Source organism: Bufo bufo, chromosome 1 (assembly GCF_905171765.1).
Source record: "Bufo bufo chromosome 1, aBufBuf1.1, whole genome shotgun sequence".
Classification (NCBI taxonomy): domain Eukaryota; kingdom Metazoa; phylum Chordata; class Amphibia; order Anura; family Bufonidae; genus Bufo; species Bufo bufo.
Genome location: NC_053389.1, coordinates 395,034,181 through 395,178,359, shown reverse-complemented (window position 1 = coordinate 395,178,359; position 144,179 = coordinate 395,034,181). Strand labels below are relative to the sequence as shown.

The window sequence follows — 144,179 nt, the reverse complement described above, 5'->3', positions numbered from 1 at the left end:
AATCAGCTTACAATCCTGGCAATCAATCTCTAACAGCATACAGCGGATCCCCCCAATAACGAGACAAGGCTCTGTGTTGAGGGTCAAGCAGCGGTCTGACTGTACTTCACGTACAGCCTCTTTTATTCATAAACCACAAACATAGTACTGCCCACAGGGGTTTGAAATGCAACCAATCAGTAATTTACAACACATACAATGTAAGTACAGCCCATCTGGTGTACACGCCCCTAGGGGACCAGAATGAAGACTGTGACATAGGACAGATAAACAGCACTTAGGACACACAGACACAACACATCCCCACAATGCATCATGGTTTCCTCCTCTCTGCCCTCGAGACACCCGAGGCGTAATCCAATTATCTCTCAAGACAAAGAGAAGTCACCAATACACATGCGCAGACAACAGGACAGACATCACCCTTTTAAACACACAATGGGACAATGGCACAATAGAAACACACCCAGCATTTTCTCCCAAGCTGACAAGTTACACTTATTATAAATTGTTACAACTTTGTGAGTTTACATTGGCCATACATATAACTAACATCAATTTAAACAGTATAACTTGGGGACAAACCTATCCAAAATTCACTTGAATAGGTTCAGGGGTTTATAAGTTAGTATATGGCCCATAATCCAGGGGCAAGAGGCCAGCAGCCAGTCCTCTCCTAAACCCAGTGGCGAGGTCGGTTTCGCCACATATGGGACACGTCCACCACGTGTGGAACATCGTGCCCTCCTCCTCACAACCCCGGAAGCAAGTAGAGGGGACTTCTGGATAGAAGTGGTGCAATTTGGCAGGAACCAAATATGTCCGGTGGAGAATCTTAATAGAGGTCTCTGCCAGGGTAGTTTGCCACGATCCTTTAGAGAGTGTCTGGGAACGTTGGTGCCACCTAGATACACTGAATTCCTCTAACAAATCAGCCTCCCATTCCAACATATAACGAAGCTTAGAATCCTCTGGAGGTGCAGTGAGAATCGAGTAAATCCGGGACAATAAACCCTGCTTATGTAGAGAGAAGGACATTAGCCTTTCAAAAGGTGTATAGTCAATATTATGTGAGCCATTCTTTAGAGAATGAAGGAAGGAGAATACTCTCCGGACATTGAATTGCTCACGAACTGGAGGGGTGAATTTCTCAAGGAAATCAGACATAGTTAGGATTTTACCCCGTACTCGGAGCACAATTTTTTTTCGACCCACCATGAGAAAGCCCCAGATTGGAGTCCAGGGGAGAAAGCCGGATTACCCAAAAGATATTCTAAGGGTGACAGTTTAGATTGGAGGGAGCGCTTGAACCTAATGGATCTCCATAGGAGCAAAGCGTAATATGAGAGTTGGGATTTGGTACGGAGTGAGGCGGGTAATGAGGAGGTGGTCCAAATAAGGGCTCTCCAGGAGAACGGCCCCAGCAGCGATTGTTCAAGGGAAACCCAGATAGGCTGAGCCTGTGCAGGGAGATGAGTCAGAAATAGTTGAGCTAATCTGGCAGCCCTGTAATACTGAGCTGAGTCTGGCACTGAAAGGCCACCACAAGCCTTATGACGACACATAACAAGCTTAGAAATACGAGCTTGTTTATGAGCCCAAATAAATTTAAGGATGTCCGCCTGGAGAGCCCCTAGATCTGACGCTGGGACTGGGATCGGTAGGGTGCGGAATAGGTATAGTAGCCGTGGAAGGACCACCATTCTTACTATGTGGATCCTACCCACCCAGGGAACTGGAAGAGATTCCCATGACTGCAGGTCCCTCCGTATTTGAGTGAACATGGGAAGATAATTATATTTATACATGGTGTTAAGTGTTTTGGTCAGCGATATGCCCAAATATGGAAGGAAATGCGTGTTGTGTTGAAATGGAAACTCGCTCTGAAGAATCTCAGAAACCTGAGAGGTGACATTACCCAACAAAAGCTCCGACTTAGATTGATTGACTAGTAGGCCTGATGCATCTGAGAAAAATTTTAGTAGGGACAAAAGGGAGGGAAATGAAATGATAGGATTGGTGACTGTTAACAAAAGGTCGTCAGCAAAAAGGCTCAATTTATATTCCACACCCCCAACCGAGATTCCTGTTATGTCTGGGTGAGATCTAATTTTTAACGCTAATGGTTCCATGGCTAGTGCAAAAAGGGCTGGGGAGAGGGGGCAACCTTGGCGCGTTCCTCTAAAAATTGGTATAGATGACGGATGTGAGGAAGGTAATTTGAGACTAGCCTGAGGCGAAGAGTACAAAGCTTGAATAGCGGAGAGAAAAGGGCCTCTAATGTTAAAATGGGAGAGAGTCCGCCAAAAATAGGTCCAGGAGACTGTATCAAAGGCCTTCTCTATATCCAGCGCTAGTAAAGCAACTGGAGTTGAAGTCCTGTTCGCCTCATGAACTAACCCCAAGACCTTCCGTATATTATCTGGTGCTTCCCTGCTGGGGATGAAACCCACCTGATCTTTGTGTATCAGGCTAGGGAGAATTCTATTAAGTCTACGCGCTAAGATGGAGGTGAACAACTTGTTATCTATATTCAAAAGTGAAATGGGTCTATAGTTGGAGGGTAAAAGAGGGTCTTTATGAGGTTTGGGGATCACAGTAATTTTGGCTGCTAAGAACTCGGGTGGGGGTGTGGAGCCTTGCAATAAATGGTTACAGTATTTAGTAATGAAGGGGATTAACTGGTCTGCAAATTTTTTAAAGTAAAGTGCTGTATAGCCATCTGGGCCGGGGGCTTTTCCCAGTTTCAGGGCCTTAATTGTGTAAGTCACCTCCTCAGGTGTGATGGGGCTATTGAGTTCTTCTAGTGCTGCAGATGAAACCTTTGGGAGGGAAGCAGAGGAAAGGAAGTCATCTGCCTTAATGTTGGGGTCACCTTTTTGTTCCGAGTATAGTTGTTTATAGAAGGAATGGAAGGTGTCATATATGATGTCTGGGTGGGTGGTAGTTCTACCAGACCGTGTACGGATCTGGTAGACTTGGTTAAGTCTCTGTGTGGCTTTAAGTTGGCGTGCCAACATCTTATCCGGTTTATTGGCATACTTGTAATAGTAGGAGGACGTCCAGCGGAGTGCTTTTTCATTATTATTTGAAAGTAGGGCATTCAGCTGAGTTTTAGTGTCTTTTATTTCCTTCAATAGATAAAGGGTTGGTGTTTGTTGATGGGCTCTCACCAGTTTGGCCAATTTAGACTCTAGTGCAACCTGAGCTGAGGATCTAACAACGACATACTTTAAATGCAGAGGTCACAGCGACAGAATTGCAGGGCGTGATAAAAGGGTTAGGTAACTCTAAAGCTCCTGGACCAGACGGTTACACTGGAGAGTACTACAAGGCCTTATGTACTCAATTCCTACCGGTGTTGGTGAACATTTACAATGGCATGTTTAGGGGTGAACCGACCCTGGATGGAACTAACCTCTCCTATATCAAATTGTTACCTAAACCTGAGAAAGATCCTTTATTGCCGGGTTCATATAGACCCATCTCCCTGATAAACGTAGACGCGAAGATTCTGTCCAAAATTATTGCAGACCGTTTGGCTAAAATGATGCCATCATTGATAGGACAGGAGCAGGTGGGTTTCATCCAGGGTCGTGGAGCGGTGTCGAATATTAGAACAGTACTTACTGTTATGGATAGGGTGCAACATGATCCAGAGAAGGGAGAGTCACCAGCCATGCTCACATTAGATGCTGAGAAAGCGTTTGACAATGTTAGGTGGGCATGGCTGGAGGCGGTCCTGGATAAAATGGAGATTACAGGGGCCTCTAGGGGAGTCTTGTCACAGATGTATCATAGGCCGCAGGCGAGGGTCTATACGCAGGGCCACTTATCCAAACCATTCGACCTACAAAAGGGGACTCGACAGGGGTGCCCTCTATCCCCACTATTATTTAATCTGGCACTAGAACCACTGGCTAGAGAACTATGCAGGTCTAACCTATTTGAAGGGATTAAAGTAGGAAAGACACAAGTGAAAGCGGCATTATTTGCCGACGATATAATTTTATTTATGTCAAAGCCGCAGGGACAAATTGATAGCATCTTTAAGGCATTGGAGAAATTCGGGAAATATTCCGGATACAAAGTAAACATGTCAAAGTGTGAACTTCTACCGATAGGCCAAAAAAATAGGTTTGAGGCAGACGGGAATAAGGGCATGTTGGGTTCCTTAATAAAATCCCAAATCAAATACCTAGGCATAAAGATTGGACGGACACCGCATTCCATTTATCAGCTAAATTATCCACCTTTGCTCAACAAAATTAAGGATGACCTAGTCAGATGGCAGAAATTACCACTATCGTTAATGGGGAGGTGTTATTTAATTAAAATGCTAGCAGTATCTAAATTGATGTATCCACTCCAGACCATACCAGTGCTTCTAAGACATGTAGATGTGAAGAATTTGGAGGGATGTTTTATAAAATTCACTTGGAATGGTAAAAAACCAAGGGTCTCATTGAGGAAGCTGAAATTGCGAAGGGAAATTGGAGGACTAAGTGTTCCTGACGTCAGGGGCTACAATTTAGCTTGTTTGAGTAGATACCTGATAGACTGGTTTAATGAGACTTCCCACTATTCTAATCTGAGGTTGGAGAAGCAACTGGTGGCACCCTGGGATTTGAAAGCTCTAGTTCATACCAAAATATCTCAACTACCACGCTTAACTAGATGCTCGCTAATATTACGAGATTCCATTATAGCGTGGAAGAACCTTAGAAAGCTATACAGATTGCCATATCAGATCTCGAAACACCTTCCTTTGCACAATAACCCAGCTTTTAGGCCAGGGCAGTCGGAGCGGTCGTTCCGGGAGTGGAAGATCAAGGGCTTGAAGACGGTGGGTGATTTGTTTCATATTCAGGAGAATAGATGGGCGACTCTACAAGAACTAATAGATAGGTGGGGGCTGACAGGATCTGATTTGTTCCCATATCTGCAGGTCAAGCACTATTGTAAAAGTCTAGCTACCAACATGGCTGGTGAATGGATTAGGAATAAATTCGATGCGCTCATTATCTCTGGCAACAGACAATCCATATCGCTTTTATATGGTAGTCTGCGGTACCATTGGGAGGACTCTTTCTCCCAGGGATTGTTCGGAAGATGGGGGAACAAGTTAGATCTGGAGGAGGTTTACCTAATCGTGAGAAATGGTATAGCAGCTCTTCACAGGACAGTGGTAAATGAGACAATGAGGGAGACCCACTTTAAAATTATACATCAAGCCTTATATGGATTTGATATGCCAGCCACTAGTGCAAAACCAGATAGGATAGTGGCCTGTCCTAGATGTTCCACCCCTAAAACTGACCTTTTGCATGGGCTGTGGAGCTGCACAAAATTAGAGGATTATTGGAAGATGGTGGGATTGATTTTACGAAATGGCAGTAATTTTAAAGAGGAACTTGACATCCAAGTGGCAATGCTACATGCAAGAAAACAGGTGGAGTCGAATGAAGGTGGAAGTGGGCAGAATAGGGGCCTCACAGCAATGGGACATAGGATAGTTCTTGAGGCTAAGAGATGTTTGTTGTCTGCATGGCTTGAGTCAGAGGTACTATCAAAGACCGAATTTTTAAGACGTTTGAGTCATATGCTCCACTTGGAGTGGCTAGAAGCAATAGGTAAAAAGGAAACATCTGGGAAGAAGTTGTACAAGACTTGGAAAAAATGAATGTTAAACTTCATGGAGGAGGCAGAATCAGTTAGGATCATGAGACTGTTCACCCTAACAACCTGGTACTTGCAGGAAGATATCAAAGGACGGCTGGGTAGGCTTAAAGTTTGTGATCGTTAGGGATTTAGGATTGGATAAGTAAGAGGAGACAAAGGTGAGCCAGGAGATGGGGTTAGCGTTGGCGGCAAACAAGATAGTGCTCAGAGAGATGTGTTTATCCTTGTCAGATGTGCTCGATTTGTTGTTATTATTTGTTTGATTACATGGGGGGGAGGGGGTGGGAGGGGAAGGAATGGGGGGAAAAAAATTTAAAAAATGTATAGTATTGTGTTGATAGATCTGGATTAAGATGTGTCACCTATTTTACATGATATAGAAGATTATGGAAGTGTGAACTTTATTGCATGCTGGATGATACTGTAATGTTATCTTTTGAAGACCATGACACAATACTAATAAACATCTTTGTTAAAAAAAAAAAAACTTTGTTGTTCAGTGTAGATATAAACGAACGTAGAACATCTTCCTTTCCTTTCCAAATTACAATTACGTCATCTATATATCGCTGCCAGAGCACCAGGTCGCCCCCCCGATGTGGGTCAATCGCAGCCTGCTCCCATTGGGCTAGGAACAGGTTTGCGTAACTGGGGGCGAACCTGGTGCCCATGGCAGTCCCTCTAGTCTGTAAATAAAAATCCTTCTCAAAATAAAAATAGTTCTGCTGTAAAATATGTCTGATTCCTTCTAATATATATTCTATTTGTTCCAACTTTATTACACTGTTTTCCTGTAATTGTCTACTAATGGCCTCTATCCCTTGTTCATGGTTTATAACCGTATGCAATGACTGGATATCAAGTGTAGCTATAATCCAATTTGGTTCAACGGTGAGTCCTTCTAATATATCAATAATTAGTGTTGTATCTCTTAGATAGGACATTGTAGTTCTCACCAAGGGTTGTAGCCAGGTGTCTATATATCTCGAAAGATTAGATGTCAGGGAGCCTATACCTGATACTAAAGGCTCCCTGACATCTAATCTTTCAAGATGTATAGACACCTGGCTACAACCCTTGGTCAGAACTACAATGTCCTATCTAAGAGATACAACACAAATTATTGATATATTAGAAGGACTCACTGTTGAACCAGATTGGATTATAGCTACACTTGATATCCAGTCGTTCTATACAGTTATAAACCATGAACAAGGGATAGAGGCCATTAGTAGACAATTACAGGAAAACAGTGTAATGAAGTTGGAACAAATAGAATATATATTAGAAGGAATCAGACATATTTTACAGCACAACTATTTTTATTTTGAGAAGGATTTTTATTTACAGACTAGAGGGACTGCCATGGGCACCAGGTTCGCCCCCAGTTACGCAAACCTGTTACTAGCCCAATGGGAGCAGGCTGCGATTGATCCACATCGGGGGGGCGACCTGGTGCTCTGGCAGCGATATATAGACAACATAATTGTAATTTGGAAAGGAAAGGAAGATGTTCTACGTTCGTTTATATCTACACTGAACAACAATGTTTTTAATTTAGTATTCACTACCAAAATCGGATTGGAGGGCACGGAGTTCCTGGATTTATTAATAACTAAGAGGGACAACAAATATATATGTCAGACATATCAAAAACCTTCAGCGAGAAATGCTTTTATCCTACATTCCAGCTGTCATCTACCAAATTGGCTATTAAACGTCCCATTTGGACAGTTCCGGCGATTGAAACGGAACTGTACCGAAGACTCCCAATTTGAAACGGAAGCACTGGAAATGAGGAATAGATTCATTTCTAAACAATATCCGAGTGCACTATTAGAGGACGCACTGGAGAATGTGAGGAAAATACCTAGAAGCAGTCTACTGATAGACAAACCCCCTCAAGAACCACAACAAGAATCCCAATTTTGCATAATACTCCCGTACACTGTACAAGATAGGAGAATTAACCGCTTTACGTCCGCCCATAGGATATAAACGTCCTATGGGTGGACGTCTATTTCTGAAAGCACTTTTTAGAACGTCCTTTCAGAAATAGCAGCTGCACGCTAATCGTGCAGCTGCTGATCGGGTTGCCCGCTGTCAGTGACAGCAGGGCAACCCTAAGACAAGGCAGGGACAGTGCCCAGGTGTCCCTGCCTTCCGGATCGCTGCAGACACAGCGCTCACCGAGCGCTGTGTCTGCAGAGAAGGAAGCGCTGTGCGCTTCCTGTTCCGGCCCGGCGGTCATGTGACGGCCGTGACCGGAGTGTGCAGGAGCTGTGTGAGGTCTCTCAGAGACCTCGATCAGCCCTGCTGTGAGGCTGTACAGCGCTGGATTGCTGCTGTACAGCCTCTCTAGGGGTGTATTTGTCCTGTAACTGGGGCTACTATGTCAGCCCCAGTTACAGGAGAAATCAACTGTGAAAAAATAAAAAAAAAGTGAAGCAAATGTCCCCCAGAGGTCTTGTATGACCTTATGGGGGACGAAAAGTGTAAAATAAAAAAATAAAAATAAAAGGTTGAAAATAAAAAAAATAAAAAAAGTTTCACATGTAAAAAAAAAAAATCCCCAAGTAAGGAATGAAAAAAAAAAGTTAAAAATAGAAAAAATATAAAAAAGAATACATATTAGGTATTGCCGCGTCCGTAAAAACCAGCTCTATAAAAATATCACATGACCTAACCCCTCGGGTGAACACCGTAAAAAAAAACAAGCAATTTTTGTCACCTTGCATCACAAAAGGTGCAACACCAAGTGATCAAAAACGCGTATGTCCCACAAAATAGTACCAATAAAACAGTCACCTCATCCCGCAAAAAATGAGCCCCATCATAAGAAAATCTCTAAAAAAATAAAAAAAACTATAGCTCTTAGAACATAGAGACACTAAAACATCATTTTTTTGGTTTCAAAAATGCTATTATTGTGTTAAAGTGAAACAAATAAAAAAAAGTATACATATTAGGTATTGCCGCGTCCGTAAAAACCAGCTCTATAAAAATATCACATGACCTAACCCCTCGGGTGAACACCGTAAAAAAAAAAAAAAAAAAACTGTCAAAACAAGCAATTTTTGTCACCTTGCATCACAAAAGGTGCAACACCAAGTGATCAAAAACGCGTATGTCCCACAAAATAGTACTAATAAAACCGTCACCTCATCCCGCAAAAAATGAGCCCCTACATAAGAAAATCTCTCAAAAAATAAAAAAACTATAGCTCTCAGAACATGGACACATTAAAACATAATTTTTTTTGTTTCAAAAATGCTATTATTGTGTAAAACTTTAATAAATGACAAAAAGTATACATATTAGGTATCGCCACGTCCGTAACGATCTGCTCTATAAAAATGTCACTTGACTGAACCCCTCAGGTGAACGCTGTAAAAATAAATAAATAGAAACTGTGCTAAAACAACCAATTTTTTGGTCACCTTGCCCCATAAAGTGTTATAATGAATGATCAAAAAATCATATGTACCCAAAAATAGTACTAATAAAACTGGCCCCTAGTTTCCAAAATGGGGTCACTTCTTGGGAGTTTCTACTGTAAGGGTGCATCAGGGGGCTTCAAATGGGACATGGCATCTAAAAACCATGTGGAGTTCCTTTTCTTCTGTGCCCTGCCGTGTGCCCATACAGCAGTTTATGACCACATGTGGGGTGTTTCTGTAAACCGCAGAATCTGGGTAATAAATATTGAGTTTTGTTTGGCTGTTAATCATCGATGTGTTAAAGAAAAAAATTGATTAAAATGGAAAATCTGCCAAAAAAGTGAAATTTAAAAATTTAATCTCCATTTTCCTTTAATTCTTGTGGAACGCCTAAAGGGTTAACAAAGTTTGTAAAATCGGTTTTTAATACCTTGAGGGGTGTAGTTTCTACAATGGGGTCATTTATGGGGGTATCCACTATGTAGGCCCCACAAAGTGACTTCAGACCTGAACTGGTCCTTATAAAGTGGGTTTTGGCAATTTTCTTATAAATTTGAAGAATTGCTTCTAAACTTCTAAGCCTTCTAACGTCCTAAAAAAATAAAATGACATTTCCAAAATGATGCCAACATAAAGTAGACATATGGGGAATGTTAAATAATAAATATTTATGAGGTATTACTTTCTGTTTTAAAAGCAGAGAAATTGAAATTTAAAAAATTGCGAATTTTTTAAATTTTTGGGTAAATTTGGGATTTTTTCATAAAGGTGAAATATTTTGACTCAAATTTATGATTATCATGAAGTACAATGTGTCACGAGAAAACTATCTCTGAATGACTTGGATAAATAAAGGCGTTCCAAAGTTATTACCACATAAAGTGAGATATGTCAGTTTTGCAAAATTTGGCCTGGTCAGGAAAGGGGCAAATGGCCCAGATGGCAAGTGGTTAAGGAGATAGTCAGAAAACATTGGCCTCACTTATTGCAAGACAAAATTCTGAAACACTCACTTTTAAAGCACTTCAAAGAAGCCCATAATCAAGACCCTACTGGACTGATATTCATGGCCCTGGAGAAAATAGATATACACTGGAGAGGCGGGAAACATGTGGAACGAATGTCTCGGGCAGAATCCCGACGTATATATGACTTTGGTAGTTTGATCCCAGCAGGCCTAAACGCCGAACTTGAGATTTTCGGTTTCCTATAGACCCTGGGTTGTGTGCCTCTCGTCCAATGGGGGATCACATGTCTGGCCGTCTATCGGCGCTGTGACCCCCCCCTTGGAGAGAGGCACACATACCCATTACCACATTAAGAACAAAAGACATAAATGGGAATACCCCTATTGGACTTTGGGCAACTAATTATTACACTTGTTGACAATGCAGGAACTGTGTCCCCTCCTTTAGATGATGCTATTCCTGATTTTTCTTTTAGGCATTGTCTTACTATCCTTCTGATATATTTTTCACATGTTTTTTATTTTTATATTCAATCATTTTAACATATTTATCTTGCGGGTATGTGCACGCATAAGACCGCGGGACTATTGTTTTTGTAATCAAATGATGACGGCAATGTATATGTTTTTTAGTGCTATTTATGTTTTTATGACATTTGTTGCTTATAAGAATGTTGCGGAATTATCTCCTTTATTACACAATATCACTATAACAAAAAGAGAATACAAGAAAAAACGCATATGTTTTAGAAATACCGCATGAAAAACGCACTGAAGCCGCAAGCGGTAAAAACCGGATTTTGATCCGGACTTTTGATGATACCGAGTGGACTATAAAAGGAAGTGACACTACAATGGGGGTAGAGCCACTGAGGAAGGGGAGAGACGTCCCCGAAACGCGTCTGGCGTAGCTCACCCCCACAAAGAAGTACCCGGAGCTACTAAGTAAGTTTGCAAACTTTTCAGATGCTGGAGCGCTCCACAGAACTTCGACTTGAATTACTCCGGAGATAAAACAACACTGAACAGACTGACAGACAAATCCCGCAAGACTACCATCACGTGGTACGGAAGTCTCGAGCGAGGACGCCAAACAGCGTGAGAAGCAGTCGGCGCGGTGTGGTGAGTAGCGGCAGGCAGTTACCGGCCCCGAACTAGAAGGGTAAGACAAACGGTCCCGCTTTATCACTCACCTGCAGCCTTATACTTACCCTACGGTGTATTAACACCAGTTGGAACTCTACATCTTCTCCTTGAACTGGTATCACCATCCGGCCATAGTGCCGATTCCGGAACATTTCTGCATCCCCATTAGAGGATCATCTCAAGGAGGCCATAACCTCATAATATAGAGTCACTGCTCTAAAGGATTTTATTGCAGATCCAACTAGGGGGCATAATTCTGAGCTCTCTAAGGGATATCTGCTAATACCCATTGATTGTGACAGTGGCAAATTATAGTGTGTATTCATCCTGCGGTTTTTATATTCCATTTATAGTTTCACATATTTTAATTGATTGTATTTTTATTGTGCCTATTTTATCGATTTAATGTTTAAATAAATTGCCATTTCAATAGTACCACATATTTGAGTGCCAGCCTTATACTTTTTTTCCCTACATTATTCTGTGACTGATTGGGTGATCAGTTTTCAGGCTAGAGCACCAGTTCCGTTTGGGAGAGGTGGTGAGCTATCCACTATTGTCCTACGCATTTTCCCCTGTGAGTCGCATACCCTCTGGAAGGGGGTTTCTGGGTTCCCCGGAGGTGAGCAGCATCGGTGAGCAGCATTGCCTGGGGCCACCATGCTTCCTGTCTGCATGGGGTTTCAGTGGTTGTTGTGGCCGTAGCAGGTAAGTGTATGTTGTTTCTAGGCTCTTACCTGCCGACTCAGTGGCTGTTCACTGGCTGTCCCTTTCCTTGTAGTTTGGTCAGTGGAGACTCCTGTTCATCCACGTCTGGGATGAACAGGTCGTTTCCTGCTCCTAACCTCATTGCAGGGATCTTCAGGGCGACTCATGGTCTGAGGTTCCTGTGTATGAGCCCACCTACCATCTGGGTCTGCTCATACGGTTAGGAGTCAGGGCCAGGATTAGGGTGGCATTAGGAGCTGACCTGCTCCCTTTTCCTGGTGTCCCGGCCTAGCTGCTTCCCCGTTTTCCTTCTCTATACGGTGGGGAGTTTTCCCCATCCCCACCGTGATAAAGAGGTTTATAACTTTCCAGGGCACTACACTGCCCACACTGGGAGGTCTGTAGAAGGTTTCCAGGGGTGAACAAGCTCTTTAAACTACCAAACAGGGATGTTGGGGACCTGGGCACTGTTCCTTTTAAATTGGCTTATTCGAAACAGCATAATGTAATGCATTCAGAAAGTCATCAGACCCGTTCACTTATTTCACACTTTGGTATGTTGTGGCCTTGTGCTAAAATTTAAAAATAAATACATTTTTCCCCATAGTTCTGCACTCAATACCCCATAATGACATTGTGAAAACAGAATGTTCAAAATCTAAAATATTAATAAATATTCAGACTCTTTAATCAGTAGTCCAAATAAGTAAAAAAAAAACAGCTCGAGGCTAGGGATGAGCGAACCCGAACTGTATAGTTTGGGTTCGTACCGAATTTTGGGGTGTCCGTGACACGAACCCGAACCCGAACCCGAACATTTTCGGAAAAGTCCGGGTTCGGTGTTCGGAGCTTTCTTGGCGCTTTTTGAAAGGCTGCAAAGCAGCCAATCAACAAGCATCATACTACTTGCCCCAAGAGGCCATCACAGCCATGCCTACTATTGGCATGGCTGTGATTGGCCAGTGCAGCATGTGACCCAGCTTCTATATAAGCTTGGGTCACGTAGCGCTGCACGTCACTCTGCTGATACAAGCGTAGGGAGAGGTTGCAGCTGCGACGTTAGGGCGAGATTAGGCAGATTAACTCCTCCAAAAGACTTCATTCAGTGATCGATCTACAGCTGTGGATCATTGAAGTGCTGATATTCAATTGCTCACTGTTTTTAGGCTGCCCAGAGCGTTTTTATATCACTTTTTTCTGGGGTGATCGGCGGCCATTTTGTGGCTTGTGGTGCGCCAGCACAAGCTACCACCAAGTACATTTAACCATCAATAGTGTGGTTATTTTTTGCTATATCCTACATCAGGGTCAAGCTTTCATCAAGTGCATTTAAAGGGTTTCTGTCACCCCACAAAACTCTTTTTTTTTTTTTTGGATAGTTATATTCCTTATAGAGCGATATAGGAGAATATAATTGTGTGGCGAAACCAACCTCGCCACTGGGTTTTGGAGAGGCCTGTTTATCAGCCTCTTGCCTTTGGACTATGGCCCTGGAAGATTGGGTCCCTTAAAGACCACTGCTTGGCCCTCAAAACGGAGCCTTGTCTCGTTATTGGGGGGATTCACTGTATGCTGTTAGAGAACCGATTGCCAGGATTGTATGCTTTTCCTGTTCGTCTGCTAGCAGCTATTCGTGAGGTTCCAGTTTGGAGTGCTACTTTGTATCCAGTTCGGGAGTTGGTGTTCTGCAGTAGCTGTGCCTGTCTCTCAGAAAGGGGCACATCGCCTAAACGGATTTTAACCCCTTGTCTGCTGAAACGGTCCGTTACATTGGTGGCAAGCAGCGGGATCGTTCCTACAGCCATAAGGACAGCTACAGGAGACACCATTTCTGTGGATTCTACAATTTAAGAACAACGCATGTCCCAGTACAGCGTCCCTGACAGCAGCAGGATGGAACCAGCAGTGTTATACGAGGAGGAGGACCTGGATGGCCGGGATGCATTAAGGAAAGGCATCTGGTACCAGGCCCTGGATAATCTAAAATACCAGCGGGGTGAGAGTCTCCCCAGTGAAGAGCAGCGGTTGCAGAAGCAAGTGGCCCTGCGGATGCCCTTCCTGGGAGAGCAGCCCCTGGAGGAATGGGTGAAGGAACTGGAGCACCGGGTATGGCAGGAGCTATGGCTGGAGGATGCCTACCAGGCGCTTTGGTGGTATATGGCACAGTATATACCCTGGACAGCCGAACATGACAAGCCAGAGGGAGAGGAGTTTTATGGTCCTGGCTTGTTATGGGAGTCCTTTGCAGAGCCTGACTTCGGGAGCCCTGCACAGTCCAGACTTCAGGACATTTTCTATGAGAGGGAGGCTAGGCATGAGTGGGATGACCCCCATGAGGTAGAGCAAGACCTGGCTCACCTAGCAACCCTGGAGTGGGAACTGGAGCAGGACTACCGAGATCTCTTCTACTCCATTGAGAAGGCTCAGCAGGACGGTAAGGTGACAGACCCAGATCCAGACCCATTCAGCTGGGCAGATATTGTAGAATGTTACTGGGAAGGACCCCAGGTGGTCGGTAGAGATGGGACCGAGGTCTCTCCGCCGGTCCTGCAGGGAATTGGGAGCCCAGTCTCCATTCCCCAGCGGCAGTGTGAAGTGCAGGGAGAGGAGAGCAGTGTACTCCCTCCCAAGCGGCAGGCGGAGTTACAGGGGGCAGAGGTAGTTGTTCCTGCCCCCCAGCAGCAGCATGATTTTTTGGGAATTGGGAGCCCAGTCTCCTTTCCCCAGCAGCAGGCGGAGTTACAGGGGGCAGAGACAGTCGGTCCTGTCCCCCAGCGGCAGAGGGTCCAGCAGGGAATAGAGAGCCCAGTCTCCTTTCCCCAGCAGCAGGACACTGTATTGGGAGCGGAGACGGTCGGTCGCCCTCCCCAGCGGCTAGAAGTATGTATGGGAGAGGAGCTCGTTACCCCCTCTCCCCAGCGGCAGCTTAGCGCACCAGGGGGAGACAGTAAGCCCCACAACAGTACAGATGGGACCGTTGTCTCTGCACTTACAGCACAGGGGGTAGAGACAGTCGGTCTCCCCCTCCAACAACCAGGCTCCAACCAGGCTTCTTCCGTGGTAGCGCTGGCACCAGGGCAGAGTACCGCTGATACCTGCCCACAAAGCAACCCCCACTCTAAGCCAGGGAGCAACACAGAGACCAGGAGTACCAGCTTCCAACATAACCTTGGTGGACTCACTGGACAGAGACAGGCTACCAAATGCAACAGGTCCAGTATTGGGTTGTGGGTGGGCTGCCAGACTAACTCAGGTACCGACCGGCGTGAGGTCAGGTATCTGGTTAGTCTTCCCTGGGGGGGGGAGATGTGTGGCGAAACCAACCTCGCCACTGGGTTTTGGAGAGGCCTGTTTATCAGCCTCTTGCCTTTGGACTATGGCCCTGGAAGATTGGGTCCCTTAAAGACCACTGCTTGGCCCTCAAAACGGAGCCTTGTCTCGTTATTGGGGGGATTCACTGTATGCTGTTAGAGAACCGATTGCCAGGATTGTATGCTTTTCCTGTTCGTCTGCTAGCAGCTATTCGTGAGGTTCCAGTTTGGAGTGCTACTTTGTATCCAGTTCGGGAGTTGGTGTTCTGCAGTAGCTGTGCCTGTCTCTCAGAAAGGGGCACATCGCCTAAACGGATTTTAACCCCTTGTCTGCTGAAACGGTCCGTTACAATAATAAACTTACTTTCATGCGGCCGATTCTTTAGAAAACAAAGTTTTATAATATGCAAATCAGGGCTCTACCAGCAAGTAGGGCGTCTACTTGCTGGTAGCCGCAGCAGAAATCCGCCCCCTCCTCTTGTTGATTGACAGGGCCAGCCGTGATCTCCTCCTCCGGCCGGCCCTGTCAGTATTTCAAAAATCGCGCGCCTCTGGTCATTCGGCGCAGGCGCTCTGAGATGAGGAGGCTCGTCTCCTCAGCACTCCCTCAGTGCGCCTGCGCCGATGACGTCTTCTCTTTCGGACAGCTTCAAACAGCTCATGTCGCTTGCTGTCCCACAGTATGTTGTTCCCAGCCGGCACTACTTCTCCAAGAGAGCCGTGCCTTCCCTGCATAACCAAGTATCCGATAAAATCAAGTGTGCACTGCGCAACGCCATCTGTGGCAAGGTCCACCTAACCACAGATACGTGGACCAGTAAGCACGGCCAGGGACGCTATATCTCCCTAACTGCACACTGGGTAAATGTAGTGGCGGCTGGGCCCCAGGCGGAGAGCTGTTTGGCGCACGTCCTTCCGCCGCCAAGGATCGCAGGGCAACATTCTTTGCCTCCTGTCTCCTCCTACTCAGCTTCCTCCTCCTCTTCTTCCACCTGCTCATCCAGTCAGCCACACACCTTCACCACCAACTTCAGCACAGCCCGGGGTAAACGTCAGCAGGCCGTTCTGAAACTCATATGTTTGGGGGACAGGCCCCACACCGCACAGGAGTTGTGGCGGGGTATAGAACAACAGACCGACGAGTGGTTGCTGCCGGTGAGCCTCAAGCCTGGCCTGGTGGTGTGCGATAATGGGTGAAATCTCGTTGCAGCTCTGGGACTAGCCGGTTTGACGCACATCCCTTGCCTGGCGCATGTGCTGAATTTGGTGGTGCAGAAGTTCATTCACAACTACCACGACATGTCAGAGATGCTGCATAAAATGCGGACCGTCTGTTCGCGCTTCTGCCGTTCACACCCTGCCGCTGCTCGCCTGTCTGCGCTACAGCGTAACTTCGGCCTTCCCGCTCACCGCCTCATATACGACGTGCCCACCAGGTGGAACTCCACCTTGCACATGCTGGACAGACTGTGCGAGCAGCAGCAGGCCATAGTGGAGTTTCAGCTGCAGCACGCACGGGTCAGTCGCACTGCGGATCAGCCCCACTTCACCACCAATGACTGGGCATCCATGCGAGACCTGTGTGCCCTATTGCGCTGTTTCGAGTACTCCACCAACATGGCCAGTGGCGATGACGCCGTTATCAGCGTTACAATACCACTTCTATGTCTCCTTGAGAAAACACTTAGGGCGATGATGGAAGAGGAGGTGGCCCAGGAGGAAGAGGAGGAAGAGGGGTCATTTTTAGCACTTTCAGGCCAGTCTCTTCGAAGTGACTCAGAGGGAGGTTTTTTGCAACAGCAGAGGCCAGGTATAAATGTGGCCAGACAGGGCCCACTACTGGAGGACGAGGAGGACGAGGAGGAGGTGGAGGAGGATGAGGATGAAGCAGGTTCACAGCGGGCTGGCACCCAACGCAGCTCGGGCCCATCACTGGTGCGTGGCTGGGGGGAAACACAGGACGATGACGATACGCCTCCCACAGAGGACAGCTTGTCCTTACCTCTGGGCAGCCTGGCACACATGAGCGACTACATGCTGCAGTGCCTGCGCAACGACAGCAGAGTTGCCCACATTTTAACGTGTGCGGACTACTGGGTTGCCACCCTGCTGGATCCCCGGTACAAAGACAATGTGCCCACCTTACTTCCTACACTGGAGCGTGATAGGAAGATGCGCGAGTACAAGCGCACGTTGGTAGACGCGCTACTGAGAGCATTCCCAAATGTCACAGGGGAACAAGTGGAAGCCCAAGGCGAAGGCAGAGGAGGAGCAAGAGGTCGCCAACGCAGCTGTGTCACGGCCAGCTCCTCTGAGGGCAGGGTTAGCATGGCAGAGATGTGGCAAAGTTTTGTCACCACGCCACAGCTAACTGCACCACCACCTGATACGGAACGTGTTAGCAGGAGGCAACATTTCAATAACATGGTGGAACAGTACCTGTGCACACCCCTCCACGTACTGACTGATGGTTCGGCCCCATTCAACTTCTGGGTCTCCAAATTGTCCACGTGGCCAGAGCTAGCCTTTTATGCCTTGGAGGTGCTGGCCTGCCCGGCGGCCCGCGTTTTGTCTGAACGTGTATTCAGCACGGCACGGGGCGTCATTACAGACAAACGCAGCCGCCTGTCTACAGCCAATGTGGACAAGCTGACGTTCATAAAAATGAACCAGGCATGGATCCCACAGGACCTGTCCATCCCTTGTGCAGATTAGACATTAACTACCTCCCCTTAACAATATATTATTGTACTCCAGGGCACTTCCTCATTCAATCCTATTTTTATTTTCATTTTACCATTATATTGCGGGGCAACCCAAAGTTAAATGAACCTCTCCTCTGTCTGGGTGACGGGGCCTAAATATGTGACAGTGGCCTGTTCCAGTGGTGGGTGACGTGAAGCCTGATTCTCTGCTATAACATGAAGACTGATTCTGTGCTGACATGAAGCCAGATTCTCTGTTACGGGACCTCTCTCCTCTGCCTGGGTGATTGGGCCTAAATATGTGACAGTGGCCTGTTCCAGTGGTGGGTGACGTGAAGCCTGATTCTCTGCTATAACATGAAGACTGATTCTGTGCTGACATGAAGCCAGATTCTCTGTTACGGGACCTCTCTCCTCTGCCTGGGTGCCTGGGTCTAAATATGTGACAGTGGCCTGTTCCAGTGGTGGGTGACGTGGAGCCTGATTCTCTGCTATGACATGAAGACTGATTCTGTGCTGACATGAAGCCAGATTCTCTGTTACGGGACCTCTCTCCTCTGCCTGGGTGCCTGGGTCTAAATATGTGACAGTGGCCTGTTCCAGTGGTGGGTGACGTGAAGCCTGATTCTCTGCTATGACATGAAGACTGATTCTGTGCTGACATGAAGCCAGATTCTCTGTTACGGGACCTCTCTCCTCTGCCTGGGTGATTGGGCCTAAATATCTGACAGTGGCCTGTTCCAGTGGTGGGTGACGTGGAGCCTGATTCTCTGCTATGACATGAAGACTGATTCTGTGCTGACATGAAGCCAGATTCTCTGTTACGGGACCTCTCTCCTCTGCCTGGGTGCCTGGGCCTAAATATGTGACAGTGGCCTGTTCCAGTGGTGGGTGACGTGAAGCCTGATTCTCTGCTATGACATGAAGACTGATTCTCTGCTGACATGAAGCCAGATTCTCTGTTACGGGACCTCTCTCCTCTGCCTGGGTGCCTGGGCCTAAATATGTGACAGTGGCCTGTTCCAGTGGTGGGTGACGTGAAGCCTGATTCTCTGCTATGACATGAAGACTGATTCTGTGCTGACATGAAGCCAGATTCTCTGTTACGTGACCTCTCTCCTCTGCCTGGGTCTAAATATGTGACAGTGGCCTGTTCCAGTGGTGGGTGACGTGAAGCCTGATTCTCTGCTATGACATGAAGACTAATTCTCTGCTGACATGAAGCCAGATTCTCTGTTACGGGACCTCTCTCCTCTGCCTGGGTGCCTGGGCCTAAATATGTGACAGTGGCCTGTTCCAGTGGTGGGTGACATGAAGCCTGATTCTCTGCTATGACATATGACATGAAGACTGATTCTGTGCTGACATGAAGCCAGATTCTCTGTTACGGGACCTCTCTCCTCTGCCTGGGTGATTGGGCCTAAATATGTGACAGTGGCCTGTTCCAGTGGTGGGTGACATGAAGCCTGATTCTCTGCTATGACATGAAGACTGATTCTCTGCTGACATGAAGCCAGATTCTCTGTTACGGGACCTCTCTCCTCTGTCTGGGTGCCAGGGCCTAAATATGTGACAGTTGCCTGTTCCAGTGGTGGGTGACGTGAAGCCTGATTCTCTGCTATGACATGAAGACTGATTCTCTGCTGACATGAAGCCAGATTCTCTGTTACGGGACCTCTCTCCTCTGCCTGGGTGCCTGGGCCTAAATATGTGACAGTGGCCTGTTCCAGTGGTGGGTGACGTGAAGCCTGATTCTCTTCTATGACATGAAGACTGATTCTCTGCTGACATGAAGCCAGATTCTCTGTTACGGGACCTCTCTCCTCTGCCTGGGTGCCTGGGCCTAAATATGTGACAGTGGCCTGTTCCAGTGGTGGGTGACGTGAAGCCTGATTCTCTGCTATGACATGAAGACTGATTCTCTGCTGACATGAAGCCAGATTCTCTGCTATGGCATGAAGAGACTGATTCTCTGCTGATGTGAAGCCAGATTCTCTGCTATGGGACCTCTGTCCAATTGATATTGGTTAATTTTTTTATTTTATTATTTTTTTTAATTAATTTCCCTATCCACATTTGTTTGCAGGGGATTTTCCTACATGTTGCTGCCTTTTGCAGCCCTCTAGCTCTTTCCTGGGCTGTTTTACAGCCTTTTTAGTGCCGAAAAGTTCGGGTCCCCATTGACTTCAATGGGGTTCGGGTTCGGGACGAAGTTCGGGTCGGGTTCGGATCCCAAACCCGAACATTTCCGGGAAGTTCGGCCGAACTTCTTGAACCCGAACATCCAGGTGTTCGCTCAACTCTACTCGAGGCAAGTTCTCCACGTATAGATACACAAGAACGAGTTCCAGCACTGGATCGATTCTTAGTTGCGTCATCTTTTATTTTCCAAATTGCATATTTACATGTTATAGACATCACCTTCCACCACCACCGGTTAACATGTTTCGAACTGAGGCGTTCTTAGTTGTAACCTTGCCGTGTGTCCGACCTCTGGGGTTCAAATAAACCCGCCCCTACAATAGGAAAAGTAAGGCCCCTTTCACACGAGCAAGTTTTCCGGGTGGGTGCAATGCATGACGTGAACGCATTGCACCCGCACTGAATCCTGACCCATTCATTTCAATGGGTTTGCGTACATGAGTGTTGTTTTTCATGCATCACTTCTGCGTTGCGTTAAAATAGCAGCATGTTCTATATTCCACGCTTTTCACGCAGCCCTGGCCCCATAGAAGTGAATAGGGCTGTGCGAAAAACGCATTGCATCCGCAAGCAAGTGCGGGTGCGATGCGTTTTTCACTGATGGTTGCTAAGAGATGTTGTTTGTAAACCTGAAAAACGCATCAAAACAACTGAACGCAATCGCAGACAAAACTCACAAAATTTGCTTGCAAAATTGTGCGAGTTTCACTGAACGCACTCTGAACGCATCCAGACCTAATCTGTCACGCTCGTATGAAAGAGGTCTAAGTGAGAAAAAGGGGGGGAGGGAAACACAAAAGTGAAATAGGGAGGCAGAAAGGAAATAAAACAGGTGTAGACAAATTTTCAGGGGGTAAATTAACATCCCTAAGTCAGACACACTGCATTCGAGCTTCCATCACATTCAGAACAAAAATACCATATTTTTCGCTTTATAAGACGCATTTGATGATAAGACGCACCTAGGTTTTTGAGGAGGAAAATAGGAAAAGTCGGTTTTGAACTAATGGTGGTCTGTGGATGCCGCACTGTTATGAGGGATCTGTGGATGACGCACTGTTATGGGGGATCTGTGGATGACGCACTGTTATGGGGGGATCTGTGGATGACGCACTGTTATGGGGAATCTGTGGATGACGCACTGTTATGGGGGATCTGTGGATGACACTGATGGGGGATCTGTGGATGACACTGATGGGGGATCTGTGGATGACACTGATGGGGGATCTGTAGATGACACTGATGGGGGATCTGTGGATTACACTGATGGGGGATCTGTGGATGACACTTATGGGGCTCTGTGGATGACACTTATGGGGCTCTGTGGATGACACTTATGTCATCCACAGATCCCCATAAGTGTCATCTACAGATCCCCCATCAGATGCATCAGTGTGGAGGGAGGAGGCGGAGATTCTCATGGAGGGGCCCGGTGCAGTGAATCTACTCTAATACACCGGGCCCCGCAGCTGTTAAGTACATTCAATCCGATCCATATCTTAATGTATACCCCACTGTTCTGTACTTATTGTAGTACCGTATGTATAGCATTAAGATGGCGCAGACCGGCAGCTCCCTCGGTAATGCGCCGCCTGCCCTGCCTGCCGCAGCTCCCTCCTCATGCGCCGCCTGCCTGCTTATCTCACTTTATGAACAGGCAGGCGGCGCATGAGGAGGGAGCTGCGGCAGGCGGGGCAGGCGGCACATGACCGAGGGAGCTGCCGGTCTGCGCCGTCTTAATGCTATACATACGGTACTACAGTAAGTACAGAACAGTGCGGTATACATTAAGATATGGATCGGATTGAATGTACTTAACAGTTGCAGGGCCCGGTGTATTAGAGTTGAGTCACTGCACCGGGCCCCGCCATGAGTGTCCCCGCCTCCTCCCTCCACACTGATACTTCGCTGGCCGCACTGTGCAGCATAGCGGCCAGCGAAGTATCCACTTTATAAGACGCTCTGTCAAGATTCCCCCATAAGGTTAAATATGACATCAAAATGGTCCTTAAAGGGTTTATGTCACCTGAAAAATGGGTATTAAGCTGGCTTACATTAGCGATGTGCTAATGTCAGCTGAACATAACTATATTAGTGCCATCTCACTGCCTGCCATCGTTATTGAGAAAAATGAACTTTTATAATATGCTAATTAGCCTCTAGGAGCAGGGGGGGTGTTGCCACTGCTCCTAGAGGCTCCGTTCTCCCACCTCTGGCCACGCCCTGCTACACTAGATTGACAGGGCCAGGCAACGTTGATCTCTTACCTCCGGCCCTGTCTGCAGTGTAAATCTCGCGCCGTTAAATATTCGGCGCATACTGAAAGGGACGGTGCAGGCGCGAGATTTACACTGCAGACAGGCCGGAGGCTAATTATCAGGTATGAATTGTAGTTCAGATGACAGTTTTTTTTATGAAAGTAGAGCCATCTGGATGCACCTAAGTTCAAGAGGTTATCCAAATTGGATGCTACATAGAGCCTTAAAGGGGTTGTCCCACTTCACATTTTCATACTTACCTGCTGCCACCGCGCCGTTCACTTACTGGATTCTGGCTGGGGGCGGGCTTCATCTTAATTGAAGTCTTCTCCCGGCCGGGCCGCTCGCTGTCGTGAACGTGCACGCCGCCGCACATGCGCCATGGTGACTTATTTCTGGCCAGTATAGTACATAGCCGGCGTGCGCGTTTGCAGCTCTGTACTATTCTGGCCAGGAAGAAGTCACCATCGCGCATGCGCGGCCGTGTGCACGTTCAGGACAGCGAGCAGCCCGGCCGGGAGAAAAGAAGAAGTCTTCTGTGCAAGTGCGGCCACCGGGATTCCGGAGAAGAGAGGTGGCCGTAACCAGGGGAGACCAAATGACAACAATGAGGTAAGTGGGGATGAATTTTCTCCTAAACGGTGGGAATTGGTTAATCAAATATATTTACAAAAATTATCACTGTCAAATCATTAACAGATTTAACAGTGATCATTATGATAGGATAACCCCTTTAAGTATAGTGAAGAGGAAGACCAGGACAGAATTGTTGTTTAAGACCGTAGGACGTGATGTAATACAACACAGAAAAGAAAATTATAATATAAATAAGAATAAGGGGAATGCTGAAAGACCTACATTGGTTTTTACATACAGTAGACAGTTTTCTACGATACAACATGTCATCCGAAGGTTTCTCCCCATCACATATTGCATAATATCCCCAAAAATGTATGTAGGATTGTATCAAGACGCCCTCACACTTTGGCTAACTTTTTGTCTCCATCACTATTTACACGTTTTTCAAATGAAAGTAAGGATACATGGATTAAAGACAAGGGGTTCAACAAATGTGGTGGACACCCATGTAAAATGTGTAAATATGCTACAAAAAGCTTTGATAATTCCAAACACACTGAAACATTTTTGATAAAAAATTACATTAACTGCAACACGTCAGGTGTGATTTATGCCATTAAATGTATTGCATGTGATGTAATGTATGTGGGAAGTACTAGCAGGCAATTTAAAGCTGGAATGCGAGAACATCTCAATTATATCATCAATCCCTCAGCAACAGTCATCTCAAACGCAGCAAATCATTTCATAATGAAACACATTCGTAATATAAACAGTTTATGTACTTTTGCTTTTGAAAAGGTGAGTGTCCCTCTCAGAGGCGGCAATATAAAGAAAAATGTTTTATTACGTGAGGCATACTGGATATTTAGGCTAAATACCAGATTTCCTTCTGGTCTTAACCTAAAAAAAAGAACTCATGTATTGCTAATGAGAGTCGCAATGTAATTTCATTGTGATATTATAGAAGGATTTAGTGTTAAGGACCATTTTGATGTCATATTTAACCTTATGGGGGAATCTAGACAGAGCTCTTTCTTGCCCTTTTATTTTTCCCTCATGAGGTTTTTTCAGAACTGCTATCTGATCTATTCACACTACGTATTTGTTTTAACCAATTTTTATGAATTTTTCTATTTATATAAGACATTATTACATTATATGTTTCTATATAGGTGCACTTTAGAAGTATTTATTATATATCTATATTTTTGTACTAGGTGAGAGAGTTATCCATTTTAATATATGTATATATATTTTCGTTCTGAATGTGATGGAAGCTCGAATGCAGTGTGTCTTACTTAAGGTACTTTCACACTTGCGTCAAAGTTTTCCGGTATTGAGTTCCGTCCTAGGGGCTCAATACCGGAAAAAAATGGATCAGTTTTTCTGGAATCCAGCAACGCAAGTATGAAAGTACCCTTAGGGATGTTACTTTACCCCCTTCCATTTGTCTACACCTGTTTTCTTTTCTTTCTCTCTCCCTATTTCACTTTTGTTTTCCCTCCCCCCCTTTTTCTCACTTACTTTTCCTATTGGAGGGGCGGGTTTATTTGAACCCCAGAGGTCGGACACACAGCAAGGTTACGACTAAGAACGCCTCAGTTCGAAACATGTTAACCAGTGGTGGTGGGAGATGATGTCTATAACATGTAAATATGCAATTTGAAAAATAAAAGACGACGCAACTAAGGGTACTTTCACACTAGCGTTATTCTATTCTGGTATTGAGTTCCGTCCTAGGGGCGTAGTTTTATCCTAATGCATTCTGAATAGAGAGCATTCTGTTAAGTAAAAATCCTGAACACTTGCCGGAATGCCGGATCTGGCATTCATTTCCATTGAAATGCATTCATGGCGGATCCGGCTTCAAGTGTTCCAGCAAAACGGATCCGTTCTTTACATCCGTGCATGCGCAGACTGAAGGGTTAAATAGAATAAGCTATATGATCTGTATGAAAGACAGGATGTTGGGTGACATCATACTAGAGGGTGAATGTATTTACATTAGCCTTATTTCCATATAAGGAATTGTTTCTACTCAGCACCATTGTTTATGTGAACCATATCTGTTTCCTATATGTATGTACATATAAAAGGCCGTATTGTTAAGATAAAATCTGAGCTTTTTTAGAGACCATACTGTGTGTGTGTCATTGATTGCTCTCCAGGCGCCTGTCATTGGGAAATGGAGGAGGAATCAGGGTGCATACAGAAGCAGAACACTTTCAGCTGGGGGCTCTGTCCGGGATAGAACACACAGGAATTCGGTAAGTACGGAAAATTCCTGCCTTTAGGACTGGGGAGATTCCGATGCTTTCCGAAAACTCTGTTGTTTCTATCTTGAATCCACTTTAGACACACTGAAAGGAACAGTATCTATCTTTAGGCAAGATAGACTATAAATAGACTACTGGCCAAGTCTAAAAGGTAAATTCTTTAGGGAAGGATTTACAAGAGGAATTCTTTTGGGAAGAATTCAAATATTGTCTGCACCCTGGTTTCTCTTTGTCAGCCAATTTCTATCACTTCTTATCTGTCGCTTTGTTATGCCCTCTATTATGTTATGATGTTATGAAGCATTAAGTAATTTTATTTTATGCTGAAGGTAAGCAGCAAATTATACTGTGAAAACTGTTCTAACTTTATTGTGTGTGTCCAGGAGAACAGTAAGATGCCCCACCACTCTGGCGAGGGGAAACCCGCTAACCCAGAAACTGGTGAATGCAAGTGACGGTTTTAAGGGATAATACTAACAGACAGTTGAGAAGGAAGTTGAGCATAGACATAAGTCCTCTAATCCAGTTGACAGGAATTGTCGGAGCCTTTAAGGTTCAGTACAGCCAGTCCTGGGGAGAGTTCTGCTCTGCCTCAGTCTCAATTAGGTTATAAGAAATGTGTGCAAAGCAAGGAAAGGTCTCTCCACCCCCTCTGTATGTAGGAGAAACATGTAAGGATTATGTAGCCCGGGTCTGTGGGACTAATTATTATTTATCTACTCCCTGGGTGGATAATATGGCAGGGTGGACAGAGGGGATGAAGAGTATAAATTCGTTCCCTCGGGAAGGGGCTAATGACACCTTCCATATTGACATGGTAAAAGGGTTATGTTTTGGTGACACTGAAGCTTACCCATATTATGGTCCAAACCCCCAGTGGGACATGCAGTATATGAAGTTGGGAGGGGAAAATTGGCTTACTTATGCACCATAGTGGTATGACAGACCAAATAAAAAGGTTAAGAAACAGAAGGCAGAGAACCAGGAGGGATATAAAAAGAAACATGAGTTAGAAAAAAAATTGACAAGGGGTTCCCCTCAGAAGCCCCCTCCTCCCTTTTTAGGAAATATCCCACAGATAAATCCATCCTTTTCAAAAGATGACTAAGATTTACTGGCTGTATATACTGCTACTAACATCCAACCACCTACAGCTCCCCAGCTCCCGCAGCCACCTCCGCAGTTGCGCCAACCTATGCCTGGTCAGGATCCAGCGGCTGGTGCTGTTTGTGATGGGGATGTCATATCTCCCAGGCGCCTTAGATCACAAAAGTCTTTTCCCAAACCTGAACATATACCTCATCCTGATGTGGACAGTGACCTTGAGGAACAGTTCACTTTTATGACCGTAGGGGACACCTTGTTAAAGAAACCTATTGAAGTAGATGATATTAATAAGATTGTTAAACACTGCCCTAAACCCTCTTCATCTTTATCGTGGACATTTCATTATTTGAAGAGAGCTTGTAAAGGGAGATGTCTGACTCAGGAGGATATGCGCCTTATAATAGATGGGATAGTTGAGCACAGTTCCCTCTGGGATTGGAGTAAGGTCCCTTCTATAAGCACTGTAGAGCCCCCGAATACGCCGGCTGGAAATGATAAATTAAATACTGAGGCAGGCATAGACACAATGTGGTAAGAAATGAAGTGTGAAATGGAGAGGTGTTTTCAGACTAGGTCCTCGTTGCCGACTGCTGTAGCCTGTAAACAAAAATCAGGAGAGTCTGTTGGCGGGTTGTTTTGAAATGGTAAGACCTAAAGAGGCCCATTACCAAACTCAGGATAGGAATTGTCCCTCAAATCAGCCCAATAGGGGAAGTGGCAGAAGAAGGGGTAGAGGGCCATGCTCTGGGAGAGGTGGGAATAATAGAAATCGTCCTGCAGGTTGCTTTAATTGTGGTAAGACTGACCACTGGATTAGTCGATGCCCTTACCCACTCAGGCAACATGCCCCGAATGATACCCACGCTCAAGGCACCCAACCATATCCACAATCTTAGATCCGAGATCTCCCCCCACCACTGCCACAGCCCCAGAATAATACCCCTCATTTTCCCGTAGCCTGAGGGCAGCAGACATCACAATGAGGATGCCCGGGGGACAGTATCCCAGCATTCACTCTCATCACAAACCACTATAAGGAATCACCACTGATTGTGTTAACCATAGAGGGACATCCTCTCCCTTTTCTTGTGGATTCTGGTGCTACTAGTAGTACTATATATGAGGATTATTATAGTGATCCAAGAGAGAATGATGAGCCCTCTATGGGAATTAATGGGATACTGACCAGATCTTATAAAACTCCTCCCCTCTCGATCCAACATCCATACCAGCACCAGTCAATGTTCATACACAGTTTTAGGATCATTCCAAATTGTCCTGTGAATTTATTAGGCAGAGATTTGTTTGTTCTGTTAAGGTTGCAGTTGGGGATTAGCAAGACGGGACACCTACATGTCACATCCTCAATTATGCCCATTCATGTACCAAAGGATAATTGTTTTTTATATTTGGAATGCCAACCTCAGGATCCCCTACTTGATCTGGTTCCTCCTGAGATTTGGGCAAATACTGACCAAGATGTTGGCCTTATCTCTTGTACACCAATTAAGGCAATGCTTAAGCCCGGCGCCCAATACCCCCTTTCCCCAGAAAAAGAAAAGGGGATTGAGTCTATGTTTATGGAATTCATAGAGGCAGGGGTTATTGAGGAAATTATTTCCCCCTATAATACACCTATCAACCTAGTGAGAAAGGCAGATAATACCTTTAGGTTTGTCCAGGATCTTAGAGCAGTTAATGCACAGATCATACCCATACCCCTGTGGTTCCAGACGTACGATCTCTGCTATCGGCTATTCCTGCCCATGCAGAGTTTTTCTCTGTTATTGATCTAAAGAATGCATTTTTTTTCTGTCCCTGTTGACAAGGAGACACGGCCACTCTTTGACTTCACATTTAAATTTCACCAGTTTACTTGGTGTAGAATGCATCAGGGTTATGTAGACTCCCCAGTAGTCTACTCCATTGTCCTCCGAGTTTTACTGCACCCTTGGACTGCCCCTCATGATTCTGTCCTTCTACAATATGTGGACGATCTCCTCATATGCAGTTCTACTCGGGAGGCCTGCCAGGCAAACTGTGTTAGTTTATTACTGTGGTTATGTGAATGTGGTCACAAAGTTTCTAGGAAGAAATTACAATGGTGTATGGAAAGTGTTGATTATTTGGGCTTTGTTCTCAGTAAAGGTGAGAGGAAAATCAGCCATGCCAGAATTACCGCCGTACTGGGTCTGCCCCGCCCACAAACCAAGAAAGACATATTGACCTTTCTTGGCATGATTGGTTACTGCCGCCAATGGATTGCTGATTGTTCCTACTATGATAATATTCTGAGACAAGCCACTAATACTGATATGCCTGACTTCATTAAATGGTCTGATGAAATGTTACAAGCTTTTAGTCATTTGAAATGTACAATGGTTTCAAGTCCTGGTTTGGGCCTACCCGACTATGGCGTGAGGTTTCACTTATTTGCCAGGGAAAATTGTAAAACCATGGCGGGAGTCCTGGCGCAAGATCATGGAGGCTAATTCCGCCCTGTTGCTTTTTTCTCAAAAGTGGTTTGCGTACAGGTTCAGGGCATGCGTGTCTCAGGAGTTTGGCAGCCTGTCCTATGGTCGCTGAGATGGCCACGCCTATCACCCTAGGTCATCCCTCCACTCTGCATACCTCACACAATGTTCAGGCCCTATTGAAGAACATACATACACAACATATGTCAGCACAAAGACTGAGTGGATATGAAGTTTTGTTGCTATCTAATCCTCAACTTCTCATCAAATACTCAGCACCCACATTTGGTCCAATGGCTATACTGAATGCCCTACTTGGCTACAAGGGAGAGCAGGATGATTTGCCTCCTCCCCATGCATGTACTGAACTTATACATGAACATACCTCACCTAGGCCTGACTTACAGTCCACACCCATTGAAGGAGCACCTGATATTTTTGTGGATGGATCCTGTTCCCGCCCTAATGACAACACTTATCATGCAGGATACGCTGTGGTTCAACTCCCTGATGTTATTCTAGAGTCGAATCCTATACCTTTTCAGTCAGCCCAAGCAGCTGAACTGATTGTTCTCACTAGAGCTTGTTGTCTTTTTGAGGGGAGAGATGTAAATGTATACACCGATTCCAAATATGCCTTTGGGGTTGTACATGATCATGGGGTAATCTGGCAGAGGAGAGACTTCATTGCTGCAGATGGGAGGCAAATCTCACATTCCACCCTAGTACATGATCTCCTGGCCGCCATCCAATTATCAAGCAAAGTTGCTATTATCCATTGTAAGGCACATACTGGTCTCCAAACGCACATAGCTAAAGGGAATGCCCTAGCTGATCAGGCAGCAAAAGAGGCTGCTATTAGAACGGCAGCAACAGTTCAAATGCCCTCCCTAGTTCCAGACATTACCCTTACTGACAATCTATTGCTCAGCCTCCAGGATTTGGCTCCCAGTAGTGACAAAATAGAATGGAAGTCGGTAGGTGCAGTACAAGACCCTGATACGGGTCTTATCTGCAAAGAGGGGAAACCATGTATTCCAGTTGCAAGCTCCCCGATTTTAATTGCACAATATCATGGTCTTGGCCATAGGGGAGCACAGGCAACCACTGAGCTCATTCGGAAAGATTTTTTTATATTAAGTCTTAGATCAAAGGTACAATCTTATGTTTCACGGTGTATTATATGTCTCAGAAACAACCCAAATAATTCAAAGAAGGCCCAACACCAGCATCTGAATTACCCGACTTCGCCATTCACTCACTTACAAATTGACTTCAACCATATCCCAAAGACAGGAAGAAAGCAGGAGTATGCCCTTGTAATTGTGGATATGTTCTCTAGATGGCCGGAGGTTTTTCCTACTACCAATGAAACCACACAAATTGTGGTAAAAATGTTGTTACAAGAAATCATCCCCAGATGGGGGTGTCCTGTTCAAATTAACTCAGATAATGGCCCAGCTTTTGCGTCCAGGGTATGTAAGGAGCTTTCCAAAGCCCTTAGGATTTACTGGAAGTTCCACCTCCCTTATCATAGAAACATAGAATGTGTCGGCAGATAAGAACCATTTGGCCCATCTAGTCTGATCAATATACTGAATACTATGAATAGCCCCTGGCCCTATTTTATATGAAGGATGGCCTTATGCCTATGCTTAAACTCCTTCACTGTATTTGCAGCTACCACTTCTGCAGGAAGGCTATTCCATGCATCCACTACTCTCTCAGTAAAGTAATACTTCCTGATATTACTTTAAACCTTTGCCCCTCTAATTTAAAACTATGTCCTCTTGTAGCAGTTTTTCTTATTTTAAATATTCTCTCCTCTTTTACCTTGTTGATTCCCTTTATGTATTTAAAGGTTTCTATCATATCCCCTCTGTCTCGTCTTTCTTCCAAGCTATACATGTTAAGGTCCTTTAATCTTTCCTGGTAAGTTTTATCCTGCAATCCATGTACCAGTTTAGTAGCTCTTCTCTGAACTCTCTCCAAAGTATCAATATCCTTCTGGAGATATGGTCTCCAGTACTGCGCACAATACTCCAAATGAGGTCTCACTAGAGCTCTGTAGCTCACCCACAGAGTTCCGGGCTAGTAGAAAGGATGAACAGAACAATTAAAGAAAAAATAAGGAAAATTACTGGAGGCACGTTCACTAATTAGAAAAAGTTCTTGCCTATAGCCCTAGCAGATATTAGGATGCAGCAATAAGAATACTGGTTACTCACCATTTGAGGTCCTAATGGGAAGACCCTTCCCCACCCCTTGGGGTTCAAAGGCCCCCGTGATAGAAAAAGGGGATCTAGAAGTAGTACAGTCAGAATATGTGAGGAAACTTGTAGAAACTTTAGATCAAATTGAACGAGATGTTGCTCGTGCCTCTCCTTTCTCTCCACAGGAACCTACAGATCCTTTCCAACCAGGAGACGTGGTGATAGTCCAGCGCCTGGCAAAAGGACGAAAACAGACTGAGTTCCTGTCATGCCCCGTCCTGACGGTGTGCGGAGGTCGGCCAGAATAGCAGCAAGAGTTTAGTGTTTTGTTTTGGAGCTGTGCTGGATCCGCCTCCCATTAGGTGCACTGGGTGGGGTTATGAGTTTAAATACCACTCCACCCCAGTGCTCTGAGCGGATTATATTAATCACTTTGGTCTTGGAAGCTAGAAAGGAAGGTTGTCTGTTCCAGCGCAGAGAGATAAGTGTGGTTTCTTGTTTGATTGTTTGGTGTCATCTCTCCCATCCAGGTTCTGTGCGAGCAGGCTGCTCCTATTTCCCCTCTTCACCATCTCAGGTGTTTCAGTCCAGGCACGAGGACACATCATACCTACCACAAAGGTCTGCATGTGGGCTGAGCAGTGCAGGGAGAGAGGTCAGGGATAAGTTAGGAGGTGACCCTTCCCCTGCCTCTCTCCTAGAGCCTGGTTGGTGGTTTAACTGTTAGTCTGAGTGCACGTCCGCCGTGACAGTTCCTGTTTGGACCACCCACCCGAGTGGTAGCAGTCACCAGAACAGCGATTCTCACAGAAGAGGCTCCAATCTAGATTCACGCTAGCAGAGTGAAAAGGATCCCTGAGGCTTCTTCTCCGGTGACGGACAAAGACAAAGAGGGTGAAGCAGGTGTGAAATCTCTGAACAAAGGGGGGAGCTCAGAAGAAGTTTCCCTGAAAAGTGCCTTGCCACAAGCTGAAGATGATGACCCCACAATATTCTGGGAGATTTGTTTGTCTGCTGATAATTATTAATCTTTGTGTTTTCTTGCCAGTCTGGCTTATTACTACATGTATTTATCACCCAGAGGAGATGAGTTTCTTCTGCGGTGCACCAAATATAGTGGGATGCGAAAGTTTGGGCAACCTTGTTAATCGTCATGATTTTCCTGTATAAATCGTTGGTTGTTACGGTAAAAAATGTCAGTTAAATATATCATATAGGAGACACACACAGTGATATTTGAGAAGTGAAATGAAGTTTATTGGATTTACAGAAAGTGTGCTATAATTGTTTAAACAAAATTAGGCAGATGCATAAATTTGGGCACCACAAAAAAGAAATGAAATCAATATTTAGTAGATCCTCCTTTTGCAGAAATTACAGCCTCTAAACGCTTCCTGTCGGTTCCAATGAGAGTCTGGATTCTGGTTGAAGGTATTTTGGACCATTCCTCTTTACAAAACATCTTTAGTTCATTCAGGTTTGATGGCTTCCGAGCATGGACAGCTCTCTTTAAGTCACACCACAGACTTTCAATTATATTCAGGTCTGGGGATTGAGATGGCCATTCCAGAATGTTGTACTTGTTCCTCTGCATAAATGCCTTAGTGGATTTTGAGCAGTGTTTAGGGTCGTTGTCTTGTTGAAAGATCCAGCCCCGGCACAGCTTCAGCTTTGTCACTGATTCCTGGACATTGGTCTCCAGAATCTGCTGATACTGAGTGGAATCCATGCGTCCCTCAACTTTGACAAGATTCCCAGTCCCTGCACTGGCCACACAGCCCCACAGCATGAGGGAACCACCACCATATTTTACTGTAGGTAGCAGGTGTTTTTCTTGGAATGCTGTGTTCTTTTTCCTCCATGCATAACGCCCCTTGTTATGGCCAAATAACTCAATTTTAATTTCATCAGTCCAAAGCACCTTATTCCAAAATGAAGCTGGCTTGTCCAAATGTGCTTTAGCCCACCTGAAGCGGCACTTTTTGTGCTGTGGGCGGAGAAAAGGCTTCCTCTGCATCACTCTCGCATACTGCATCTCCTTGTGTAAAGTGTGCCGAATGGTTGAATGGTGCATAGTGACTCCATCTGCAGCAAGATGATGTTGTAGGTCTTTGGTGCTGGTCTGTGGGTTGACTTTGACTGTTCTCACCATTCGTCGCTTCTGTCTATACGAGATTTTTCTTGGTCTGCCACTTCGAGCCTTAACTTGAACTGAGCCTGTGGTCTTCCATTTCCTCAATATGTTCCTAACTGTGGAAACAGACAGCTGAAATCTCTGAGACAGCTTTCTGTATCCTTCCCCTAAACCATGATGGTGAACAATCTTTGTCTTCAGGTCATTTGAGAGTTGTTTTGAGACCCCCATGTTGCTACTCTTCAGAGAAAATTAAAAGAGGAGGGAAACTTACAATTGACCCCTTAAATACTCTTTCTCATAATTGGATTCACCTGTGTATGTAGGTCAGGGGTCACTGAGCTTACCAAGCCAATTTGAGTTCCAATAATTAGTTCTAAAGGTTTTGGAATCAATAAAATGACAACAGTGCCCAAATTTATGCACCTGCCTAATTTTGTTTAAACAATTATAGCACACTTTCTGTAAATCCAATAAACTTCATTTCACTTCTCAAATATCACTGTGTGTGACTCCTATATGATATATTTAACTGTCATTTTTTATCGTAACAACCAACGATTTATACAGGAAAATCATGACGATTAACAAGGTTGCCTAAACTTTCGCATCCCACTGTAATCAGTCAGTACATAAAAGAGCTCAGGAGCAAGATCTCTTTGCTCCCATCCCTTTTTATTCTGAACAGAATAGTATTGTCAGGATGGCAAATGCCCTAAATGTTAGTTCATTGTGCCTTAAAGACTTACAGAGCCCACAGGATCTTATACAAACGTGTTATTCCTGTGCCTACACCCGATGAATCCCTCCTTGAAGTCTGGTCGAGGGCTAACAATACACAATCTTTTATTCCCTTGTATGACTTCTGTGGGGAGTGTCAGAAATCAGGAAATAGCAGGGATAATATTAGAATAAATACTATTAATCTGACTGCAGCAGAGACTTGTTTTACCTTTTCCCAGGATATGACTTTATATTGTGATAGTAGAGACATAAAAAGTGGATTACCTAAGAATAGTTTATATGATTATATTGACCACACCTGTAAAAAGAATAGTAGGCTTGCTAGCTCTCTGAATAATTCCATGAGTTGTAATAAGACCATTGTGACTCCCAGTTTTATCTATAATATAATGCTCCCTAAGGGATGGTTTTTGTCTTGTGGTAACAGCACTTACAATTACATTCCTGCTAATGTTATTGGAGGTCCCTGTGCGTTATCCAGGCTGACTTTGGCCCTTCCCAGTCAACCCCCTATCAGGAGAGCTTCAGATCAGTTACCAAGACTTTATCAGAAAACTGTAACTCTACTTTACCCCTTCTCAGCCGTGCAGAATATACAAGTTTGGGCGCCTCTATATTAGGAGTGCCTGGACTGGCTATATATAATACTCGTACTATAAATTCAAATGCATGTGACTTGGCTAAATCTCTGAATCATACCTCTATCGCCTTATCAGACATGCTTTTAGATCTACAAGGCGTAAGAGGAGCAGTGCTAGAAACTAGATTTGCTGTGGATTATCGGTTACTTAACCACCTCCGGACCGCCTAACGCAGGATCGCGTTCCGGAGGTGGCAGCGCTGCGCACAGTCACGCATATACGCGTCATCTCGCGAGACGCGAGATTTCCTGTGAACGCGCGCACACAGGCGCGCGCGCTCACAGGAACGGAAGGTAAGAGAGTTGATCTCCAGCCTGCCAGCGGCGATCGTTCGCTGGCAGGCTGGAGATGTGTTTTTTTTAACCCCTAACAGGTATATTAGACGCTGTTTTGATAACAGCGTCTAATATACCTGCTACCTGGTCCTCTGGTGGTCCCCTTTGTTTGGATCGACCACCAGAGGACACAGGTAGCTCAGTAAAGTAGCACCAAGCACCACTACACTACACTACACCCCCCCCCCCCATCACTTATTAACCCCTTATTAGCCCCTGATCACCCCTAATCACCCCTGATCACCCCATATAGACTCCCTGATCACCCCCCTGTCATTGATTACCCCCCTGTCATTGATCAACCCCCTGTAAAGCTCCATTCAGACATCCGCATGATTTTTACGGATCCACTGATAGATGGATCGGATCCGCAAAACGCATCCGGACGTCTGAATGAAGCCTTACAGGGGCATGATCAATGACTGTGGTGATCACCCCATATAGACTCCCTGATCACCCCCCTGTCATTGATTACCCCCCTGTCATTGATTACCCCCCTGTAAAGCTCCATTCAGATGTCCGCATGATTTTTACGGATGCACTGATAGATGGATCGGATCCGCAAAACGCATCCGGACGTCTGAATGAAGCCTTACAGGGGCATGATAAATGACTGTGGTGATCACCCCATATAGACTCCCTGATCACCCCCCTGTAAAGCTCCATTCAGATGTCCGCATGATTTTTACGGATGCACTGATACATGGATCGGATCCGCAAAACGCATCCGGTCGTCTGAATGAAGCCTTACAGGGGCATGATCAATGACTGTGGTGATCACCCCCCTGTCATTGATTACCCCCCTGTAAAGCTCCATTCAGATGTCCGCATGATTTTTACGGATGCACTGATAGATGGATCCGATCCGCAAAACGCATCCGGACGTCTGAATGAAGCCTTACAGGGGCATGATCAATGACTGTGGTGATCACCCCATATAGACTCCCTGATCACCCCCCTGTCATTGATCACCCCCCTGTCATTGATTACCCCCCTGTAAAGCTCCATTCAGATGTCCGCATGATTTTTACGGATGCACTGATAGATGGATCGGATCCGCAAAACGCATCCGGACGTCTGAATGAAGCCTTACAGGGGCATGATCAATGACTGTGGTGATCACCCCATATAGACTCCCTGATCACCCCCCTGTCATTGATCACCCCCCTGTCATTGATTACCCCCCTGTAAAGCTCCATTCAGATGTCCGCATGATTTTTACGGATGCACTGATAGATGGATCGGATCCGCAAAACGCATCCGGACGTCTGAATGAAGCCTTACACGGGCGTGATCAATGACTGTGGTTATCACCCCATATAGACTCCCTGATCACCCCCCTGTCATTGATCACCCCCCTGTCATTTATCACCACCCTGTCATTTATCACCCCCCTGTCATTTATCACCCCCCTGTCATTTAGCACCCCTCTGTAAGGCTCCATTCAGATATTTTTTTGGCCCAAGTTAGCAGAATTTTTATTTTTTTTTCTTACAAAGTCTCATATTCCACTAACTTGTGTCAAAAAATAAAATCTCACATGAACTCACCATACCCCTCACGGAATCCAAATGCGTAAAATTTTTTAGACATTTATATTCCAGACTTCTTCTCACGCTTTAGGGCCCCTAGAATGCCAGGGCAGTATAAATACCCCACATGTGACCCCATTTCGGAAAGAAGACACCCCCAGGTATTCCGTGAGGGGCATATTGAGTCCATGAAAGATTGAAATTTTTGTCCCAAGTTAGCGGAACGGGAGACTTTGTGAGAAAAAAATTAAAAATATCAATTTCCGCTAACTTGTGCCAAAAAAAAAAAATTTCTATGAACTCGCCATGCCCCTCATTGAATACCTTGGGGTGTCTTCTTTCCAAAATGGGGTCACATGTGGGGTATTTATACTGCCCTGGCATTCTAGGGGCCCCAAAGCGTGAGAAGAAGTCTGGTATCCAAATGTCTAAAAATGCCCTCCTAAAAGGAATTTGGGCACCTTTGCGCATCTAGGCTGCAAAAAAGTGTCACACATCTGGTATCGCCGTACTCAGGAGAAGTTGGGGAATGTGTTTTGGGGTGTCATTTTACATATACCCATGCTGGGTGAGAGAAATATCTTGGTCAAATGCCAACTTTGTATAAAAAAATGGGAAAAGTTGTCTTTTGCCAAGATATTTCTCTCACCCAGCATGGGTATATGTAAAATGACACCCCAAAACACATTCCCCAACTTCTCCTGAATACGGCGATACCACATGTGTGACACTTTTTTGCAGCCTAGGTGGGCAAAGGGGCCCATATTCCAAAGAGCACCTTTAGGATTTCACAGGTCATTTACCTACTTACCACACATTAGGGCCCCTGGAAAATGCCAGGGCAGTATAACTACCCCACAAGTGACCCCATTTTGGAAAGAAGACACCCCAAGGTATTCCGTGAGGGGCATGGCGAGTTCCTAGAATTTTTTATTTTTTGTCACAAGTTAGTGGAAAATGCTTATTTTTTTTTTTTTTTTTTTTTTCATACAAAGTCTCATATTCCACTAACTTGTGACAAAAAATAAAAACTTCCATGAACTCACTTTGCCCATCAGCGAATACCTTGGGGTCTCTTCTTTCCAAAATGGGGTCACTTGTGGGGTAGTTATACTGCCCTGGCATTCTAGGGGCCCAAATGTGTGGTAAGGAGTTTGAAATCAAATTCTGTAAAAAATGACCTGTGAAATCCGAAAGGTGCTCTTTTGAATATGGGCCCCTTTGCCCACCTCGGCTGCAAAAAAGTGTCACACATCTGGTATCTCCGTAATCGGGAGAAGTTGGGGAATGTGTTTTGGGGTGTCATTTTACATATACCCATGCTGGGTGAGAGAAATATCTTGGCAAAAGACAACTTTTCCCATTTTTTTATACAAAGTTGGCATTTGACCAAGATATTTATCTCACCCAGCATGGGTATATGTAAAAAGACACCCCAAAACACATTCCTCAACTTCTCCTGAATACAGAGATACCAGATGTGTGACACTTTTTTGCAGCCTAGGTGGGCAAAGGGGCCCACATTCCAAAGAGCACCTTTCGGATTTCACAGGTCATTTACCTACTTACCACACATTTGGGCCCCTAGAATGCCAGGGCAGTATAACTACCCCACAAGTGACCCCATTTTGGAAAGAAGAGACCCCAAGGTATTCGCTGATGGGCATAGTGAGTTCATGGAAGTTTTTACTTTTTGTCACAAGTTTGTGGAATATGAGACTTTGTATGAAAAAAAAAAAAAAAAAAAAATCATCATTTTCCACTAACTTGTGACAAAAAATAAAAAATTCTAGGAACTCGCCATGCCCCTCACGGAATACCTTGGGGTGTCTTCTTTCCAAAATGGGGTCACTTGTGGGGTAGTTATACTGCCCTGGTATTCTAGGGGCCCAAATGTGTGGTAAGGAGTTTGAAATCAAATTCAGGAAAAAATGAGGAGTGAAATCCGAAAGGTGCTCTTTGGAATATGGGCCCCTTTGCCCACCTAGGCTGCAAAAAAGTGTCACACATCTGGTATCCCCGTACTCAGGAGAAGTTGAGGAATGTGTTTTGGGGTGTCTTTTTACATATACCCATGCTGGGTGAGATAAATATCTTGGTCAAATGACAACTTTGTATAAAAAAATGGGAAAAGTTGTCTTTTGCCAAGATATTTCTCTCACCCAGCATGGGTATATATAAAATGACACCCCAAAACACATTCCCCACCTTCTCCTGAGTACGGAGATACCAGATGTGTGACACTTTTTTGCAGCCTAGGTGGGCAAAGGGGCCCATATTCCAAAGAGCACCTTTCGGATTTCACAGGTCATTTTTTACAGAATTTGATTTCAAACTCCTTACCACACATTTGGGCCCCTAGAATGCCAGGGCAGTATAACTACCCCACAAGTGACCCCATTTTGGAAAGAAGAGACCCCAAGGTATTCGCTGATGGGCATAGTGAGTTCATAGAAGTTTTTATTTTTTGTCACAAGTTAGTGGAATATGAGACTTTGTAAGGAAAAAAAAAAAAAAAAAAAAAAATCATCATTTTCCGCTAACTTGTGACAAAAAATAAAAAGTTCTATGAACTCACTATGCCCATCAGCGAATACCTTAGGGTGTGTACTTTCAGAAATGGGGTCATTTGTGGGGTGTTTGTACTGTCTGGGCATTGTAGAACCTCAGGAAACATGACAGGTGCTCAGAAAGTCAGAGCTGCTTCAAAAAGCGGAAATTCACATTTTTGTACCATAGTTTGTAAACGCTATAACTTTTACCCAAACCATTTTTTTTTTACCCAAACATTTTTTTTTTATCAAAGACATGTAGAACTATAAATTTAGAGCAAAATTTCTATATGGATGTCGTTTTTTTTGCAAAATTTTACAACTGAAAGTGAAAAATGTCATTTTTTTGCAAAAAAATCGTTAAATTTCGATTAATAACAAAAAAAGTAAAAATGTCAGCAGCAATGAAATACCACCAAATGAAAGCTCTATTAGTGAGAAGAAAAGGAGGTAAAATTCATTTGGGTGGTAAGTTGCATGACCGAGCAATAAACGGTGAAAGTAGTGTAGGTCAGAAGTGTAAAAAGTGGCCTGGTCTTTCAGGGTGTTTAAGCACTGGGGGCTGAGGTGGTTAAACATAATATGGGATGTCAAGATTTTAAAGGAATGTGTTGCTTTAATTTATCTGACCATTCCAGATCAATCCAGTCCCATATTCAAGCGTTACATGAAATTGCCAATAATATCAAGAAGGATGTTAATTCATCCTCTTGGTGGGACTGGTTATTAAGATGGCTGCCGGATTTGAGTTGGTTAAGAACATTATTTATCAGTATTATAATTACAATTGCTTCCTTGATTATCATATGTTGTTGTATCCAATGTATCGTTTCCCTCATAGAGATTTTTTGTGTAAAGTGTCCGAAACCCACAGATCCTGGACAATCATATGCTACTTACCTCTCTATGAGAGAAAGAAGATAAGTCATATTCATGACTTAAGAGGAGATTGAAGGGTAAAATAGAATAAGCTATATGATCTGTATGAAAGACAGGATGTTGGGTGACATCATACTAGAGGGCGAATGTACAGTCGTGGCCAAAAGTTTTAAGAATTACATAAATATTGGAAATTGGAAAAGTTGCTGCTTAAGTTTTTATAATAGCAATTTGCATATACTCCAGAATGTTATGAAGAGTGATCAGATGAATTGCATAGTCCTTCTTTGCCATGAAAATGAACTTAATCCCCAAAAAAACTTTCCACTGCATTTCATTGCTGTCATTAAAGGACCTGCTGAGATCATTTCAGTAATCGTTTTGTTAACTCAGGTGAGAATGTTGGCAAGCACAAGGCTGGAGATCCTTATGTCAGGCTGATTGGGTTAACCTCTTAAGGACATAGGGCGTACAGGTACGCCCTTGTGCCCTGGTACTTAAGGACACAGGGCGTACATGTACGCCCTGTGTATTTTCGATCACTGCCGTGCGGCTGGCAGTGATCGGAACCCGGTGCCTGCTCAAATCATTGAGCAGGCACCTAGGCTAAATGCGCGGGGGGGTCCCGTGACCCCCCCATGTCGGCGATCGCGGCAAACCGCAGGTCAATTCAGACCTGCGGTTTGCTGCGATTTCTGAAGTTTCTGGTCCCCGCAGTCCCTGACCGCGGGGATCAGAAACTTTATATGCCTAAAAAAAAAGTTTTATTCACCCCCCCCTGCACCCCCGAATGATTTTTATGGTGGCGGGAGGTGCAGGGGGAGGGTTGCGGGCGGTGTGGGCGGTGCGGGAGGCGGGCGGTGCGGCAGGCGGGATCGCGATCCCCCGCCCGCCTCCCCTTGTATAATCGTTGGTGTCTAGTGGGGATACCAGGGTGCCAGCACATTGCTGGCACCCTGGTATAAACGGCTGACATCTGCGATGCGATGTCAGCCGTTTAACCCTTTCCATACAGCGGTCCGTACGGACCGCTGTATGGAAAAGGTTAACAGCGCAGGGAGCTCCCTCCCTCTCCCATCGGGGGGCTGCTGTGCCTTTGCAGCCCCCCGATGGGGAGGGAGAGAGCCCCCCGAGAGATACCCTCCTTACCCTTCCCCGTCTTCTCTCAGGCGTCCTGCTGTCCATGGTGCTGAACAGATCTGTGCTGAAAGGCATAGATCTGTTCAGTGTAAGTAAAATACAGTACAGAACAATATATATTGTACTGTACTGTATTATTCAGACATCAGACCCACTGGATCTTCAAGAACCAAGTGGGTCTGGGTAAAAAAAAAGTGAATAAAAGTGAAAAAAAAGTAAAAATCAAAAAACACATTTATCACTGATAAAAAATGAAAAAAATAAAATTCCCTACACATGTTTGGTATCGCCGCGTCCATAACGACCTGATCTATAAAACGGTCATGTTACTTTACCCGAACGGTGAACACCATAAAAATAAAAAATAAAAAACTATGATGAAATTGAAATTTTGCCCACCTTACTTCCCAAAAAAGGTAATAAAAGTGATCAAAAAAGTCGCATGTACGCCAAAATTGTAACAATCAAACCGTCATCTCATCCCGCAAAAATCATACCCTACCCAAGATAATCGCCCAAAAACTGAAAAAACTATGGCTCTTAGACTATGGAAACACTAAAACATGATTTTTTTTGTTTCAAAAATGAAATCATTGTGTAAAACTTACATAAATAAAAAAAAAAGTATACATATTAGGTATCACCGCATCCGTATCGCCCGGCTCTATAAAAATATCACATGATCTAACCCCTCAGATGACCACCGTAAAAAAATAAAAATAAAAACGGTGTAAAAAAAGCCATTTTTTGTCATCTTACTTCACAAAAAGTGTAATAGCAAGCAATAAAAAAGTCATATGCACCCCAAAATAGATGCCAATCAAACCGTCATCTCATCCCGCAAAAAATGAGACCCTACTTAAGATAATCGCCCAAAAACTGAAAAAACTATGGCTCTTAGACTATGGAGACACTAAAACATTTTTTTGGTTTTAAAAATGAAATCATTGTGTAAAACTTACATAAATAAAAAAAATTGTATACATATTAGGTATCTCCGCGTCCGTGACAACCTGCTCTATAAAATTACCACATGATCTAACCTGTCAGATGAATGTTGTAAATAACAAAAAAAAAACTGTGCCAAAAAAGCTATTTCTTGTTACCTTGCCGCACAAAAAGTGTAATATAGAGCAACCAAAAATCATATGTACCCTAAACTAGTACCAACAAAACTGCCACCCTATCCCGTAGTTTCTAAAATGGGGTCACTTTTTTGGAGTTTCTACTCTAGGGGTGCATCAGGGGGGCTTCAAATGGGACATGGTGTAAAAAAAACCAGTCCAGCAAAATATGCCTTCCAAAAACCATATGGTGTTCCTTTCCTTCTGCGCCCTGCCGTGTGCCCGTACAGCTGTTTACGACCACATATGGGGTGTTTCTGTAAACTACAGAATTAGGGCCATAAATAATGAGTTTTGTTTGGCTGTTAACCCTTGCTTTGTAACTGGAAAAAAAATATTAAAATGGAAAATCTGCCAAAAAAGTGAAATTTTGAAATTGTATCTCTATTTTCCATTAAATCTTGTGCAACACCTAAAGGGTTAACAAAGTTTGTAAAATCAGTTTTGAATACCTTGAGGGGTGTAGTTTCTTAGATGGGGTCACTTTTATGGAGTTTATAATCTAGGGGTGCATCAGGGGGGCTTCAAATGGGACATGGTGCCAAAAAAACAGTCCAGCAAAATCAGCCCTCCAAAAACCAAACGGCGCACTTTTCACTCTACGCCCCGCTGTGTGCCCGTACAGTAGTTTACGGCCACATATGGGGTGTTTCTGTAAACAGCAGAGTCAGGGCAATAAAGATACAGTCTTGTTTGGCTGTTAACCCTTGCTTTGTTAGTGGAAAAAATGGGTTAAAATGGAAAATTAGGCAAAAAAATGAAATTCTCAAATTTCATCGCCATTTGCCAATAACTCTTGTGCAACACCTAAAGGGTTAACGACGTATGTAAAATCAGTTTTGAATACCTTGAGGGGTGTAGTTTCTTAGATGGGGTCACTTTTAGGGAGTTTCTCCTCTAGGGGTGCATCAGGGGGCTTCAAATGGGACATGGTGTAAATAAACTAGTCCATAAAAATCAGCCTTCCAAAAACCAAACGGCGCACCTTTCACTCTACGCCCCGCTGTGTGGCCGTACAGTAGTTTACGGCCACATATTGGGTGTTTCTGTAAATGGCAGAGTCAGGGCAATAAAGATACAGTCTTGTTTGGCTGTTAACCCTTGGTTTGTTAGTGGAAAAAATGGGTTAAAATGAAAAATTAGACAAAAAAATGAAATTCTCAAATTTCCTCCCTATTTGCCAATAACTCTTGTGCAACACCTAAAGGGTTAACAACGTATGCAAAATCAGTTTTGAATACCTTGAGGGGTGTAGTTTCTTAGATGGGGTCATTTTTGGGTGGTTTCTATAATGTAAGCCTCGCAAAGTGACTTGAGACCTGAACTGGTCCCTAGAAATTGAGTTTTTGTAAATTTCTGAAAAATTTCAAGATTTGCTTCTAAACTTCTAAGCCTTATAACATCCCCAAAAAATAAAATATCATTCCCAAAACAATTCAAACATGAAGTAGACATATGGGGAATGTAAAGTCATCACAATTTTTGGGGATATTACTATGTATTACAGAAGTAGAGAAACTGAAACTTTGAAATTTGCAAATTTTTTTCAATTTTTTGTTAAATTAGGTATTTTTTGGTGCAAAATAAAAAAAAATTTTGACTCCATTTTACCAGTGTCATGAAGTACAATATGTGACGAAAAAACAATCTCAGAACGGCCTGGATAAGTCAAACCGTTTTAAAGTTATCAGCACTTAAAGGGACTCTGGTCAGATTTTCAAAAAATGGCCTGGTCCTAAGGTGTAAAAAGGCTGTGTCCTTAAGGGGTTAAAATGGCAGACTTGACATGTTAAAAGGAGGGCGATGCTTGAAATCATTGTTCTTCCATTGTTAACCATGGTGACCTGCAAAGAAACGCGTGCAGCCATCATTGTGTTGCATAAAAATGGCTTCACAGGCAAGGATATTGTGGCTACTAAGATTGCACCTCAATCAACAATTTATAGGATAATCAAGAACTTCAAGGAAAGAGGTTCAATTCTTGTTAAGAAGGCTTCAGGGCGTCCAAGAAAGTCCAGCAAGCGCCAGGATCGTCTCCTAAAGAGGATTCAGCTGCGGGATCGGAGTGCCACCAGTGCAGAGCTTGCTCAGGAATGGCAGCAGGCAGGTGTGAGCGCATCTGCACGCACAGTGAAGACTTTTGGAAGATGGCCTGGTGTCAAGAAGGGCAGCAAAGAAGCTACTTCTCTGGACTGCTGTGGACTGGGGCAAAGTCATATTCTATGATGAAGCCTCTTTCCGATTGTTTGGGGCATCTGGAAAAAGGCTTGTCCGGAGAAGAAAAGGTGAGCACTACCATCAGTCCTGTGTCATGCCAACAGTAAAGCATCCTGAGACCATTCATGTGTGGGGTTGCTTCTCATTCAAGGGAGTGGGCTCACTCACAATTTTGCCCAAAAACACAGCCATGAATAAAGAATGGTACCAGAACACGCTCCAACAGCAACTTCTTCCAACAATCCAACGACAGTTTGGTGAAGAACAATGCATTTTCCAGCATGATGGAGCACCGTGCCATAAGGCAAAAGTGATAACTAAGTGGCTCGGGGACCAAAACGTTGACATTTTGGGTCCATGGCCTGGAAACTCCCCAGATCTTAATCCCATTGAGAACTTGTGGTCAATCCTCAAGAGGCGGGTGGACAAACAAAAACCCACTAATTCTGACAAACTCCAAGAAGTGATTAGGAAAGAATGGGTTGCTATCAGTCAGGAATTGGCCCAGAAGTTGATTGAGAGCATGCCTAGTCGAATTGCAGAGGTCCTGAAAAAGAAGGGCCAACACTGCAAATACTGACTCTTTGCATAAATGTCATGTAATTGTCGATAAAAGCCTTTGAAACGTATGAAGTGCGTGTAATTATATTTCACTACATCACAGAAACAACTGAAACAAAGATCTAAAAGCAGTTTAGCAGCAAACTTTGTGAAAACTAATATTTGTGTCATTCTCAAAACTTTTGGCCACGACTGTACACGTACAACAATACAATTCACTGCTCCACCGGGTACGCACCTTTCTATTTGATGTTCGGCCGTCAGGGGAGGCTGCCTGCCGACCACTCCCTGGACGTGCAAGTACCCGATGTCATCAACCCACTACCAAAGACTTATTGGGTGGTGGAGCATCAAAGACGTCTTCTTAATGCCAAAGAGATTGTTCTGGAGCGCATGGAAAGTGCCCGAGAGTGGCAGCAGAGAGACTATGACCTGGCTGCTCATGCGGAACCTCTTGATATAGGAGACGTGGTGTGGTTGAGGAATAACCACCGAACCAGCAAGCTGGACAGTAAGTGGGAGAGGACTCCCTACGTCATAACTGCTATTCCCAATGCTGAGTACACAGGAATCATTTAAAGCCCTGCTTAGAAGGAGAAACTGCAGCAGGGGACATTGAGCCAGAGTCTCCTGAGCCAGAGTCGTCGGCCCAACCTGTTGATCCTATGCGGACTGTTGAGAACCTGTTACATGACAAGGAGCCACTTCATTGGTTCCTTACACCCTGGTTGAACTTGGTGGTACCGGCTCCAATTCCTGCTAGTCCTCGACCCCAGGATGACCTGTCCCAGGGTGTACCTGAAAGGGCTCCAGAGCCTGTGGATCCCTCTGGAGCCCTTGAGACAAGGCAAGAAGAGTCTCTGCCAGTAAGGAGATCCACGCGGCCTACTAGGGGGCACCCACCTGTGAGATTCGGAGACTACGTTGTTGACCAGAGTAATCCTCCCCGGGAAACTCCTGTTTAACTGTCTACAAGACCCGGGTACGGACTCATGTTTCTCTTTTGAGCCTCCAAGAACTTTTGTTACTATGGCATTCTTATCATTATGGACTATCCTGGTTACTCCTGATACGCTGTACCAGGTCAGAGCCTCCGTTCCATGTACCAACTTATGAAGAGAACGACGCCCCTTTTCACCGCTCTTTCCTTTTGCCAGCGGAGCTGCCTGCTAATTTCAATATAGTGATTGTCGTATATGCCTGCTTTGCATTTTTGTCTTTCAGGTTACAGTTTCCAGCTGGGCGGGCCCCCTGTGTTGTGCCGATGACGGGCAACCTCAAAGTAGCGGGGTATGTAGTGTCCCACCTCCTGTGGGAAATTGCTATTGTGTTTTGTATTGCATTATAATGCATATTTTCATGTTATTTCCTGTGTACCAGGCCTGCTAGGGGTGTAGTTTCTCCTCCCAAGCTGTAGAGGGAGCTAGGGAACCCCCAGAATATATAGTTAGGCCCAGACAGGAAAGAGTTAGTTCAGTCCAGTCCAGGAGGCTAAGTAGCTCAGTCTAGCCTGCCTGAAGTCCTGAGTAAGCAAAGCTCAGAAGTTAGTCCGGGAGAAGAAGTTTCCTCCTGAAGTTTTCCTGCAACTTGCAAAGTACAGAGCAGTGCTAATTGTATCCAGCCAAGTAGAAAGCTGAAGGGCAGAAGTTAATTGACAGCAAGTGGATTTACACCAGAGGAAGGTTTCCCTACCCAAGGATAAAGCCAGCTATTAGGCATTCGGGCCTTGGAGAAAGTCAGACAGGATTCTGAAGAAAGTACAGCCTGATCTGTAAGTTTATCCCCTCTGAGTTATCTTGCTAGGAATTCTACCTGCCATTTATGTAAAGCTTGCCTGTTACCAAATCTACTTTATATGGAACTGTCTGAAACTTGTATTTAGTTGAACTGTACAGTAAAGAGGAATTCTAGTTCACAACAATCTTATGTACCTCCATTATTCCTCCTAACAAATCGGTGTGCCACCGTTACCGACACTGGCGTCACGAACTGTAAGGGATCTTGCCACAGACACGCTAAACTTTCAACATCCAGGTGTAATGACCGGCGTCACGCAAAGGGAGGGAAATGGGAAGGCCCTGTCCAAGGGAGAGGGAAAGGTGGTGACCCCTGACTCACCTTGAGGCTGGCACCTGACTGCCCTGACGTCCCTAGACGGGTTCCTCACCCGTACGCCGATCACGTGCCTAAACCCTGGCTTTCCCTAAGATGAGCCCTATGTAGTGAACGGGGCGGTGGGATCACTAGTCCGCACCACTGACACTAAAAGGAAAACACCAAGGAGAGGACAGACAATACAGACAAACATATAATCCCAGGTGGGCGACAACAGCAGACCACAAAGGCCCAACAGGGATCCGGAGGGTAACGTTCTGGAACAACAACCAGGGAACACAGCTACACAGCTCCAGTGGGTCAGTATAGAAGTCCAGTCAGGAAGCTCTATATCTGGCAACCAGAGAAGTGAGAGAGGGGAATATAAGGAGGTTAGGAGTGCTGGACAAGAAACAGCTGAGGAGAAGAAGCTACGGATCCCTGAGTGAGCCAAAAGGGTTGCAAGGCAAACCCAGAAAGCTACCATTAAGAAACAGCACTATCTTTTTACATAGAACGCGCAGCCACCCGCTGCGACTTCCTGACCCCGGCTTTAACGGAGTCAGACGTGGCTCTTGACACCCTCGTGACACTAGGGCACCCCACCTATCACCTGGCCTGGTCCCTATATCCAGAGAGTGCCCCAGAGGATCTACGTGCCAGCCTCTTCATCACTGCTGTACGCCTGCCCAGGGTATACTACAAACTGTGAGTACAAAGAGCAACCCTCGATCTGTTAACTGACCCCCGTGACCTCACATTCGCTCACCCTGGAATGACGCTGGTGCTGGGAAAAACTTTGACTGATTGGGAGAGAGTCCAGGATAGCTGCCGGGATTTGTGGAAGGTGAAAGAATGGGTTCGGAGCAAGATCTAGCCTCGGCCAGAAGAACAAGCCCTTCTGACCCCAAAGGGTCAGAAGTTGTTAAGGCAGAGGGACAAGCTGACAATTACTCAGGGACTCCTGTGCCGGATCATATACTTACAGTCAGAGCCGTAGTACCGGCAACAGATTGTCTTTCCCATGTCGTTGGGACCAGAGGCCGCCAGAGAAGTTCATGAAAAGGGAGCTCATTTCGGGAGCGACAAAACGTTCAAGTGGCTCCAATGGCTGGTGTACTGTCCAGATCTGGCCGACATGGTGGCCGCGGCATGTCTTAAGTGTCGATCCTGTGGGTTGAGTAAGAGTACTGAACAGCGGGCTCCTGAGCAGACCATCCGCACCTAAGCGCCCCTAGAACTTCTGATGATCGATTATGTACAGATCGGATATTCTACCTCGGGACACTCGTACTGTCTAATTATGACAGATCACTTTACCAAGTATGCGGTGGCTGGGCCCACCAGAGACCAAACCGCAGAGTCGGCCGCCGAAGCTGTCTGTAAACACTTTATACAGGTGTTCGGGTGTCCACGGAGGATACATTCTGACCAGGGAGCATGCTTTCAGGGTACTCTAATGAATGAACTGTACCAACTGTATGGGATTGAACGCTCGCGAACCACTCCATATCACCCACAAGGAAACGGGGCGTGCGAACGCTTCAATCGCACCTTGCTTCAGATGCTGCGGACTCTGGAAGACAGTCAAAAAGCCCAGTGGCCCGCATACAGTCAGGTCCATAAATATTGGGACATTGACACAATACGAACATTTTTGGCTCTATACACCACCACAATGGATTTGAAATGAAACAAACAAGATGTGCTTTAACTGCAGACTGTCAGCTTTAATTTGAGCTTTAATTACATCCAAATCAGGTGAACAGTGTAGGAATTACAACAGTTTGCATATGTGCCTCCCACTTGTGAAGGGACCAAAAGTAATGGGACAGAATAATAATCATAAATCAAACTTTCACTTTTTAATACTTGGTTGTAAATCCTTTGCAGTCAATTACAGCCTGAAGTCTGGAACGCATAGACATCACCAGACGCTGGGTTTCATCCCTGGTGATGCTCGGCCAGGCCTCTACTGCAACTGTCTTCAGTTCCTGCTTGTTCTTGGGGCATTTTCCCTTCAGTTTTGTCTTCAGCAAGTGAAATGCATGCTCAATCGGATTCAGGTCAGGTGATTGACTTGGCCATTGCATAACATTCCACTTATTTCCCTTAAAAAACTCTTTGTTTGCTTTTGCAGTGTGCTTTGGGTCATTGTCCATCTGCACTGTGAAGCGCCGTCCAATGAGTTCTGAAGCATTTGGCTGAATATGAGCAGATAATATTGCCCAAAACACTTCAGAATTCATCCTGCTGCTTTTGTCAGCAGTCACATCATCAATAAATACAAGAAAACCAGTTCAATTGGCAGCCATACATGCCCACGCCATGACACTACCACCACCATGCTTCACTGATGAGGTGGTATGCTTAGGATCATGGGCAGTTCCTTTCCTTCTCCATACTCTTCTCTTACCATCACTCTGGTACAAGTGTATCTTGGTCTTATCTGTCCATAGGATGTTGTTCCAGAACTGTGATTAATTTTTTAGATGTCGTTTGGCAAACTGTAATCTGGCCTTCCTGTTTTTGAGGCTCACCAATGGTTTACATCTTGTGGTGAACCCTCTGTATTCACTCTGGTGAAGTCTTCTCTTGATTGTTCACTTTGACACTCATACACCTAGCTCCTGGACAGTGTTCTTGGTCTGGCCAACTGTTGTGAAGGGTGTTTTCTTCGACAGGGAAAGAATTCTTCGGTCATCCACCACAGTTGTTTTCCGTGGTCTTCCGGGTCTTTTGGTGTTGCTGAGCTCACAGGTGCATTCCTTCTTTTTAATAATGTTCCAAACAGTTTTTTTGGCCACGCCTAATGTTTTTGCTATCTCTCTGATGGGTTTTTTGTGTTTTTTCAGCCTAATGATGGCTTGCTTCACTGATAGTAACAGCTCTTTGGATCTCATCTTGAGAGTTGACAGCAACAGATTCCAAATGCAAATAGCACACTTGAAATGAACTCTGGACCTTTTATCTGCTTATTGTAATTGGGATAATGAGGGAATAACACACACCTGGCCATGGAACAACTGAGAAGCCAATTGTCCCATTACTTTTGGTTCCTTAACAAGTGGGAGGCACATATGCAAACTGTTGCAATTCCTACACCGTTCCCCTGATTTGGATGTAAATACTCTCAAATTAAAGCTGACAGTCTGCAGTTAAAGCACATCTTGTTCGTTTCATTTCAAATCCATTGTGGTGGTGTATAGAGCCAAAAATGTTATAATTGTGTCGATGTCCCAATATTTATGGACCTGAATGTACCTACCTGAGTTGATGTGGGCCTATAATAACAGAGTACACAGTACCACCGGATACTCTCCACATTTTCTCATATTTGGACGAGCCGGACGGGAGATTGAAGATCTCCACATGCCTAACCCGATGGAGCCCCCACCTAGAAGTACCACTGCATGGCTGCAGGAGCACCGCCGCTGGCTGAGAGCGGTACACAGGGTTGTGGGGGAGCGCCCGGGACAGGTAGTACACCCTAACCCAAGACCAGTGCAGAAAGATGGGTATGTCCCTGGTGATCGGGTGATGGTAAAAGCCAAACGGCCGTCAGGAAAGTTGGATGGACGGTGGGAGGCAGTTCCATACACGGTGAAGAGAAGGGTAGACCCCACTATTCCGGTCTATGAGGTAGAGCCAGTAGGGACACTGTAATATGTTAAGACGTTGCAATTTTGATGAGCCGGTGTGCGTAGAGGGGGTGTCTCCTCAGGGTATGGAGGAAAGTCCTTCAGACGAGGAAGAGGAGGAATGGTGGGTCGTCCCTGCTCAAGTGTCCACAGAGGTTCCGGCCGTGGCAGGTTTGCCACCCAGATGCAATGCTGAGCAATCAACAGCTCCTCTCCTGTCAAATATGCCTGATGTCCCCAGTATTTCTGAAACCCCCAATCCGAGAAGGTCAGCGAGGCCCAATGCTGGTGTGCCTCCACAGCGCTATGCTCAGGATGAGTTTGTATGGGGAGAGTTGCCGAGGGCGACAACTTCTAGTGGGGTGGCATGTGAGATTGTGAAACAGCTATTTCTGCATAATGTATGTACTTAAACTGTCATTTGGCATTCCGGGCACTAGAGGCCACTGTTTTGCAGCTACAGCCAGCACACTCTGAGATTTGAATATGCAAAACAGATGATGACTCATGCTGATGACTCATGCTGCTGCCTGTGAGTGAACCAGGAAGTGTTGATCTGGCATGGGGGTGGAATAATTGTGCTGTGAGGGACTGAATTCGATTCCATCCTGGCTTGCAGATGTCTGGCAGTTAATGGACACTCAGAAGAAGGAAAGTAGCTGTTATACCCTGACTGAATCCAGCTCTTCTGAAAGAGAGGTTGTCCCAGGAAGACCAGTTCAGTGTGTGGACAGAAGGCCTCATCATCAAGCAAGGCTGCACAGTTGCTAAGAGGTTGGTGGCCATCCCTGGTAGGCTGCATCCTCGGGCCCAGAACGGACGCAGGTCAGTACACCTGGTTACTGATTGTTATATTGTGTGGCGCCTGAAGATAAAGAGACTAGCCTAGGCCTAGCGTTAGTTAGTTAGGATTAGATCGTTTTGCTAGGCTGTACTGTACTGTACTGGACTGCAGCGCAGTTATTGACTTCCAGGCTCTGCTGCGTTTGCCATCGGCTAGGGGTGTCCTGTGTAGCGGCACAGCACGACTTGCAGGCTCTGCTGTGTCCGCCATCGGCTAGGCCTGTCCAGTGAGCAGGGACGTTGACTGTGGGTCCGGGGATATAGCATTTTCTATGCATGTTTGTATGGTTCTTATGTTATTACTCGTTGTCTAAGTAAAGTTTCTGTTCTTGCATAGTAAGCTGGTGTCAGTGTCGCTTTCCTTGTCTGTGACTTTGCTGTATTCTGGGGAGCCCACCCCGGTACACGTCTTACACAGCAATCTGGATCCAAGAAGAAAGGATGTAACGGGAGGGCGGGTACTGTTATAGTGATGGCCCAAATATGAAAGGATTTAAAAAAAAAAATCTATGGACTGACCGTATCTGACAGTAACAGTGCACGGCCGCCGCTGTGTTACTCACCAGTCCCTGATTTGGCTTCCCAGAAGCATGAACCCGCCTCCTGCTATCCCCTGTCAGGCGGGTCTGGCCGTCAGGCTTGATATGTCCCATCATACAGGATGTGGCCTGCATGCCAGATTAGACTCTCCCCTTCTGTTCATGTAGTGCTTATGTGCTCACTCCAAGTCATAAAGGGCCAGTGCACACCTAATCTGCACCAGCCTATGGCTGGCTATCTTGGGGTACTTAAAGCACCTTCCTCTGTGGGACAGTGCCTGAGCAAAAGGTTGTCTAGCTTGCTAGTTCCCTGCAAAGGTGTGCTGTATTCTGTTGTCTGCCCATGTACTGACTCTCTGCCTGTTTACTGGATTCTGAGCCACTGCTGCTTGACATATTTCTGACCTCAGTATTAACCCTTCACTGCCTACCCAATTCACAGACCGTTTACTGCATAGCATGTACTCCACCAGCCCTGACCTTGGTCTGTCCCTGAATATGATTTTGCCTGTTCCCTCGATGCTCTGCACCAGTGTCTCTGGCCATTTTGGGTCAGCTGTCAATAACAAAGGGACTACTCCAGTAGGTGGCAGCCTGGGGGTTGCCCTGCAGTGAAGCTCAGATCCCTGTAGAGGGGTATGATGGCAGCAGTTGTATCATATTTTTAATGGGAAATGTTTCTATTGTTTAGACTCACTGTTGAGACTTTCTGAGTAGGGGGAACATTCACTGTATACCTTTTACTGCTGGTAAAATTCACAAGTGTCTGTAATGTGAGTCGCGTAACTGTTATCTACATTCATATTTTATATGCATTCGTAACATTGAAACAAGAAGAATCTTAATTGTTATTACATACAGTATTTGCAAATATCTAATATGCTTCTGTATGACATAGCATATAAATAAACATTTCTAGAACCAGAGCCCTACAGAACATTCTGGAGGCATAAATATGATATCTGCCTTTGTTGATTCTCTCTGGTATACCATATTTCTTCTTTATTTTGGAATTTGGAGTGAAGGCTAAAATGAACTACTCTAACAAGGGATTAAAGGATGAGTAATAGGGGACTGCCAGAATAACACCCTTAGGGCTTGTTCACACGACCGTGTGAAGCCCGTGCTGTGGACCGCAAATTGTATGCATGGGTACCGACCGTGGCCCAGCCGCATGGGGATCGCGGACCTATTAACTTAAATGGGTCTGTGATCTGTCCGTTCTATAAAAAGATAGAGCAAGTTGTATCTTTTTGCGGTGCAGAGGCACGGAACGGAACCCCAGGAAGCACTCTGTAGTGCTTCCGTAGTGTTCCGTTCCGTGCTTCCATTCCGCACCGTTACGCATCTCCGGATTTGCGGACCCATTGAAGTGAATGGGTCCGCATCCGTGATGCGGAATGCACACTGATCGGTTCCCTTGTATTGCGGATCCGCAAATGCGGTCACGTTCGTGTGAATGAGCCCTTAGGGCTTGTTCACACGACCGTATTGCTTTTTCATTGTTTTGAGGGCCGTTTTTAACAGATCCGCTTTTCTGGTTTTTGTTTCAGTAGCGTTTACGGTTCTATTCCGTTTTTCAGTTTAGTTTTTCCGTATGGCATATGCAGTATACAGTAATTACATAGAAAAAATTGGGCTGGGCATAACATTTTCAGTAGATGGGTCAGCAAAAAAACGGAACACATACGGAATGTACTCCGTATGTGTTCCGTTATTTTGCTGACCCATTGACTTAAATGGAGCCACGGGACGTGATTTGCGGGCAATACTAGGACATGTTCTATCTTTGAACAGAATGGAAATACGGAAATGGAATGCATACAGAGTACATTCCGTTTTTTTTGCGGAACCATTGAAATGATTGGTTCCATATGCGGAACTCAAAAAACAGCCCGTATACGGAACGGAGTTCGTGAAAAAGCAGTGTATGTTTCATCCATGACAGTTTCCATTTTTGTTCCGCATGTCTGTTTTTTTGCCTTCTGTGTGTCTTCCATCCCATTGAAAAGGGGATTTCCAGAGCATCTCTTCACAATGATCTGTGCAAAATAGACCTAACATACATAGAATCTGTCTGCTGTCTGTGGTTTTCACAGACCCTTGGGCACGTTTGATCTGGAAAACAGACCAAAGTATTGCATACTTCACCAACAAGATTGGGTAACCTCTTGTCACGAGGGTGTCACGGCCTATCGCTGACCCTGTTGTGCCTGGGGTCAGATGGTCGCGGTGGGTGGCTATGCGCTGGGTTTCTCAAGGGATCGCTCCATGACCTAATGGTGAGAATGGATTCCGGTCAGGCTCGGACAGGCCCACTGGGGAGGCGAGGGATTCATTGGTGGGCCCCCGGTCTCCTACGCCCGAGATAAGATGGATGAGTAATTATTTCTCCTTTCTCAGTAGAGATAATTATTGTAACCACTAGATGGCAGTATCTCATAGTGATGCAGCCTCGTGCTGGTGTACATTGTACAGGAGGCCCCGCAGTATCTTCTAGACTTCTGGGGCTGCTGGCTGTGAAGGAGGAGAGAAGGAGTCTGCCTCCTTCTGCCCTCCCTGCTGTCAGGAAACTGGCTGCTGGAGAGAAGGACTCCTCTGCGGTGCTGGGCTGATTCCTCAGGTGTGTGACAGTAGTGAGCTGTAGGAGACTGTAATGGGGAAATAGAGGATTTGTTTATAGCAGACACAGATCTATGAATGTGTGCTGCTCTCTGCAGAGTTCAGAGTGGCATTGGGGGGACTCTGCCCTAGGTCCCCCCCAATGCCTCTGCTTTAGGTGCACCCCCATAAGTGCCCCAGCTCCAGAAACCCCCCCAATGTCCCCACTCTCAAAGCACCGCTAATATTAATTCTTCTTCAGTTTCCTCCCTAATACCCCTGCAGCTGCTCCAGGATCCCCACTATTACCCTGCCTCAGGTGACCCTAATGCCTCTGTTTCAGTTATGACCCTCTGTTTGTGCCCTTTGCTCACATTGCTCCTCTTGACCCTTTGCTTGGGCTTTGTTAAAGGTTGTGACCTGCAAAGGGGTTGGACTTATGCCCGAAAAATTCTGCGCAGTGCGACATATTCTCCAGTATAGACACGTATGGTTTACATGGCGGCAGTGATGATATTCCGTATTTACAGGCATCACTGCTGCCATGTAAAAATATACTAGTGGTGGAGGATTTAAAGGAGTTGTGCAGGTTTTCAAGTTATCCTCTCCACACCATAGGGTATAACTATATGAATAGTGGGGTCCGATTCTGCAACCCCCACTGATCCCAGGAACGGGTCCTGTTCCTCCTTTTTATGGTGTGGCTACACATACGCCCTGCTGCTTCATTCATTCTCTTTGGAACCACTGGAATTAGCCAGCGCTGTACTCCATCATCTCCGGTGACCCCATAGAGAATGGATAGAGAGGCCGGGCATATGCTCGACCTGCCACTCAGTCATAAAGGGGGATCAGTGGGGGCTCCAGCGTTCAGACCCTCACGGATCACTTAGTTATCCGCGATCCTGTGGATAGAGGATACTAGAAGAGTGGACACAGGCCCTTTAACAGGCGAGCATTTTTATTTTAGTTTGACACTGAAGAGTTAATGGCAAATGGTGATAAAATTTCAGAATTTCGATTTTTTGGCAAATTTTCCATTTTAATAAATTTTTTCCAGTAACAAAGCAAGGGTTAACAGCCAAACAAAATGCTATATTTATTGCCTCGATCTGTAGTTTGCAAAAACACCCCATATGTGGCCGTAAACTACTGTACTGGCACACAGTAGGCCATAGGGAAAGGTGCGCCGTATGGTTTTTGGAAGGATTTTGCTGGACTGGTTTATTTACACCATGTCCCATTTGAAGACCCCCTGATGCACCCCTAGAGTAGAAACTCCATAAAAGTGACCCCATCTAAGAAACTACACCCCTCAAGGTATTCAAAACTGATTTTACAAACTTTGTTAACCCTTTATGTGTTGCACAAGATTTAATGGAAAATAGAGATACAATTTAAAAATTTCACTTTTTTGGCAGATTTTCCATTTTTATATTTTTTTTCCAGTTACAAAGCAAGGGTTAACAGCCAAACAAAACTCAATATTTATGGATCTGATTCTGTAGTTTACAGAAACACCCCATATGTGGTCGTAAACTGCTGTACGGGCACACGGCAGGGCGCAGAAGGAAAGGAATGCCATACAGTTTTTGGAAGGCAGATTTTGCTGGACTGTTTTTTTTTACACCACGTCCCATTTGAAGCCCCCCTGATGCACACCTAGAGTAGAAACTCCAAAAAAGTGACCCCATTTTAGAAACTACGGGATAGGATGGTTTTGTTGGTACTAATTTAGGGTACATATGATTTTTGTCTATATTACACTTTTTGTGAGGCAAGGTAACAAGAAATAGCTTTTTTGGCACCGTTTTTTTTTGTTGTTATTTACAACATTCATCTAACAGGTTAGATCATGTGGTATTTTTATAGACCAGGTTGTCACGGACGCGGCGATACCTAATATGTATACAATTTTTTTTATTTATGTAAGTTTTACACAATGATTTCATTTTTGAAACAAAAAAAATCGTATTTTAGTGTCTCCATAGTCTGAGAGCCATAGTTTTTTCAGCTTTTGGGCGATTATCTTAGGTAGGGTCTCATTTTTTGTGGGATGAGATGACGGTTTGATTGGAACTATTTTGGGGTGCATATGACTTTTTGATCGATTGCTATTACACTTTTTGTGACGTAAGATGACAAAAAATTGCTTTTTTTACACCGTTTTTATTTTTATTTATTTACGGTGGTCACCTGATCATGTGATATTTTTATAGAGCCGGTTGATACGGATGCGGCGATACCTAATATGTGTACTTTTTTTTATTTATGTAAGTTTTACACAATGATTTCATTTTTGAAACAAAGAAATAATGTTTTAGTGTTTCCATAGTCTAAGAGCCATAGTATTTTCAGTTTTTGGGCGATTATCTTGGGTAGGGTATGATTTTTGCGGGATGAGATGACGGTTTTATTGGTACTATTTTGGCGTACATGCGACTTTTTTGATCACTTTTATTACCTTTTTTGGGAAGCAAGGTGGGCAAAATCTCAATTTCCTCATAGTTTTATTTTTTTTATTTTTATGGCGTTCACCATGCGGGGAAAGTAACATGACCGTTTTATAGATCAGGTCGTTACGGACGTGGCGATACCTAATATGTGTAGTGTATTTTATTTTTTTAATTTGTATTCAGTGATAAATGTTTTTTTTTTTATCTTTACTTTTTTCACTTTTTTTTTTATTTATTTTTTACCCAGACCCACTTGGTTCTTGAAGATCCAGTGGGTCTGATGTCTGTATAATACAGTACAGTACACTATATAGTGTATTGTACTGTATTTTACTTACACTTTGTCTGAACAGATCTATGCCTTTAGCACAGATCTGTTCAGCGCCATGGACAGCAGGATGCCTGAGAAGGCGTCCTGTTGCCATGGGAACCTTCCCAGTCTGCTCAGTTGTGGCCACAACTGAGCAGACGGGGAAGGGGAAGGAGGGGGGCTCCCTCCCTCTGTGACCCCATCCTGTCTGGGGGCTGCAAAGGCACAGCAGCCCCCCGATGGTAGAGGGAGCTCCCTGACTGTTAACCTTTTCCATACATCGGTCCGTACGGACCGCGGTATGGAAAGGGTTAAACGGCTGACATCACAGCACAGATGTCAGCCGTTTATACCAGAGTGTCAGCAATGTGCTGACACTCTGGTATAACCACTGGACGCCAATGAATATTCAAGAGGAGGCGGGCGGGGGATCGCGATCCCGCCTGCCGCACCGCCCGCCTCCCGCACCGCCTCCAACCCCCCCTGCACCACCCGCCGGCATAAAATCATTCAGGGGTGCAGGGGGGGTGAAAAATCTATATTTTTGGCATATTAAAGTTTCTGATCCCCGCGATCAGGGACCGCGGGGATCAGAAACTGCATAAAAAGTGCAGCAAACCGCAGGTCTGAATTGACCTGCGGTTTGCTGCGATCGCCGACACGGGGGGTCACGGGACCCCCCCCACGCATTTAGCCGAGGTGCCTGCTCAATGATTTGAGCAGGCACCTTGTTCCGATCACCTCCCGCCGGGAGGCGGTGATCGGAACAACGCATGACGTACCGGTACGTCATGTGTCCTTAAGGACTACGGAAACATGCCGTACCGGTACGTCATCATGTGTCCTTAAAAGGTTAAGGATAGGGAATGTGAAAGGTGAAACAGCTATAACTCAACAGGTGATAAGTGTCTGGTGGGGGTCTAACTGCTGGGACCCCCATGATCAAGGGAACGTGGTCTTAAAGGTGCTTACACACTATAGGGAAAGGCTGGAAGTGTGCATTGGCCAACACCTTTACCTATAGTGTGCAAGCACGGCCACCACTGCTGGATTGCAGAGTGGTCAAAACCACGGATACAAGCAGTGTATAATGTGATGGAAAAGAGCCAATATGGAGAATCAGAATACATTAGTAAGTGCCTTATATTAACTTTCTCTACATAATAAATGCCATTTGTTAAAGTGAGGCAGCCCCTTTAAGTGTGCTACACTTAATAGGGTTAGACAAAAAATGTCTTGATGCGTGCATTGCATGTTTCCTAGGTGTGATGAGAACTGCATGTGTCTTGTTTCTGACTGACTAAAGAGCAGGATATCCATATACTGTATGTGTAAGGCTACTTTCACACTTGCGGTAGCAGGGTCCGGCAGGCTATTCTAGTGGGGGACCAGACTGCCAGATCTGTGCTTATGCTGGCCCGCCGTGCTGCTGGAGGTCCTCTCCACCCCCATTCACTATAATGGGGGCGGGCCGGAGGTCCGACTGCAGCACGGAAAACATGCCGAGAGGTGGCCAGACAAAAACTGCAGCGGACTTCCGGGGGCACGATGGGCTAGCGTTAGCACGGATGCAGCAGGCTGTTCCCCCGCTGGAACAATCCTGCCGGACCCTGTTACTGCAAGTGTGAAAGTAGCCTAAATTCTGCCACATGTAGGTTTGTGCATTTTGCTGTGAGTGTTTACCATCATACTTCATCTTTAATATTTCTGTTATCACTGTAAGGGCTCATGAACATGTTTGTTGGATGTTTTGCAGTCCGCAAATTGCGATCTTCAAAACGTGGATACTGGGTGTGTGCATTCCACATTATGCGGAACAGAACAGCCGGCCTCTAATAGAACAGTCCTATCCTTGTCTGTAATACCGACAATAATTGGACATGTTCTATCATTTTGCGTAACGGCCAAGACAAGGAATGCACATGGAGTCATTTCCATTTTTTGCGGCCCCATTGAAGTGAATGGTTTCACATACAGGCCAAAAAAATAATAATATGGTACGGACACAGAAAAAAAATACGTTTGTGTGCAGGAGCCCTAAGGTGGGCCCCCAGAATCAGTTACACTGGTGGGCCCTAGGTACCCCAGTCTGACACTGATTCTGGTCCAGGTTTTCCTGCTTAGGTTTGTGATCCTTTTTGTCCCATTTAGGAATCGGTAGCTTTTCCTTTTAGCTGTTCTCTGTCAGCCACTCCCAGCTACTATATATTCTCCCTTTCTGCTTCCCTTGTTGCCAGATATAGACCTTCCTTCCAGATCTTCTAGTCTGACCTCTGGTGGAGTTGTTGGAACTGGAGCTGTTGGATCTCCGGTTCACTCCTGTTGTTTTCTCCTGTTTGTTGTCTCCCTTTGGAGATTGTTTGTCCTTTCCCTGTTGTTACCCTAGGTGTCAGTGGTGAGGACTAGTGCTCCATCGCCCTACTCACTACCTAGGGCTTATTTCAGGGTAAGCCAGGGACGAGGCACGTGATCGGCGTACGGGTTAGCAGCCCGTCTAGCGACGTGAGGGCAGCCAGGTTCCAGTGCTAGGTGAGTTAGGAGTCACCACTCCTCCCTCTCCCTAGTGAAAGGTGCTCCTCTTCCCTCCCCTCTGCGCCTCACGTCTGTTACCTGCCATCTCAGACGTGATACCCCTATAAGCTGTCAGTCTCCTGGGACGGCTATGTACTTACAAGTGCAATAGCAGGGACAGAAGCATACATTCATAATATGATCTACTTTACCTGAAAGAGTGTGACAGCTGGGTGAGAAGCACAAAAGTGCTATGTATTTTTACTACTACATTCACTGTTATTTACCCACAAGAGTAATGCATGTTGGGAAAGTCAAGGACCATATGTTAAAAAATGCACACCATTGTTTTTGTGCATTTTTTCCAGTGGTAAAAAGTACCATACATTTTAACCAACTTGTTATGCCACAAACAAATGTGGAAACCACAAAAAAAAAATATATAAAAAAAATATATATAAAAAAAAAAATGGCACCTACTCAACAAAAACTGCAGTGGCAAAAAAAAAAACTTGTGTCCTGCGTTTCATATACTTTCAGCTAGCATCTGCAGCTAGCATTTTTACAGCAAACAAAAACAACAACCACAACCAACATCAATGTATGTATTGTATACATGCAGCACCAATTGTGCAATATCTATTATAATATCTGGATAAGGGCTCATTCAGATGGCCAGTTTTTAGCGGTTTGCAAAAATTTGGATCTGTGTTTTTATCTGCAAGAAAGTGGATTGTATTCCACATTTTTCTGGACCCATAGACTTCAATGGTGCCACGTCCTGATTTTGACTGGCAAGTTTAGGACATGTTTTATTTGTTTTGCGGGGTCGTGGAACAGAAGAAAAAAAAAACGGACAGCATAGAAGTGAATGGGACCTCATCTAATCCGCAAAATTGCGGATCAGATGTTGAAAGCAACATACGGACGTCTGAATTAACACTAACATTTATTGTGCAGTAATTTGTGTCCAAACATTTCTTTATGGGATAAAGTTTGAAATGCACTAGCAACTCATTAAAGTTTCTAAGTGGATTGACTAGTATTACCACAAGGGTCATGCGGGTACCAGAGACATTTTCTGGACTGGATGTTGACAATTTCTAAGATAATTAATTGCAGAGATGCAGTAGCAGTGTTCTTTATTTTTTTTATTTATTTTACTTTTCATTGTTGTTTTTATTAAATCAGGTTAACTATAATAAGAAGAGGTGGATTAATTGTGTCTACTTGATAAGATTTAGTTTGCCAATTCTTCTTCATCTTCTGTTAGGTAACACTCTTGTGATGGTAAGAAATATTAGTGCAAGAACCCCAGGTGCAAAACTACAAATGAATCTTCTTCTTTAAAAAGATGTCGACCATTATTACAAACTCATCTGTGAATAAATAAACAAAGAAAATTATATTCATATTACAGTTTCAAGTGGAGCACCCCTTTGGCAGAGGGCATCATCGCTTACAAATATATAGTCCATTATATGGCACCATATCTACAACAGAAAGCACACTAGAAGGATAATGAGAGAGGGTGAGTAGGATATCAGAACATATAGGGTCATTTATCAAACTGGTGTAAAGTAGAACTGGCTTAGTTGCCCACAGCAACCAATCAGATTCCACCTTTCATTTAGGACAGCTCCTTTGAACTTGACTTATGTCTTTTTTCAACTGTATTAACTATGTAACTACGTGACCCTTCTGGTATTGACAAGGGAAATTGAATCGATGAAGGAGATTAATCAAAAATGATGCAAAAGAAAAGTGATGTAATTAACCCTCTACTTAATTGATGGGCAACCACGTTTCCTTTGCATGAGTACTGATAAATCTCCCCCAATGAACCGCATGAATATGCAGAATTTACCTTACCCACAAATCAAATACAATCCAAGAGTAGTGCCTATGATTAAAAGAAAATCTCTCATATAAGCTCCTATAAGGGGATGGAGGGACAGCTGACATATTTCTACTTCATGAGAACAAGAAAGAGTATTAAGAGCCAAGGTTCTCCTGGCACTGTGTATGAGAGCACTCTATGGCCGCTGCACTGTGTATGGGAGCTATCTGACAGCTGTACTTTATAATAGGGCACTCTTTGAGGGCTACATGGCATATAGAGATGCACTCTGGCTGCACTGTATATAGGACCATACAGAAGGGCACCATTTACAGGGGCACTGTTGGGTGGTGACACTGTATAAGGGCTCATTCACAAGACCGTAATTATGTGTCCGCTTCCGTTCCGCAATTTTGCGGAATGGATGCGGACCAATTCATTTCAATGGGGCCGCAAAAGATGCAGACAGCACACGCGTGCTGTCCGCATCCGTACTTCCGTTCCGCAGCCCAGCAAAAAAGATAGAGCATGTCCTATTCTCGCCCGCAAATTGTGGACAAGAATAGCCATTTCTATGATAGGGCTGTCCGTGTGCATTCCACAAATGCAGAACGCACATGGCCGGTATCCGTGTTTTGCGGACCGCAAATGTAATTGCATGTAATTAAAAGTTTAGTTTAGCCAGCGAGCTATTCAATAAAATGTATCTGTATAGCGCCACCTGCTGTTTGTTCTTTTCCTTATTGTTTGTCCATCTCACTGAGTTGGTTGAAGATGCTCAGTTTAAATCTTCAACTGCCAGCAGCTATATGTTCTGTTCGAAGCTGTGGCAGTTAGAGAGCTACAGTAGAAAGGACACACTCCCTAAGCTACCAGGCTAAAGATAATCTAGCAGAGCAATTGGAGCAGTGAATGTGTGGGCCAGATGGAGAATTACAAACATACAAACCACAATCATAGAATATGTCAACTTGCTTATTGTATCAGACTGAACCTAGTAAATTCAGTATTTTTTCTTGAGCAATTACAGTGAACATACTGGTGTTCAGACTATGCCCTAAAACCCTCTTTTTCCAACACTATCAAAATGTCTGAAAAACTAGATGTCGCACTGCCACTTTTCCTGCCATAGTCCAGTAGCTCCACATAGTCAGTAACCAAACAGCACTGTTCTGGCGAATATGGTACACGATAAGACAAGAGGGTTTTTATTTTTTTGGATTGCCTTTGTTTGCTGCAAGAACACCCTGTACTTATGAATAGTGCAAGACAGAGCAACCTATATTGGACTTTGTCATGCGGTGTCTTATCGCTTTGCATTACTGACTGCTTTGTTCCCAACTATTTGCTCACAATTATTTCATGATAACTGCAAATGCAGTGGTTTCGGAACATTTGCTTATACTGTATAGTTATGGAAGAAACGGAAGCCAGAAAGATTTGCAAGCATCGCAGTGACCTGAGCTTATTTTAATTGCAGGAAGGATTGAGTGATCATAGAATACAGACTTGGCAGTGGGAAAATGGTACGCACTATACACACATATTGTCACGATAAGGAGTGGGGGAAACTCCCCACCATCCAAAGTCTGAAATTAAGGAAAGCCACTAGGCCTGGAAGCCAGGATAAGGGGGAAGGACACCTCCTATCGCCATCCTCATCCTATCCCTGACCTCCTGACTGTATGAGCCGCCCTCGATGGTAGGGGGGGGGGCTCTCTTACGCTCAAACTTGGGCCCTACTGACCCTATCTGTCCCTGTAATATGGAAGTCAGGAATAAGAGACGGCCGATTTATCCACGACACAGATAAATTGGAGTCTCCCACAGGCCTAGTAACAAGGAGGAGACAGCAAGCAACAACTGAATATCAGGTAAGTATCCTGTGGCCAGATGACCACAAACAACAGAACGACAAGATCACTTACCGGAAGCCACAGCTTGCTGTCTCGTAGTTCCCCCTCCGGGGAACCCCAGGGACCCCCTTCCAGAGGTACAACAAACAGGACATGTCTAGCAACCATGCGGGATCAACCACACCATAGACAAACCACACATGGAACAAACAACTAGACAAACATCAACCCATAAGTGCAGCATCACACATAACAACAATGGGGAAGGTTAGACATAGGCAAGGACTTTGATGTCCAACAAGGTAGCCCTCAAAGACTGGGCAGATGGAATAGCCACAGAATGGCGCATAGCTTCCAGCCCACAGCAAGGCTACAGCACTTCTAAACTCCAAGCTACAAGCAAAGGCTAAATAGCTAGAAGAGACCACACGCCTGATCTAACCAAGTGAGGATATTAACCCCACGCACACCACACAGCAGGGAGACACAACTAAAAGGGAAAGTGCAAACCACAAACTACACGTTGCCACAAGCAACGAGTCTGCACGGCAACCGCGTCACGCTCAAACACCAATATGACCGTGACACATATACTGCCAGATATGTACTGTAGGGGACATTTATTGTGAAATATTTGCCACTTTATAGTATATTAATGTCATATATTAATAATAATTGTCGTTATGGTTTATTGAAACTGTTTGCTGCTCACGCCATTTTCCCAAATGCCAAAAAAAGGCTGTGTGGTATGGGCAGGGAAGAGGGCAAACCAGCAGGCCTATCTTATTTATAATTTTTCCACACCAGTTTTTGACATTGAAAATGACTTAAATCTACGCCAGCAAGAGAGCTGGCGTAGATTTTAGTTTGTCGCATGGCCTGCTGAAGGAAGTGCCAAAGTTATGTAGAGGCCTGCACCACCAAATGTCCCCCTGTATGTACAGTGGATATAAAAAGTCTACACACCCCTGTTAAAATGTCAGGTTTCTATGATGTAAAAAAAAAAATAGACAAAGCTAAATCATTTTAGAACTTTTTCCACCTTTAATGTGACCTATAAACTGTACAACTAAAAAACAAACTAAATTCTTTTAGGTAGAGGGAAGAAAAAATATAAAAATAAAATAATATGGTTGCATAAGTGCGCACACCCTTAAACTAATACTTTGTTGAAGCGCCTTTTGATTTTATTACAGCACTTTTTTTGGGTATGAGTATCAGAATGGCACATTTTGACTTGCCAAGATTTGCCTACTCTTCTTTGCAAAAACACTCCAAATCTGTCAGATTGCGAGGGCATCTCCTGTGCACAGCCCTCTTCAGATCACCCCACAGATTTTCAATCAGATTCAGGTCTGGGCTCTGGCTGGGCCATTCCAAAACTTTAATCTTCATCTGGTGAAGCCATTCCTTTGTTGATTTGAATGTATGCTTTGGGTCGTTGTCATGCTGAAAGATGAAGTTCCTCTTCATGTTCAGCTTTCTAGCAGAAGCCTGAAAGTTTTGTGCCAATATTGACTGGTATTTGGAACTGTTCATAATTCCCTCTATCTTAACTAAGACCCCAGTTCCAGCTGAAGAAAAACATCCCCAAAACATGATGCTGCCACCACCATGCTTCACTGTGGGGTATGGTGTTCTTTTGGTGATGTGCAATGTTGTTTTTGCACCAAACACATCTTTTGGAATTATGGCCAAAAAGTTCAACCTTGGTTTCATCAGACCTTAACACCTTTTCCCACATGCTTTTGGGAGACTTCAGATGTGTTTTTGCAAAATGTAGCCTGGCTTGGATATTTTTCTTCGTTAGAAAAGGCTTTTGTCTTGCCACTCTACCCCACAGCCCAGACATACAGGGAGTGCAGAATTATTAGGCAAGTTGTATTTTTGAGGATTAATTTTATTATTGAACAACAACCATGTTCTCAATGAACCCAAAAAACTCATTAATATCAAAGCTGAATATTTTTGGAAGTAGTTTTTAGTTTGTTTTTAGTTTTAGCTATTTTAGGGGGATATCTGTGTGTGCAGGCGACTATTACTGTGCATAATTATTAGGCAACTTAACAAAAAACAAATATATACCCATTTCAATTATTTATTTTTACCAGTGAAACCAATATAACATCTCAACATTCACAAATATACATTTCTGACATTCAAAAACAAAACAAAAACAAATCAGTGACCAATATAGCCACCTTTCTTTGCAAGGACACTCAAAAGCCTGCCATCCATGGATTCTGTCAGTGTTTTGATCTGTTCACCATCAACATTGCGTGCAGCAGCAACCACAGCCTCCCAGACACTGTTCAGAGAGGTGTACTGTTTTCCCTCCTTGTAAATCTCACATTTGATGATGGACCACAGGTTCTCAATGGGGTTCAGATCAGGTGAACAAGGAGGCCATGTCATTAGATTTTCTTCTTTTACACCCTTTCATGCAGACTTCTTCCTGTACCACTGCTTGAAGAAGGTGTCTTCCAGAAACTGGCAGTAGGACTGGGAGTTGAGCTTGACTCCATCCTCAACCCGAAAACGCCCCACAAGCTCATCTTTGATGATACCAGCCCAAACCAGTACTCCACCTCCACCTTGCTGGCGTCTGAGTCGGACTGGAGCTCTCTGCCCTTTACCAATCTAGCCACGGGCCCATCCATCTGGCCCATCAAGACTCACTCTCATTTCATCAGTCCATAAAACCTTAGAAAAATCAGTCTTGAGATATTTCTTGGCCCAGTCTTGACGTTTCAGCTTGTGTGTCTTGTTCAGTGGTGGTCGTCTTTCAGCCTTTCTTACCTTGGCCATGTCTCTGAGTATTGCACACCTTGGGCTTTTGGGCACTCCAGTGATGTTGCAGCTCTGAAATATGGCCAAACTGGTGGCAAGTGGCATCTTGGCAGCTGCACGCTTGACTTTTCTCAGTTCATGGGCAGTTATTTTGCGCCTTGGTTTTTCCACACGCTTCTTGCGACCCTGTTGACTATTTTGAATGAAACGCTTGATTGTTCGATGATCACGCTTCAGAAGCTTTGCAATTTTAAGAGTGCTGCATCCCTCTGCAAGATATCTCACTATTTTTGACTTTTCTGAGCCTGTCAAGTCCTTCTTTTGACCCATTTTGCCAAAGGAAAGGAAGTTGCCTAATAATTATGCACACCTAATATAGGGTGTTGATGTCATTAGACCACACCCCTTCTCATTACAGAGATGCACATCACCTAATATGCTTAATTGGTAGTAGGCTTTCGAGCCTATACAGCTTGGAGTAAGACAACATGCATAAAGAGGATGATGTGGTCAAAATACTCATTTGCCTAATAATTCTGCACGCAGTGTATGAAGAATACGGGAGATTGTTGTCAGATGTACCACACAGTCAGTACTTGCCAGATATTCCTGTAGCTCCTTTAATGTTGCTGTAGGCCTCTTAGTAGCTTCCCAGACCAGTTTTATTCTCGTTTTTTCATCAATTTTGGAGGGATGTCCAGTTCTTAATAATGTCACTGTTGTGCCATATTTTCTCCACTTGATGATGACTGTCTTCACTGTGTTCCAATGGTATATCTAATGCCTTGGAAATTCTTTTGTACCCTTCTCCTGACTGATACCTTTTAACAATGAGATCCCTCTGATTCTTTGGAAGCTCTCTGTGGACCATGGCTTTTGCTGTGGGATGCGACTAAGAAAATTTCAGGAAAGACCAACTAGAGCAGCAGAACTTTATTTGGGGTTAATCAGAGGCACTTTAAATGATGGCAGGCTTATGCTGACTCCTATTTAACATGATTTTGAACACAGTTACATCCCCAGTTATAAGAGGGTGTGCACACTTATGCAACCACATTATTTTAGTTTTTTTTGTTTTCTTCCCTCCACCTAAAAGATTTTAGTTTGTTTTTCAAGTGAGTGGTATAGGTCACATTAAAAGGTGGAAAAAGTTCTGAAATGGTTTATCTTTGTCTCATTTTTTTTACATCACAGAAACCTGACATTTTAACAGGGGTGTGTAGACTTTTTATATCCACTGTATATGATGTCATTGTATTTTGATAAGAATACGTATATATCTACCACTACTGTGGTGGTGAAGTGGTGAGTGATTTTACATATACATTATATATATACAGTAGTTTGTGTGCTATAGAAGCAAAAAATTAATAAAAATCGAGTTCAACAAAGAATAACTGACAATAAATTGAAAATGTGCAAAAAAAACAACAAAAAACAACATATGATGGCAGATGAACCCATTTCCTCAGAAGAAATTGACAATGAAAAATTATCTAAAACCATACAATACCTTTACATTCTGCATCCATTCCCAAAATGATCATATGGGTTTTCTTGGGGTAATACCTTCAAGCAGAGCCAGCAGAAGTTCTGTTTACACTCAATGCAGTTCATTCTGTTGCAGCCATTTAATTTCTGTAAACAAATATATATATCTGAAAGGCGCAATACATGCAAAATTGATCTTCTGACATATCATACAGTGGTGCTTGAAAAGTTTTTGAACTCAATATTTCAAGATAAATAAAACAATATTAGACTTGGTCATTTATTTTTTGAGAAAAATGATCTAATGTCACGTCTGCAAGTGGCAAATCTATGTGAACCTTTGCTTTTAGTATCTTGTGTGACCCCCTTGTGCAACCAAACTTTTTTGGTAATTATTGGTTAGTTCTGCGCTTAGACTTGGAAAAATTTTAGCCCATTGCGCCGTACAAAAAGTTTCAACTCTGCTGTGTTGGGTTTCTTCCCATGATGTGCTCAATTCAGGTCAATTTCTATGAGATTACCACCTTAGTGACCAGCCTGTTTTGGGCCTTAATGACCAAGCATTTTTCTTCTTTTTTTCTTCATTGCTTCCAAGAGCTATAACTTTTTTCTTTTTCTGTCTATGTAGCTGTATGAGGGCTTATTTTTGCAGGACAAGTTTTACAGTTTTTAATGGTGCCATTTTGGGGTACACATAAATTTCTGTTTAAAGAGGACTTTTCACCAGATTTTATTAATTGAGAAAAGTACCTGTACTTGCGGGGTACACCCTGCTGATGCTGCCACCCTGCTTGTTTTGTTAAAATAGCGCTCCTACGCCACGCTGTGCCCCCCAGTATTTTCCCCGCTCAGTATGCAAATACTGAGCATCGGAACAATGAAGAGGAGACTGAGTCTTTCTCTGTGGGTTTTTTCTTCCTATGGAGTTGTGTGAGGGCTTGATTTTTTGAGGAACGACTTGTAGTTTTCATTGGTATCATTTTGGGGTAAATAATACTTTTTGATCGCTACTGTATTTGCTATTCTGGCATATTTTTTGTATGGCGTTCACCGTTGGGGATAATTTACATAATATTTGTGTAGTGCGGGACATTATGGACGCAGCGATACCAAACATGTGGAGGACGTTTTATTCTTGCAATTTTTTCACTGAAAAGTGTATATCCAATGGTAAAAAGAGTATTTTTTATTTAGATTTTTTTTAAATATAATAAATATATATTTTTTTAAAACACTTAATAGCTCGTCTCTGTCGTGGCCTTCTATTGGCTGGCCCCCATCGCCAGATGTTTTGATCTGCGCGATGGGTAGATGCAGCAGCAGCCATGTGGGGAGCAGGAGCAACGCGGGTGCCAGCGGGGTAAGTATCATCTATATGAGGGGCCCAGGCATTAGGGGGGTCATTATAGTTGGATAGCCCCATTAAGTTCCCCCAAGGTTACCAGCCATTGGCTGGAGAAGATTAACCCCTTATGGACCCGGCATATTTTCACCTTAAGGACCAGGGCATTTTTTGCAAATCTGACCAGTGTCACTTTATGTGTGAATAACTTTAAAACACTTTTACTTATCCAGGCCATTCTGAGATAGTTTTTTCGTCACCTATTGTTCTTCATGACACTGGTAAAATGGAGTCCAAAAATTTTATTTATAAAAAAAATGCCAAATTTATCAAAAATTTCAATTTCTCTACTTCTATAATACATAGTAATACCTCCAGAAATAGTTATTAATTTACATTCCACATATGTCTACTTCATGTTTGGATAATTTTGGGAATGCCATTTTATTTTTTGGGGACGTTACAAGGCTTAGAAGTTTAGAAGCAAATCTTGAAATTTTTCAGAAATTTTCCAAAGCCCACTTTTTAAGGGCCAGTTCAGGTCTGAAGTCACTTTGTGAGGCTCACATAATAGAAACCACCCAAAAATGACCCCATTCTAGAAACTACACCCCTCAAGGTATTCAAAACTGATTTTACAAACTTTGTTAACCCTTTAGGTGTTCCACAAGAATTAATAGAAAATAGAGATACAATTTCAAAATTTTACTTTTTTGGCAGATTTTCGATTTTAATAATTTTTTTCCAGTTGCAAAGCAAGGGTTAACAGCCAAACAAAACTCACTATTTATGGCTTTGATTCTGTAGTTTACAGAAACGCCCCAAATGTCTGCAATTGGCGTTTCCAACGTTCCGTAATCAATAACCCCAGGGGGCTTATGTGTGAAACCGCAGGTACCTGGCGGCTATGGTGCTTGCTCTGCTCAGGATTGGGCGTCATCTTTAAAGAGACAACATGTACTTGTATGGCAGATGTCGTCAAGGGGGTTAATATGGGTAATGGGGATAATTAGAATTTTTTTTATATCTTGAAAAACCTTTTTTTTTTACTTTTTTACATTACGTCCCCTTAGGGGGCTTGAACATGTGATCATCTGATTTCTGCTTCCATAGACTGCAATGAATTATGACTGTAGCCTACGGGGGTCTCATTATGTTATTATGGAGCTCTACCTCAGATAGGGTTCCACAGGAACATCACTATGGTAGCCTCTAGCACACTCGAGGCGACCACAGCAAACAAACGGCTTACCCGAAACTCCACGCAGAAAAGCCTCTCACATGTTGTGGTCCCAATTGACCACGCCATCTCAGTGGTTAAATGTCCAAGATCCTTTCAGTAAGATCTAAGAGCTGACCTCCTTAGAAGTATTACTCTTTCTACATGCCAGCAACAATTTAGGAAATCACCTACATAACTCCCAAAAGGCCAAGGTGGGACATCAGCAGCACACATAGCTGCGATTTTTTTTTTTTTTATGCTAAGCCATACTTCTCCTTCCAATGTCTATTTATACATGCTCAATCCTACCCAGTCCCCTTGATAGTTCTGCCCCTTTATTGCCCCCACACAGTAGATGTGCCCCTTTCGTGCCCCCTTACAGTATTGAAGCCTGTACTGTTAATAAAATAAAGAAATAACACTCATTTAGCATTGTTCCCCTGGCGATTGGAGAACATCTTTTCCCTAGCAGCAGATGCAAAGAAATGAGAAAAAGAACTCACAGGCTGGCATTATTATTATTATCATTATTATTATTGATCATTATTCCCCAGCTTGTGATCTCTTATTCAACACTGAAGGCATGATGAGGTCACCACATCACGTCTTGCCGGGGGCATCGGCTGTGTGAATTTTGAAGCAGGGAGCTGATGGCTCCATAAGAATAGTGAAGCAGGGAGCTGCCTCAGTAATTACGGGACAGGTACCAAAATCTGTGACTGTCCCCCTGGATCTGGGACAGTTGAGAGGTATGCATCTGTTCTCTCAGATTTTGAGTAGTGGAACCAGCCCATTAAAACACACATAACTATGCAATAAAGAAATGCCATAAGAGGTAGAAGGTTCTCTACTGCTTTCTTTGATATTTTACCTCAATCGGAGCTTTACAACTAGGACAGGGCTTAGAGTTCTCCCCTAGCCACTCCTTACTCTTTATCTCCTCAATTGACTTTTTGAGCTGCCCATATATCTTCCTGAGTTCCGTCTTTTTTTTCCAGTCAGCAGCCAGATACTCTTTAACCAATTCAGCAAGTCTTGCTGGGAGACAAAAAACAAAACAAAAACAAGGCATATGTTTAAACCGGTTGTCACAGTGTTTAATACTAATGACCTATATTTTAGTATGTTTACTATTGATATTTACTACCTCTGCTACCATAACATCAACGGATTGATCTAAATGACACACTTCTCTTCACCAATATAGGCCTGTAAGGCTCCATTCACACGTTCGCAATTTCGTTCCGCATTTTGCGGAATGGAATTGCGGACCCATTCATTTCTATGGGGCAGCACATCGTGCTGCCCAGACATGGAATTGCGGACCTGCACTTCCGGGTCCGCACTTCCGTTCCGCCAAAAAATAGAACATGTGCTATTTTTGTCCGCAATTGCGGACAAGAACAGGCATATTCTATTAGTGCCGGAAATGTGTGGTCCGCAAAATGCGGAACACACATTGCCGCTGTCCGTGTTTTGCGGATCTGTGGATCCGCAAAACACGTTGCGGACGTGTGAATGGAGCCTTACAATACCATTGATTGATTACTTATTTTGTCAGTTTCAGTATACTTCTTGTTTATATATCTCTTATATACACTGCTCAAAAAAATAAAGGGAACACAAAAATAACACATCCTAGATCTGAATTAATTAAATATTTTTCTGAAATACTTTGTTCTTTACATAGTTGAATGTGCTGACAACAAAATCACACAAAAATTAAAAAATGTAAATCAAATTTTTCAACCCATGGAGGTCTGGATTTGGAGTCCCACTCAAAATTAAAGTGGAAAAACACACTACAGGCTGATCCAACTTTGATGTAATGTCCTTAAAACAAGTCAAATGAGGCTCAGTAGTGTGTGTGGCCTCCACGTGCCTGTATGACCTCCCTACAACACCTGTGCATGCTCCTGATGAGGTGGCGGACGGTCTCCTGAGGGATCTCCTCCCATACCTGGACTAAAGCATCTGCCAACTCCTGGACAGTCTGTGGTGCAACGTGACGTTGGTGGATAGAGCGAGACATGATGTCCCAGATGTGCTCAATTGGATTCAGGTCTGGGGAACGGGCGGGCCAGTCCATAGCATCAATGCCTTTGTCTTGAAGGAACTGCTGACACACTCCAGCCACATGAGGTCTAGCATTGTCTTGCATTAGGAGGAACCCAGGGCCAACCGCACCAGCATATGGTCTCACAAGGGGTCTGAGGATCTCATCTCGGTACCTAATGGCAGTCAGGCTACCTCTGGCGAGCACATGGAGGGCTGTGCGGCCCTCCAAAGAAATGCCACCCCACACCATTACTGACCCAATGCCAAACCGGTCATGCTGGAGGATGTTGCAGGCAGCAGAACGTTCTCCACGGCGTCTCCAGACTCTGTCACGTCTGTCACATGTGCTCAGTGTGAACCTGCTTTCATCTGTGAAGAGCACAGGGCGCCAGTGGCGAATTTGCCAATCTTGGTGTTCTCTGGCAAATGCTAAACATCCTGCACGGTGTTGGGCTGTAAGCACAACCCCCACCTGTGGACGTCGGGCCCTCATATCACCCTCATGGAGTCTGTTTCTGACCGTTTGAGCAGACACATGCACATTTGTGGCCTGCTGGAGGTCATTTTGCAGGGCTCTGGCAGTGCTCCTCCTGTTCCTCCTTGCACAAAGGCGGAGGTAGCGGTCCTGCTGCTGGGTTGTTGCCCTCCTAAGGCCTCCTCCACGTCTCCTGATGTACTGGCCTGTCTCCTGGTAGCGCCTCCATGCTCTGGACACTACGCTGACAAACACAGCAAACCTTCTTGCCACAGCTCGCATTGATGTGCTATCCTGGATAAGCTGCACTACCTGAGCCACTTGTGTGGGTTGTAGACTCAGTCTCATGCTACCACTAGAGTGAAAGCACCGCCAGCATTCAAAAGTGACCAAAACATCAGCCAGGAAGCATAGGAACTGAGAATTGGTCTGGGGTCACCACCTGCAGAACCACTCCTTTATTGGGGGTGTCTTGCTAATTGCCTATAATTTCCACCTGTTGTCTATCCCATTTGCACAACAGCATGTGAAATTGATTTTCACTCAGTGTTGTTTCCTAAGTGGACAGTTTGATTTCACAGAAGTGTGATTGACTTGGAGTTACATTGTGTTGTTTAAGTGTTCCCTTTATTTTTTTGAGCAGTGTATAAAAGATGAGGATCATAGAAACTAAACCTTAGGAAGCCATGGCGCCCACATAGACCATCGCGTTCATTGAGCGTCTCAATCTCTTCATTGCGCATGTCCAGACGAGCGTCATCATGTGTGTCATAGTATTTTGATGAGACGCATGCGCTCTGCAGAATCAAACTGAAACCGCCATTTTGCTTGAAGACAAATAGCCCTACGGTTCCATTCGTGTTTGTTACATAGATGTTGGCTGTACAGGATGTCTCCTGAACAAAGTACATAGCCGCGGTAGGGATCTCCTACGTGGACCAGCATGTGGATCGGGATCCCGCCCTGCCGAGATGGACACCAAACCATAGAGTCGTATGTGTCAGAGGGGGACACCTCAATGAACCCCGCTGACACTAACAGCCCAATTGCTGGTAATAACGCAGCCGTAGAGGGGTTCTCCCTCAAAATTACAAAGACAGCATCACACCAGAGAATAATTACATGTCTGGAATTGCGCATAAAAGAGAGAACGCTGATGTCACCGCCGGGCCGCATCGCTTCCAAAAAGGCACAGTTCAGGGGTCCGCATCCAATATTGTGAAGGTTAAAATTTGTAAAAGGCAGAGAAATTCATACATTAGTTTCTAAATAAATGTTATATTATATATGAGTTACAAGTTATACTTTCACAATTCTCCTGCACTATCATACATGTATGAGAAAGGTAAAAACCACACATACAAAGAAAATCAAAGTCACCCCCAGATCTAGAGACTCTCACCTGAACTCAACATTGAGACCTCTAGGGTGCAAGCTATCCAGAACATATATCCATCGCAATTCTCTTTTCTTTAAGGTTGCTAAACGGTCGCCACCTCTTCTGGGAAGTGTAATCTGATCAATGATCCAGCATCTTAGATCCCGTTCAGTATGTTGAAGGGATCTAACATGTCTGGAAACTGGTAAATCCGTACGCTTTTTCCTTATTGAGTTTCTATGATTATTCAACCTCAATTTCAGTTCTGTTGACGTTTCTCCAACATATATTAAATTGCAGGGACAAGCCAACACATAAATTACATATGATGAAGAACAGGTTAAATGAAATTTAATGGGATCTTCTTTTCCTGTAGATGGATGTATAAAAGACCTGGATTTACAAATGTGGCGACAATTGACGCAGTTGAGGCATGGGAAACATCCCAGCCCCGAGTGCGTCAATGTTCGCTGTGTACTGCTTTTTTTAGGACCTACATCTGCTCTGACCAGATGGTCTTTGATGTTTCTATTTTTCCGATATGATAGAAGAGGAGGAAGTCTAAACTCAGGAACATCTTTAATGGATCTGCTCAAAATGCTCCAGTTATCTTTCAAGATAACAAACTGCTCCTCAAAAGACCCAAAGGATACCGTTCATGTCTACATACTCTGATTGTAGTATGGCGATAGGACAGATCTTGAAAGATAACTGGAGCATTTTGAGCAGATCCATTAAAGATGTTCCTGAGTTTAGGCTTCCTCCTCTTCTATCATATCGGAAAAATAGAAACATCAAAGACCATCTGGTCAGAGCAGATGTAGGTCCTAAAAAAAGCAGTACACAGCGAACATTGACGCACTCGGGGCTGGGATGTTTCCCATGCCTCAACTGCGTTAATTGTCGCCACATTTGTAAATCCAGGTCTTTTATACATCCATCTACAGGAAAAGAATATCCCATTAAATTTCATTTAACCTGTTCTTCATCATATGTAATTTATGTGTTGGCTTGTCCCTGCAATTTAATATATGTTGGAGAAACGTCAACAGAACTGAAATTGAGGTTGAATAATCATAGAAACTCAATAAGGAAAAAGCGTACGGATTTACCAGTTTCCAGACATTTTAGATCCCTTCAACATACTGAACGGGATCTAAGATGCTGGATCATTGATCAGATTACACTTCCCAGAAGAGGTGGCGACCGTATTGCAACCTTAAAGAAAGGAGAATTGCGATGGATATATGTTCTGGATAGCTTGCACCCTAGAGATCTCAATGTTGAGTTCAGGTGAGAGTCTCTAGATCTGGGGGTGACTTTGATTTTCTTTGTATGTGTGGTTTTTACATTTCTCATACATGTATGATAGTGCAGGAGAATTGTGAAAGTATAACTTGTAACTCATATATAATATAACATTTATTTAGAAACTAATGTATGAATTTCTCTTTGCCTTTTAGAAATTTTAACCTGCACAATATTGGATGCGGACCCCTGAACTGTGACTTTTTGGAAGCGATGCGGCCCGGCGGTGACATCAGCATTCTCTCTTTTATGCGCAATTCCAGACATGTAATTATTCTCTGGTGTGATGCTGTCTTTGTAATTTTAAGGGAGAACCCCTCTACGGCTGCGTTATTACCAGCAATTGGGCTGTTAGTGTCAGCGGGGTTCATTGAGGTGTCCCCCTCTGACACATACGACCCTATGGTTTGGTGTCCATCTCGGCAGGGCGGGATCCCGATCCCCATGCTGGTACACGTAGGAGATCCCTACTGCGGCTATGTACTTTGTTCAGGAGACATCCTGTACAGCCAACATCTATGTAACAAACACGAATGGAACCGTAGGGCTATTTGCCTTCAAGCAAAATGGCGGTTTCAGTTTGGTTCTGCAGAGCACATGCGTTGCATCGAAATACTATAACACACATGATGACGCTCGTCTGGACATGCGCAATGAAGAGATTGAGACTCTCAATGAACGCGATGGTCTATGTGGGCGCCATGGCTTCCTAAGGTTTAGTTTCTATGATCCTCATCTTTTATACTTTATCACCTTTATTATAATTTCAATTATGATGCAAATTTATATGAATTTGATGTTTTGTATATGTTGTTTGATCTACATAAAGGGATATCATCCTGGGATTGTGGATCGCACGGCACACGTCACTTTATGCACATGCACTTTGTTTATTTATTTGTAACAGATGCATCCAATTTTACTTTGATTGTAACCACATTGTGACTGGTTGGTCACTTACGATATGCTTTTATATGCATTCACTTTCACTGTCTCTATGCTTGAGGAAGGCTCTTGTGAGTCGAAACGTCGCAAGTTTGCCATATTATGGGTGAATAAAATCCTTCACTTCACCACTATTCCGGAGTGCAGTCCTACTTTTTTCGTCTCTTATATATATATAAAATTGACGTTTGACATTGACATTTAAAATTGATGTTTGACATTTATAGAGTTTTAATTAAATTTTATCAATTTTATCAATATTAAAGATTATAAGATGTAGGAAGTCTATAGATTGATATATATGTATATTGTTTTACGCACTGAGGATACAATTATATTGTCTTTTTATATAAGCCAAATGAGAATGCAATAAAATCCATGCCGGGTTTTTGGTGGGGTTTGAGATGACAAGACTATATAAGGAAGGGGGTAGTAGTACTCACATTATAGCTACTGAGGAAGAGGGAGGTCCCTCGAAACATGTCTGGCTGATCCTGTGAGAGACAAACTACCCACCTGAACCCGAGCAAAGATCAAGTTATTTACTGCTGATCCGGACGCCAGAGAAAGTGAAACTGGCTCAAGTTATCGCGAGACTACGCGATTCCTGCTGAGTGCTTCCAGGTGATACGCAACAGCACCACGTGGAACGCCGAGACCAAGCAGCAAATACAAAGTATCGGATCTCATACTGAAAGATACAAAGGATTCAGCAATCAGCAACTACACAAGCGAGGGGCATTCTGAAGGCAAGGTAAGAGGGTTGATAAAGAGGGGGACGCCCCATTTACAAAACCCGAGTTCCTTAATATATGCCTTACTGAACCCTGAGTGTGGACTTTATAAGCTGGTTGTCCTGTCACAGCAGCGTTATATGCTATTGGACACAGCTTTCTGCAAGATAATTTACAGCCACATTAACGCTATTGTCACGGCCATGGCTATGACCGTGACTCCTGAACCGCATGCGGTTGTCAGCGGTTTTCATTGGTGTTCAATCACAGGTGAGGGCTGTGGTATTGGCCTCACCTGTGGTTGCCGCTGGCAACAGTATGTATGTGGCAGCGTAGCAGGCTGAGCTGTGCCATGCAGCTCGCTACGCTGCGCATGCGGTTTTGTGTGTGATGTGTGGATGTGTGCACTGTGTTTTATGTTATTGTGTGCACGTTCCCTTTAAGTGGTGTTTTCCCTTCCCTGGTGTTGGAAGGGTTAATCCCCTTCCTAGTGTGTGTGATCACTGGGTGTGTCCGACTGTGGGGTGTGGCTTCTTGGCCTATAAAGCCTCACTGCTTTTGCAGGCCTTCAGGTTGCTTCAGCCATGCTTAGCTGAGAGCAGCCTCATGTATTTATTACCTGCCAGTAAGAGCCACCCCTGTGGTCATAAACCTTAATGTCATAACCATAAGGTCGCTTTAAGTTATTTCTAGTTATGTGTGATGTCCGTGTGATGTTTTATATGTGATTTTGTGCAGCTATGGATCTGGGTCCCTGTGTGGGGATGCGTTTGTGATCTGCACCCTGCTAACACAGGGATCCAGTCAGCAAGGCTGTGGCAGGTAGGTGGAACTCTTTGTTCACCTGCCATATCCATAGAGCTGTTTGTCTCCCCTTTTCCTGCAGCTTGGCCGTTGAGACTCCTGCTCCTCCGTGTCTAGGAGGAGTGGGCTTGTCTTACTCAGCTCCTAGGTGAGGGTCATCTTGAGGGCTAGCAGGGACTTTTAGGTTCCGGAGCATGGGCCCTCCTACCATCAAGGTTGGCTCATGTAGCTAGGAGCCAGGGTCAGGTTAGGGATGCGTTTAGGAGGTGACCTGCTCCCTAATCCTGTCTTCATGGCCAAGCAGCCGTAACATCACCGGGCTCCACACGGCTGAGGATTTCCCCCATCCTCAGCCGTGACAGTATGACCACAGTCGCTCTTACGTGGCGCTCCCTCGAAAGAGGGTAAAGCATGCACCGCTATCTGCGGATGGGGTGCATGCGCGTTCTCCGGAGGGAGAGCGTTATGGGGCTCACCATTTACGGCGCGGTGAGTGGCATTCCCCGCCATTCCTCGCTCACCGTTGTCCGTGTTGGTGTCCCCTTTTGTTTGTCTTTCCCCTCCCCCCCTCCCACTGTTTTTTATGCCTCACCAACTTTCCCATTTTGTTGTTGGGAGGGGCTTTGAGGGGTGGGAGTATGCATTCCCTCGAAAGAGGGTCTAGCATGTACTGCCTTCTGTGAAGGGGTACATGCGCGCTCTTCGGAGGGAGAGCGTTCTGGGGGTTTCGCCGCTGACGGCGCGGTGAGTGGCGTTTCCCCGCCATCATCGTTGCCTCGTTTGGCGTTCCCCCTGATTTTAGTTACACGTGGTGTGTGTCTGGTATGCGGTATGCACACCTTCGAAAGAGGGTGCAGCATGCAGTGCCATATCCATGTGGCCTGCATGCGCGTTCTCCGGAGGGAGAGCGTTCCTGGGGGTTCTCCGTTAACGGCACGGTTGGTGGCGTATTCCCCGCCACCTTTCCTTCCGTGTCCGTGTTGGGGATCCCTCGTCCCTCTCCATGTTCCCATCTCTGGTCGTTTGCTGGCAGCACTCCGTAGGTGGTCCGGCTGCTTGCTGGTTAGGAGTGTCTGCTGGCAGCGACTGGAGTGGGGACGTGAGTGGAGAGTCCCCTCGTCCATCTCTCAGTGGTTCTTTTCTCTTTGTTGCTGGTGCGGGCTGCAGTCCTCGTCGGACTGGCTAGTGTGAGCCGGGAGAGGATGCAGCTGACAGCGACCCCTTTTTAGAACCCGCACTGAGAGTGGACGTCCCCTTCTCCTATCCCCTTGTCTGAGTCCCTCACGTGTCTTTTTTTGGTGGGGGGGCTTTGAGGGGTGGGAGTGTCACGGCCATGGCTATGACCGTGACTCCTGAACCGCATGCGGTTGTCAGCGGTTTTCATTGGTGTTCAATCACAGGTGAGGGCTGTGGTATTGGCCTCACCTGTGGTTGCCGCTGGCAACAGTATGTATGTGGCAGCGTAGCAGGCTGAGCTGTGCCATGCAGCTCGCTACGCTGCGCATGCGGTTTTGTGTGTGATGTGTGGATGTGTGCACTGTGTTTTATGTTATTGTGTGCACGTTCCCTTTAAGTGGTGTTTTCCCTTCCCTGGTGTTGGAAGGGTTAATCCCCTTCCTAGTGTGTGTGATCACTGGGTGTGTCCGACTGTGGGGTGTGGCTTCTTGGCCTATAAAGCCTCACTGCTTTTGCAGGCCTTCAGGTTGCTTCAGCCATGCTTAGCTGAGAGCAGCCTCATGTATTTATTACCTGCCAGTAAGAGCCACCCCTGTGGTCATAAACCTTAATGTCATAACCATAAGGTCGCTTTAAGTTATTTCTAGTTATGTGTGATGTCCGTGTGATGTTTTATATGTGATTTTGTGCAGCTATGGATCTGGGTCCCTGTGTGGGGATGCGTTTGTGATCTGCACCCTGCTAACACAGGGATCCAGTCAGCAAGGCTGTGGCAGGTAGGTGGAACTCTTTGTTCACCTGCCATATCCATAGAGCTGTTTGTCTCCCCTTTTCCTGCAGCTTGGCCGTTGAGACTCCTGCTCCTCCGTGTCTAGGAGGAGTGGGCTTGTCTTACTCAGCTCCTAGGTGAGGGTCATCTTGAGGGCTAGCAGGGACTTTTAGGTTCCGGAGCATGGGCCCTCCTACCATCAAGGTTGGCTCATGTAGCTAGGAGCCAGGGTCAGGTTAGGGATGCGTTTAGGAGGTGACCTGCTCCCTAATCCTGTCTTCATGGCCAAGCAGCCGTAACATCACCGGGCTCCACACGGCTGAGGATTTCCCCCATCCTCAGCCGTGACAGCTATACTGTATGGATACAATATCCTTATAAGAAGATACTATACTTCTGCAAGTTTTTTCACTTCTGCAAGTTTTTTCACAAACTTTTCTTCACAGAATATTCCACAGAAAAATTTAAGTAGAATTATTCCACAGGACAATATATATATTTTTTTCACTGGATATACTTTTTCACAGGACATTTGTTCACTTATTTTATTACAAATTTTTTTTTTTTTCAATACTACTGTATATGCACAGGCTTGTTTGAAGTATATTGTTATCCTGCAACATATCTCATGTGATAGCTATCTGCACTCAGATCATCGATCCTAGTGCACATGTTTTTATGATACATTGTGTTTTATACTCATTATTTTATGGGATTTTACTATTATTAAATAAACTACTATAGACATACCAGTTGGTGAGTGCCTGTTTTTATCTTTTTGTTATTTATGGTCAGGGCTAGGACAACGTCGGCGTACGCAGAGAAACCTGCCCTGAACATAGTGGCTGAATTGTGCCGGGAGCCACGGGCGTGGGTACACCAGTGAGAAAAAGGGGGCATACCTGATGGAAGCTTGAAAAAAAAAGGGCGGGAGGGAGGGGCGTGAGGCTCGGGCGCCTGGCTGAGCGGAAGGTAGGAGAATAAATAGCCAGACGCCCCTCCCACAAATGCAGGCTGGTAACAGTCTTACAATTTATGGTCAGGGCTAGGACAACGTCGGCGTACGCAGAGAAACCTGCCCTGAACATAGTGGCTGAATTGTGCCGGGAGCCACGGGCGCGGGTACACCAGTGAGAAAAAGGGGGCAAAAAACAACAGGTAGGTACAACACTTTTATTACAAATTACAAAGCCAGTGATCGAAAGGCATGAGAAATCTCGACTTGAGGATTGGGTGACGTGGGCTGGCACCTGATGTCGAGAAGCAGCGGAGGCCGCCCCTATGCGAAATGAGTGCCCCGAAATTACCTTGGGGTCATAACCTAGTCCCTGGGCGAGGGCACGGATATAAGATATAAACTGAGAGGTGCTGAGAGGCTTGCCTGCATGCGGCAAGAGTGGGCTATCGGGCAATGAACCTCGGATGAGTGCTATCAGTTGATGCAGCACTTGAACTGGGCACCAATTGTTCAAGGTTGGGTAGAATTTAACCTCAGAGGGGGGACCCGTCTGATTGGTTAAGTGGAGGGTAGGAGGAGAGTGTAATGGCCCTGGCCCCATGACAAATGTTGCTTCAGAGGATGGTTTTTACGATTTGGACCGGCCAGAACCTCTCCGGGCTGGAGGAACCCATAAAAGGTGAGATACATGGCCGCTTTCAGAATCAGGCTAGTGGAGGGCCCAAAAGGATTACCATCCAATGTCGAGAAGAGATCCCTGAACAATTTGCTGGAGAACTGGTTGCCTATAGCTCACAGACCACTTCCCCTCCTTTTGAATGCCCCGAAGGGTGGCTTTAATAGCTTGGATGGAAAAAAAGGACCTGTGATGAGGAGTGGCCAGCATAGCGTGATGTTGAAGTCCGGCTAAATAAAGTCTGATGGTACTATATGAGAGAGAGAGATGTGAGTGACAATAGGCCAAGAAGGCCATGATGTAGGAGATTTTGGAGTGTTGACCCCTCGGATGACTCTTAGAGAATTTATCAAAAGCTCTTAGGCCAGCCTGATAATTCCTCGCCGTATTGCGTGACAACGATTTTGCGACCAGACCCTTGGCCTCCTCTAAGAGCGAATCTAAACCAGAACGAGAGCGCTGAATTGGGGCACCGGCGTGCCTGACCGATCCGCGTCGGGCATTTCCTGAAAGAAAATCGCTAAATTAGCACGGGAAAGGGCGTCCGCAGCCCTATTCTGTACGCCTGAGATGTGTACGCAGCGCATGTGAAAATTGTGGTGGAGGGATAACCACACTAACTTGCGCAACAACGCCATGATCCTGGGGGACTGGGCCCTGCCCTTGTTGACAATGTCCACCAAGGTCTGACTATCCGTAACGAACGTCACAGAAGTGTTAGACCAATGGTGACCCCAGACCTGAGCAGCCGCCACTATGGGATACAGTTCCAAAAGGGGAGAGGATTTTAGAGCTGCAGAGTCTGAGGCTAATTCTGGCGGCCATCCGGCAGCCAGCCAATGAGACCTGAAAATGGCAGCGAACCCGGAGGAACCGGCGGCGTTGGAAAAAACCATGGGGGAAGAGGAATCCCACTGCGGAACGAACAAAGAAATGCCATTCCAGTCAGAGAGAAAACTGCTCCACATGTCGAGATCTGCAATGGCCTGGCTGTCCAGATGGATGACAGAATCCTGCTCCGGGGCAGAGGGCAGGAGACATAACAACCTGGAAAGGAAGGCCCTGCCTTGAGGCATAATTCTGGAGGCGAAGTTAAGCATCCCCAGCAAGAATTGGAGCTCCGCCCTGGTCAGTGAGTGAGACTGAACTGCCCGGGAAATGGCTGAGCGGATCCTGAGCAACTTCTCGCTGGGGAGGCTAGCCTCCATTTTAGCGGTATCTAAAATGATGCCCAGGAAGGTGACTGTGGTGGCCGGACCCTCAGTCTTGGCCGTGGCCACGGGGACCTGGAGTCGAGAAAAAATATCCAGAAGAGAATGGAGAATGGAAGGGACCTGACTGGGCCTTTCAATGAGGAGAAAGTCGTCCAAGTAGTGAACGACCATGGATAAGCCACCTGTCACGACCGCTACCCCAGCAGCAGTCGTGTCGCACCAGATGGAGGGGAAGGGGGACCCTTATCTACGGATGGGAATAGTATGGCCACCCCTGACTAACCCTAAGCTGGCACCTGTCTGCCCTGATACCCTAGACGGGGTGTGAACCCGTGCGGCGAGCAGGATGCCTAAATTCTCAGTCACCCTAACAAGCCTAGAGTGGGGAAAGGCCGATGGGAGCACTAGTCACCATCACTCATGTCTAGGAGAACAGCAGGGGAAGACAGCAACAAACAAACTATATCAGAGATAGACTTATCCAGTCACGAGCAGAGAAGGCGATCCCAATCACGACAGTCCACGCCGGACAAGAGCTCCACAGCAACACCATCAAACGATCTCCTTCAAAGGTCAGAATAGAACTGGAAGTAAGGACTATATCTGGCAATGACTGCAAGTGAAAGTGAAACTAATATAGTAGCTGGGAGTGGCAGACAGGACTCACCTGAGAAGGATGCCTACAAACTCCCAGTCAGGACAAAAAGGTTCACAAGGCAAAACCCAGATGACATACCCTGAACCACGGAGCAAACTCACAAGCTATCGCGAGTAGCAAGTCGCTGCGACCTTCTCCTCCCAGACCTGTCTGGATCAGTCACAGTCTTGACACCACCGTGATGGTTGAGAATCCAGTGCAGGGCTTTGGCAAGTTGTTCAAAAAGCCAAGGGCTGCTCTTGGACCCAAAAGTAAGCCGGTTGGCAAAGTTAAATTTATCTGCCCACTGGATGCCGTAGTACTTCCAAAGCTGCGGGTGTATTGGAAGCAGCTTGAAAGCATCGGCAATATCTACCTTGGCCAACCAAGCCCCGACACCTGCTTGAAGAATGTACTAGATGGCCTCGTCGACTGAAGAATACTGCATGGAATATTCCTCAGACGGAATGAGTGAATTAAGACTGGGAATGGAGGACATATGAGGCGCGGAGAGGTCATAAATGAGATGTTTTTTATTGGATGATAGCTTTGTGACAAGGCCGATAGGGTTGATGCGCCACGACTGGAACGGGATCTTTAGGAAGGGACCAATGACGAACCCTTTGTCGACCTCTGCCTGAATGAGGGTGGTCACCGCCTCAGGGTCACTGGAGGCGGATAGCAGATTGGGGCCCATCCAGCAGCCCTGAGGGCGCGTGATAATGCTGGTGTGAAACCCCTCTCTGCACCCATCCAAAAAGAAGGTGACAAAGGGACGATCTGGGTGGCCCTGCAGGAGTGCAGCCAGTAACTCCAAGTTGAGGTCGGCTAGTCAGGAGTCCCTGGCTGACTTCCTGGGACAGGAAGGACGAGGGTGAGCCCGAAAACAAAGAGAGCAAATGTGCAGTGCTTGGCACGCATTGAAAGCACAGCCCTTGGCATTAAAATTGTTGCACACCTGGCTACTACTGAGGTACACAATTGGCCTGCCCAGTTTATCTAATGACGAGGAAGACCTGGAGGACCCGGAAGGACCTGGAGTGGGAGTGACTGAGGATCTTGCACCGGATTAGGGCACAATTCCGTAGAATGAAAGATAGATTGGCAGATGGCACACAGGGGAGCCTTCAGACCCGCAAAGTGCCGGCAGAATAACTCCATGTCCAAGTCTGCCCAGTTGGACATGAACTGAAATTGATTCAGGGCCCGGCGGCTTTGGCAGAAAACGAACGATGATAGTAGTAAAATGCCGAGCCGCCGTACTTGTGCCCCAAATCCGCAATCCGGTACAAGTAGGTGTCTAATTCTTCCCTGCGATTAGGGTGAGCGGAGCACATTACATCCCTGTAGAGGCTGAAGGCCAGGACGAACTCGGAAACCGACAACTTCCTATTTAGCCGAGCATCCTTGGCCTTCAGAACCACGGAAACCTCTCCGCAGTTAATCACCTGGTTTTCGGAAATATCCTGGGAGGCAATCAAAATGGATGCCAAATTTACGTCCTTGCCTGCCAGGATATCCTTCTTAATATGCTCTGGAACAAAATGGGAAGGAGCAATTTGGGGGTGGCAGAAGGCCTACCTGCAACGTCCGGAGGAATGGCAGGAATGACTGCCGAACCTGGATATTGCGGTGAGGCTGCTGGCCTGGTTTCTAAAACCGCGACCCTAGTCTGAATGTCCGTGACTGAGCTAACGAGTCTGGCGATGGACGACTGGATCTGAGCTAGTGCCAGCCGGATGGAGTCGTTATTGGACTGCTCAGCTGTCGGACCCGGAGTGGTCATCAGGAGCCGGTATAATTCGGCCTTGCGGGCAGTCGCGGGATGCCGAATCCCCCTGCGATTAAGTTCGGCGATCAACTTTGGCACAGTCCAACTCCTTAAAGATGTGTTGCTATAATGCCCCGAGACAGACGATCCTGGCATATCGGACATGTGAGACATGATGACCTGGGAAAAAAAGGTGAACTTATGTCTACCGGAAAAATGAAAAGAAGCACAGACGGAAGCGGGAATAGCGGCCGAAAGAAAGTGAGAGACTGAAGCGTGTAAAAGTGACCAACGGAAGAACCTACCTGACGGAAACACGGCTTCCAAAAAACCCCAATCGTTTAAATGGAACTAATAAAAAAGAACGGACTTGAGTATCGAACTGACAGTTAACCCTGCCCCAGTGACCGTCTCTGAGCCGACTTACCTGGAATTGCCTCGAAATTCCTAGACGAAACGAAGGAGAGGAAGGAAAAATAACAACTGCCCAGTCTAAAAGAAGGAACAACCGACATCAGAACAGATGTAAAACCCTGAGAAAACAAAGACAAAACCTGGGTGATCCAGGAACATTGACAACCTGGGCGATCCAGGAACATTGACAACCTGGGCGATCCAGGAACATTGACAACCTGGGCGATCCAGGAACATTGACAACCTGGGCGATCCAGGAACATTGACAACCTGGGCGATCCAGGAACATTGACAACCTGGGCGATCCAGGAACATTGACAACCTGGGCGATCCAGGAACATTGACAACCTGGGCGATCCAGGAACATTGACACCCTGGGTGATCCAGGGGACCCTGGAAAACGGGAAGACCAGGAGACAGAAGCAGATTGAGACAGAAAACAAAAATCCGCTGTTTTAAAACAGTAAAGTGAAATCATCACCTTCACATAAACCGCAAATTCTGGTATTATGATGCTATGGCAAAAGGCGATAGGCAAGCAAGTGCTGACGTGCAGATGGAAAAAGTTGCTTCTTCCAAAAGGATACCCTTTCCCTCTTTTTTTTTTTTTTTTGCACGGCCTATGTATAGCTGCTCTGTGTTTAAACGGGCACATACATTAAGGGGAGGTGCTTTAGCCCGCAGGTAATCTGCTGTGGGCTGGAGAGCACAAATGAAACTGCGCCCCCCTTGAAAAACAGGAGTACTACCTGCATCACAAAACCAGAATTTGACAATACCTCCTGTGCTGGAAAAGCCCTTGGAGCCTAACTGGTTTCCAGGTAAGATTTTAGAATCAGTATATGAAGTATAATTGAACGAGCATTCTGTCCAGCTATAAGACGAAAATCTTATTCATTCATTGACACTCATTCTGAGCCGACATGTGACCGGCAGATCACTTAACTAGGATGCCGCTCCCCCAACCCAGCCGCCTGTACTTCTGTGAGCGGAACATACTGGGGGAGAGCGGCATCTAACTTCGCACTCCCAGGGGCTAGAGACCAGGTCGGGCGTGAGGCACAGCTGGAACGGAGCCAGCTGAGCCCCGATTACCTGGCAGGCTGGCGTGTGGCAATGCGGACATCGGCGGCACGTGAGCACAGTATACCGGAAGCAAAAGACACGGGTCGGAAGAAGGAGCACGATACCGCAGTGATGCGTGAGGCTCGGGCGCCTGGCTGAGCGGAAGGTAGGAGAATAAATAGCCAGACGCCCCTCCCACAAATGCAGGCTGGTAACAGCCTTACAATTTGTCATATTTGTTATATTGGATGAACAGGTGAATCATCCTAAAACAGAGCACCCTAACCATACTAGCTGATACGGGTGAGCCACGATATAAATATATTTAATTTTTAATATATATACATATACATATACACTGCTCAAAAAAATAAAGGGAACACAAAAAAAAAATTCCTAGATCTGAATTAATTAAATATACTTCTGAAATACTTTGTTCTTTACATAGTTGAATGTGCTGACAACAAAATCACACAAAAAAAAATAATGGACATCAAATCTTTTAACCCATGGAGGTCTGGATTTGGAGTCACCCTCAAAATTAAAGTGGAAAAACACACTACAGGCTGATCCAACTTTGATGTAATGTCCTTAAAACAAGTCAAAATGAGGCTTAGTAGTGTGTGTGTATGACCTCCCTACAACGCCTGTGCATGCTCCTGATGAGGTGGCGGACGGTCTCCTGAGGGATCTCCTCCCAGATCTGGACTAAAGCATCTGCCAACTCCTGGACAGTCTGTGGTGCAACGTGACGTTGGTGGATAGAGCAAGACATGATGTCCCAGATGTGCTCAATTGGATTCAGGTCTGGGGAACGGGCGGGCCAGTCCATAGCATCAATGCCTTCGTCTTGCAGGAACTGCTGACACACTCCAGCCACTTGAGGTCTATCATTGTCTTGCATTAGGAGGAACCCAGGGCCAACCGCACCAGCATATGGTCTCACAAGGGGTCTGAGGATCTCATCTCGGTACCTAATGGCAGTCAGGCTACCTTTGGCGAGCACATGGAGGGCTGTGCGGCCCTCCAAAGAAATGCCACCCCACACCATTACTGACCCAATACCAAACCGGTCATGCTGGAGGATGTTGCAGGCAGCAGAACGTTCTCCACAGCGTCTCCAGACTCTCACGTCTGTCACATGTGCTCAGTGTGAACCTGCTTTCATCTGTGAAGAGCACAGGGCGCCAGTGGCGAATTTGCCAATCTTGGTGTTTTCTTGCAAATGCCAAACGTCCTGCACGGTGTTGGGCTGTAAGCACAACCCCCACCTGTGTATGTCGGGCCCTCATATCACCCTCATGGAGTCTGTTTCTGACCGTTTGAGCAGACACATGCACATTTGTGGCCTGCTGGAGGTGATTTTGCAGGGCTCTGGCAGTGCTCCTCCTGTTCCTCCTTGCACAAAGGCGGAGGTAGCGGTCCTGCTGCTGGGTTGTTGCCCTCCTACGGCCTCCTCCACGTCTCCTGATGTACTGGCCTGTCTCCTGGTAGCGCCTCCATGCTCTGGACACTACGCTGACAGACACAGCAAACCTTCTTGCCACAGCTCGCATTGATGTGCCATCCTGGATAAGCTGCACTACTTGAGCCACTTGTGTGGGTTGTAGACTCCGTCTCATGCTACCACTAGAGTGAAAGCACCGGCAGCATTCAAAAGTGACCAAAACATCAGCCAGGAAGCATAGGAACTGAGAAGCGGTCTGTGGTCACCACCTACAGAACCACTCCTTTATTGGGGGTGTCTTGCTAATTGCCTATAATTTCCACCTGTTGTCTATCCCATTTGCACAACAGCATGTGAAATTGATTGTCACTCAGTGTTGCTTCCTAAGTAGACAGTTTGATTTCACAGAAGTGTGATTGACTTGGAGTTACATTGTGTTGTTTAAGTGTTCCCTTTATTTTTTTGAGCAGTGTATATATTTTTTTTAACTTTTTTTATGTTATCTTGATTTGCACAAGTGATAGATTTTTTTTCATTTGTACTTTTATATGAAACATTCTTGATACCTTATAATTATTTCATTTGGACTGAAGTTTAAATTGAATCCTATACTGTATGGGCAACCAGTCCTGGCTGTTTTAACCACTAGGCACTGGAAGTCCATTGCCTAGGAAGGCTCCTTGGAGGGGAAGGCTCAACATGATGCATGCAGTATAGATTATAAGGCCAGGGCTACACGGCGACACTGGTCGAGGCCAGGATCGCTGAGCAGCGGTGATCCCATAGAAATTATTGATATTGCCGCAGCAGTCGCAAGAATTCCAGCCATTTTGGATTTCTTGCGACTGCCGCGGCGATCCCATTCATTTCTATGGAATCACAGCTGCTCAGCGATCCTGGCCTCGACCAGTGTCGCAGTGTAGCCCTAGCCTAAATGTTTATTTCTAAACCCTGCTCCTCTGCCTTAGGGCTCATGCACACAGCCGATGTGCGCCCGTGGCCATATTGCGGCAAGCATACGGTGGGTCCGCAATACACCGGGCACCAGCCGTGTGCACCCCGCATCACGGATGCGGACCCATTCACGGATGTTGACCGTGCATTGGCAACCGCAAATTGCGGTCCCCAATACACATAACGGACGCACAACGGCTGTGTGCATGAGGCCTTTCTCTGGACTTACTAGTAAATTCAGAGAAGGGAGGGGATCACAGGTAGCACTGCAGAAGAAAGAGGGAGGGACAAGAACTGCTCCTCTCTTCCTCTAAAGCAGGGATGCCCAACCTGCGGCCCTCCAACTGTTGCAAAACTACAACTCTCAGCATGCCCGGACAGCCTACAGCTATCAGCCTACAGCATGGCATGATGAGAGTTGTAGTTTTGCAAAAGCTGGAGGGCCGCAGGTTGAGCATCCCTGTTCTAAAGGGTGGTCTCTGCACTGATTGGTCGAGAAGCAGTCAGCAGGGGCTTCTAGCAGCTGCTCCACTAATCAGCATACAGCCCGCCCTGCATTACACCTCATGGAAGTCAGCCACACCACAGAGGATTCAGGAAGCACATCATCCTTCTGCAATCCGCAGAGACTTACACAGTGAATGTATATACAAACAGGATTTGTAATGCTGGCAGGGAGTACTTGAAGGGATTGCTGGGAGGAAAGAAGGTAGGTGCTGCCAAATTCCCTTGTGTGTGGTTCAGGGGTGCCATCGCAATCTCGCACAGGCACACAGTGGATCAGCCAGGTGACTTTCATGATGTCAGCTAAATAAGAGATGATGTAGTGTGTCTTTATGTATGCCTGTGATGCAGGGCTGAATCTAACCCTCCAAAGTGGCTATCGAAGTAAGTGTTTTTATGTCCCAATGTAAATGAGCCTACACTCAAACTGCCTCCCCACCAAGCCCCTACTTGTAGTACAGAAGAAACTTTCAATGCAGCAGTGCTCTGCCTCCTCCACAGTTAGTGCTGTGTCCTGTCTTCTGAGCAGAGAAAGAGAGCTGCTGCAGCTGCTTCATGATGTAAGTCACTCTAATACTTCCCTACAGCTTTTGCCATGGCAGTGCTTTCTCTCTTTTTCCTGCTTAGTTTGATTGTACTGCTGACATTTCAGCAAATCTTACTGTCTCTGCACTAGCAAAACAATTCCCATTAGCCCTGATGAAGACGTAGGTGTAGGAGAGTCTTTGTAAACTGAGAAGAATGTTGTGAATCTTTTGGAGTGCTTTTAAATAGGTGTGAAGGTATAATGTACTGTATGTGAAGGTCCGGACTGGTTTCTGACAGGTTAAGGTGGGATGATGTGTAATAAATGTGAGGCCTAGAGGTGTCATTCACAGTGGGTATGAACGCAGGAGGTCCTGGAATATGAGTAGAGATGAGCGAATTTCATATTTTGAAATTCGTTTCCGCTTCGTTGGGTGGTAAAAACAGAATTGCGTTATGGATACCATTACCATGGACCATAACGCAATTCTATGACGGAATGCATAACAGAATGCCTTTAGAGGGAGAGAATTCCCCTGCACAACGGAAATGGAACGGATCCGTTATGCAGCCCATAGACTGCTATTATGACGGAATGAATAACGGAATGCCTCTAAAGGCATTATGGTCCATGGTAACGGAATCCACAACGCAATTCACCTTTTACCAGTAAATGAATCGCAAATGAATTTCATAACTGGAAATTTGCTCATCTCTAGATATGAACTCTTGTGGTCTTGGGTTGCAATTTTGAGCAATGACGGATACAGAGTTGCGTTTATGATGCTGCTAGTACTTGTGGATGTGAGAGCTTGCAGCCTTGGGTTATATATGTGAGTGCTGGAAAGAGAGGTGTCGTCTAAATCAGTTCTTATTGTTTTATGTCTGAATTGGTCTTCTGTCAGCAGTAGTCATCCCTGAGGACTGGAAGGCACAATGTTGCCCTCATGCCCCTGCTGCGGTACAGCACAGTGGAATATTAGTGATCAGATGTCTGCTTCTTGCTTAACCTGACATTTTTTGAGACTTAGAAATCCAAACACTGATAACAGCATAACGTACACAGGAATTTTGTTACACTTGGGTTGTACATGTGACCAATCATTGTGCACACACCATATATATTTATGGTATCTAATACACTAATACACTGTATTTTCCCCTGGTAGCAATGCTTCTAGGAGAATAAATCCTAAATATTTTTTCTGTATGAATACATGTGACAAAAACTTTGTGTGCCTCTGAGCAAAATCAAATGATAAGGATTCTGTCACGATGGTGTCAAGAGCCACGTCTGATTCCGTTATACCCGGGGTCAGGAAGTCGCAGCGGGTGGCTGCGCGCTCTATGTCTAAAGTTTGCGCTATTACTCAATGGTAGCTTTCTATGTTTGCCTTACAATCCTTTTTGTCTCACGCAGGGATCCGTAGCTTCTTCTCCTCAGCTGTTTCTTGTCCAGCAATCCCAACCTCCTTATATTCCCCTCTCCCACTTCTCTGGTTGCCAGATATAGAGCTTCCTGCCTGGACTTCTATACTGACCCTCTGGAGCTGAGTCGCTGTTATTCCTGGTTGTCGTACCAGAGCATTACCCTCCGGATCCCTGTTGGTTGTTTGTTGTCACCCATCTGGGACTATATGTTTCGTCATTATTGTCTGTCCTCTCCCTGGTGTTTTCCTTTAGTGTTAGTGGTGCGGACTAGTTTTCCCACCGCCCTATTCACTACTTAGGGCTCATCTTAGGGAAAGCCAGGGTTTAGGCACGTGATCGGCATACGGGTGAGAAACCCGTCTAGGGACGTCAGGGCAGTCAGGTGCCAGCCTCAAGGTGAGTTAGGGGTCACCATCTTTCCCTCTCCCTTGGACAGGGCCTTTCTTTTCCCTCCCTTTGCGTCACGTATGTGATCGGCACGCCGGTCGTGATAGATTCTTATTGTGAGTGTGTACATGATGTGTAGGTATTCACTAATTCAATGTGGACTTTCACACGGGCTTTTTTTTAAATAAAAACTCCACTGCAGTTTTTGATGCAGAAGTAGATCCAGCAGGAGGTCTTTCCATTATACTGTATATCTCATTCCTTTCCAACCCATTTCTGGCTTTGGCTCAAAAGACTGCATGAAAAACTGCAAAACTTTTGGGTGATCATTTTGTTTTCAATTTTATCTTTGAAGTAAGTTGTCAGATCTTCAGCACAGAGGTCATTTAAGAATGATGAGAGAATGAAAAGTGTCAGATATTGTATAGTAATGAGATGAGGGGTGAAATAGGTCTGTTTAGTAAGGTGTATGGCAGAGTTATAGGTAAAATTCAGTTTTGATATATAATACAGCAGTGAATTAATTTATATATTGTAACTATTAGCATAGAACTACAAGGAAATGTATAATTTACAGAAATAACTATACTGTTCAGTTAAATAGATTTTTCCAGTGTGTTAATATTGGATGGCCTATCCTCGGGATAGGACATCAATATCTGATGAGCAGGGTTCCAACAACCCACATCCCCATTGATTATCTGTTCTACCGTACCTCAGCCAGAAGTAAGGAGCTAAACTATACTACACATTTCTCTAGCGGACAGAACCAGTTTACTACAGAACTGCTCAGATCCTCCAATTCACTTCCATAGGAGCAGTACCGCAGTAACCAGTTCAATCTACTACAGAAATGGACAGATTTATGAAGTTTCAGCATCGGGTTGTGGTGTTGGAGCTACTGCAGAACAGCTGAAACAAGACTATAGAATTTACCATTATGATTGTACTACACAAACAAGCTATTGAACATACCTGCATTTACTATGCAAGGGGAGAGTCCATGGAAAGTCTTTTTGCAATAGACACAAAATGCATATTGGCAGACTGAGCAAATGCCCATTTTACCATCTGGCTCCTGCATGACTGGTGTCTGACAGCTTGGACGTGGACAGTAAACGACATCAACCATTAAATCCAAGCTTGACTTTAAAAGGAGACGATCATAGTGTCTGAAAAGTGGCTCCTCTACAAGATCCTTTACCTGCAAGTAAACATGGACATGAACAATGCACAATCTGTACTCAAACAGAGCTGGAGCTGTTCAGTACAAGATTTTACCAAACAATTAAAGAAAGTGAGATGTGTTTGGGGCGAACACTCTACCATAAAGCACACATTTATTAGAAAGAAAATGTACAATAAAATGAACAATATAAAACAAGTAAAATCACAAATACATCAATATAACCACAATGGGGTAGATGGATGTTAGTCAATGTCCAAAAGGCTATTTACTCCTCTGGCGTGAGTGGTATCTAGAGTTCTTTATAGGGCCTTCTGATATGGCTTTTGTTTCCAGCAGAGGTCCAATATGACCACAATGATAGGTAATAGGTCTTATAAATGTCTGTACAGCGCTAAAGAGGATTCTTGCAATCGACTAATACTTTCATTATGTCAGACTTAAATCCCAAAGTGTTTTATCGGAAGGAAAGGATAATGGTATTCTCGGCTATTCTGCCGCTTACCTCCTCTTTGTAGGGATAATCCACTTGTGTCCGCGGTATTTGTCGGGGGAGCAGGTGAGAGACACCAGGTATTGTATGAGACACCGGCGTCTCACGTTGCTCTCCTCAATGGCCGCGTTCAGTAGTACTCGCAGAATTGCACTTACGTGGCTTCCTGTTTGGTCCGGTAGTGACGTCTTTCCTATATTTGATTCGAAGATATGGGAATTCGATTTCCATATCTTCGAATCGAATTTCCATATCTTCTAATCGAATATAGGAAAGACGTCACTACCAGACCAAACAGGAAGCCACGTAAGTGCAATTCTGCGAGTACTACTGAACGCGGCCATTGAGGAGAGCAACGTGAGACGCCGGTGTCTCATACAATACCTGGTGTCTCTCACCTGCTCCCCCGACAAATACCGCGGACACAAGTGGATTATCCCTACAAAGAGGAGGTAAGCGGCAGAACAGCCGAAAATACCATTATCCTTTCCTTCCGATAAAACACTTTGGGATTGAAGTCTGACATAATGAAAGTATTAGTCGATTGCAAGAATCCTCTTTAGCGCTGTACAGACATTTATAAGACCTATTACCTATCATTGTGGTCATATTGGACCTCTGCTGGAAACAAAAGCCATATCAGAAGGCCCTATAAAGAACTCTAGATACCACTCACGCCAGAGGAGTAAATAGCCTTTTGGACATTGACTAACATCCATCTACCCCATTGTGGTTATATTGATGTATTTGTGATTTTACTTGTTTTATAATGTTCATTTTATTGTACATTTTATTTCTAATAAATGTGTGCTTTATTGTAGAGTGCTCGCCCAAACACATTTCTTTATTTCCAATTTAATACTGAGAGGTAGGGTGTCCTCTCCCTGGGCTTGCAGCACCATACCATAGGCTATATAAGAGAGCAACCACCACCATCACTATATAATTTAAGAAAGTGACCCAGTGTCACGACTGCTATCCCAGCAGCAGTCGTGTCGCACCAGACGGAGGGGAAGGGGGACCCTTATCTACGGATGGGAATAGAATGGCCACCCCTGACTAACCCTAAGCTGGCACCTGTCTGCCCTGATACCCTAGACGGGGTGTGAACCCGTGCGGCGAGCTGGATGCCTAAACCCTCAGTCACCCTAACAAGCCTAGAGTGGGGAAAGGCCGATGGGAGCACTAGTCACCATCACTCATGTCTAGGAGAACAGCAGGGGAAGACAGCAACAAACAAACTATAGCAGAGATAGACTTATCCAGTCACGAGCAGAGAAGGCGATCCCAATCACGACAGTCCACGCCGGACAAGAGGCTCCACAGCAACACCATCAAACGATCTCCTTCAATGGTCAGAATAGAACTGGAAGTAAGGACTATATCTGGCAATGACTGCAAGTGAAACTGAAACTAATATAGTAGCTGGGAGTGGCAGATAGGACTCACCTGAGAAGGATGCCTACAAACTCCCAGTCAGGACAAAAAGGTTCACAAGGCAAAACCCAGATGACATACCCTGAAGCACGGAGCAAACTCACAAGCTATCGCGAGTAGCAAGTCGCTGCGACCTTCTCCTCCCAGACCTGTCTGGATCAGTCACAGTCGTGACACCCAGGCAGCAAAAACTGGTGACAGATTCCTTTTAAAGCAGTTGGCCAACACCTCAAAAATTTTGAGCTTGCCAGGAAACTTTGAAAGCTGAGCCTCTGTGGCCACGTGCTGCACAGGAACACATCACTGCTGAGGTCAATGAATGGCTGCAACAGTCCACAGATGAGTCATCACACTTTTGGTCTGCCAGGGACCAGAATGAGCAGGGATGGGAGCGTTGGCATTGGAATGAAGTGGCATTCAATAGTTGAGTGAGTTGTTTTCTTTCAAACAGGCACTCTTCATTTTTTATTTTTTTTTGGGCTGGGGAGGTCAGACAACCTCTTTAAAGAGAGGCCTGATATTTGTGATCTGCAGATGCCTCCCACAGATTATTTGCAACTCTCTTTCTAAGCTTTCTATAGAAAGAAATCATCAATATTCGGCAGGGGGAAGGGAGGAGGTACCCGAGAGTTCATGAGCTTGAGTGACACAGTAATCCTAAAAAGGATCCCTGTCACTATTTTTTTCTGCTCTCAGATAGGACAGCATAGAAAGCTGGTGACAGATTCCCTTTACACGCACAATAAATGCATACTTGCTAACTCTCCTGAATTGTCCAAGAGACTCCTGAAAGAAGGGGAGATCTCCCAGGGGGTCGGAGGACACAGCTCTGTGTAGGAAACAAGGCAGTGCTTATTGCAGTTTTACTGTTTTCTTCATTTTTTTTTTACATGTATTAGTAACTCACCAGCAATATTCTAGCAGTGTAATTTATGACACCCCAACTCAGTTGCATCCATACATGTTGAATCTTTTTATTATGGGAACCTGGTCATGTGATCAAGTCTGACTCCTTGCTCTAATGTGTAAACAGGAACTCAGTCTCTCCATGTGGCTGACTTTCTGTGAATAGAGCCCTCCTGGCAGCTCTCAGGCCCCTCCCTTCAATCCTCTGTATATCTCTGTATTCTGTTGGAGAAATCATGTCTACTCTTGTAAAGGACCAGGAGTGTTGCTACATAGTAGGGGAGTGTATACAGTGACTAGCTGCCGTTATATTAGCCTCCTGTAATATCTGTGTGTGCTGACTCTCCGGTGCAGTTCTATGGGATGTAGCTTTACACTGCTGTCCATTCCCCTGCATGTAAAAGCTGACAGGGGAGAGAGAGATGAAAGGCAGAGAGAGGAGACAGGCTCAAGTTGCATCACAAAGGAATACATAGATGTAACGGATCTCCTAGCACCCCGACTGGGTACCTCCGTTGATGGATGCTCCAGTATCTTGCATTGTGTATTGGTATGCTCCTCTCTCTCTTCCTCCCCCCTCCTGTTTTCAGGTTTCTAGTTAGTTTAGCCTAGCCACTCCCTGTTTTCCCAGTAATGCCCTGCTCATAGTGTGCTCAGCTAGCAGCAGCAGCATCCATCTTCTGAGTTAGGAGTTGTTGTTGGCATAATTCTTTTACCATCTGAATTACCCTGCAACCTCTTGTAATACAATCTCCGGATTAAAAGGCTACTTGATTAACGCCTGGGTGTCTGATGTGTAAGCTGTAAGTGGAGAAAGTCAAATTCAACAAGTCACTCCCGTGCGCATAGAGGTTGCTGTACACAGGTGTGTGATTGTATATAGCTGACTTTTGAAATGCCACAGGGGCCCCTAATTCCATAGTGCGGCCCCAGCAGAACCAAATACCACAGTGCATGACAATAAAGTTAAAATCAGGAGTCAGAAGGGCACCTGCGGCTGCCGACCAGGTACATAAGTAGTTGATCCTCCTTAACTCTGAGTGCGTTAGCTCATTACTTACCTGGCTGGCAGCTGTGAGAAGGACTGAAGTGGCCCCCTGGGTATCGGCCCACAGGGAAGTTTCCCTGTAGGGTCTATGGCCAGTCCGACCTTGGGTCTGAGCTTTGTATAAGAAAGAGTCTGGTCTGGGGCCTGCATACAGGTAAAAGATGGGTTTGGGGTGTATATACAGGGTAGACTGGTTTGGTGTATGTATGAAGGCCATGATCTGGTGTCTGTATACAGTCAGGGGACTAGTCTGGTGTCTGTATACAGGGGACTCTGTATAAGGGGTCTGTGGACTATTCTGGTCTATGTGGGAATGGTTCGGGAGTCTGCATGCAGGTAGGGAAATAGTCTGATGTCTGTACATGAAGAGAGCTGGTCTGAGATCTGTTTATGGGGAAGTGGGCTGGGTCTGTATACAGGAAGGAAACTTGTATGGGGTCTTTATAGAGGGAAAGGATTTTACTGAGGGCTGTATACATGTGGGATTGGTTTGGGATCTTAATATGAATATAACTGGTCTAGGGTTTGTACTATATACAGGAGGAACTGGTCAGTGGCTTTTATAGACAGTATACAGGGAAGGGCTGATTTTGGGTTTGTATATGGGGGGAATGGTCTAGGGTCAATATACAGGGACGGGACTGTTCTAGGGTCTGTGTATGGGCGGGGGATTGGTCTGGGGGGGGTCTATCTATTCCCATGAGACCACAAGTAATATTAGCTAGTGTAGTGTGTGTTCAGAAAACTGCTTCATACTAAAAAACCCTGGTTCACTGCTTCACGTAAAAAGTGGTTTGCATTGTTTTTAATAAATAAAAGGGGCATGACATTTAAAAAAGGGTATATCTTATTTCCAAAAAATTTCCATGACACACAATCGATGCCTTGTTCCTAAATCACCCAGATAATTATTTCAAAATTTGGTCAAGATAAGCAGCCTATTTAGTAACTCAAAAATACAATACTTGCCAAATTGTAGATCAAGATACTTACAAAACATAAATAAATTAAGTAGGCCCCAACAAATATAGATAACTAGTAGACAAATAAGAGTCTTGTATATGAAGATGTAGTCATAGACATAATACAAAACACATTATCATACTTGCATAGAAATAAGTGACTAGACTAGAGATAGAAGAAGAAAGATGGAAGAGATTACAGGATGAGTGAGGAAGAGTTAGAAGTTTTCCCACCTCATAAGGTGATGGCACTTTATTAGGATATGCCATCACTTTATTATCACTCGGGGTCCAACCTCTGTGACCCCATTAATCCTAAGAAGGGGGCACGGTGCTGATGTAGTACACTGAGGGACATTCAGTGTTTTTCCCTGCATAGTAGTGTTCCCATGCACAGTGGGTCGTTGGAACGCTGTTGTGCAGGGAAGGACTGCGCTGCCTCTTTTTTCTCAGAATTACTGGTAGTCCCAGAGTTAGAACTTCCATGATCATAAAGTGATGTTATATACCAGCCATCAGTTTATGGGATGTGAATACCTCTAAAAGCATTCACTGGTTCTGAGAAACATTAGAAATAAATTAGAAGATGCGCTTAGGAAAAAGATAGGAAATGTGGGAGAGGGAATTGATAGCTTGCTCTTATGCCTAATTCTGCATCTAAGTCTCATCAAGGGTTTGAGCCCTATCAATCAAACATTGCTGTCCTATCCCATAATTTTTTTTGTAAATCTACAATGTAAGAATTGTGTCTAGCCTCATGTGATGGTTTTCTGCTGGACCTCTGGAGCCCATTATTGTGTAGCCTACACTCACCAGAAAATCCTGTCGTAAGCTAAAATGCTAGAGTCCAGGCCTAACAAAATGACTAAGCCTTAAATGAAAGGAATGTGCCAGAGGGAGATAAAACAGAACTGGATCGCACATCCACAATGCTATGCTTTGATCTAATTAAACACGCTTCTCAGCGCCATATTGAAGTGTCATTGACCTGTAGCTCCTGATAGCAATGGACATGTTGTGTTAGACCACTGTTCACATGGTGCAGTACTGCGTGGTGGCCTTTGTTTTTGTGGTGCTGTGCTGGGTGGGTGGCATTGTCAGACAGCAAGGTTGCTGTTTGACTCCTGGGTCCCGCTGCCTACTAGGGCAGTGCCGCTTTGTCACCGCATTGCGCTGCGCCTTTTTGTCAGAGTAGGTCCCACTGAAAGAGGCGACCTTAGAGTGGTGAGTGGGCTTATGCCTTTTGATCAAAATGTACACTAATGCCTCTTGTACAGCATGCAGTATGGGCGGCTGTACACTTCAATATGGCGCTGAGAAGCGAGTTTAGTTAGATCAAAGCATAGCATTGTGGATGTGCGATCCAGTTCTGTTTTTTTCCCCCTGACATCTTAAATGAAAGGAAACCTTTCATCCTGATAATGCTAATTAATCTGCAGGCAGCATGTTATAGAGCTGAAGATATATAGCTGATTATATGATATATACTAGTATATGATATAAAGTTTTGTGGGAAAGGATTCAGTAAAACTTGTAATTTTTCCATGTATAACCATGCTCATTCTGGTATTTGAAGTCAAGGAGGCAGATCTATCAGTGATTGACAGGCTTACCTCTATGACTCTGCATACAGTTATAGCTGTCAATCACTGATAGGGCCGTCTCCTTAACGTCAAAGCCCAGAATGAGCATGTATATACATGGAAAACTTAAACGGCAAATCCTTTCCTCATAATCTCCATTGAGTTTTCACTTACCTGAGCAGGTGTTGCAACAGACGTGCACTTTAGTTCAGGACAGTTTAGTGCATGGACTTGTCCGTCCTTAATCTGGATTTCAAAGTAGTCCTTGAGACAACTATTACAGTACACATGCTGGCAATCCTTAAAGTGGGTGCACTCACTGCCCAATTTCTCAATAAAACAGATATTGCACAAGTATTGTTTGCTATCAAAAGCCTTCTTCTGTTGAGCTTCATTGAAGTCCAAGATGTATTTCACCAGGGCAGGCACTGACTGCACGTCTTGTATGGCACGCTTGTCCAGTAAGACCCCATCAGCGCAGGTCTTTTCAGATTGAATACAACTCTGTAGACCATCACTACACAGATCAATCTCATATGGAGATTTTATATTTAAGTAATCGAGTGTCTCCTCCTTCAGAAACTGAATCCATGCAAACAAGACAACACATCCCCAGTTCTCCTCCCAGAGGTCATCTAAATGCTGGCATAACAGAGTCAGCTGAAATCATAAAAAATAAAAATTCAGATAAAAAATAAAAAATGTATTAGTGCAAGTATACTGTTACAGTAAGTATGCTTGGGTATATACACTTATGTATTCAAAATTTTCAACTAGGTATAATGAGACATTGAAAAGAATAGTCCTCACACTGAGCACCATATTCATCAAGCCTCGCATCACCACTGCCACTTTTTCCAGTGGGTGTACCTGGCAAGTCACACCCTTTGTGACTTATTTACAAAGAAAGGTCACCACTATTCCACATGACAAAATAAGCATAGTGTTGAGGAACGGTTGAGACGTATGCATATATATCCATGCATGCCTGCAAACACGTGCGGGCATGTATGGTATATATGTGCATACATTAGCCATAGCATCATGGGACGATGTACGCAAATGTGCCCAGCATCTGCGCACGTCTGCCCATGGTGATCCCCAGGGGCTCATGGTGGCCCCTGTGGGAAATATGTGCCCCCTTATGATGTAGGGGCTTGTGCCCCCTTATGATGTAGGGGCTTGTGCCCCCTTATAATGTAGGGGCTTGTGCCCCCTTATAATGTAGGGGCTTGTGCCCCCTTATATAATAATGTGCCCCGTCTAGATATGTCCCTAATATTAATGTATACATGTGTATGGATGTGCCCCAAGCAACCATACGCATGTATATTATATATATCCCCCCCCCCCTCCTACAACTGAAACCAGGTGCATCGGTGTGAATGTGCCCCAAGCATTCGCACCGATGCAATCTGGCTAATTGCATCAGAATGACCGGACAAGGGTCCGGTCATCCTGATGGATACAAGGAGCTCAGATTCAACAGAATCTGAGCCCTTTGTTGTAATTAACCCCAGCGCCGCTGGAGATAATTACACATGATAGAAGAAGGGGAGAAGCCTCTCCTCCTTCTATTATGCGCATTCCGACAGTGCGATTACTATCGCACTGTCCGGAATGCTAGGTGCAGCAGGCGGGAGATCAAAGGCTTCTCCCGCCTGTCTGCAGCGCGTCCCCGATGTGCTGGCCGGCGCAGTGACGTCATATCACTGCGCCGGGCCACGTGGATGATGGGCGCGCGCGCGCCCCCTGGTGGACGGCGCGGGAGTGCGGGCCGCCGGGCATAAATATCCGGAGGCCCCTGCACTCAGAGTTCAGGATCGGGGCCCCCACCTTGAGAGCGCATCGGCGCTCAGGACAACGCGGCCCCCACTCCTGCTCAAGGCCACGACCGGACCCACCACCTGATAGGAGAGCGCGTCCTGCGCTCCGCAGTGAGGATCGGGACCCCCCCCCCACCTGGAAGAGTAGCGCATCCTGCGCTCAGGACAGGCCTGACCGGACCCCACCATGCAAAACATTAAGTATCGCCCCCTTATTTACCCCTATCCCACCAACACCCCTGGTAACCCCTAACCCTTCTATACCCCACTGTGCCTCACCCCTACCTATAACCCTTGCATTGCTGCCTACCCTGTCCCACCAACGATAGACACCCCTGGTAACTCTCCCCTGGTAATCCCAATCACCCCTGGTAACCCCTATAACCCCACACCCCTTGTTCCCTGACTGCAACCTACTGTGCACCCTGGTCCCTGATAACCCTTGAACCCCTGGGTTACCCCTACCAGGCCAGGCATATACCCTGTCCCCTGGTTGTACCCCTGGTCCCTTGCCTACAACCCCTGCATACCCCTGGTTAACCCCCTGCCTGTAACCCCTATTACCACTGGTCCATACCCTAGTCCCTGCCCTGTTACCCTTGCTGGGATTAACCCTTATATTGTGGTATCCCTGATTAACCCTGTTGTGCACCCCTATTACCCCATAGGGATAGTATAGTACCAGGTGGGTGGGCTGTGAATATACTTGTATGTGTGAACTGTATAGTTAGTTGATGGGTGGAATTGGGAATGTGTAGTGTAGTTTAGGCTGTATTGTTAGTGTATTGCGTGCGTAGTGTATTGTAAGTAATAAATACTGTTACTTGTAACTATCTGTGTAATGTGTAGTTATTGGCGATAGTTAGTTAGTAAGGCGCTTGCAGCTAGCATAGTGATTAGTGTAAAGCATAGCGAAAGTATAGTTGTTATATAAAGGCATAAATAGGCGGAGTTATCACTAGACAGCTCCTCCCATTTATGAATATTAATTATCGATATTTGCATAAATATTGGTGATTAATATTCCCCCTTTACATTGGCGAGCCAGGCCCACTGCGTGGATTTTGCGTATATTTTTGGTCTTAAGGCTGAGGGTCGCTGGTACTGTGAATTAGCGGGCAGGAGAGACGCGGTCAGCGGAGTGTCTGAGCGTCTAGGACCCGATAATTCGTACAGGAGAAGCGATACTTCCCTTAGAGTACCAGAAATAAAACAAAATCTTTTGCAGAGAATCTATAATCTCTGTGTACTAATATTTTTGTATTTGCTTTACACGGTCACCGTCGCTGGGGTAAGAGAAGAAGGATACGTCACGGAAAGAGATCCATCTTCGTTGGAGGTACATAAAAGTCCAGCTGGTCGGGAAGAAGCGATGCGGAAGAAAAGGACTTCTTTCAAGCAGCTGCAAGGGACGGGAAAGTACAGCACCAACAAGAAGATGGAGGCTCAGAAAAATGTGAGTATGAACTTCTCCACACTCCAACACTTAGCCAAAAACAGCACTTTTAATCCCATTGTTCCTACTACATACAAATCCGCTGAGCTGCTGTGGTCCGCTTTATTGGACCAGATGTACGCTCATGACCGGGTTTGTATTAGTAGGAGTGTCTTTAACAAGACCACCAAACGCCTCCAAATGCTAGCCAAATTGGTTCTTTCCTATGAGGATACCATTTGGAGGGCGGAACACACAGAGACACTTGCCAGCACAAGAAAGGCAGGGGAGGTTGCGGACAAAGCAAACTTCCACTGCAATTGTTGTGTTGATAACTATAGAAGAATTCACACACTAGAGGCTAGCATCTGTAAGCCAAAGGAAGTGGCGTTGGTGTCTCAGTCAATGGAGACAATTCCTCCGGCCATTCACTGCCAGTGCTGTACCAGTAATTCGGACCAGGTTTCGGCATTGCGGGCACAGCTGGCAGAGAATGTGCAGTCTACTGTTGACCGAGACACGCAGGTGGCTAATATAGAGTCACAGTTAGTAGAGCTGCAGAGGCAGAAGGAGGAAATTGAGGCTAAGTTGACTCAGTCTTATACTGAGGTCAAGGCCTTCAAGGAGCGGACTGCCTCTACTGACGTGACGGTAGCGAAATTGAAGGCTGAGGTTGCTGTAAGGTCCCAGCTAATGTCTGGCATGCAACAGGTTATCACCAAGTTGGTGCCGGCCCTTTCTTTTTCCGTAAAGCCAGGGTCGGAATCTCCCAAAACGTTGCCCTGTGCAGGGCCACAAGGGGGGAGAGTAGTCTGTGACCGGTCAAATCATCAGGTCAAGCCGGTCCAGACTAACAGAGATTTTTCCCTGACTTTGGGAAAAAGAACTGTCGTGAAGAGTGCGTCCCTGAGGATGGAACAATTCAGGAGAAGGGAGCACGGCTGCAGTGTAGATGGACCTGGGCCATGCAGAGCAAACTACAGATGTTTTGCATGTGGTGGCCTAGGTCACATAGCGAGACACTGCAAAACAGATAGGAACAACAGGTGTGGGAACAAAGGACACATTGCAAGGAATTGCCCTTGTGCAAGTAATTGCAATGTGTCCAACAGTCAGCCAGGTAACAAATTGTGCAGTGGGGTCTAGTCAGCCTGGCCATAACGGGGTTACCTCTTGGCAACATCACCAGCTGCTGAGGGGTCAGTGGCCAAGCTAGGCTAGGCAACATTTGACACCCCTGTACTATTTGTTACAGCGTTTGTTCCCTGTGTATGTCCATGTTGTGTGTTTTTGTTATCTGTTTGTAAGTTTTTCTTGATGTTGATAGTGGTAGTCCTTGTCTACGGATGTGTTCTACCATGCTGATTTATGTAGTGTTGTAAGTCCCGTCTGCTGTCTTTGTTTCATTCTGTGTCCCCTTGGAGTGGAACAGTGTTATACTGTGGATCGAGAGCGTATAGGTTCGCGAGCAGATAATATCACACGGGAAATCCTGCTGGTCGGGAGAAGGCATACAAAGGATGATGTGATATTATTCTGGGCAACCAGGGTCTCAGATCGATACAGATAACACTGTTTTGCTCAAGGTTTTCGGTAGGGCTGTGTTGCGCTGGGGACTGGGGCGGACAGACAACTTTGGTGTAATGTTGTGCTGCGCACTTAATTCTAGTCCGAGCAGGCAACACAGCTCTGATAGGGATTGGACGCAGAGTGTTTGGCAGCAGAGTGTGGACTGTGTTCTTGTGTTGTGGGGTCCTGGGGAGCCAGGGCATGCCTATGCCATTGGTTCTGCGGGCCTCCACAGGATGGGATCACAGGGGGAAATCAGCCTGGGTGCACATGGGTGGACAGGGATGCGGTGCCATCAATGACAAGATGATGCTTTGTCCACAGAACTCCAGTTATCCTAACCTAGTAGGGTGGCCATCCTTATCTGTTGGTGCAGAGGGATGTGTAGCAGAGGACGCAATCCTCTGAAGGTATGGTGTTCAGACACCAGTGTTGGGATAATGAGGAGCCCTGTGAGACAAAGGGCAGCCCAATACCTTTCTCTACCCATGGGTCAAAGGTATTGGTGCTGGAAATTTTCACATTTAATTGCACTGTTAGGGGAGAAATTCCCCCGGGAGCGCCTGGTGTTTTCTTCTGCCATAGGTGTGATTTTATATGGAGCGGAAGAAAAACCCAGGAGATGCCACAGAAGAGGCCAGCTATTCCCCCTGACACTGTTGTGAAGCTCCAGAGGATCCCACTGGATTTTGGCAACTAAGCGACCTCTGCCTAGAGGTGTTCTAGAGATGGAAGACTGTGCCACAATCCAGCAGGAGCATTATTTAAGGCTCTGGAGGAAGACTTGGGAGACGTTCGGGTGGAAGAACCTACTATGACTTGTTTCACCCAGTGAAACTTCTTCTGGTTCTGGTCATCGTAATCGGAGGGTCAAGGGACTTATTGACCCAATACACCAGAACCAGACAGAACTTTCCAGAACTATCCGGAGGAGGAGGACATAACTCAAACATTGTTCCTGTAGCCAAATATTGTATGGACACACTTTGTTTCCTATGAGGGTTTGGGACGTATACAGTAGGTGTTTGTGAGATTGTGTTTTCAGCACGACAGCGTCGCGCTGATACTCGGCGACGTGGTGCCGAGATCTCGCACTCACTGGGATAGCGACAGCACATCCCAGCAAGCGCGTCATAGAAGCGACGGGAGATCCGACTTGGATTCCCGCCAATTCTACACGTGTGCGGCGTTTGTTATGAATCCTGAGGGGGAAGTCCCCGCCGGATTTTAAATAAAAATCCGGCCTGGGTCCCGCCCTCAGGAGCATACCGGGCCCTTAGGTCTGTTATGGGTTGTAAGGAGAGCCCCCCCTACGCCGAAAAAAACGGTCCCCCTACAATCCATACCAGACCCGTATCCAAAGCACGCTACCCGGCCAGCCAGGAAGGGAGTGGGGACGAGCGAGCGCCCCCCCCCCCCTCCTGAGCCGTACCAGGCTGCATGCCCTCAACATGGGGGGTTGGGTGCTCTGGGGCAGGGGGCGCACTGCGGCCCCCCCACCTCAGAGCACCCTGTCCCCATGTTGATGAGGACAGGGCCCCTTCCCGACAACCCTGGCCGTTGGTTGTCGGGGTATGCGGGCGGGAGGCTTAACGGAATCTGGGAGCCCCCTTTAATAAGGGGGCCCCCAGATACCGGCCCCCCACCCTAAGTGAATGAGTATGGGGTACATCGTACCCCTACCCATTCACCTGCAAGAAAAGTGGTAAAAACACAAATAAACCACACAGTGTATTAAAATATTTTATTTTTCTGCTCCGGAGGCCGCCCCCTGTCTTCTTTATTAACTCTTTTACCAGGGGGGGCTCTTCTTCTTCCGATATCCCGACGGGTCTTCTCCGCTATCCGGGGGGGACTTCCCCCTCAGGATTCATAACAAACGCCGCACACGTGTAGAATTGGCGGGAATCCAAGTCGGATCTCCCGTCGCTTCTATGACGCGCTTGCTCTCCATCGCGGCAAGCCAGCTCGGCGCTGGCTCCCGCGATGGGGCTCGTATGTGCTCAATCTCGCCGAGAAATACAGCGAGATTGACACAAAATCGGGTTCACCTACTGTAACTTGTACTACCCTGAAACCCCATAGCACATTGTATTCATTGATTTTGTTTGTCGGTTGATTGTGTACCCATGGACACTCTAGGTGCAAATGTGTGACAGCCTATATTTGGCTGTACACATTTGCATCCTATAGTCGTTTCCCATTGACACAGGGGTCTGCGACCTACCTGTGTCTTTGGAGGTGTAGAGATATGCCAGGTTGCATGAGTCTCTATGGGTACACATACATATAATGATTTTGGTGGTGTTGGGAGGGATGTAATATGTATTTTGTGTGAATGGGGATAAGGTTAGGTCACGATAGGGACAGGCATTATTCATTTGCCACCTTGAACCCTGGAAAGGTGAGGTTCTTAAGGGAAGGGCTGGAGGTGTAGTGTGGCGGAGGTGTTCTCTGCAGTAGAATTTAGGTACTATGACATCACCGCTTAAGAGTCTGACCTGCCTTGTAAAGACCTATTAATCTGTCCACGGGAGAACCGCACCCATCAAGATGGAAACAGACGTTGGGACTGAGGTTGTGAGGGTGAACCCGCTCCAGATGCCTTGGAGGCGGGCCATACCTGAAGATAGGCAGAACTACCGAGAGACTGTGGGGGTGTGGTCACTCCAAAGTGGGGGTGGCCGACACCAAGAGACTGTTAAAGAAAGGCCAGTTAAAGACTGTAAGGGTGAACCTACTCCAGAATTGGGGGGGACGAAGATACCTGAAGATCGGCAGAATTACCGAGAGACTGTGGGGGTGTGGTCACTCCAAAGTGGGGGTGGCTGACACTAAAAGACTGTTAAAGAGACTGTGGGTGTGTGGTATCCTAAAGATGTCAAGAAGAAGACGGTGTATCCTGTGGACGGAGGAGTAGGTTACGGTGAAGAGCAGGTGGGAGGAAGCTGGATTAGGGATGTCTAAGTACCTAAAGATCAGTGTGCACTACAGTTCTTCCTGAACTTCCACCAAAGATGGGGTTAAAGGGGGGCAAATATATCTCAACCCGTTCCCCCAATATATTGTCGTATTATATAGTCCGACAACAGGGGGATTGTTGAGGAACGGTTGAGACGTATGCATATATATCCATGCATGCCTGCAAACACGTGCGGGCATGTATGGTATATATGTGCGTACATTAGCCATAGCATCATGGGACGATGTACGCAAATGTGCCCAGCATCTGCGCACGTCTGCCCATGGTGATCCCCAGGGGCTCATGGTGGCCCCTGTGGGAAATATGTGCCCCCTTATGATGTAGGGGCTTGTGCCCCCTTATGATGTAGGGGCTTGTGCCCCCTTATGATGTAGGGGCTTGTGCCCCCTTATAATGTAGGGGCTTGTGCCCCCTTATAATGTAGGGGCTTGTGCCCCCTTATATAATAATGTGCCCCCTCTAGATATGTCCCTAATATTAATGTATACATGTGTATGGATGTGCCCCAAGCATCCATACGCATGTATATTATATATATCCCCCTCCTTCAACTGAAACAAGGTGCATTGGTGTGAATGTGCCCCAAGCATTCGCACCGATGCAATCTGGCTAATTGCATCAGAATGACCGGACAAGGGTCCGGTCATCCTGATGGATATAAAGAGCTCAGATTCAACAGAATCTGAGCCCTTTGTTGTAATTATCCCCAGCGCCGCTGGAGATAATTACACATGATAGATGAAGGGGAGAAGCCTCTCCTCCTTCTATTATGTGCATTCCGACAGTGCGATTACTATCGCACTGTCCGGAATGCTAGGTGCAGCAGGCGGGAGATCAAAGGCTTCTCCCGCCTGTCTGCAGAGCGTCCCCGATGTGCTGGCTGGCGCAGTGACGTCATATCACTGCCCACGTGGATGATGGGCGCGGCGCCGGAGTGCGGGCCGCCGGGGATAAATATCCGGGGGCCCCTGCACTCATAGTTCAGGATCGGGGCCCCCACCTTGAGAGCGCATCGGCGCTCAGGACAACGTGGCCCCCACTCCTGCTCAAGGCCACGACCGGACCCACCACCTGATAGGAGAGCGCATCCTGCGCTCCGCAGTGAGGATCGGGACCCCCCCCCCCACCTGGAAGAATAGCGCACAGGCCTGACCGGATCCCACCATGCAAAACATTAAGTATCGCCCCCTTATTTACCCCTATCCCACCAACACCCCTGGTAACCCCTAACCCTTCTATACCCCACTGTGCCTCACCCCTACCTATAACCCTTGCATTGCTGCCTACCCTGTCCCACCAACAATAGACACCCCTGGTAACTCTCCCCTGGTAATCCCAATCACCCCTGGTAACCCCTATCACCCCTGGTAACCCCTATAACCCCACACCCCTTGTTCCCTGACTGCAACCTACTGTGCACCCTGGTCCCTGATAACCCTTGAACCCCTGGGTTACCCCTACCAGGCCAGGCATATACCCTGTCCCCTGGTTGTACCCCTGGTCCCTTGCCTACAACCCCTGCATACCCCTGGTTAACCCCCTGCCTGTAACCCCTATTACCCCTGGTCCATACCCTAGTCCCTGCCCTGTTACCCTTGCTGGGATTAACCCTTATATTGTGGTATCCCTGATTAACCCTGTTGTGCACCCCTATTACCCCATAGGGATAGTATAGTACCAGGTGGGTGGGCTGTGAATATACTTGTATGTGTGAACTGTATAGTTAGTTGATGGGTGGAATTGGGAATGTGTAGTGTAGTTTAGGCTGTATTGTTAGTGTATTGCGTGCGTAGTGTATTGTAAGTAATAAATACTGTTACTTGTAACTATCTGTGTAATGTGTAGTTATTGGCGATAGTTAGTTAGTAAGGCGCTTGCAGCTAGCATAGTGATTAGTGTAAAGCATAGCGAAAGTATTGTTGTTATATAAAGGCATAAATAGGCGGAGTTATCACTAGACGGCTCCTCCCATTTATGAATATTAATTATCGATATTTGCATAAATATTGGTGATTAATATTCCCCCTTTACACATAGCTCTGTAGCTGTGATGTATTCCTACATCCTACTGCAGTGTGTTGATTAATATGGTGCACCCTACACAATTGTAGAATCAGTAAATTTGACCCACTGGTACTGAGAGATTAGTGTGTTATTAATTGTAAAACTATACATCTAATGTTTTATATATAATATAGTGCCAACTGCTACACCTGTACAGCTAACATGTCTCTCCTTGTTTAAAAACCTTTGCGCCAGAAATACGCCTAATATAGGCGTATTTCTGGTTAGTAAATGACCCCTGAAAGTCTTTAAAAGGGTTCTCTGTGAATTAAGAAAATGAAAATACTGAAATATTACTTTATTATAAATATATTCCCAATTACCTTTCATTACTTATAATGGCTCGTATTGTCTAGGGACCAATCATTAGGAGAAATAAAATTGCTGCCGTCCTATTATTACAGACAAAACCTGTCCTAATCACACAGGAAGACAAGTTAGAGAGGAAGGATGTGACTAATGAGCAGCAGCACTTGTATGCAGTCTCCATTACCACAACCCCACATTACCACAGTCTGTCCTGTCCATCCTCTCTGTACTTCATGTCTCCTTATGAACTCCATTTCTACAGAGATTCAGCTGAAGATCTTATCATCTGTATTCAGGATCATAATCTCTGACAAGTAGAGCAGAGAGGAGGATGAGGCAGCTCTTTACCTCAGTGTTGTGAAGTACCTGGTCCTGCTGTGTGATTAGGACAGGTTTTGTATGTAGTAATAGGACGGAAGCCATTTTATTTCCCCAGACAAAACGAGCCATTATATCTAATGAAAGGTATTTGGGAATGTAATAAAGTAATTGTTAAGTATTTTCATTTTCTTATTTCCCGGAGAACCTCTTTAACAAAGGTCTACAAAAAAGAAGTTATATTTAACATTATTACTTTTCCCATATTTTCTCTGCTTTTTTTTAGATTTTTTTGTTTTGTTTTCCTCTGATTATCCACTTTCCATTGTACATAATACGTAAGTTGGTTTTAGATGAGTTTTCACAAGATTATTTATTCAGTTAAAGGTTTCTCTGCTTCCCCAATGACTTCCATTAAAACCCACAATCAAATCTGTTTCCAAGAAGTATAAAGGCACTTCTCAAGCATTTGTTACAAGGTGGAGTTTTGAGTTGATGAGTTTTGAATGTGGATTTAGCAGCAAAAACACCAGTTTTTGGCAGATTTTAGCCATGTGAACATACTCTGAGATGAATGAGCCTGTGAGACAATGAAGAAACCTACCTTATCTATAAAGAGCTTGTGTAAGGAATCCAGTCAGTATATCAAATGAAAACTAACCTGTGCCGGTGAAAGCCATTTGCAGCTTAGTGTGAAATTCGGGGGTGTAGTGGATGGGTAACCTGCAGGAAGTTCGAAGTTCAGCACAATTGGTGGCAGAAAGGACACAGTATCCTCTAAGTTGTCTGCAGAGGAGTTTGTTGCGCTTTTACCTTGAGAAGAAAATACAAAGAAAGCTATTTTTAACATATACACCAAATTACAATATATAGCATCATATTAGCTTCATGTTCCTAAATATTATATATGGTCTATGGACATGTACTGTATTTATTTATACACGCTGCTCCTCATGTAAGTTATACGGTAAAGGCATTTGCTTGTGGATTACAAATAATTAGATGTTTTGTTACTTACTTTTATGTTATTTAAGGAAATGATATGTGTCATAAGTGTCAACTGAAAACTAGCAGGGAAAGCAGTTGCCACCATTAGGTTGATTGTTCGTAACTAATACGTGAAAATAAGGCTACTTTCGCATATGAGTTTTTTGCTGTCCGGTTTTGATATCCGGCATGGGATCTCAAAACTACAGCAAAACGCATCCATTTGAATAATACAACTGGCTGCATCTGTACACATCCGGTTGTATTATATTGAAAAAGAACATGCTGAATCCGGCATTGTAAGTCAATAGGCGCTGGATCAGATTTTTTAATCTCTGAAAAAAAACGGATCTGGCACCAATGACTTACATTGGCATATTCAGTCTCCCATGCCGCACACAAAAGCGCCGCTTGCAGCGGTTTTGAGTACGGCATGGGAACGCAACAAACCGGAACAGAATACATTCTAGTGTACTCCGTTCTGGTTTGATCAGTTTTGTCCCCATTGTAAAAGGAGCCCTGGCACTAGTTAAAGGTGAAAGATTTATACGTTCTGAAGAGAAACCAGAGTATACCCTCCTGGCACTAGTTAAACATTGCTTAAAGAGTAACTAAACTTTTGAATACAATTTTATTAAGATGTTCCTAATGCCATATTAAAACTTTTTCTAATATACTTTAAGGCTTTTTGTATTTTATTACAGTTTTACCCCCTTAAAGCGCACCATTCCCTGTGCGCTTGAAATTCACTTCTCTGTACACCGCTGACAGCTCAGTGGTGTACAGAGTACGGACATGACATTTTATGAATGGGGCAGCAGCAGCGAGTATAGGCAGGAGCGCACATTGCTGCTTCTGCCCGTGCCCAACGGAGGTTTACTAACTCCTGGCATAGCACATGGGTACATAAAATGTCATGTCAATACTGAGCAGTCAGCGGTGTACAGAGAAGTGAATTTTCAGAGCACAGGGAATGGTGTGCTTTAAGGGGGGAAAACTGTAATAAAAATATAAAAAGCCTTAAAGTATATTAGAAAAAGTTTTACTATGGTATTAGGAACATCTTAATAAAATTTTATTCAAAAGCTTAGTTACTCTTTAAAAAAATGCTGGTTTTTAAATGACATGTCAAAACTGCCTATGTAAGAGATGGTGTAATGGGTCAAACTTTCCCCGTTTAGGCCTCTTTCACACTTGCGTTGTCCGGATCCGTCGTGTACTCCATTTGCCGGAGGTGCCCGCCGGATCCGTAACAATGCAAGTGAACTGAAAGCATTTGAAGACGGATCCGTCTTCAAAATGCGTTCAGTGTTACTATGGCAGCCAGGACGCTATTAAAGTCCTGGTTGCCATAGTAGTAGTGGGGAGCGGGGGAGCAGCATACTTACAGTCCGTGCGGCTCCCGGGGCGCTCCAGAATGACGTCAGAGCGCCCCATGCGCATGGATGACGTGATCCATGCGATCACGTCATCCATGCGCGTGGGGCGCCCTGACGTCACTCTGAAGCGCCCCGGGAGCTGCACGGACGGTAAGTATACTGCTCCCCACTACACTTTACCATGGCAAACAGGACTTTAGTGTCCTGGCAGCCATGGTAACCATTCAGAAAAAGCTCCCTCCCGTGCGCGCGCAGAGCAGACAGGAGAGCAGACAGGCCGGCATCGCGTAAGGCGCATGCGCGATTCTCTTACATGATCGCGCTTTTGTCAGCAAGAAAGACGGGATCGCGCGGCGAATCAGGAGGACGGCGCATGCGCAGGTTTCGGAAGCGCCGTCCCGGCGACTGAGCCGGCTGTCGGTTAAGGAGCATAGAGGAGGGGTTAGGGCAGGGGCGGTACGCCCAGAGGAGATGGAAGGGCTACCCCCTTGACTGGTTGCATGACTGTTGGAGCACCGAATGTGAAGTTTATAAGATGATTTTTTGAAGTATAAAGAGCCCAGGAAAGCGGCACTAACATGGATAACAACACACTCAAGATAATCTATAAGGTACTGTTGCTAGTTTATAAAGTGAAAATGAGGTGAAAGGTTCGCTTTAAGTACCTTATGGTGGTATTAGTTTTGTGTACAGTGCAGCAGCATAACCTACTGTAGGGATTTCCCAAATGGTAGCCTTCAGATAAATACACAGTAGCCTTTTAGTGGTGGAAATCAAAGTAATAAATGTCTTTTATTGTTGGCACACCACAATTCAACAGGCGGTAGTGATCAGCTTACTTCAGCTGACACTTAAAGAAAAACAATTCAGTCTTGAATCTGAACAATCACATAGAAAGTTTTAGGGCACAGTACCGTACTCCCCACGGAGTGGATGGGAACCTTGCTTTGTCCTTTGTCTCTCGGCAGAGACCCTCTGGTTTTCACTCGGCTCCAAAAACACACAGCTACACAGAGCTCCACCATCAGCCAGGTAATCACACCCCTGACCCTGCTGGCTGACTTTTTATAAGCCTGTCAAAACTCGGCCTGGACCATGGGGAACAGCCACCCACCCTGCACTTTGGCTGCTCCCAGTAAGAGCCGGCCCACATTAGCTTTTCACAGCTATGCTAACTATCAAAGTGTCCATCAGCAACTGCTGCGGACATATGCACTACTGGCTCCTACTTCACCGAGGCCAGGAACCTCGGTGACACATATCTTCCATCTATGATGGTCCCTTGTGCCTTTCTACACTGCATACACTGTTTGGCGACACTATTTATTCACTGACTTGGTCTAATTAAGTGTGTGCAGCTATTTAAAATGTTCTCACTGCATTTGAATAACATCCATGTATGTTTAGATTTGCCATCACATAAATTACTAATGGCCAACAGATTTACCAGATATTTTCTCAAAATCATCAAATGCAAAACTCAGCCCTGCTGATTATATTCACTGCTGCACTTTAAATGCTGGCGAACTAGAAACTGATAAAAAAAAATCTTATTTCTAAATGCTGAAATGTCAACTCCCCCATTTCATAAATCTATATTGCTTTTAACCATTGTCAATTTATTACTCACTTTTGATAGATATTACAAATTCTGAAGGTAATTCCAGACACAATTGAATCTCTCCTCCTGGAGCAGCATCTGTCCTCTTAAATTCGTCTTCAGAGTAAATACTGGTAAGGGCTAATAGTTCGTCCTCTTGTCCCTCTTGGTTTTCTGTTGACATTGACTTATCTGTGGCAGGCCAAAAATAATTTAGATTTCATTTATCAAACTGGTGTAAAGTAAAACTGGCTTAGTTGCCCAGAGCAACCAATCAGATTCCTCCTTTCATTTTCCAAAGGAGATGTCAAAAATGAAAGGTGGAATCTGATTGGTTGCTATGTCATTTGATAAATGACCCCATTTATATCTACATACTGTATTCCTTTAACCTATCTTTAATGGGACCAGGTGGGTACAATATTATAAAATATAAAATTATATAATATGCCTAGATTTTTATACTGTCAGGGAAATGTATATAAAACACACTTCTAAGGGCAGAGAGTCTTTATTATGCCATATTCATATACATGTTTAGCCAGATTTTATTAGTGAAATATGAAAAACATCTACGGTAAGTTTTCAGCTAGCTGTTTTTGAGGTTAGTTGCTGAAAGTTTTAAATATAACGTTTGACAAGGCTACTTAAGGACGTCATTATAAAAAAAAAACTTAAAATTGCTGCCAGTTTATATATGCATCATACATTTTTTTTTTTAAATGAACCGGGTCTGTATGAAAATCTAAGTTGACTCCCTGGGATTTTGAAGTCACTAAAGCCATTTTCACGTGTGTATATGATCCGGAATATATGGTCTGTGTGACAGCTACATTTCCCAGACCAGCCATGGCTGACCTGAACTCACTGCATCATAGTCCAAGTCCGGCAGCGATATGGCGACAGGACAGGCACTGCTCTGTTGCTACTGAAACTAGCCCCGCTGACAGTGGGGCTTCTCGACCTATCAGGGAGCTAGGACACCGGACCAATCAGGCTCCCTGCCAGCGTCACATGCCTCCTGTGGTGGGCTATGTAAACAGGCAGCTGCTGGCCACAGGTGCCTGTGACTGGTTTTCTAAGCCTTACTAGGAAGCTGTGTGATTGCTACTCTGGATTACTGACCTTTGCCTGCTAAGGCTACTTTTACACTTGCGGTTTTTGCAGATCCGTCTTGTATCTGCACAGACAGATCCACACGAATAATGCAAACGCTTGTATCTGTTAATAACGGATCCGTTTGCATTATTCATTCAAGAAAAAGTCTAAGTCAAAACAGATCCGTCTTGACTTACATTGAAAGTCAATGGGGGACGGATCAGTTTTCAATTGCACCATATTGTGTCAGTGAAAAACGGATCCGTCCCCATTGACTTACATCCGTCCCCGCATAGTGAGACGGTCACCAAAACACAGCAAGCTGCGTTTTAGTGACAGTCTAAAAAATGCAACGGAGGCCAAACGCAGTCAAATTGATGCATTCTGAATGTATCCTTATCCATTCAGAATGCATTGGGGCGGAACTGATCCGTTTTGGGCCGCTGTGAGAGCCCTGAAACGGATCTCACAAGCGGATCCAGAAACGCCAGTGTGAAAGTAGCCTAACTTCGATATTGCTTCTGATTACTGATCTTGCCTCTGATATGACCTCCTGGTATTAGACTCTGCTTATTGTGACCTCGCCAGACGTTTTCTCCTGGTTTCACTTTGGTGTGTACTGTATTTGTATCTGATTTTGGATCCTGATTCGGTCCTGGTTTTTGCCTGTCTGGTTTTCACCACTTTCTGCCTGACTAACCTTTTCTCATTTGGTTTAGGCCCCTACACTTAGCTAAGAAAGGACTTCCGACCATTTGTGGACCATCACTTAGGACGGTTTGTGCAAGTACGCAGTAGGTAGGGACAGTGGTGCAGGTGCAGCACAGGGCTGTGCTGTTCCCTACCCTTTCACAGGTATACTACCATGCATAGAGCTGAGCTGCTGTATCTAAGCCTGCTGTGCTATTTATTTTACTCACATATACAGCGCTGACACATTCTTATTTTCTTATACATAGTAACATGAGCATTTAATTACCCCCCTGCCTGAAAACAAGGCTCAGGATAAGAATTTCTGTATTACCAGATAGTTAATTTTAGCAACTATATTTTAATTTGAAACTGTTGATCATTAGCAGGTTACAAAGATTCTCAATAGGAAAATAGCTTGTGCAGCACTAGCTTTGATTCAGCTTAGACAAATTCTGCACTGATGTCATTTATAGGTAGGCCATTTAACCCCTTAGGGAACGGGCTCATTTTCACCTTAAAGGGTTTCTATCACTTCATATGACATAATTAGCTGTCAGACACTAGCGATCCGCTAGTGTCTGCTCTGGCCAACCATCCTAATATAACAGCTTTTGGGGCAGCCGTTTTGCTAAAAAAATAACTTATAAATATGCTAATGAGCCTCTAGGTGCTATGTGGGCGTCATTAGCACCTAGAGGCTCCGTCTACCTTCATAAACAGCCACTGCCCAGCGCGTCCCTCCAGCCCGCCCATCTCCTGCTGAATGCGATCTTCCGTGTGACGCAGCGGACGAATTCTCGCCCATGCGCCGTGCGCGGCTGTATTCGGCGCATGCGCAGTGAATGTCTGACCGCTTCCCTGCTCAGACATCTCCACTGCGCCTGCGCCGATGACGTCATAGTGCTCCAAGGAACAGGCGCAGTGGAGATGTCTGAGCAGGGAAGCGGTCAGACATTCACTGCGCATGCGCCGATTACAGCCGCGCACGGCGCATGCGCGAGAATTCGTCCGCTGCTTCACACGGAGGATCGCATTCAGCAGGAGATGGGCGGGCTGGAGGGACGCGCTGGGCAGTTGCTGTTTATGAAGGTAGACGGAGCCTCTAGGTGCTAATGACGCCCACATAGCACCTAGAGGCTCATTAGCATATTTATAAAAGTTATTTTTTTAGCAAAACGGCTGCCCCAAAAGCTGTTATATTAGGATGGTTGGCCAGAGCAGACACTAGCGGATCGCTAGTGTCTGACAGCTAATTATGTCATACGAAGTGATAGAAACCCTTTAAGGACCAGGCCATTTTTTGCAAATCTGACCAGTGTCACTTTATGTGGTGATAACTTTAAAATGCTTTGACTTATCCAGGCCATTCTGAGGTTGTTTTTTCATCACATATTGTACTTCATGACACTGGTAAAATGAAGTCCAAAAAATTCATTTTTATTTATAAAAAAAATACAAAATTTACCAAAAATTGGGAAAAATGTTCAAATTTCCAAGTTTCCATTTCTCTACTTCTATAATACATAGTAATACCTACAAAAATTGTTATTACTTTACATTCCTCATATGTCTACTTCATGTCTGGATGATTTTGGGAATCATTTTATTTTTTGGGGATATTGCAAGGCTTAGAAGTTTAGAAGCAAATCTTGGAATTTTTCAGAAATTTTCAAAAACCCACCTTTAAGGACAAGTTCAGGTCTGAAGTTACTTTGTGAGGCTTACATAATAGAAACTGTGGCAAAACCAACCTTGCCACTGGGTGCTGGAGAAGCCTGGTTGCCAGCCTCTTGCCCCAGGATTATGGGCCCTCTCATCAGCCCATGCTAAACCTAAACTCCATGGCGATTTGACTGTGTTTGTGGCATCTGAGCGCTGTTCGGATATATTGAGCGCTCAGATCCAAGACATCTGGGGATATGTTAAATGTCTATGTTTTATGCAATAGCTGCACAGTTAAATATTCATATGTCTTTTATTGTCTTTTGCTACCATGTGGCTAATGAAATTTTGCCTCTACCCTTGGAGATAAATTGGATTACTTCCCAATTGTCTCCAGGACAGAACGCATTGTGTAAAACTGTGTATTCTCCTGCCTGTGATAATTACATTAACCCATTGTGTAAGATAATTGTATCACAGGCAGGGGGGAGGATTTTGTGTGGGAGTGTCTGAGTGTATTGTACGGGGTTACTGGTTGTTGTACAAAACCCTGTGGGTGGTACTAATGTGTAAGAATGTGTATATAAGAACAATAAACACACAGCTCTGGCTGTCCACTGCTTTACCCTCAACACAGAGCTTGGTCTCGTTCTTGGGAAAATTGTATGCTGCCCCAGTCCGACTGCTAGGAGTGTAAACCTTTCATATGGTTTTTCCTATTCGGCTGTATGCAGCATTCATGGTTTCCAGTTCGGGAATCAGGAGATCAGCGTTTTTAGTAGCTGCCTTTGCATCTGGAAAGGGAATATCTCATAAACGGCGTTTACCCCCTTTTATGCTCGGGGTGCCGTTACAGAAAGCACCCAAAAATGACCCCATTCAAGAAACTACACCCCTCAAGGTATTCAAAAATGATTTTAAAAACTTTGTTAACCCTTTAGGTGTTCCACAAGAATTAATGGAAAATAGAGATAAAATTTCAAAATTTCACTTTTTTGGCAGATTTTCATAGAAACATAGAAACATAGAATGTGTCGGCAGATAAGAACCATTTGGCCCATCTAGTCTGCCCAATATACTGAATACTATGAATAGCTCCTGGCCCTATCTTATATGAAGGATGGCCTTATGCCTATCCCATGCATGCTTAAACTCATTTACTGTATTTGCAGCTACCACTTCAGCAGGAAGGCTATTCCATGCATCCACTACTCTCTCAGTAAAGTAATACTTCCTTATATTACTTTTAAACCTTTTCCCCTCTAATTTAAAACTATATCCTCTTGTAGCAGTTTTTCTTCTTTTAAATATTCTCCCCTCTTTTACCTTGTTGATTCCCTTTATGTATTTAAAAGTTTCTATCATATCCCCTCTGTCTCGTCTTTCTTCCAAGCTATACATGTTAAGGTCCTTTAATCTTTCCCGGTAAGTTTTATCCTGCAATCCATGTACTAGTTTAGTTGCTCTTCTCTGAACTCTCTCCAAAGTATCAATATCCTTCTGGAGATATGGTCTCCAGTACTGAGCACAATACTCCAAATGAGGCTCTGTAGAGCTGCATGAGCACCTCCCTCTTTCTACTGGTAATGCCTCTCCCTATACACCCAAACATTCTGCTAGCATTTCCTGCTGCTCTTTGACATTGTCTGCCTACCTTTAAGTCTTCTGAAATAATGACCCCTAAATCCCTTTCCTCAGATACTGAGGTTAGGACTGTATCACTGATTTTATATTCTGGTCTTGGGTTTTTATGCCCCAGGTGCATTATCTTCCACTTATCAACATAAAATTTTAGTTGCCAGATTTTTGACCATTCCTCTAGTTTTCCCAAATCCTTTTCCATTTGGTGTTTCCCTCCAGGAACATCAACCCTGTTACAAATCTTTGTGTCATCAGCAAAAAAACACACCTTACCATCGAGGCCTTCTGCAATTTCGCTGTTAAAGATATTAAACAATATGGATCCCAGAACAGATCCCTGAGGTACCCCACTGGTAACAAGACCAGTCGGAATATACACCATTGAATATAACCCTTTGTTGTCTGTCCCTCAGCCACTGCCTAATCCATTCAACAATATGGGAATCCAAGCACAAAGACTGCAATTTATTGATAAGCCTTCTGTAAATTTTTTATTTTTGGTAGCAAACAAAATGCTATTATAAATTTTTATAACAATTAAGTGTTCTCTCTTTGTTTCGTTATCAAAGAAATTTCGTTATACAACAAAGTAATAAAGTGCATGTATGAAGTTAAGTCACTTCAAAGCGTAAAGCACCTTTTACAAACATGATATGTTGGATGTAAAATTTCGATCAGAGATATATCTTAGGGATCGGAAATAAAAATAAAAAGAGAGACATATGCTTAAGGATAGTAGGGGGGAGGGGTAAGGGGAGTATAAACAGAACAAATAACAAAAACAAGGAAGAACATAAAAGGAGTACCAGTCAGTTGGCTAATTAATATGAATAGCTGTTTTAAAACAAAGGGTTGTTATCAGTAATAAGTTTAACAGACTCATATATTCGGACTTGAATACAAATATGCAAATTTTTCCGGGGTCAAGTAATTATTCCAAGCGTCCCAAATATCATTGTATTTCGAGAGATTTTGTGCCAGGGTCCATTTCAGTTTTTCAAAATCGCGTATCCTTAGTACTTCTGCTATCCAGTCTCTTATCGTTGGCGGATCTTGTTGAAGCCAGAACTTGGGTACCAATATCTTGGCCGCGTTAAGGAGGTGTAAACATAATTCTGTTCTAACAGATATCTGACTAGCATCAAATAGGCAAAATAAAACTAATTCAGCCGATATTTTAACTTTAGACTTGAAAACATCATTAATAATGTCATTAAACCTTTCCCAAAAGGAAACAATCTTAGGACAAGTGTACCAAATGTGTGTATAGTCTCCTATTTCACTATTACATCTCCAACATAAGTTTGAAATATCGGGATTGATCCTATGTAGTAAAGTAGGAATTCTATACCAACGTGTAACTAGTTTATATTGCATCTCTTGGTATTTGTAGGATTTAGAGAAGGTAAGTGTCTTGCTTAATAAAAATTCTGTTTGTGTTTCGTTAAACTGTTTGTTTCTTTCCTTATTCCAGCTTTCAAGATGTGGGGGGTTATGGCCGAGTCGTTTAGTATTTTGTAGCACTTGGAAATTAAATGGTTTCCAGGGGATTCGTTTAATAGTAAACGATACAACGGAACCGTATCCGATGGATCAACATGATCCTTAAACCAACTTGTCAATTGAGCAGCCAATAAACCATATTGATCATTTGTGATCATTTCTTTCCCAAAGTTGGAGATAAAGTCCTTTATGGGAATCAAGCGTCCCCCTCTAAAAAACTTTCTCACTTGCATTCTTGCAATTTTCTTATTAACTTTTAGAAACTTAGTTAAGGCGTACCAATCATGGGGTATGAAGCTACATATAAAGGCTCTGGTATCTTTCCTAGTTGGAATCTTTAGGGAACGTATAATAGAATACCACTTCCTAAGTGTGGTTTTGGTAATTTGGTTATCTACCACCGCCTTATTTTTTGTATATTGAGGACTCCTCCAGAGTAATGCAAAGAGCGATGTCTTAACTGAGTCTTGTTCTAATTCTACCCACCTTATGGTAGTGGGGTCTGGAATCCAATCTAATATTCTAGTTAGAATGGATGCTTTGTAGTACAGTTCAAAATCTGGAAGCCCTATACCTCCCTTTGATTTATGTCTGGCCAATGTAGCGTATTTGATTCTATTCTGTTTGTTTTGCCATATAAATTTAGTCAGGATCTTTTTTAGTTTTTTAAAAAAAACAGGGGGGATTTCCACCGGAAGTGTCTGAAACAAATACAAAAATCTGGGTAAAATTTCCATCTTGATCAAGTTGACTCTGCCGAACCAGGAAATCCAATTAGAATCCCATTCCTTCAATAGAATTTCAGTGATAGTCAGTAGGGGGAGAAAGTTTTTACAGTATGTTTCTGGAAGATCTCTATAGACTTTGACACCTAAGTAAGTAATAAAATTAGAAGTATGTTTTAGTGGGCTTCTTTTAACAATCTCATTCCATGTGTTAGTTTCTATATTAATATTAAATAGTTCGGATTTATTCAGGTTAATTTTAAAATCCGAAACCTCATTAAACGCGTCAAATTCTTTGAGAATTTCTGGAATGGATGTCAGTGGTTTTGTTATTGTAAGAAGTGTATCATCAGCAAACGCTGCAATCTTGTGTTCCCTAGAGTGGGCAGGAAAACCTCTAATTTCAGGATTGGTTCTTATTTTCATTAAGAAAGGTTCTAAACATAGAACAAATAATAACGGGGATAAAGGGCATCCCTGTCTGGTTCCGTTTGCTATCGAGAAAGGAGAAGACAGAACCCCATTTGCTTTGACGCAAGCAGAAGGCGAGACATAAAGAGACATAATCTTGTCAATTAAGATTGGTGGGAATTTTACTTTATGGAGTACCGACTGGAGATAATGCCAATTGAGGCGGTCGAACGCCTTCTCGGCGTCGGTTGAGACCAAAACTAGGGGGACCTTTTTAGTTTTAGCTTGTTGAATCAGATGGAACACCCTAATGGTGTTGTCTCTGGCCTCCCTACCCATCAAAAAGCCAACCTGGTCAGGATCTACTAGAAAGGGCATCAGCTTCTTCATCCTATCAGCGATCAATTTGGCAAAAATTTTTACGTCTACATTTAGTAGCGAAATAGGCCTGTAGTTCATACATAACATATTGTCCTTACCCTCTTTCGGGATAATAGAAATGTGAGCCAATGTAGATTCCGTTCTGAGCGGGGAGGCCAGAGAGACACCATTTAAATACTGCTCCATGTAAGGGGCCAATACATCTTTGAACTTTTTGTAGTAACTGGCTGAAAAGCCATCTGGCCCAGGACATTTCCCATTTTTTAACGAGTTAATAATTTGCTTAATCTCGTCTACTGTAAAAGGGGCCTCTAATTGTTCTAGTTGGAGTTTAGATAATTCCGGAAAGTTCACGTTCTCAAGATATTTACCAATCGCTTTTTTCCTAATCTCTGGATTGTTTTCTGTCTTATTTAAATTATAAAGTTTGCTATAGTATTCTTTAAAACATTCCACAATTTTTTTTGAATCATAAAGGATTTTATCCGAGGTGGGGTCTGGTTTGATTTTGGGGATATTCGTGGCAGATCTGGTCTTGCGAACTAAGTTCGCCAGGGCCTTTCCGCATTTGTTCGCATACATGTAGTGTTTATATTTAGTCATAAACAGATATTTCTGTGATTGGGCGTTCAAAATTTCTTTCAGTCTTATTCTTAGGCATGTAATCTCCGCTTCACGAACACTATTTACTGCCTTTTTATGCGAACTTTCCAGGAGTCTAATTTTGTGCAAAATTTCATCCATTTCCTTTTGTTTAGCCTTTTTTTCCCTCGCACCTATCTGAATTAGGGCGCCTCTCAAAACCGCCTTATGAGTTTCCCAGATGAGGGCGTTACATTTATTATCTCCCAAGTTTTCATTAAAAAAATTGTTAATATTTCTAGACAATACATCCACATTCTCCTTTCTCGACAGCAAACTTTCATTCAGTCTCCACAGTCCTGGAGTTTTATTGGTAAGGCCATAGGTCAAGGTTATTCTGAGTGGGGCGTGATCAGAGAGTAGGATTGGGTCGTATTCAATCTTTTTGATAAAACCTAAGTCATTCTGATTGACAAAAAGGTAGTCAATCCTAGTGTATGTTTGATGGACCTTGGAGAAAAATGAATAATCCTTGACTGTAGGGTTCATTGCTCTCCAAGCATCCACCAACTGGTTTTGTTGGAAAAGTTTCTTAACTACCCTCAGAGTACGGGCAGCAACGTGAGATCTACCCTGTGAATTGTCTAGATTAGGTTCAAGGGGGACATTAAGATCTCCCCCTACAATCAGTGAACCTTCTGCAAAGTCTTCCAGTTTGCTAAATAGATGTTTAAAAAAGGGAGTTTGGTTATTATTAGGGGCATAAATGCTAGCGAAGGTGAATAATTTTTCGTTTATCTTCCCTTTAACAAAAATAAACCGCCCTTCTGGGTCTACCATTAGATCCGATTTAGTAAAGTGTACGTTTTTGTTGAAAACTATTGAGACTCCCTTTCTCTTTTGTGTTGGTGAGCATGCATTGAACCATTGTGTGTAAAAGTAATGTTTAGTAATAGGAGTATAGGATTTCTTAAAGTGAGTTTCCTGTAATAGTAGTACATCAACTTTGTTTTTATGGAAAAGCCTTAGGACTTGGGCTCTTTTTGCGGGGATATTCAAGCCATTTGTATTAAAAGAAACACATGATATTTCTGTCATGTTGCATATATCTTTGTTTTTTTATCTAGTGGTTTAAACGACTGGTATGCAAACAAAGAACAAAGGGATAACATTGTCAGTACACCTCAAACCTTTGAGTATAGTACTGGGGGGAACAAAACAGTTTCTGGTCCACTGGGCTACTACGTATAGAACCCGGTGGGTCAGAGTTTTTTACAATCCACTTGGTGGGGGGGGGAGATAAGGTATGTAACACCAAGTGGTAATCTGAGAATATATTGAAAGAACAATCAAATATATTCAGGTAACACCAAGTGTCTCCACAATAAGGGTAGGGACACCAGCTGTCACAAAACTACGTCAGTATTTCTGAGTTAAGAAGACGTGACGAGTGTAAACCCGGCACCTAACCCAGCAATAATAAGGACATATTAAGTTTCAGACAGAGCAATGCATTAGAAACATGTAAACATTAACAGTTTTATGATCTTGTAAAGGATATATGGCTCACATCAGCCTGGCAGGGACTCCCTGGCATTTTTTCTGGGTGCTTTGGGGAGGGGCGTCTCAAAACCTCCCATCCTTCTCTGCTTGGGTGTAAACTGTCTTTCCCATCTTTCCGTTTCAGGTAGGCCTGGGAATGGATCCGTAGTGCTTTCCTGAGTCCAGTCTGGTACTTCAAACTGTCCAATATTGAGTTTAGGGATAACTGTTGCCAGTTCGTTGGGTGTTCTGACCGTAAAAGGTCTGCCATTGTGTGTTATCAGTATCCCAAAAGGATATAGCCATCTGTACTTGATTCTATTTTCCCTCAGCGCTCTAGTGAAGGTCGACAGTTGTCTGCGTTTATCAAGTGTATATTTAGAGACGTCCTGAAAAACAGTGATTTCTCCACCTTCGTAGTTAATACTTTTAGCTAGGCGGGCCTTCCTGAGAATGTCCTCTTTAAGACGGAAACTCAGAATGTAACATAAAACATCCCTTGGAGAGTCTTTAGGGGCATTCCTTGGTTTAAATACTCTATGCGCCCGTTCGATTCCTAGGTCTTCTTCCCCTTCTTTGCCTAGTAGTTCAAGAAAGATCTGTTGGAGAACCGCGTGGATATCTTTGTCCTCCACTTGTTCAGTTAAACCTCTGACACGTATGTTGTTTCTTCTTGATCTGTTTTCTAGATCATCAACATGTAATTTGAGCTCATATAATTCTTTTTGTTGTCTATGTGCCGTGTCTTCCAGTTGAATCGCATGTTGAGCAATTTTTTCATTTGCGTCTTCAAGAGTGGAAACTCTGGTGTATATTTGTTTTACATCGGCTTTTATTTCTGCCAAATCTGTTTTAAGGGTATTGGTAAATTCTTTGAACAAGTCCCTCATATGATCAGTAGTCGGCAGAGTCTTAATGTATTTCCTTAAATCTTCTTTGTCGCTCTGCTCCTGTTCTGGGGTTTCTTCTTCAGATTCTGACCCTGAGCCTGGGTCATGAGATGCAAAAAATTTACTTTTGTTTTTCATTTTGGCGCCACTAGGTTCGTCGTTTGCAGGTGTATTGTGCAAATTTTTAAAATGGTCTGAGGTTTTTTTGGGCGTTTTAGCGATCTTATCTTCTGTGTTATGACCTCTGGATTTGCCCATATTTATCTCAAAAGAACTGTAGTCTAAAATCGCTTAAGAAGGAATTAACAGATGGGGGTAGTAGTCCTGCTTTAGTACATATATATATGAAAAAAAGAAGAGGAGACTGATGTGATTTCAAAACGGTATCTTGTCATCTCATTCTCTGAATGAATTGCGGATATAGCTGGGTCAGGAAACCGGAGCAGTACTCATTGCATATTATATTAGCTCCATATGGCTCTCAGATGTAGTCCAGCCATTTGATAGTTTTTATAATTGCAGTTGGAATTGTGATCAGGGGATCAGGATGCTGATTCAGCTATTTATATGTAGCTTAATGAAGGCAGCACTTGAAGGGATCGCAATCTGTAATCAGCCTAAGGTAGTGCAGTCCACTTTATATATACAATCAGTGTCTGGGCTATGTTCGGTGTTCTAATACTAATGCCTGCGATTATGAGCACTTTATTAAATCACTTTATTAAATCTGGAAGTACTTTCCAAGTACAAAGGCCCTTTCCCTCCGGTCACCGGAGCAATTATCAGCCCCACACTGGTGACTTTGCGCTCGGAGCTGTCCTTGCAGCTCCTTCTTGATGCCGGGATCCGGGTGCGGCAGGATCTGTGTGACTTGCACACAACTAAAGAGCTCCTATGCCCGCTGTAGCTCCGGCCGGAACTACTTTCACCGGCACAGGTAACGGCCCAGCTCCGGTGGTAGAGAGCACTCACCTCAGTGTCAGTGTTAGCCTAGGTTTCGGCTGTTTTCCTCCGGTCCTCCTCAGCAGGCAGAGTCTTGAATAAACGGGACTCTTTTTTCTTTGTCGGCTTCTGGTCTCCGCCGAAAGCGCTGGCTCCGGTGCCTGCAGGCGAACAGGTCCTCCGTCTGTAGTAGACAAAAGCGTCCTTTTGATCAGTCAAAAAAAATCTTTTTTTTGTGTCTCTGTTCCCCAGTTGAGTTGAAAGCACCAGGGGATATAAGCCTGCAGAGCCCTGCAGACTCAAAATAGAGGGACTCTTTTTCCTAAATCGGCTTCAGCTCCCAGCCGGGAGCGCTTATGCGGGAAACAGCTTCAGCCTAGGCCGCAGGGTGCTCGGTGCTGGATTCTCTCTTTTTATCCGTCTTGCTTGTAAAATCGGCAAAATAAGGGTGCCTGATGGCAGCCCCAGTCCTTTCTGCACAAATTTCTGCAAGTTTTTATATTAAAAGCTGTTGATTTTGAGTAAAATCCTCACATAAGGCAGGAGCTCCTTCAAAGCACGTCTGTGTGGCTCAGCTGCTAGCTCCGCCCCATTTTATTGATAAGCCTTCTATGTGGGACAGTATCAAAGCCTTACTAAAGTCTAGATAAGCGATGTCTACTGCACCTCCGCCATCTATTATCTTGGTCACTCAATCAAAAAAATCAATAAGATTAATTTGACATGATCTCCCTGAAGTAAACCTATGCTGTTTTTCATTTTTCAATCCATGGGATTTTAGATGTTCCACAATCCTCTCCTTAAAGAGGACCTTTCACCAGAATAAAACATCTAAACTAAGTATACAGACGTGTAGAGCGGCGCCCAGGGATCCCCCTGCACTTACTGTTATACCTCCGTTCTCCCGGTATAGCCTCCGGTATCTTCATAGTTAGGCTCCACCCAGGGGAACCTGCCGGCGTCTCTTTCTCCTATTTTCCATTTTAATAACTTTTTTCCAGTTACAAAGCAAGGGTTAATAGCCAAACAAAGCTCAATATTTATGGCCCTGATTCTGTAGTTTACAGAAACACCCCATATGTGGTCGTAAACTGCTGTATGGGCACACGGCAGGGCACAGAAGGAAAGGAATGCCATACGGTGTTTGGAAGGCAGATTTTGCTGGACTGGTTTTTTGACACCATGTCCATTTGAAGCCCCCCTGTTGCACCCCTAGAGTAGAAACTCCAAAAAAGAGACCCCATTTTAGAAACTACGGGATAGGGTGGCAGTTTTGTTGGTACTATTTTAGGGTACATATGATTTTTGGTTGCTCTATATTAAACTTTTTGTGAGGCAAGGTAACAAGAAATAGCTGTTTTGGCACCGTTTTTATTTTTTGTTATTTCGAAAATTCATCTGACAGGTTAGATCATGTGGTATTTTTATAGGGCAGGTTGTCACGGACGCGACAATACCAAATATGACTACTTTTTTTGGATGTTTGTTTCTTTTTTCCATAGCAAAGAATTTAGAAAATATAATGATTCTTTAGTGTCTCCACATTCTGAAAGCCATAGTTTTATTTATTTTTTGGGCGACTGTCTTGTGTAGGGGCTAATTTTTTTCGGGATGAGACGATGGTTTCATTGGCACTATTTTGGGGTGCGTATGACTTTTTGATCGCTTGCTATTACACTTTTTGTGATGTAAGGTGACAAAAAATGTCTTTTTTTACACCGTTTTTATTTTTATTTTTTTACGGTATTCACCTGAGGGGTTAGATCATGTGATATTTTTATAGAGCAGGTTATTATGGACGCGGCGATACCTAATATGTATACTTTTTTTTTATTTATGTAAGTTTTACACAATAATATCATTTTTGAAACAAAAATAAAAATCATGTTTTAGTGTCTCCATATTCTGAGAGCCATAGTTTTTTCAGTTTTTGGGCGATTATCTTAGGTAGGGTCTCATTTTTTGTGGGATGAGATGACGGTTTGATTGGAACTATTTTGGGGTGCATATGACTTTTTGATCGCTTGCTATTACACTTTTTGTGATGTAAGGTGACAAAAAATAGCTTTTTACACCGTTTTTATTTTTATTTTTTTACGATGTTAACCTGAGGGGTTAGGTCATGTGATATTTTTATAGAGCATGCTAATTCGGATGCGGCGATACCTAATATGTTTACTTTTTGAAATTTACTTAAGTTTTATACAATAACAGCTTTTTTAAAACAAAAAAAATGATGTTTTAGTGTCTCCATTTTCTGAGCCATAGTTTTTTTATTTTTTGGGCGATTGTCTTAGGTAGGGGCTAATTTTTTGCGGGAGGTGACTGTTAGATTGGTACTATTTTGGTGGGCATACGCCTTTTTGATCGCTTGCTGTTGTACTTTTAGTGATGTAAGGTGACAAAAAAATGGTCTATTTAGCACAGTTTTTATTTTTTACAGTGTTCATCTGAGGGGTTAGGTCATGTGATAGGTGATACGGTCAATACGGACGCGGCGATAACTAATATGTCTACTTTTTTTTGCATTTGCTGTATTGGAACTACACAGGACATACCTGTACGCCCTGTGTCCTTAAAGGGACACTGACAGGCCCTATAAACATATTTAGTTATTCCTATGCAGTCATAGATCTATTAAAGTGTATTCCAATGATATAAGAGTACCCCCTGTCCGCATTGTAAACCATGTAAAAACAACTTTATATTGATCTGTCAATCACATTTCTTTATGCCCAAGGGGCGTTTTTTCACATTTCTTTATGACCAAGGGGCGTTTTTTCTCCTACCTTCGTGCCCAGCCGCGCCTCAACTGTCGCTTCCTAGCGCCGCCCAGCTCATTATTATTCACTGCGCTGGGCGGCTCTTACATTCCTTACAGTTGCCGCGCATGCCCGATAGATACTTATGGGCATCGGCCTCAATCGGACCATCTGCGCATGCGCCGGCACCCTCTCAATCCTGTAATTCAATCCAGCGCCGGAGAAAAGAGCGCTGGATTCAATTACAGGCTTGGGAGGGTGCCAGGGTGCCGGCGCATGCACAGATGGTCCGATTGAGGCCGATGCCCATAAGTATCTATCGGGCATGCGCGGCAACTGACAAGATCGGGGAATGTAAGAGCCGCCCAGCGCAGTGAATAATAATGAGCTGGGCAGCGCTAGGAAGCGACAGTTGAGGCGTGGCTGGGCATGAAGGTAGGAGAAAAAACGCCCCTTGGGCATAAAGAAATGTGAAAAAACGCCCCTTGGGCATAAAGAAATGTGATTGACAGATCAATATAAAGTTGTTTTTACATGGTTTACAATGCGGACAGGGGGTACTCTTATATCATTGGAATACACTTTAATAGATCTATGACTGCATAGGAATAACTAAATATGTTTATAGGGCCTGTCAGTGTCCCTTTAAGTACCGGAACATCAGGGCGTACAGGTACGCCCTTTGTCCCCAACAGGTTAAAGAGCACCTGTCAGCAGATTTGTACCCACTGGCTGACTGTTGCATGTACACTTGGCAGCTGAAGGCATTTGTGTTGGTCCTATGTTTCATATGTGCCTGCATTGCTTAGAAGTTTTAATATATGCAAATGAGCCTCTAGGAGCAACAGGGGCATTGCCATTATTACACTTAGGCCTCTTTTACACGAGCGTGACGGATTAGGTTGGGATACGTTCAGGGTACGTTCAGGAAAACTCGCACCACTTTGCAAGCAAGTTCAGTCAGTTTGGTCTGCGATTGCGTTCAGTTTTTTCCGCGCGGGTGCAATAAGTTTTAATGCGCTTTTCACGCGCGTGATGAAAAACTGAAGGTTTACAAACATCTCTTAGCAACCATCAGTGAAAAACTTGCTTGCGGATCCAATGCATTTTCCATGCAGCCCCTTTCACTTCTATGGTGCCAGGGCTGCGTTAAAAACGCAGAACAAACATGCTGCGTTTTTCACGCTCATGTACACAGACTCATTGAAATGAATGGGTCAGGATTCAGTGCAGGTGCTATGCGTTCACGTTATGCATCGCACCCGCGTGAAAAACTCAGTCATGTGAAAAGGGCCTTAGAGGCTCTCCTCTCTCTGCAATTGCCACGCCCTCTCCACTTTGATTGAAAGGCCAGTTAGAAAAACTTCATCACACCTGACCCAGTCAATTAAAGTGTTACAGCAACGCCCCCATTGCTCACAGATGCTCATTTGCACACATTAAAACTTAATTTTTCTCAGCAATGTGGGCACATATGAACATGGGACTAACACAGATTTCTTCAGCTGCCAAGCACACATGTAACAGTCAACCACATTTCAAAATTTGCGAACAGATGCCCTTTAAAATATAAGCATGTATGTATTAATATTAAAATTCAGGAGGAATAACAGAGGAGCAGCACAGTACAGAGCTGTAAGAAAAGACTCTCTAGAATTCACTTACTTAGACATGCAGGGCCGGCGCCACCTGTAAGGCGACCTAGGCAGCAATTTAGCAGGGGGCGCTCATCTCCAGTCATCTGTATCGCCGTCCTCAGGACAGCGATACAGATGGCTGTGCAGCAGGGCAGGGGAGGGAGAGGTGTGTCCCTTCCCCTTCCTCTGATAGGCTGCAGGCACTAGGCCGGCAGCCTATCAGAGGCCGGCGCAGGCGGCGCGATGACGTCATCACGCCGCCTGAGCCGTACAGCGCGGGACACAGGCCGGAAGAGGCCTGCATCGCATCGCTGACATGGAGGTAAGTATAAGTCTTTTTTTTTTGTCAATACTGGTGGCTACTGGGCTGGTACATGATGGGGGGCTCTGGCTACTGGCACATGATCGGGGGGCCTATGGATACTGGCACATGATAGGGGGCCTATGGCTACTGGCACATGTTGATGGGGGGCTCTGGCTACTGGCACATGATATAGGGGGGGCTCTGGCTACTGGCACATGATATGGGGGCTCTTGTTACTGACACATGATGGTGGGGGGGCTCTTGTTACTGACACATGATGGTGGGGGGGCTCTTATTACATATGGGCGACGGGGAATTTCGGACCACAATCCAATTAATATTAAAATCAGAACACAAACAATTAAAAAAAGAAAGATGAACATAAATATAGGATGGATAAATATGATGGATATACACAGCAAGATTTTGGGAAAGATAATAGAGTTCTTTGAGATGAATGATGGATCATTGACGGTTAATACGATATGGGAGACGGCCAAGGCCTTTGTTAGAGGGATTATTACAAAATATACAGCAATATATAAGAAAGGAGCAAGAGAGAAAATAATAAAATGGGAAAATGAGACAGAAAAAAGTGAACAAAAGTACTTTGGAAATCCCACAGAGCAAAATTATACCGCTTGGATAGACAAGGCCTCTGAACTAAAGGATGAACTGTTAATAATGGCAGAACAGCAAAAAGAAAATTATGTAAGAGATAATTATATATACGCACTTATACCCGGGAAAAAATTAGCAGCCTTGGCAGCGACCCAAACAAACAAGAATAAGTATATCCACTGTTTAGCGGATGAATTGGGACACAAAAAAACAAAACAAACTACTAAAATAGAATTACTCCAAAAATACTTTGCCGATATATACAGTAGTAAGATAAATAAAAATTCTGAGCAAATACAAAACTTTCTGGATGAAATCACCATCTCGAAGTTAACAATAGATCAATGTAACTCCTTGGAAGACCCCTTAACCCCTCTAGAAGTGAAGGATATGTTAAACGGGACAGCAAAGAACAAGGCCCCAGGAATGGACGGAATCCCGTTTGAGGTGCCCAATATAAAGAAATACTAATTCCGAAACTGCTTAGGATGTGGGAGACCTCGAAACAGATAGGGAAGCTGCCAGACTCCATGCGAGAGGCCCTAATTACACTTATTCTGAAGCCGGGCAAGGATCCAGCCTTAATGGAATCTTACCGTCCTATATCATTGATTACCACTAACAACAAAATACTAGCTAAAATCCTGGCAACTAGACTTACAGTAGGAGTGTGATTTCGGTGCTTGTTCATGAGGATCAATCGGGGTTCATGTCAGGGAAAACTACTACAGAGAATATTATGAGATATTTTGTGAATACCCAGTTTGAACCTACAAATTGTGGAGAATGGCTGATTGCAACTATAGACGCCTCAAAAGCTTTTGATACGATAGAATGGCCCTTTTTGTTTAACACAATGAAGAAGATTGGATTCGGGGACCAATTTGTTACATGGGTAAAGCTATTGTACTGTATACTGAAATTTCCGCAGGGGTGATAGTAAATGGAGAACATTCGGGTAGCATACCAATTGGCAGGGGGGTTAGGCAGGGATGTCCCCTTTCTCCTCTGCTATTTGCTATAGCTATTGAGCCACTTGCAGACATGATCAGGCAAGACCCGCGAATTGTGGGGTTTAGATACGGTACATATGAGGAAAAGATTTCTCTATACGCGGATGATATCATGCTATTTGTGGGTTCACACGGATCACTTACTAGGATCTTTCAAGTATTTGAACAATACGGTAAATATGCCGGACTTAGTATAAACCGGTCTAAGTCAGCTTGTATCCTGATTGATCCTCTGAACGATTTTAGTCCGGGAATGCTGGAAATCAAGAAGATTAATGAACCTGTCAAATATTTGGGAATTCAGATTACCCCAGACCCCAACGACTATGTTCGACTGAATGTGATTCCGAAAATTCAGTAAATGCAGGAAAAAAATAGAGGTGTGGAAAAGACTGTACCTGTCTATGGCAGGACGTATCTCTTTGGTAAAGATGTGCCTACTACATGCCCTGAATTATATTTTGTGGAATACACCAGTGATAATCCCTAAAAAATATTTTAAAAAAATAGCCAGTTTACTAACCGACTTAATATGGCGAGGGAAAAAGCCGAGGATAAAGGCGCAGATACTGTGTACCCATGAGAAGGAAGGTGGACTGTCTGTACCAGATTTGGAACTCTTTTATTTCAGGGACTATAAAAAATATGATAACGTGGAATAACACGCAAAGTTATAAGAAAATAATAGCAGGGATAAATAAAAGACTCAAATATACACCTTTAATTGTGTTGATGGCTAAAAACTGGAAGACGGCAAAAGAATTATGGTCCCAAACTGGATTTCATGCTGACACCATACTTTGGGACAACATTAGCCTCACATAATTAAAGGCAATTGAACAGAGGATCTGGTGGAAACATGGAATATACACATTAGGCCAGGTATGGGAAGAGGGGGATATTATTTCCTATGAAGAGTTAAAAAAGAAACACCAATGGGAAAATACAGAGCTGAGTTTTTACTTCCAATTAAAACATGCACTGTATAAGATGATAAGGAAAGGTACACAAATAACTATTTTACCACAGCCTCTGGATAATATAACTAAGCTAACATCTGGTAAGAAACTGGTCTCAAGAATATACCAATGTTTGTCACACTGAAAAAATAACAGAGCAGTTGAAAATTTGATGCATAAATGGCAGGGAGCCTTGAATCCCGTACGGGAAGAATTTTGGGAGTCGGCGATACAGGCGAAGAATAGGGTCTCAAGGAATTTTTCTTACAGAATAACTCAATTTAATATATTGTATCGTCTCTATTACTCTCCTAAGAAGTTAATAAAGTGCTATAAGACCAAAGTGTTTAGCTGTCAGAAATGTGGAGGGATAGGAGTGGACGATATACATATATTATGGACATGTGTAAAAATTCAAGATTATTGGGTAAAGATTATTGACAAAATAGAGGAATATCACCAGTTTATAGTGCCTAGACATTTTGAGGAATGTATTTTAGGGGTGATGGACGGAGTGCAGGCCCCACAACATAGAGAGGTAGCAACTCAACTATTGTTTCAAGCTAGGAAATGTATAGTTGGACATTGGGGGGGAATGCTGTTCCCACAGTTAAAGAATGGGAGAACTTCACTAGGTTGTCGCTTGTCAGAGAACAATTCCATTTGGTCGGGTTTAAGAAAAAACTCAGATTTGGCAGGTTATGGCAGAAATGGCTAAATGAAAACTGAGCCTAGTGGGGCGCGGCTGGGTCCTTACTGTTTGTTTTCTTTTTTCTCAGCAACTAATAGGTTGGGGGATGGGGAAGACATGTAATGTATGAATAAGATGATTGCTGAATATTTATGTAAAACTTAAAAAAAAAAAAAAGAAAAAAAGATGACCCGGATCGGATCTCTCAGGCCAAGACCAATTTACGTGGTTTACTGCAGGGAGAGCACTCCGTGGAGACCTATTGCTCTGAATTTAGGAGATGGTCTACGGATACGGAGTGGAATGATCCTGCTCTGCGTAGCCAATTCTGATAGGGTCTATCTGAGAGGCTGAAGGACGCGTTGGCCTTTCATGAGAGTCCTGAGTCATTGGAAACAGCTTTATCTCTTGCCATACGTAATTCCTAGGTTACTTACTCTCATCTTCAGGCTTTCGTATGATCCCGAGAAGGTCCGTGCTGTGTTGGACTGGGATTTACCCGAAAATCTGAAAGCGCTTATGCGGTTTTTGGGGTTCACCAACTACTACCGTAAATTAATCTCGAATTATTCAACTGTGGTTAAACCTTTAACTGACATGACTAGAAAGGGTTCTGATATCTCTGTCTGGTCTGATGCGCATTACAAGCCTTTTCAGCGGTAAAGGAATGTTTTGATTCGGCCCCTATATTAGTGCAACCGGGCATGTTACAGCCATTCATTGTAGAAGTTGACGCATCCAAGGTGGGGGTAGGAGCAGTTTTGTCACAGGGTCCTTCACCCTGTGACAAATGGCGCCCATGTGCTTTCTTCTCTAAAAACTCTCGGCTGCTGAAAGAAATTATGATGTGGGTAATAGAGAGTTGCTGGCCATTAAGTTGGCTTTTGAGGAATTGCGTCATTGGTTGGAAGAAGCAATTCATCCTATCATGGTGATTACTGACCACAAAAATCTGGCTTACCTGGAGTCGGCTAAGCGACTGAACCCTAGGCAGGCAAGATGGTCGTTGTTTTTCACCAGATTTAACTTTATTGTCACCTACCACCCTGGAGTTGTCTGAAGGGGTAGTTATATCCGCCCTATATCCTGACCTTGAGGCAAAGGTGTTAAAGGCCCAGGAAGATGCACCAGACTCGTGCCCTCCGGGGAAGTTGTTTGTTCCTGCTGAATTACGTCACAAGGTATTCGAGGAACATCACTGTACAGTGCTTACTGGACACCCTGGGAGTAGATCCACTGTCGATCTCATCTCTGGTAGATTTTGGTGGCCAGGGTTGCGTAAATGTGTTGAGGACTATGTGTCAGCCTGTAGTACCTGTGCACGAGCTAAGGTGACACATACTCGGCCTTCCGGATCTCTTCTTCCGTTGCCCATCCCGTCCAGACCTTGGACTCATTTGTCCATGGATTTTATCACGGATTTCTTCTGGAAAAACTGTGATTCTGGTGGTTGTTGATCGTTTTAGTAAAATGGTGCATTTTATAGCATTACCTGCTCTACCTAATGCCAAAACTCTTGCACAGGTGTTTTTCAATAACATTGTGAAACTACATGGCATTCCCTCTGATGTGGTGTCGGATCGGGGGACTCAGTTTGTTTCCAGATTCTGGAAGGTGTTCTGTACTCAGCTGGGGGTACAGTTCTCCTTCTTTTCGGCTTTTCATCCACAGTCGAACGGACAGACTGAGCGCACTAATCAGAATCTGGAGACTTACTTGAGATGTTTTGTTTTGGAGAAACAGGAGGAGTGGTCTTCATTTTTGTCGTTAGCCGAATTTGCCATTAATAACCGTAGACAGGAGTGCACTGATAAGTCACTGTTTTTTGGGGCATATGGGTTCCGTCCACAGTTTGGCACATTTTCCGGTATTCCTGAGGAGGAAAGATTTTCCTCTTCTTTGTCTTCTAGATGACCCAATGGTGAGAGTGGGGGTAAATGCCCACCCAACAAAACCATGGGCCACCTGTACAAATGACTCGGTACCAGCTCCCAAGTATAACAAGCAAACAAACAGAAAACGGAGCCTACACAGTACCGTTGTAAAACATATATAATTTTGTAACATGAATAAAATGTATATAATAAGCCATTAAAAATGAAGGTGAGTGACAGAAAAAACGCCATCCTGGCGCTGCACACATGTCAAAGGAGGTGACGGGCGTATCTAAATGTAATGTAATTGCCGAATATTTAAATATACAATAAATAATGCATATAAAGGATATACAGGATGAGTCTCAATGACGTTGACCGCATGGCTAAGTTATTAAAACCATATACATATGCTAAAGTGCATAGACTAGAGTAAATTTACAGTGATCACCAGGTATAAGAGGTCACCTTGACCCAATACCAATAGGACTGAAAGGCAGAGACTCACTGACACGCATTTCGGCGTGCCTTCGTCCAGGGGTAACGCCATCACTGTGAATCACATATTTGTCGTCTATTTGGCGGAAAATTCTAAATAACCTCAAAAGATGAGCTACAGGTATAAACATGTGGCTGACAGGAGACGCATGAATGGTCCGGACCTGAGAGTGGGTGATTCTGTGTGGCTATCCACAAGAAACATTAAGCTTAAAGTACATTCTTGGAAGTTGGGCCCAAGATTTATTGGTCCATTCAAAATCACTGCCATTATTAACCCTGTAGCCTTCCGTCTTGAACTTTCTCAGGCTTTGAAAATTCATAATGTATTTCATAAGTCATTGTTGAAGAAATGTGTCGAACCTGTTGAGCGATCCTCCTTACCTCCCACTCCTGTCATGGTGGATGGTAATTTAGAATTTTAGATCAGCAGGATTATGGACTCCCGAGTTCTCCGTAGATCCCTCCAGTATCTCGTTCACTGGAGAGGTTACGGACCGGAGGAGAGGATGTGGGCTCCAGCGGCAGATGTGAATGCTAATTGTCTAGTGAAAGCCTTTCACAGAGCTCATCCTGATAAGGTAGGTCCTGGGTGACCGGAGGTCACCCGTAGAAAGGGGGTACTGTCACGGTCCCTCTTGTAACAAATGTCTAACAGCCTCTTTGGCTACTTGCTTCAGTTGTTGTTGCTCTTGACCACACCCCGTGTTTCAGGTGTGGCTTAGTGGTCATCACAACTCCCCCATAAAGTCATCACCCTTCTGGCTGTGCAGTTGATAGCTTAATTTGGGTTTTGGAAGAGCTGGTGTGTTGTCCTCTCTGGAGTCTGTGCTCGTCCATCTCTTCAGAAGTTAAGTGTCTTGCTCCTTTGTGTTTTGTTGTCCCTCCCCTTGTCTGTTGCTACTAGGCCTCAGAAAGAATGGTTCCTTCAACTAGGAAGGAGCGGGTCGCCTCATGCCCAGCCATTATCTGTAGGGCTCCTTAGGGTCTCATGTTCTGGTGTATGAGCATTCCTACCTTCCAGGTGTGCCCATACGGATAGGAGACAGGGAAAGGAGTAGGGTTATTTATGAGGTGACCCTTCCCCTTTTCCCTAGCGTTGAGGTCTAGTGGCTTTTCCCTTCCCTCCTGTTGTCGGTGTGGTGTTCCCTCCCATACCTCACCCGTGACAGGTATGGTATAAAAAGAATATCTTTTTCTCTTATCTGAGCCGCCATCTCTGCTATTATTTTCGTGAATACCCTTGGAGCTATGGAAAGGCGTAACGAGAGGGCCTGGAACTAAAAATGTTGTAGCTGCCCCTCTATTTTTACTCCGACTCTCAAGATCTTTTGATGTCCCTGGAAGACTGGAACATAATAGTATGCATCCCTGAGATCGAGTACTGCCATGAAACAGTAAGGAGGAAGAAGGTTTATTACTGATCTTGTAGTTTCCATTTAGAATTTTTTTATTTGTAGGAAGCGTTTTAACTTTTTAAGTTTATTATCGGTCTGAAAGAACCATCTGTTTTTTTTTACTAGAAATAGGGGAGAGTAAAATCCCTCGTCTTCTTCTCCTTTTGGAACAGGAACTAAAACAGATTTTTTTGATTAATCTTAGTACGTCTGATTTTCCTTGAGCCGAAGTCAGATTTTTGTCACTAGGAATCTTACCAGAGGGACCATACGAAATTCTAGTTTTAGTCCAGTGAGAATAGTGTCTAGAATCCACGAGTTGCAAAAAATCTAAAACCAGGCAGGAAAAAAGAGTTTTAATCTGCCTCCTACCTGACCTCTGCCGTCATTGCTGATCTTGTTTCTTTTTGTCTACAAAGGGCTGGTTGAAAAAATAATTTCTTTGGGTTCTTAATCTATCCTCCCTTGATTTTTTTGTCTCCTTCTCTGTTGTTCCTAAAGGGACGAAAAGGACAGCTAAATCTATTCCTCACTGAAAAAGAACCCTGAAACCCTTGAAATTTTCTTTTTTTTTATCCGCAGCTTTGTCTAATAGGTCATCTAGAGCCGGAGCAAAAAGGTATTCCCATTCACATAGCTTGTTTTTTGTTGGGAAGTCACCAACCCAGTTTTTTAGCCAGAGCGCTCTACGGGCAGAATTTTATAAAGCGGCGGATCTAGCCGCCAATCTTACTGAATCAGCCGAAGCATCGGCTAAGAAATCTGCCGCTTTTCTCATAGTGGGCAAGGATGCTAGTATTTCTTCTCTGGGACATTTATTTTTTAATTGATTTTCTAGCTTAGAGAGCCAGACCATAAGTGAACGAGCCGTACATGTGGAAGTGATACTTGGTCTGAAGGAGGAGGTTAACGCTTCCCAGGCTCTTTTTAAAAAAGCCTCCCCTTTTTTATCCAAAGGGTCCCTAAGTACCCCCATATGATCAAAAGGAAGGGCCATTTTCCTAGAGACTTTAGATATAGCTACATCTATTCTAGGCGCTTTATCCCAAGTAGCACAGTCTTCTTCTTTAAAAGGATATTTTTGTTTAAAGTTTTTAGAAATATAAACTTTTCTCTTAGGTCTCTTCCACTCCCCCTATATTAAGGCTGATACATTTTTATGTACGGAAACGCCCTATGGTATCTGGATTCTAAACCACCAAACATGACATCGTGAATGGACTTTGGTTCTTTTATCTCTTCTATGCCCATTGTGGATCTTATGGCTTTTAAAAGTCTATCCGTATCTTCTATTGGAAAACATGGTTTGCCACTTATCTCACCTTCCGCAGAAGAAGATAGGGGTGAATTTTCAGAATGCCAATATAAGGTGGAGTGTATTTCATCTTTTTTAGAATCAGATGAAATAAGCTCCTGTGTGGCATCTAATAGCCTCAATTTTGGATCTCTTGTACCGACCACTCTTTTTGAAGATAGAGAGGAATTAACTGTCTTCAGATGTTGGTCAGATCAGAACTTATAAAATGACAGCGATTCCTCAGCCACTGTTCTATCAATGCAACTCTGACACATCCTCTTCTCCCACTCAGGCGGTAAAACAGATTTACGAAGACCAAACTCTTTATTTTGCTTTTTAGAAACCACCTTCCTAGGCTTTGACCCTCAGAGGTACCAGGGCTGGGGGAACTCCAGACTCTTCTGTGTGCTTCTCCTCCTCCATGCTTCCTACTGGACTGCCAAGCCAGAAACTGATTAGGACGCCGTCCCCCTGCTTACCGAGCGCCCTTCTCATAGGCGCTCTGCACGCCGTTCTGCGTGCTCCGCATGCTTTTCCCAGCCTATGTCCTTGCCGGAAGCTCCTCCTCCTCCCCCTGTGGCCAGGAAGTCCGTGCCTCCAGCGAATCAGCAATGCCGCCAGGCACACCACGCTCCAGCACCTAAGACGCTCCCTCTGCCCTCTCCCTCCCACCACACTTGCTGTCCTTCTGCCCGTCCCCAGCAACGCACCAAATGATGCTGCTTCTTACCCCCGGGGACTGCAGGTATACCCAAGTGAAAAAAGCAATGCTCCAGCCTAGCAACTGGGGTTAGCATAGGAGCACCACCAGGGGGAAGGATCTTGAAATAAAATTACACGCTTCCCCAGAGACAGGAAATCAAACTGAAGTGGGAGGAGAGTGTCTGCCTTTTTATTCAGCAGGTTTCCTGTCTATGGGGGTGGATCCTCTCTCATGATGCTGTCGTGGGTGAAGGGAAAAACTATACATACAGTCAGATCCATAAATATTGGGACATCGACACAATTCTAACATTTTTGGCTCTATACACCAACACAATGAATTTGAAATGAAACGAACAAGATGTGCTTTAACTGCAGACTGTCAGCTTTAATCGGAGGGTATTTACATCCAAATCAGGTGAACGGTGCAGGAATTACAACAGTTTGCATATGTGCCTCCCACTTGTTAAGGGACCAAAAGTAATGGGACATAATAATAATCATAAATCAAACTTTCACTTTTTAATACTTGGTTGCAAATCCTTTGAAGTCAATTCCAGCCTGAAGTCTGGAATGCATAGACATCACCAGACGCTGGGTTTCATCCCTGGTGATGCTCTGCCAGGCCTCCACTGCAACTGTCTTCAGTTCCTGCTTGTTCTTGGGGCATTTTCCCTTCAGATTTGTCTTCAGTAAGTGAAATGCATGCTCAATCGGATTCAGGTCAGGTTATTGACTTGGCCATTGCATAACATTCCACTTATTTCCCTTAAAAAACTCTTTGGTTGCTTTTGCAGTATGCTTTGGGTCATTGTCCATCTGCACTGTGAAGCGCCGTCCAATGAGTTCTGAAGCATTTGGCTGAATATGAGCAGATAATATTGCCCGAAACACTTCAGAATTCATCCTGCTGCTTTTGTCAGCGGTCACATCATCAATAAATACAAGAGAACCAGTTCCATTGGCAGCCATACATGCCCACGCCATGACACTACTACCACCACCATGCTTCACTGATGAGGTGGTATGCTTAGGATCATGAGCAGTTCCTTTCCTTCTCCATACTCTTCTCTTCCCATCACTCTGGTACAAGTTGATCTTGGTCTCATCTGTCCATAGGATGTTATTCCAGAACTGTGAAGGCTTTTTTAGATGTCGTTTGTCAAACTCTATTCTGGCCTTCCTGTTTTTGAGACTCACCAATGGTTTACATCTTGTGGTGAACCCTCTGTATTTACTCTGGTGAAGTCTTCTCTTGATTGTTGACTTTGACACACATACACCTACCTCCTTGAGAGTGTTCTTGATCTGGCCAACTGTTATGAAGGGTGTTTTCTTCACCAGGGAAAGAATTCTTCGGTCATCCACCACAGTTGTTTTCCGTGGTCTTCCGGGTCTTTTGGTGCTGCTGAGCTCACCTGTGCGTTTCTTCTTTTTAAGAATGTTCCAAACAGTTTTTTTGGCCAAGCCTAATGTTTTTGCTATCTCTCTGATGGGGTTGTTTTGTTTTTTCAGTCTAATGATGGCTTGCTTCACTGATAGTGACAGCTCTTTGGATCTCATCTTGAGAGTTGACAGCAACATATTCCAAATGAAATAGCACACTTGAAATGAACTCTGGACCTTTTATCTGCTCATTGTAATTGGGATAATGAGGGAATAACACACACCTGGCCATGGAACAGCTGAGAAGCCAATTGTCCCATTACTTTTGGTTCCTTAACAAGTGGGAGGCACATATGCAAACTGTTGTAATTCCTACACCGTTCACCTGATTTGGATGTAAATATGCTCACATTAAAGCTGACAGTCTGCAGTCAAAGCACATCTTGTTTGTTTCATTTCAAATCCATTGAGGTGGTGTATAGAGCTAAAAATAATAGAATTGTGTCGGTGTCCCAATATTTATGGACCTGACTGTATGTGGAATCACAGGATTCGTACTGATCTGGAGAATGAATATCAGTTTCACCACATAATAAACTCTGTAAAAAAAAAAGTAAACCTGTGGCAAAATTGTGTTTTTTTTCCAATTCCTCCACCTTTTGGAATTTTTTTTCCCACTTCCCACTACAGTCAATGCAATATTAAATGGTGGTGTTGGAAAGTACAACTTGTCCCACAAAAAATTAGCCCTCATACGGCTATGTGAACAGAAAGATAAAAAAAAAGTTATGGTTCTGGGATGCGTGAGACGAAAATGCAAAGTCAAAAAAACCTCCAGGGCAAAAGAAGTTAAGTCCTAAAAATTCCTGATGTTTATAAAAAGGGAAGTAAGTGACACTTTTAAACTGTGCCCTGTTGCTTTCAGTCATTTTCAGGGTATTACATAAGCACTGCACATGTAATGACATCAGTAAAGACTAGTTTTACAGCTCAGTTGCTTAGTAACAAGGGACAGGTGGATGAGTCATATAGAAATCATACAGCTCTGTTCTCTAAGATAAACAATACAACCCCAATAAAAGCAACAGTACAGTACACAAATACCAAAGGGCAAAGCCTGTGACACAGCATTTTCTCTCACTGAGCTTGCTGAGGAATATTAATGGACCTGGAATATGTCATGGGGTTTTCCAGTCTGATGTAACTAAAGATGAATCATTCAGTGAAGAACACCTCTGTGAAGCCCCATTTCTTATGTATCAATGGCGTTCTAGAAATGTCACTTTATAGAAAAATATGTATGTGGCACAAATGCCACAGAGTATAAGGGTACTTTCACACTAGCGTTAAAGTTTTCCGGTATTGAGTTCCGTCCTAGGGGCTCAATACCGGAAAAAATCTGATCAGTTTTGTCCCAGTGCATTCTGAATGGAAAGCAATCCGTTCAGTATGGATCAGGATGTCTTCAGTTCAGTCACTTTTACAGTATTTGGACGGAGAAAATACTGCAGCATGCAGGCGCAGTGCCCACAGTCCATCCCCTCCTCCTCCCTGCTGTCAGTCTATTGGTGGCAGCGGCAGCAGTGGCACAGGGGGGAGGGACTGCCTCCTTCTCCCCTCCCCTGTGCTGCTGAGGAGAACATGGCGCACTGCTGTTTACATATAGAGGCTAAAAACTCAAACAGGCCTCTCCGTCCAGATAGTTTGTTACAGTGTATCAGTTGAGTCATGTTACCTAATAGAAATCAAAGCTCTTGAAAAAGGTTGAGGAACTGAAATGCAAAGTTCCTTAGATTCAGTATCATTTACATGAAATCAGCCCCCATTTAAACAGCAGTCGGCAGCTACTTACAGTTCTTTACTGTTGCCTTGTAGATATCTGATTTTGCTTTAGCCTCTCACACTTGAATTGTAGGTGTGTGTGGATAGGGAGTAGACGTGAACCGTACTTGTAAGAAGACACTTACATTAGGAAGCCGGTAGGAGCAATCCACAGAATGAAGAATACAGAGCAATACACGCCCAGCCCTAGAAAAGCACGTGACCAAGTCCTGTCTCAGGTTTAAAGTGACAGTAATACATACTACTATACAGTATATTGCAGATCAACATGTCTGGAGACATCACTGCAACTTTACTTATTAAATCAGGCATTTCAGGAAAAAAACAACATGCAGTGTATACAGACGACAGGGAGGTACAATATGACCTCTCATACAGGAGGACTTAAGGACCTAGACTTTCACTTGTCATTTTGTATGCATATTTTCTCTTTTTTTCTTAGTTTTTTCTTCTTCTTTTTTTTATCCACCCTCGGTTTCAGTTATAACACACTCCTCAGTTTGCAATCAAGGAGCAAGAGGGGGAGGAAACGACTAGGGTAGAAAAAAACAAAAGCAGAAAGAAAAAAATAGTCTTAATGTGAACAATTCCCAAATGTCTTTCCACACCAAGCGAAAAAATCAGCAACAGTTCATCCAGTTCAGCCCCAACACAAGTTCAATAGCAGATCAATAGCAGGATCAGAAGTATCACAAACCGAGCGGACTGTAGGAAAATAGGGACATGAATATACCTCATAGCTGGCAACAGAGTCAGGAAGGCAAGCATGAGGATCGTATGAAGGATAGCTTAATCCTGGAGGCAGTGGGGAGTAGGGAGAGCAAGGAGGCACAGGGAGGCAAAAGGCACACAGTGCCAAACAACAACAACCCTTCAGGTCTTGCAGAGCAGAAGGGCCAGCAGAAATCCGCTGCTTCATCGGTCCAAGGAACACCGGTCTAGAAG

General features: G+C 44.5%; 1 protein-coding gene across 1 annotated transcript; it reads right to left on the bottom strand.

Moving 5' to 3' along the window:
- Positions 1-61,050: 61,050 nt before the first annotated feature.
- LOC120977793 (E3 ubiquitin-protein ligase RNF14-like) lies at positions 61,051-143,360 on the bottom strand. Its single transcript, XM_040405913.1, has 8 exons — positions 143,245-143,360; positions 114,212-114,373; positions 110,877-111,028; positions 99,886-100,371; positions 93,072-93,300; positions 71,338-71,504; positions 67,925-68,049; positions 61,051-61,304 (listed from the first exon to the last, which is right to left on the bottom strand). The coding sequence occupies exons 2-7, from the start codon at positions 114,363-114,365 to the stop codon at positions 67,927-67,929; spliced, it is 1,311 nt and encodes a 436-aa protein (XP_040261847.1). The 5' UTR covers positions 114,366-114,373; positions 143,245-143,360; the 3' UTR covers positions 61,051-61,304; positions 67,925-67,926.
- Positions 143,361-144,179: the final 819 nt, after the last annotated feature.

Coding starts and splice junctions, on each gene's coding strand:
- LOC120977793 (XM_040405913.1), bottom strand. CDS start 114,365: ATGTCAACAGAAAACCAAGAGGGACAAGAGGACGAACTATTAGCCCTT. Junction 111,029..114,211: donor ATTTGTAATATCTATCAAAA/GTGAGTAATAAA, acceptor TTTCTTCTCAAG/GTAAAAGCGCAACAAACTCC. Junction 71,505..93,071: donor CCCTTGCATAGTAAATGCAG/GTATGTTCAATA, acceptor TTTGTCTCCCAG/CAAGACTTGCTGAATTGGTT.